At 46.3% G+C, this 122,084-nt stretch overlaps 1 protein-coding gene across 5 annotated transcripts; it reads left to right on the forward strand.

Annotated features, from left to right (window-relative positions):
* The first annotated feature begins 30,005 nt into the window (after positions 1-30,005).
* On the forward strand, positions 30,006-97,272 carry ACSF3 (acyl-CoA synthetase family member 3). Of its 5 annotated transcripts, none has more exons than XM_081201202.1 (10): positions 30,282-30,404; positions 33,847-34,575; positions 35,779-35,934; positions 46,748-46,902; positions 49,043-49,188; positions 54,424-54,536; positions 69,247-69,373; positions 91,828-91,962; positions 92,699-92,810; positions 96,925-97,272. In XM_081201202.1, exons 2-10 carry the CDS (start codon positions 33,877-33,879, stop codon positions 97,040-97,042), a joined length of 1,761 nt encoding a protein of 586 aa, XP_081057328.1. In that variant the 5' UTR covers positions 30,282-30,404; positions 33,847-33,876; the 3' UTR covers positions 97,043-97,272. The 5 variants fall into 5 exon arrangements, 4 of the variants coding, with proteins under 4 accessions (XP_081057330.1, XP_081057331.1, XP_081057328.1 ...); XM_081201203.1 differs by lacking the exon at positions 30,282-30,404 and adding an exon at positions 30,426-30,631; XM_081201204.1 differs by lacking the exon at positions 33,847-34,575 and having other exon boundaries at positions 30,006-30,404.
* Positions 97,273-122,084: the final 24,812 nt, after the last annotated feature.

Consider the following 122,084-nt stretch of genomic DNA (forward strand, 5'->3'; position numbering starts at 1 on the left):
GAGGGCCAAATGAGCCTTTGGTTTGAAACACCAAAGCAGTTCTGAAGTTCCTCCTTAGGTAGCTTGGACACAACTCCAGTCATGAATGACAAGAAGTCTTCTGGGATCCAGTGGAAGAGGAGTACCTGCAGGGGATATCAAAACAATGGCATTTAGATATGAGCAATATAGACTTAAGGCGGGTCCACGTATTGCATGGGCACAGTCCATCCCTTGATGACTGCAGTGTCATCAAGTGATGACTTCTCATGCATGAATAGGCCTCAGATGAGGTTCCAATCATATCAGACACTCTGCTTTGGGGTGGAGAGAGAGTGCACATTTGGCTGCAAATCAAGGGCTGAGCAATCAAGTAAAGGGCACAAACCAGTCCTATGATACCTTGACATAGAATCCTAGAGTTCCAATGCCACCTAATCTAACCCACTCCCATTGCAAGAAGCCCCACACTACAACATCACTGATAAATCTCTAATGAAAGAGAGTCTACTGCCTTCTGAGGCAGCCTGTTCTACTGTTGAAGAGCTCATACCATGAAGAAATTCTTCCTAATGTTTCATTCTAAACTCCCCCCGCCCCACAGTCCAAATGACAATTGCTGAGGATCTCGGGAGCCCACTTAATGATTTTTCCTGCCTCTTGTAGCAATTGCAGTGCGCTGTGCTAGATGCTGCAGAATTCAAATTGTCATACAATGAAAGTATTAAAAAAAAGCCATAACAACAGAATTAAAAGTTCATATGAATATTTGATGCCTCTTGTCTTCAACCACATATCTGCAGACACACTGCAGACCACAGTTTGGGAACTCCAGGTCTAAATCCCTTTACTTGTAATTTGAACCCATTGGTTGAATTCCTGCCTTCTGGAGCAAGAGAAAACAAAGTTGCTGCACTATCTATAGAGTAGCCCTTCAGATATTTGAAGATGGCTCTCCTATATCATCACTCAATCATTTGCCCATCTTTTTTAACCTGTTGAGGCCTTCCCTTCTCCACCTTCCTTGGGTCTGCTTTAGACCTATATGCCCAGAGGGAGGGTAGAAGCCAGGAAGTCCAAGCCAGGGAGCACAGACCTTCAGCACCTGGGAATATTTTGTACCATTGGTTTGGGTTAAGATTTTAAATTTATAAACTGCCTTGGGTGCCAGGGCAGAAAAGGAAGTGTGTGAATGCATAAATAAACAGGCAACATTTTCCTCCTAGGACCTGCTCCCCAGGCCATGATCCAGGACAGAAGCATCCTCTTGTGTTTCCAGTACCCAGGATCCACAAAACTAAGGCTACATGTACACATTAGCGGCTTAAAACACAGCAAGGTCATCATTCTCCCTTGCCCTCTTTTCCAAGTCAGATTTGCACACTGCTGTACACAACAGAGAGTGGGCGGGGAGGGGGGATGTCTTCACCTGATGTACACTACCTGTTTTACTTCCTACCCTTGCAAACCCTCCAAACTCTTATTCAGTGAAGCTGTCCTCTGCGCATGCTCAATGGCTGTTTTCAAATGTACACACCTCATCTTCACTGTTAAGTGCATGTGGCTTAAGCGTTCCTTCTGGGTTGAAGCTGGTTTGAGGGGAAGTGCATCAAAGCAGCCGTGTTCCTCAGGAACCTAGAGGATGGCTGTGCATCGTGTGTAATGTCATGCGTGCACAGATTCAAAAGCAGGTTGGGGGGGTGCATTGAAGCCAGAGTCCATGGTTGATGTGTGCCCAGCCTAAGGCATCCCAGACAGGACTGCTGTACAAATGCGTATCTGGTGCCTGTGGAAAGACAACCCATGTGCCTTTGCTCTCTTTAAATAGTGTAATATCTTGTTCATTTCAGTGCGGCTTGCACAGGAGAACTTCCTGGAGGATCGTGCTCCCGCTCCCGCTCCCCCCCCTCCTTCAGCTGGTATTTCTCCCTCTGACTATGATGCATGGTAGAGCTAATTTGGCGTACTGCCATTAATTCCAGCACAGCTGCTGCGCCCTCCCTCCTTCCCTCCCTCAAGGCACCTTGCTAATACGCGGCTTCGGAGCCTCTCAGCAAATTAACATCATTTGTTCTCCAGAACATGTTTTTATTTCTACACGACATGCATAGCTGATTACCATCCGGCCGGCTTGGGGGAGCCTGGCCGTTGGGGTGCCTATTCCAGGGCTTGGCTATCAAATCCATCTCGCCCGCCCACCTTCTTTGTCCCTTCCTCAATCTGGACTGTGGAGAAAGGACAGGCGAGCAAACGTCAGCCTCCTCCATCACTACCATCACCATCCCTGTATGGCAGCCTTTGCGCTCAGGGCCTTTTGCAAATCAGAACTTCAGCCATTTTCTCTCCCTGTGTGATCCTGTCTGTTTGAAAATGGAAGGAGGGGAGTTGGTGGCTGCTGGTATAGAAGCTGCAGGGCTGTCAATATTCAGAGGTTGCCGTTCCCCAAGAGTTACTCTCTGGTAACACACACACCCTTCACAGAAGAAAGAATTGCAAGGCTCTGGCCCTAAATGGGCTGCAGTCACACATAGACTAATTGCCATCTTGCCATTAGAGGGTATGCATATGAGTGGGGGGGAGATGTGTATTCAATTTCAGATGCCCTATAAAATTTGCATCTCATCCGGAGAAAAAGCAGAAGAGAGAAAAAGAACACCCTTATTTAGATTAGGAAGGACTTTTGTCACACAGCACGTGGCTAAAGGATGGAATCTGCAGCCACACCATGCAGTGAGGACCATGAACTTGGATGGTTTTAAAATGGGATTTGACAAATTTGTGGAGGGTAAGGCTATCAATAGCTACTAGCTGCAACAGCTATGCTCTACCTCCACTAGGATGGGACAGCTGTCCTAGGAGGAAAGGTTCCTGCATTTGGGGCGTTTTAGCTTAGAAAAAAGGTAAGCAGTGACATGTTAGAAGTTTATTAAAATAAGCAGTGCAAAGAGAAAGCAGATAAAGGAAGTCTCTCTCTCTCTCTCTCTCTCTCTCTCTCTCTCTCTCTTACACACACACACACACACACACACACACACACACACACACACTATAAATCGTAGATAATTCAGTAAAGCTTAATGTTGGAAGGTTCAGGACAGAAAACAAAGTTAAACTATCACCTCCCACAGGAGGCAGTGATGGCCACCAATTTGGATGGTGGACTGGAAAAATTCATGGAGGTGGAGAAGGCTATCAATGGCTACTAGCCATGTTGGCTATGCTCTGTCTCCAGACATCCTTCTGCCTACCAGTTGCTGGAAGCCACAGGAGAGAAGACTGCTCTTTTGCCCAGCTCCTGCTTACCTGAGTCCCACAGGCACCTGGCTGATCGCTGTGAGAACAGCATACTAGACTGGATGGGCCTTTGGCCTGATCCAGCAGGCCCTTGTTATGTTCCCTTGCAGAGACAGTGAGCTACTTGCTGGGATTTACAAGTGTGGAGAACACTACTGTTGCATTCAGGTCACACTTGTGGGCTCCCCAGAGGCACCTGGTTGGCCACTGTGAGAACAGGGTGCTGGGCTAGATGGCCCTTTTGGTGCTGGGGGCACATGTAGAGTCTAGGAAACTGTTACAGACCCCACTTCACAGACAAAACTCTCACAGATACCCATTTCACAGAAGGAAACGTATGATACACAGATCTTTCTGCTTAAAAAAAGAGCCGGGTAAAACACACACACATACACACACACACTAAAACAAACAAAACATAGACAAAATGCAGGCCACCCCTCTCCCCACAATCAGGCAACCCTCCCACCAAAGAAAAAGCCACAACACCCCTTTGCTTCTACAATTAAAAACTGAGAGGGACATGGAGCCTAGGTGGGCACCAAGGGCACCATGATGGAGACCCCGGATTTAGCTCAGTCATGGACCTTCCGTTCTCTTGGCTTAGCTTTGTGACCCTCTAGGCCAGCACTCTATATGAAGCAGGCACCAGCCAGTGGATTGCCTTGATCCTGGCTGGGCAGCTTGCCTTGGCATCCACGCTGGGGCTCTTCACAGGCCTGCTGCTATGCTAATTTCCCTTTCACACCGCCAGCAAGTTGCGGAGCCTCTCCCAGCGATATGGCATATGTTTTGATTAGCCAGCCACTCCTCAGAGCCAGCCAATTCCCTCAGGTCTGGCTCTGGTTTTTTTGTTTGTTTCAGGGGTGATGGTGGGAGGAATATTATTTTGAGGAGGTGGGTTCAAAACAGCCCATGCTTATAAGATGGCTAGTGGGTCCCTGGAGGCTGACCTGGCATGCATCCTCATGGACTCAGTGCAGGAATCCAACCGGCAGCCCCCCCGCCTTGGATGGAGTGGCAGGCAGGAACTCAGCTGGTTCTCTGGGGCAAAGATCTACTTTTTAAAAGGAAAACTAGGAAACCTAGAGAAAGCAGGAAAGACTGAAAAGCAACGGGCTGGATTGGGCAATGAGACAAAAGGGGTTCGGGGTGTGGTGTAAGGAGGAAGGATTGCATCTCCTGTCTTTGCATGCATAAAGTCTCACGCTCAGCTTGTACATCTCCAGTTAAAAGGGGTCAGGGAGCAGCAGGCAAAAGAGAAAGGACCTCTCTCTTTCCGAGAGCTGCCTGATGCAAGGTCACAGCAGGCAACACTGGGCTACCAGTGCAGTCCTGTCTGTGGCTTGAAGCAAAGGAAACTTCCTTATACTGAGTGGTCCATCTTGCTTGGCATTCATTTTTATTTTTATTGCATTTATACCCCACCTTCTTCTCCAAGGAGCTCAAGGTGGCACTGACAACAGCTGCTGCGCACTCCTTGGAGGCCAGATCTGGCACTCCTTGGCAGCCCCTGCCCCAATGCTGCCTTTGCAGTGGGCTTTTGGTGACTAGGAGGCCCTGCTGGTCTCCTCCCACCCCCTGCTCCCAATGTTGACCATTATTCCCTCCTGTTGTTCCTGATGTAGCTCTTCACTCTCTTCCTCTTCCCTGGCAAGAGGGTGGTTCACCTGAGGTGCCAAAATGTCTTGGGGCAGCCCTGCCTGTTGAAATTAATGGACCTAAATTAGCCATTTCAAGAGGCCTGACTGGAACTTAGGTGATACAATCAACAGTGACTGGCAGTGGCTCTCCAAGGTTTCAAATGAGCGTCTCTCCTGCTTGGAGATGCCAAGGACTGGACCTTCTGTGTACAAAGCAGCTGCTATATGTACCACTGAGCTACGAACCTTGCCTGTGAACTATCGACCTCTTCTCAGAAGGCAGCCCAACTGAGTTCGGTGGGATTTATTACCAGGTAAGTAGGTAAAGGAAGGACAGTCTCGATGGAGCAATAATCTCACCTGATATAAAAGTGGAGGAGAAAAAAGCTTGAGGAACTGTCACCACCAAGTGGTCCTTCCCTCCCCGCAGTTGTAATCACAGGCATGTCTGGAGGCCCATTTTGGCCTGAGGGGGGGGGGGCCTCAGAAGAAGCAGTAATCGCTTTTTTCTAAACATATCACTTGCATTTCCCATTATTTTGCATCTTTCGTTTAAAATGATGTGTGTTGGTGTAATAATATTATGCTTCATGAGGTCCACCTGAAAAGTGGCATATAAAGAACGTAAATAGATAAACATGATAGCTTTCTCTTCCCCTCCTTGCTTCTTCTTAGCATGCCTTTAAGACAGAGGCTATGACCTGAAGCCTGCAAGAAATGCCACATGTCACAGAGGGTGATGGTGGTTAACTCTTTCCCCCCCGGCACCATTTTCTTGATCTATATCATCCCTTGAAGTGACTACTAGCATGGTGGATGGGAAATTAGTATTTTCACACACGCCTTGAGTGAGACTTGTAGTTGCTTTGCTGGGGGGTGGGCAATTTGGATCAGGAAAATAGTGAAAAGGAAAAAGGATTTAAAATGCACGTGCACGTGCGCGCGCACACACAAACACACACACACACACACACACACACACACACACACACACACTGCTTCTGCACTGGAGCCCATCAAGGCAGCTTTTAAGTAAGCAATCCCATATTGGATCTTCTATGTCAACACAGAGCTTAGTCTGTAACGCAGTTACTATCAGCTCATGTTGGTCAAGGCTTTGAGTTGCCCAAGGGGAGAAAACAAGTTGAAAAACAGAAGTTGCCTGCTACTGTAATAAAATCAGGGATAGCTCCAGACTGCAGCAGATTCAGTAACTTCTGGGGCCCCCAAGTCTTGCTGGAAGAGACCCACTTCTACTGTGTTGCTGTCCTTGCCTTGTGTAGAGCACCCAAAGATGTCAGCAGAAGGTGAGATCTCTCAGTTTCCAGACAAAGGGGATCCACAAAGGGTCTCTTGCTCCCCACAATCGTAAATTTGTGTTGGAAGGTATTTAGTAGGGCCAGTTCTGGATTATTTGCTTTTTCTGAACCTTTCCCAGCTCTGATCATAGAATTGTATGATCCCAAGGATCACCCAGTCCAACTCCCTGCAATGAAGGAATATGCAGCAGGCCTGTACAGGGATTGGACCTGTAACCTTGCTGTTACCAGCATCATGCTCTAACCAACTGAGCAACTAGAAGCCTCTCTACGCCTCCTTTTTTGAGTTGAGGTGACTAGAATGGCACACAGTATTTCAAGCAAGGTCTAGCCACAGATTTGCAGAATAGCAATATGATATTGACAATTTTATTATCAGTCCCTTTCCTAACGATCCTTAACGTGGCATTTGCTGGGTCGACATCTTCATCAAGCAATCGACTACCAGGAGCCAGTACTGATGTCTCACTTGCTCTTCGTTTTGTGGCTAGGGATGAGTGAATAAGTCAATTTAGGTTTCTCCCAGTTTCTCATTTTTTCCAGACTTAATTTCAGTTCCCCAACATTTCCACATCAGTTTGCAGGGAGGGGGAAAATATCAAATTCTCATGAAAATTCATCCTACAATATGCATTTGTATGTGCAATTTTGCCCAATACACTATTTTTTGGAAAGCATCCCCCCCCCTAATATAATGTATACAGGTATTTGTAGGTCCAACCTCCCCCATATGCACTACTATTCACACATTATCCTAGCATATGTATTTTTGTACACATTACTTAGCTGGAGAACTATACTGCAAAATTCAAGTAAATGCGAATTTCAAAGGTTGGCTATGTTCCAATCTGCACATTGTTACACAATGTGCAAATTAGGTAAGTTCGCCTTTTGATGTGAACTGAATCTAATGTTTCCCCTGCTGTTCCTTTTCATGGGCCAGACACAACCTATAAGCACTTGGATTGATACATCTGCCCGTCAGCAAAGCACAAAACGTCTAACCAGGCCACCAAACCCAAAGTTAGCAGCCTATCTGCATGTGCCAAGTGCCACAGGGCAAGCTGGTATATGGTAGAACTGACTGACAAGCTGTTCACCCAGAGGTAATGGCTGCCTGCCCTGGGATGGTGTGTGGCTGGCTGGTGCCAAGGTCAGAACGGGGGGAGGCAGTGGAGGGAAGGAGGCCCTCCATGCCAAAGCAGTCGGCAGCACCAGCCTGCATGGGCTTGTGGTCTGCTCCCTGCTAAAAAACCAGGAGCTGGTGGCAGCAGCATTGGAAGAAGCATTTGGGACCTGCACCTTTATCGGAATGCAGCCTGCGCAGGGCTGGTCTCCATCGTTTGGGAAGCTGCAGAAGGCTTTCATGTCAAAAGGCAGCAAGGCTCTATGAATATTTCATTAGCGAAGCAATGTGCTGCTCTGCAGAGAACATCTGGCTGGGGTCTCTGGAGACCTCCAGGCTTTATGCAGGAAGCAGGGACTGTGAAATATGGAAAGGGAAGGGAGAGAGAGGGAGAGAGAGAGAGAGAGAGAGAGAGAGAGAGAGAGAGAGAGAGGGTTAGAAAAGAAGAGGAAGGAGAAATGGGGCAGGGGGAGAGAACCCAGCCTGCATAGCTCTACACGCCTGTCCTGATGTCCTTGCTTCCCCACAGTAGGGACCACGCCATGGGGATTGGGACTGGGCTGGCTGCATGGTTGAATTCACCCATTTGCATTTTCAATAGACACACAGAGAGAGATAATGCTGGAAGGGTGATAGTTGCCACAATGCCACAGTCTTCTCGCCAGCCTGGTTTCCTGAATTTCACTGTATTTGTGATCATTGCACCACCCAAGTCTTTCACTCCAGTGGACCTTCTGTGACATGGCAAAAGGTTAATACCTTGTCTCATTTGTGGCTCCTGAAAGTATTGTGTGCGCCACTCCCAAGAAACCACTTTAGATGGCTTCTACCCAGTTGGACCAGCCAGGGAGGAGCTGCTTCAGAGCACAGGATGTGTTTTGAGTAGCACAGAAGGGATCTGGTAGGCCATTCTATGCACTGAGACAGGGCTGAGCTCTACCAATAAAGCATCAGCTTTATACCCATTTAACAGACATGATTTCCCTCGAAGAATCCAGGGAAATGTAGGTTTGCTGGGGGTACAAATACTTTTTTGTTCCTACAAGCCTAACCCAATACCCCTCTCAGAAATACAGTTCTCAAGGTGCCCTGGGGAAAGACAACTGCTAGATTATGAAATCCATGTATAAGTGGAAAGTGCATATACAATGCATATATAATGAAAATAACATACAAAAATGCATGATACTATGAGAAATGATTTGCAAAAAAAAATGTGTATATTAGGAGAAATTCAAACTAAAATACTGGTGATTTTTTTATGAGGGCTTCTTTTTTATTGCAAACTGATAGAAAAACGTAGAAAAATAAGAAACTGAGAGGGCTGAACGTGACAGATTTGCCCATTCCTATCAGCTGCCTTGCTTTTCCTTGGAAACCTCCAAGGGTTGCAATTCTGTAACAACTCATAAGTTTGTAAAACAAATACCCAGTATGTGTAAGGGAGTCCATTAAAAACCAGCTCTCTCGTTCCTTCTCTTTCCCCCTGTGTATGTATTATCTTTCAGCTTGGTTATGTGCTCTAAGGTCAATACTGCTGAACTCAAGCTAATTTTCAGACACAGCCACCCATTCACCACCAGACACCTTGGTTAATCACTGCTGATAATTCAATTTGGATGCATGGGTGGGAGCTGTTTATGACAATACACAACTGCAGCTGCCTCCTGATCTCAGAGATATCTCAAGATCCTCTATATTCTCCCAAACACACACATACACACACACACACTTCATCAAGGTATAATACTGATAAGTATTAAATACCAGGAAATTGTGAGCAAGGAAAAGAGAGACCATGTTGAAATGCAAAGCCATGGAGCATGGAAAAAGTGTGGTAGCTCCTTCTCTCTAGAGCTGGCAAGCTGGAACTGGGTGCAAGGATTAGCTGTGAATTTATTCTGATTTTAGGTGGTTTTTTTGCTGCCTTTTTCAGAGATCCCCCACCCTCCCACCTCAGCTTTTTAAAGATGATGCAACCTCAGCTTTTTAAAGATGATGAGTTCTAGGAAATACTAGAGATCCAAATACATTACAAAATGACACCAGTTCTGCAACTCACTGGTTTTCAAGCAAAAGTCCATAAGGAAATTGCATGACCCATTCTTAGGTCATTATACCAATCAAAAGTTCACTAGAACTCCTCATCAGCTGGCTTTTGGGATTCCAGAGGTGGGAAATCCACAATTCTTATGTCTTCTTCTTCTTCTTCTTCTTCTTCTTCTTCTTCTTCTTCTTCTTCTTCTTCTTCTTCTTCTTCTTCTTCACAGTAGGCCTTTCTGCAACATAACCTGATACCTGCACAGACATCTAAAACAGCCTCATTGTACAGTAATGTGCATTTCCTCCTCTCACAGCCTGCCTTGAAGACTTTCAGCAGATGCAGACCACCAGCCAAATCTCTCCCCACCCATTCCTCCTGCTCTGTCCTCCACCTAGCCTGATTGTGGATAATCTTTGGGTTGACCTACCAAATAAAGATATTGCCCTAATATGGTGCTTAGAACCAGTCAGAGAGAAACTGGTGGTCCTTAGAGATATCAGTGGTTGCTGTGCTACACCCAATTCTCACCCAGCGCCAGTGCACTGGTTATTCTTTTGGCATCTCTCCAGCATGTGATCAGCATGTGGGATGGGGGGAAAGGCAGCTCTACAACTTCATAATAGTCTGGGTTCATTCCAGAGCTGGGTTACCCAATAGGCAAATTAATCATGTGTTTAGGACACCAGCAAAGCAGAGACATAAAATAATAATAATGAGATTATTGTTATTTTTGAAATAATTTGACATTGGATTTATTTTTCAAAGCATTGAAGCAGTCATCATGGGAAAAACCAGAACTTTACACTCCACTATACAGTCTTTCTTCATTTTTTCTGTTTTTTAAAAAAATTCTCTTCCTTACCTAATCCAAGAGGCATCCTGCTAACCTAGATGAAAATAACGCAAGGGAATCAGATCCTGCCATGTGTTGCAATAAATGTTTTGTTTGTTCTATTGTGCCATTAATTATTGTTTTTATCTTGTATTACCTATGGTGGGCATCAAAACCTTTTTGGTGCCTGGGGCCTCTAAAGGTCTTAATCCAGCCCTGTTTCCTCCCACTGTTCCCTGCTGAGCCTGAAGTGCCAGAAATAAGTCTTTCCCCAAAGTCAGACCCCAAAGTCAGTCTTCTGTCGGCCATTTCCACCTGGCCTGATCTGCAACATCACGGCAGACTTGAGACGACTAACACAGAGCTAGGCCAAGCCAGGATAATCCATTAGGCAGGGATTTTATTGTTATTATTTTTTACAATTGCTGAACCTGCATTGAAGCAACCCTGTTTCAGTGCCCTCTCTCTCACAGTGAGAAAATCTCAGGGAAAGCAGTTATTTTTTTCCTAATAGGCCTATGCCTACCATAACTGCCCCGATTTCAATTGCTTCGCTATCCTACGTTATTTGAGGGCATTTCCCTGATATGTGTGGGAAGAAAAGCTGGAATGTGTGTGTGTGTGTGTGTGTGTGTGTGTGAGAGAGAGAGAGAGAGAGAGAGAGAGAGAGAGAGAATTCTCAAGCAAAATTCAACCATCTCAAATTTGCCTGCAAAATTGACATTTCTGTTACCCTGAGCTGAAATGGCTTTCAGCATCCCCAGCTACAAATTCTGTAGCAATTAGGCATTTTAGGCAAAACAAATATTGAGTTTGGCCAACGAATGTTGTTTCTGTAATCCGCCAGGTTTCAGAGGTTGGAGTTGCTGGGGAAGTGTTGAATTTCCAAAGTGAAATTTCAACGTTTGGAATTTTGTCCCATCTTTGCACTTGTACAGCATAGCATTTTGGCTCAAGGCAGGAAGCAAATTCTTACACCTTTGGCTGTGAGCGCTGTTGGGATTTCCATGGGATGCCACATTTGCATAATCTATTGTGGAAGGCCCAGAGTGGATACAGGAGGTCCCAGGTTCAATCCCTGGTGCCTCATGCTTGAAATCTTGAGCTGTTGCCAGTTATAGTATACAATACTGAGATAGATGGACCAAGGCAGATTCTTATGTTCCTCTGCTCAACATGCAAGGCTTTCAGTCACTGGTGTGTCCCACCTTTACCTTATCTTTATGGATGCCAGCCCCCAATTCCAGCCCACACTGAGCAGGCCAGTCCAACTCCATACATTGCTAGAGAGTGGATTAGTCCACCTCCATTCACTGAGCTTGTTCCGAGAGCAAGACTAATGCACTAGATTTGGGGCTGCGCCATCAAAAGGTCTGTTCAGCCTTGCTGAGGCCCAAACTGGGGTGGGGGGGACCACAAAATCCAGCCCCCTTCCCAGACTGAGACAAAGCCTTCCACTGCCAGGGGAAATGGATGGGCGCTGAAGACAAACCTAGGCAAGGTTAGACTTGTAGGCACAGACAACACAAGCAAGAGAGGTAGAAAGCCCAGGCAATATCACAGGCTGCAAGATGTGGCTTCTTCCATGGGAGCAATGCCCAGCAGCCCAAGCTCTCTTCTGCTAGAGAGGCATAACCATGCACAAAGGCACACCGGTGTGTCACTGCACACTCGCGCACTGCTGGCAGGCAAACAGCCATGCACACAGATGGACACACAAACACAGGCACACAAACGGTCTTTTTTTTCCTTGGGATAAAAAAAGAAGAAGGAAGGCAAATACCTTTTTCTCGTTCCTCCTCCGGATTCACTGCCTGCTCGCTACCTGCCATGCCTTTCCAGATTCCCTGCTTCTTCCTTCCTTCCTTTCTTCCTTTCTCTCTCTCTTTTCCTTCTCTTTCGCCTGGGCTGCCGCGTCTCGGCAACCCATCCTCCATGGCACCTCTGCCAACTCAGCTGCCACCTGCTTCGCAGTGGGCTGCCAGCTTCTCAGCCTCGTATGTTCCTTTTGGCCCCATGCTGCCTTCTGGCATCCTGGCAGAGAACACCGCTCTGTCGATGGCATGGGTCCATTTTTTTTCTCCCCCTCCTTTTGCGATCCAGCCTCCCCGGCTTCTTCCTTTGGTTGCCACCGGAGCTGCCTGCAGTGCCAGCTTGAGCTCTTAGAGAAATTGGCAGGGAACAAACCCAGAGTACTGTGATCCTTTCAGCAGCTGATTGTGTAGCCACATATTTTTGGAGGAGGGGGAAGAAAGAAGGAGAAGGAGAGGAAGAAGAAGAAGAGGAGCCCACGAACATCTCTTCTGTTTGGAGCAAATGCTGAATCCAAGCTGGCTGGGGGGCACAGGGGGCTGTGGTGGGCTTGGCAGACGTATTCCAGGAAGAAGCACACCAGCTCCGCTTTTCCCTGCTCATGCCAAAAACGAAAGGCGGGGAGGGAGGAAAAAAAGGAATGTTGATCAATTTCGCATCCCAGATTTTCAACAAAAGGCCGGCGTCCTTCTTGGCACGTTCCAGCAAATCCTACCCTCCTATCCTTCTCTTGGTATGGAGGTCACCAGAGACCTGCCGGGCTTCTGAGCAGAATATTTGCCCCCATTGCTTTAATCTCCATCCCTCTCTTGCTGCGCAGAAAGAGGTGTGTATGTAGGGGGAAATTAGGCTCCAGTAACACAGCAGCCCAATCCCTGGCTACTTTCACAAACAAACATCGGTCCTCCTGATGCATTGCAACAGGAACTGCCGAAGACACACCCCTTACCCATCGTTCCTCTGTGCCTCAGGTTTGCAGAGACCTTGGCGCTGAAAAGAGTCTTTGCACTGAAGGTTTGGGGAGGCAGCTAGTTTTAGCCCAGGCCAGGGCACAGGAATGTCCCCCAGGGAGGCTGGACACATGACCCACTGGAAGGGATCAGCTGATGTGCCTCTGGCAGCCAATCCCTGTGAATATTAAGAGACACACTCACACTTCCACAATGCCACTAGAAGCAAGTCTGAGTTTGTAGACAAGAGGTTGCAATACATTTCTTACCTCAGGGACAAGGTTGCCAACTGCACAAGAACCCCAAACAAGGCCTCCTGTATGTTTAGGACATTGCAGGGTGGTGGGCAGGCAACAGGTGTTATCAAGTCAGCAACAAGGGCCCATCCACCCGTCTGTTAACTCAGTTTGAGATTTCAGTCAACCATCTGAAGACTGGGTAGACCAGCAAACTAAGTTGGTCCCTCAAATTGGCAAAGGCTGCACTCTGCCATGAAGCTGCAGTGCCTGCAATGCTGGCGCATATGAGAAGGGATCTTCCGATAAAGACTTGAACATGTACAAAAAGCTATTTGTATCTGCGTTCTTGGGGATGTGCATCATGGCAACAGCCCAGTTTTTGCAGACAAGGATCGTGAATGAATCAACGAGCAGTAGACGGCTATTCAGTTAAGCCATACATCCTAAGCATCCTTCCCAACCTGGTGCCTTTCGGATGTTAGATAGATAGGAAGCTGCCTTGTGCCAAGTCAGACTATTGGTCCATCTAGCTCAGTTGTGTCTATGCTTACTAGCTGCAGCTTTCCAGGGTTTCAGGCAGTTAACATCCCCAGACCTACTTTGGAATGCCTGGGACCTTTTGCACACAGGGCAGACGCTGCTGCACTGAGCTACTCACCTGCCCCATGCAGCCAGGGGGTGATGGAAGGGCAAGAGGTTAAAGAAGGCTGTCCTAAATGGAGCTGGGGGCAGGGGCCTGCTCCATACTTCCAAGTCCATTTTAATGTTGCCTTTGAAATTAAATGAGTTGCAACTGGCTTTGAGGGTTTGGTTCGCTGCTTTCCCAACAGTCTTTCGCTTAATGGTTGTGTGCCTTTTATCGTATTATAATTGTAAACTTCATTTATATTTTTTCATGAAATTGCAGCATACAGATATTATGAAACTTTATGAAATCTGTAAATAAATAAGTATAAGCCAGGGTGGCAGGAGATCCAGCAGCAACAATAGCCAGAACAATAAATAAATGCGTGCACACACACACCCGGAGTTGTTCTTCACTTGCTATGGCTTTGACACCTCTTGATGACAGTTCTGGACACCTTGGGTTGTTTGGCTGCTTAGCCCTCTGAATCTCAGACATATTCCCAGGGAGAAAAGTCTTCCTCTGGGCTTCTCTCCCTGACCAAGTCCTGCATCAAGAAGCTCCTTGATGGCTTGATGGCATCTTACATGTGGCTGCAGTTCGCAGCTGAGATCCAAGCATCACCAAAAGTATTCGCCTAATTTCTGTGAACAAGGAACTAATCTCCATCAATCATCATTTGATACAATTATGGTAATGGGGCAATTTTGCACTTCTTCCTCCTTCTAAGTGATGTGGCAGCCACTTGGTGCAAGCACTTTTCACTGAGGTGCTCTGGTCTCCCGGGACTTCATGCTGATAGCTACATCTCTCCAGTCTTCGGGAGGGGACTGGCATTTACAAGGACTGGTAGAAGATAAGGTTGTGTCTCATCATGGCCCAGGACTCAGATTCCCTGCTCTCAAAGCAAGGGCTTGATGACACAGACAATGGGGGAGATTGGGGGCAACAACCTTAGAAGTAACTCCCACTCCTAAAAACAACAACCTCTTAATGGGGAGGGAGAACCGGGTAAGTTCTGCCTTCACTTGCACAGCTTGTGGAGGTCAACCTGCCTCTTCCTTGGATTGTTAAGAGCATAAAAAAAGCCAGATTCCCATCTAGTCCAGCATTCTGTTTTCACAACAGGCAACAAGATGCCCCAATGGGAAACTTGAATTCAGCAGCACTGTCCTCACTCCTGATTCCTGGCAACTGTTATTCAGGAGCACACTGCCTTTGACATTGGAGGAAGAATGTATCCATCAGAGTTAGTAGCCACCGATACCTTTATCCTCAATGGATTTGCCTAATCTTCTTTGAAAGCCTTCGAAGTTGGTGGCCATCAGTACCTCTTGGGGAAGATTTCTTTTGCCTTCCCTGAATCTTATGACATTCGGCTTCATTGGATGTCCCCAAGCGCTAGTGTTATGAGAGTGGGAAAAGAACTCCTGTCCACTTGCTCCATGCCATGTATACTTTTATCCACATGTCGCAGCTTACTTGCCTTTTCTGAAAACTAAGCAAACCCAAATGTTGTAACCTTTTCTCATAGGGAAGTTGCTCCAGTCCCTTGTTTATTCTTTTTCTGCCCTTTTCTGAACCTTTGCCAACACAGAAAGGGGCAACCAGAGTAATGATGAGGATCACCTTCCCCAGAACTCTCTCCATCTCCCTCGGAGGCAGGGCTTGAGGAATAGGGCATAGCACCTTTAATACCCCCACTGACCAAAATGGCTAGAGTTTGGGACACCAACCTGACAGCAGGACTACTCAATTGGGACCAGGCCTTTGCTGGAGCAGCATTCCAAGCCTGATGCTTATGTCTTGTGTCCAGCCTGAGGCAAAGAGCTGACCGTGGTCCTGAAACTCCTAGGAACTAAGCTGAACGCTTGCTAGATTTTACCTCCTGGAGGTCCCAGACTAGAACAGGATACCACCATCACCATTTTGGCATTCCTTCAAGGAGTGCAGAGGGACACATGGGTTTTCCTTACTCTATTTTCTCCTAAGAACAACTCTGTGAGGCTTAGGAATAGGGGACTACCTCAGTGCCACCAAATCAGCTTCATGAGGATTTAAAATTGGTTCTGCATTGCTCCTAGTCCAGCACTCTTACCTCTGCACCATACTAGTTCTTAATATTAGGGGACCTTCCTCATCTGCATTCTCAAATGTATAAGAGAACGGAAACAGCTTTTACTTCTAATGCAAGCCCTGAGTTGGATTCACCATCTCTGAAAAACCCATGAAATGGGTGGCTCCTCCATATAAACAAATCTTAGAAGATTAGCTATGTTCATCAGTTGTGCAAAAACAACCCAAAGTCCTGTGATGTGTGAAATCTAACAGATTTAATTGTGGTATAAGCTTTTGTGGACTAGAGCTGATGCCAAAAATGCATAATTTGACTGGGAAATGTATTTGCAGAGGTCTAGCTATGCATTATGTTAGTAAAATGACTGGCTGGGACTGGCTGTGATTTCCCTGCAATGTCTTAAAAAGAGAGAGCCCTCAGTGTAGGGGAAGGTAACAAACCTTCCAACCATAGGGAGGAGGCATGTGTGTGTGTGTGTGTGTGTGTGTGTGTGTGTGTGCGCGTGTGTGTGTGCAGGAAACCAGGGTGGAATTCTAACCCAAGAAGAAGGCAACGCCCCACCCCCGATTACATGTGGTGCCCGACACATTGTGCCAAATTGTCCTGGCACTCACTGCCAGATAAAGAACTAGAATTCACAGTCCAGTTTCTGTCAAAGCCTTTAATGGATAAATCAGACCAGTGCATAGGCAAGGCATAGATTACAAGGTGCAGCAGGTAAATAAGAGGTACAGATGTACGGCTAAGCATGAGCTAAGACTTTGATCCAACAAGCAAAACACCCCTGCATCTTCCTTTTGAAGAGCAGGGCAGGCACAGCCTTAGCACAGCCAGAGTCCCGGGAGTGGACAAGCAAATGGGTACTCCTGAGGGGGGGGGGTGTTTTCAAAGTCTGTGTTACCATCCTATCCTTAGAGATGGAGTTAGTGTTGGCACTGGGCTCAGCATCCATTTTACTCTCAGCTGCCTCTCAAAAGGGAGTGGCTTCGCAGCAGGAAGTATGTGGCATGGAGGTCACAAGGGCTGAACACTCCTTTGCCAACCCTCTTGGTTGCTCCCCTGGACCCAACTTTTCTCCCACTTGGCTACTGGCCCCCTTCCCAGGCTTAGACACTTCTTGGGGCCCCAATTTTACCTCTCCCATCTTTCTAGGACCCTCCCTAGTGTCCAGTGGTGTCGCAAGGTGGGGGCAGGGGGGCAGTTCACCCTGGGTTCCATGTCTGGGGGGGTGACAAGAAGTAACCCCGCGGGGTGCTTGCCTCGCTGCCTCGGCCCGGGCGCAGCCTCTATAACACAAATTGTGAGTCCTGGGCCATGATTCTGCTTTAAGCTCCGGGGCCAAACAGCAAGAGCTGAGCATACACAGAACAGGCATATCTTCCACTCCTATCCATCGCCATTGTGCCTCATCAGCCAAGCCGTTTAAGCTTGGGAGGGATTGCAAAGCGGGAGAGTCCTGATCTTCCTTGTAAAGCTGACAGGCATCCTGTGCATTCCTGCCCAGGCTTCAAAGCAGAAGCCGTTTCCCTTAGCAGGACTCACATTGTTATGGCTTCAGCTAATAATTAGAGATGAACTCAAACAATCCCAGGGAGCCAGGCTGCCTTCAGATTTAACTCATTCAAATTGAGCTATAAAATTTCCTCCTAGTTGTTGTCCACCCCACCCCCCATGCTTTGCAACAAGCCAAGTTTCCGAAAGGGGCATTCCCTAAACCAACCAACCTGGGTTTTCTTGGCACCTGTGCCTCAGCACCGAGCTTTGCTTTTTCTGCACCAGCCCCTTGCTTATTTCACAGGCTCTTCCCGAGCCGATTCATCTTCCTCTTATACTAGCGACTTTTGCTCGTCTCCTCTCTAGTCTGCAACACTTTACAATTATCCTTGCTGAATTTCATTTTACAGCTATCAGTCTCTCAGCCCTGCAGTTTATTCATTTTGAATTTCTAGCTTTTTCCTCCCGGGTCGGGCTCTGTTTAATATCTTTGATAAAGCAGCAAACGGTACACTTATCAATTTCACAGATGATGCTATGCCAGGAGGGATTTCAAAGCCTGCATTTATTTGTTTACCTTTTGTATCCCATCCAAGCACAATTGCTCTCTGGAAGGGGAAGCGGCAGCATCAGGCCCTCAGACTGGAAACACTGGTCCTAATCCCCAGTGGATGGCAGCTGGCTGTTGTTTCCCAGGGCTCCGTGTGTGCCGGGGGTTGTGTCCCAAGCACCTTTCATGCAAAACCAGAGGGCCAACCCTATCATTAGGCAATTGTCAAGACCCACAGCGATGCCCAACACCAAGGCTGTGCCTCTTGCTTGTCTGGATGGGGGATAGAGATGGGTGTGTGAGTGTGTGCAGAAACTAGCCTACTTTACAAAAGTAAAATGTGCATTTGTTGCTCTGCCTACCTTCGCCTTTTGCCCTACCTGCCTCTGGCATATGGCCCTGGAAGAAGGGTAAGTGGCGCTTGGGCCAAAATAAGGTTTCCCATAGGGATTCATATCCACACAATGTTATCTAGCTTAGATCCTACCATGGAGAGAAACAGAGCAAGGCTCACTCCCCACACAGGCCAAAGGGTTAAATCCCACTTGCTTGAGCTCTGGAAGATATGAGGAAGGAAGGCTCTGCAATGGTAAATTAATGAATTGGGTTTCTCCTGACTCAGAGCATATGGCTGCCTGACCCTCCTGCCCAGCCACCCCCCAGCTGCAGCCTGACACTGACTTTTGCCCTTTTCCTCGGCCCTCCACCTACTCTGATTAAATCACTACTTTGCGCCCAGGGGAAAAGGGAGGATGGGGGAGGAGACAGCTCTTTGGACCCCAGATATCAACTGGGTGGGGGGTCCCTTCTGTGGAACAGATTAGGACAGGATTAAAGATTAGAACCCCTGGCAGATGGAGGCAGGGAGGAGGGAGACAGGGAATATTTTACACTGCGGTGTTTATTGCAAACACCATAAGGAATTCAGCTGTCGGAGCTGTTGGACATAGGAAAACGTCTTTGTGTTTGTGTTTGGGGCGTGGGATGGGGGGAGGGAGAGAAGAAATGACCCTGCTTGCTATAGTGTTCTTCTGTTGCAGCGACAGAGTATTTAATGGTTAGAGTTGCGGACGATGTGGTGTAACATTACACCAGTGTGGTGTCATGGTTAAAGTGTCGGACTATGACTGGACAGACCAGGGTTCAAATCCCCAATCAGCCACGAGGCTCACTGGGTGACCTAGTCACTGTCTCTTAGACTAAAGGGGGAGGGGAGAATTATGTACTTTGAGCCCTTTGGAGGAAAAGGTGGCATATATATATATATATATATATATGGAAGACACCCGAAGACACCAAAACCTGCATTCCTGTACCCGTGAAAATCTACGAAAGCAAATATATATATATATATATATATATCCCTTCAAAGGAGCTCCTGGAGGCATACATGGTCCCTCTCTTCCCTGTTATCCTCACAGAAACCCCGTGTGGTAGGTCAGGTTGAGAGCTGGTGATTGGCAAGTTTCATGGCTGAGTGGGAATCTGAACCCAGGTCTGCCCTGCTCTAGTCCAAAACTCCAACCCAGCCTTCCCCAACCTGGAGCTCTCCAAATCCACTTCCCATCAGTCCCAGCTAGCATGGGCAATTGTCAAGGATAATGGGAATTGTAGTCCAGCAATATGTGGCAGGCAAGAAACTGGCCACCCCTGGCCTAGACTGGGTCTGGAGTGCAAGTTTTAAAGTGAGGAGTTGAGGCTCATTGGCTGCCAGCTGGTCATCATCTCCTTCCAGGGCTCCGGCATTAGAAACCCACCTTGGTTCTGCTTCCAGGGCAACTGGAATGGTCTGCTTCACAGAATCTCAGTACGGTATCTCTGTCAAAGCTGAGTGGCAGAGCATCTGCTTTGCAGCCAGAAGGTCCCAGGTTCAATCCCCAGCAGCATCTCCAGATAGAGCTGGAGAAAGACTCCCTGCCTGAAACCCTTGAAAGCCACTGCTGGTCAGTGCAGACACTTCTGAGCTAGATGGACCGATGGTCTGATTTGGGATATAGCAACTTTCTGTATCCCTGCAGAGCCCAAGACATTTTCCTACTGTAGGCAAAATGCCCTGGCGACATCCCTGCCTCTCTAGCAATACCCCACTGCGGATCCAGACTCACTCCCTTCCCCCCCATCACACCTGTGCTGCCACCAGCCTCACCACCACCACCACTGCACTTTGCCTGAGCCTCTACTGCCACCAAAACCCAGCAGCAGTGAGGGCACAGTGGGTGCAGTGGCAAGGGTGCAGTGGCAGTGGCGAGGATGTTGGTGCTGCAGCAGTGGCAAGGCGAAGTCCCTGCAGGGCTGGCAGCAGTGCAGTGGCAGGAGCAGTGGTCAGATCTGCCACCCGAAGCCAATGGCTTCACCTTGCTTCGTGGAAGGGCCACCCCTGGCAGTTACAGGAGGCATGGGGGATCTTTGGCCTGCCAAAGGTCAATGTACTGCAACTCCCACCATCCCTGCTCATTGGCCATACTTGCTGGGGCTGGTGGGAGTTGTAGTTCAGCAGAATCTGGAGGGCTAAAGGTTCCCTGTTCCTAGTTTAGAGGAGAAAGGAGGAGCCTTGTGCCTCGGAGGTGGGAGAGACACACTGTTGTGATGGCAGGAGGCATTCTGGGCTGACCCCCTGGTCTCAGAGCAGGACATCAGAGCAGACAGGCCAGTTTCTTGGCACAATAAGAACCAACATTCTCTGATTAATTGGATTAAACTGCCCTCCATCTGTCTCTTAGGAGCTGGCCTCTATGGTTGTTCAGGGTGGTGATAGACCCCAGGCTGTGTTATTAAAGGGACAGATTGTATCCCTTGGCCCATGGATAGTTGGTTGCCAGACAGAGAGACATTTGTGCAGCCTGGAAAATCCCATCCACCCCATCCATGCACCTGTTGCATGAGCTTGGTCCATCTGGAGTCCCCTGTATGTTCCTCCAGATGGGTCTGTTCCCCATCTTTTCCCCACTCCATGCAGCCAGAAGGAGTAAATTGCTGACAGGGCCTGGAAAAGGGGCCTTTCTGTCTATCTCTGAAAGAAAGAGGGGTGCACTCAAGACTCCCTAAGTGCTTTCTCTGAATTGCTCATTTCTGGATGTGCCTATGACTTGCCAAATCTATTAGGAGCAGAGATAGGGGAGAAATTCAGTTCAGGTCACATTTAAAAGGAAAAGCTCCCTAATGTGCACTTTCCAGAACGATACAGCAACTGAAACAAAACCATCCTCCAGAATTCACACCTCTCTGAATTTTGCAATGCAGTTCTGCCCAGTTCCTTGGGGAATTATGGTGTTCTGGATAAATTCCAGAAAAGGAGGCCAGTGTACTAGGAAGGAAGAGTCTGGCTGGTGGCTGAAACTTTAAAACTAAGTAAAGAAATGAAATGAAAGCAGGAGTTTCTTTCATTAGGCTACAGCCTAATGCATGACAATGTGATGTGAAAAGCAGGTCACAGGTCCTGAAGAGGGAGACTCCTGCCTATGAAAGCTCATGTCACAAAAGAATTACCATATTTTTTGCTCTATAAGACTCACTTTTTCCCTCCTAAAAAGTAAGGGGAAGTGTGTGTGCATCTTATGGAGCGAATGCAGGCTGCGCAGCTATCCCAGAAGGCAGAACAGCAAGAGGGATCGCTGCTTTCGCTGCACAGTGATCCCTCTTGCTGTTCTGGCTCCTGGGATTCAGAATATTTTTTTTCTTGTTTTCCTCCTCCAAAAACTAGGTGCGTCTTATGGTCTGGTGCGTCTTATAAAGCGAAAAATACGGCATTTGTTGCAAGACCATCCTCTATATTATTGCTTTGACAGTGCCTTGTTTTAGGAGCAAGCAATTATGTGGTATGGGTGAGGAAGGTGTGATGTGTGACTAGTGGGGTGCCACAGGGTTCTGTCTTGGGCCCGGTCTTATTCAACATCTTTATCAACGACTTGGATGATGGACTCAAGGGCATCCTGATCAAATTTGAAGATGACACCAAACTGGGGGGGGGGGGGGTGGCTAACACCCCAGAGGACAGGATCACACTTCAAAACGACCTTGACAGATTAGAGAACTGGGCCAAAACAAACAAGATAAACTTTAACAGGGAGAAATGTAAAGTATTGCACTTGGGCAAAAAAAATGAGAGGCACAAATACAAGATGGGGGACACCTGGCTTGAGAGCAGTACATGTGAAAAGGATCTAGGAGTCTTGGTTGACCACAAACTTGACATGAGCCAACAGTGTGACGCGGCAGCTAAAAAAGCCAATGCAATTCTGGGCTGCATCAATAGGAGTATAGCATCTAGATCAAGATAAGTAATAGTGCCACTGTATTCTGCTCTGGTCAGACCTCACCTGGAGTACTGTGTCCAGTTCTGGGCACCACAGTTCAAGAAGGACACTGACAAACTGGAACGTGTCCAGAGAGGGCAACCAAAATGGTCAAAGGCCTGGAAACGATGCCTTATGAGGAACGGCTAAGGGAGCTGGGTATGTTTAGCCTGGAGAAGAAGAGGTTAAGGCGTGATATGATAGCCATATTCAAATATATAAAAGGATGTCATATAGAGGAGGGAGAAAGGTTGTTTTCTGCTGCTCCAGAGAAGCGGACACGGAGCAATGGATCCAAACTACAAGAAAGAAGATTCCACCTAAACATTAGGAAGAACTTCCTGACAGTAAGAGCTGTTCGACAGTGGGATTTGCTGCCAAGGAGTGTGGTGGAGTCTCCTTCTTTGGAGGTCTTTAAGCAGAGGCTTGACAACCATATGTCAGGAGTGCTCTGACGGTGTTTCCTGCTTGGCAGGGGGTTGGACTCGATGGCCCTTGTGGTCTCTTCCAACTCTATGATTCTATTCTATGATTCTATAAGGGCCATAGTTCAGCGATAAAGCACCTTCTTTCCATGCAGAAGGTCCCAGGTTCAATCTCTGGCAGCATCTCCAGGCAGGGCTGGGAGTATTCCCAACCTGAAACCCAGGAGAGCTGCTGCCAGCCAGTGTAGATAATATTGTGCTAGTTGCACAAATGGTCTGACTCAGTATAGGGGGTTTCCTATGTTCCAGTGCACCTGATTAGCCTCACTGTTATTTTGTTCTTGGGGTTTTTTTTGTTTGTTTTTGTGCAAAAACCTAATCACTCATGCTCCCCACCTCCCCGTTTTTTGCCTCACTGATATTCCCCACATGCCTCCAGTGGTGCTTTATGCTTATCCTGAGTCCTGCTTTCTCCCTGTTCCTTCCTCTCTTTCCCCTACATTAAGCAGCTCCTTGATTAATTATAGATTGAAGCAGAAGCTTTTATTGCACAGAAGTTTACTTGCGACAGTGTCCCTATTTATTTTTTAAAAGTCATTACAAACGTGGCATAAAAACTGCTGCTTTATATTGGAGGCTAAATATGCAATGGGGTCAGAAGTGTCATATTAGTGTCGATTAGGGAGTCCCAAGAATGAGCTTCAAAAGCTGGCCGAGGGCCTGGGAGGTGGGCCTATCTTCTGCCCAGCAGAGAGCTCTGCATTTGGGGGAGAGTGAGTTGGGAAAGCAAAGCTGTTTGCCTGGTTTCCCTGACCCATGCAAAGGAAAGCAGCGTTTTCCTATGTAGGGTCTCCTACTGCCCCTTTCCGCTTTGTTTTCCTTCTGCGTTGCCTTTTCTTGGTACGTCACATTCTCACTTTGCACCCGGCAAAGGTTGAGGGAATTCAGGGCTACAAAAACTGCTCATTCCCCCAGCACCACCCGCTCCCTTTGGTCTCCTGGGCAGTTTGTGCAGACGTGAATTCCTGACTTTTGCAAGAGTTTGGGATCCTTGTCGAGTCTGGAAGAAGAGCAGAGGCATGGCATGGCACAGCATGGCACTTGTTAATATTCCACCCTAAGCCATGCAGAAGGGGAGCTTGGCATTTTCAGCATTCCCCACTGACAATGGCAGCTCCTGATTGAAATGTTTTGTCTCCCACTTGACAAACGCATTATTGCCAGTTCACAGGCTCCTTCCTTTTCAAGGCCTGTGGGATAATGTTACCTTTGTATTGAAATATGTGTGCATGGAAGAGGCCAGGGAGGAGGTATAAAGATGCGCAGTGTGCCTGTGACCCTGCAAGGTCATTGCAAAGGAACACAGAAAGCTCCCTTATAAGGAGCCAGTCCATTGGTCCATCTTGCTCAGCAATGTCTACACAGACTGGCAGCAGCTTTCCAGGGCTTCAGACCAGTGTGTATGTGTACCCTTTCACAGCCCCACTTGGAGATGCTAGGGACTGAACCTGGGACCTTCTGCATGCAAAACAAGTATTCTTATCAGTGCGCTATAGATAGAGAACATAGCAAGCTGCCTTATACTGAGTCAGTTCCTTGAGCATAAGAAGTGCCTGCTGGATCAGGCCAATGGTCCATTTGACCCAGCATCCTGTTCTCAGTGGTCAACCCATTACCTGTGGAAAGCCTGCAAACAGGTTTTGAGCACAAGAGCACCCTCCCCTCCAGTGTTTTCCAGCAGGTAGCATCCAGAAGCATTACTTCCTCCAATGACAGGGGCAGAACACAGCCATCATCAATAGGAGCCATTGAAAGTCCTCTCCTCCGTCTAGCTCAGTCCTGTCTACCATGACTGACAGTGACTCTCTGGGGTTTCAGGCAGAGTTCTCTCCCAGCCCTGCCTGGAGATGCCAGGATTGAGTCTGGGATCTTCTCCAGGAACTTGATAAGACTCCCTGAATTGCTCTGCGTTGTCCTGGAGCCCTAGCAGAGAGGGAGAGGGAGACCTCCCTCATTACCCACCATGGCAGAGGATGCCACTTTGTCCAAATTTAAGAAAAGGGGGCAGGTGAGACCCCCTCCCAAGTAATCACTATGCCTAAAAAGAAGAAGAGTAGGAGGGAGAAACCCCAAGATCACCTGAGCCCATTGTTCCAGAATGGAAGCAGGCAACATGGGAGTGTCATTGGAGTAAGAGTTGCTCCTGGCTTGCCCCATTCTAAAGCTGAAGAGCAGATTTCAATCTATGCTGTTCTGCAGCTTACAAATTATGCTAATCCTTTTAAGGCTTCTCTGATCAGACCTCATTTGCACAGGAGCAAAATGCTTGCTTTTGTTCTAAAGCTTGCTTTCGTAGGGTCCTGTAGGTTGCATCTGTGCCATACATATAAAGCACATTTAAAGTTCATGACTTATCCCCCAAGAATCCTGGGAGCTGTAGTTTACCCCTCACAGAGCCACAATTCACAGCACCCACATCAAAGTACAGTTCCCATGGTTCTTTGTGACCACATATGAAAAGCTAACCTGTCACCAGTACAAAAAAAAACCAACAGGAAGTTTTCAGACATGTGGATTGAAAACATTTGCATGACTGCTGGAGTAGTCTGGGCCATCAGTTGCACCACCCCTCTCATTCTTTGCCACAACTGGGTAACACAGAAAGCATTTTGTTTCATTATTTTTATTGTGTCTTTTTTTACTGTGATTTCCTTTCTTTGCTCTGCTTTATGCACTTCTGGTTTAGTGCAAAAGCTCCGAACCAAGAGCTACCCTACAAACCCACTTTGTAAACGTATTTCCTTTCCCCCATATTTATTTGCAGAAGAGCTGGACTCTTTCAGTATCCTGCCTTGGCTTTCACCCACAATATCACTGCAAAACTTTGCTTATACCTTTCTAATGGAAGTTGAGCAAAATATTTTGTTGCCACTGCTGGGAACAGACAGGGACAAGCAGGATAGTTCCATTGGCCAACTCTTTGGCTAGTTTTTAGAGGCTGTCTCAACCTCTCCACCAGACAGCCCCTAAAAACCAGCCAAAGAGTTGGCCAATGCAACTATCCTCACAACCCACAGAACCCAGCCATGTGCTGGGAATTGTCACTGAACACCACTGCCCTCTGCTGGATGGAAGGGTTATCCTTTAATGTGCTTAGCCAGCCTCAGACATCCAGGTAGAATTGCCCATTTGATGCTGCCTCCTTGTTTGAAGGGGCTTCTCTTACTGCTGTCAAAAGCACTCTTTGCTTCCACAGCTTCCTTTTGTTTCTCTAGTCTAGCCTGAACCAAGCCCCCTCCTTGCCTGCTTAGGGGCAATGCACTTCTGGTTCCCACTGACACCTGACTCACTGAGGGGCTTTGAAAAGGGCCTGCTCAACCAGAAACATGCTTGTCTTGCTTGAATGTGAGGAAGCTTAAAATCCTGCTTTATTTTTGGTTAACTTTGTGTACCCATAAAGCACATTGCCCCCTTCCCTTCCTGGGAACAGTAGTGTTGAATTTTAAGAACATTATAACGCAAGAGTCTCGTATGCTGGCTTAGACCGAAGGCCTATCTAGTTCAGCATCCTGTTTGCATAGTGGACAACCAGAAACTCCAAAGGGAATCCCATAAGCAGAACCTTCCCACTTGCATGCCCCCCCCCAACATTTCTCCGATGAAAATGGGGAATGCCTAAGGAAAAGTGGGACATTGTTGAATCAAATCAGAAACTGGGACAGCTTCTATAAATCCTGGATGGTCCCTGGGAAATAGAGAAACCTGGAGGGTCTGAAGTCACTTGTGATTCCCAACAGCAGGTATTTAGGAGCATTAATGCATCCAGCGCTCTTGGCTAGATTTATTTAAAACCATTTATAAACCACTTAATAGTCTAAAAATCTCTAAGCGGTGTACTATATACACATTCTCTCTCTTTTAAAAACAACCATCATTAAAATGTCTTTGTAAACCGTTGAGGTACTTGTTTCTAAAGAATCAAGTGGGGCATAGATTTTATGAAATAAATAATACAGCATAAAATCAATAAAAGGGCAACACAAAAGCATTAAAAAATGTAATTGAGTGATTCAAACAAATAAAACAGGGTCTAATCTTACGGTTCCAGGAAAGGCTGGTGCAAACAGATGAGTCTTTACAAGATGTCTGAAGCAACTGATGGTTACTGCTTCACATATGGCAGAGGGAAAGGCAATGACAGGTTGCTGGAGAATGATGAAGCATTGTTGAATTATTTAACCGGAATCTGCCACCCCGGTATCGTCAGCCAAAAAGTGGGATTTAAAAACAAGCCAGCGAATAAACAGAACGAGTGGAAAAGGCACGCTCCGAAAGCATGTGCCACTATTTGGAAACAAATCCGTTTTGCAGCTGCCTGGTGCTACGGCCGCAGCCACAGGTAGCTGACAAAGTGTTACACTGCCTGATTTCCCTCAACCAGAGTGGCAGAGTGGAGGCAAAGAGGCAAGCCCCCTTTGCAGCTGCTTTTGGAGCTGGCAGATGCGCCCAACGTTCTGCCATGTGTCTGAAAGCAGAGCCAGAGTCTCGAAAGCACAGGGCTGTGCCAAGGCCGCTCACGTCTGCCACACAACGCACATGCTCGGGTGCAGCAGGAATCCCCTCATAGCTTCTGCACAGTCCAAAAAGCTTTCTCCATGCCAGGCTGGCCAGCACACTTGCAGTGGTGCAGGGCCTCAGCTGTCTCTGCCCTGACTTGAGGACCTATCTCCAATCCCAGGTGTTGGGAAGCTGCCTCTGGCTCTGTGTGCAGAAGCAGTATACCTCCAAATGTCAGAAGCTGGGGGAAATAACCAAGGAAGTCTAGCATCTTCCTGCCCCACTTAAGGGGTCATCTAGATGGCCACTCTTGGGAAGAGAATGCAGGACTAGAAGGTAAATATTTTCTGCCCTCTGGTGTCATTCTGAATTTGAAGAGTGGCTTGCAGATATGGGAAAAAAAGGAAGAGAACGAAGTATCCATAAAATGCAATATAATTTTAAAGTCAAGCTAAGTCTACACATGTGTGGAATGATGAGAACGAGGTGTGATCTAAAAACAGCAGCAGATTAACCTAAGTGCAAAGGAGGAACCGCAACAGTACAAAAATATCCCAGGGTAAGGTCTGAATTCACAGAGCCCACTGCCTTGCTGACACTAAGCAGGCCTGAGTCTGCTGATGGGAAACCACTTGGGAACCATTTATATACCATCTTGCATCCCAGAAATGTAGGATACGAATGTAAGAATTTTTAAAAAATGAAAGCAGAAAAAATAGAGAATTAAAAAGACCAGGGTAGATAAAAATGTCTTTATTTGGTACTGAAAAGGCAGTAGGCTCGGTGCCTGACATGCCTCTCAAGGAAGAGAAACCATAGGCTGGGTGTCACCACTGAAAAAGCCCTCATCCCCATTCATCACCCACCTCATCTCAAGTGGCAAGGGTTGAGATGTTCCTTTGAAGATGCTCTATAAATAATGTTTAAAAGGTAGAAAGCCCCAGTGGAAAAAAGGACTGTACCGCTTAAGGATGCAGGTGAATTGCTCTCTCATGTCTGTTTTTTTAAAAAAAACAAATAACCTCCCTGCAAATAGAGAGCTAGCACATCAGGGAGAAAGGTTCTAGGAAGGCCCTTTTGTGGCTGTGCTGTTGTATGTGTAATTTTTATGAATTCACAGCGAGTTTTTAAATATAAGGGAGCATTTAAATATGAGACCTCCCATCTTTAGTCTGGTGACACAGTCCATTTTTCCACCTCAGGATTCTAACACCTCGTACTTGAAGTGTGCGTAGACTAAGCTTGACGTAAAGGGCCCTAACAAGTGTACAGTGTTTCACAGATGTGTGAAGGGGCAACAAGGGTTTGGCAGTCCCAAAGGCTGATCAATTATACATCACACCTCCAGGAAGAAGAAAAAAATCATGACATTGACTTAAAGATCACAAGGCCTTTATACCAGAATACTCTAGGGGCCTGCTTAATTGGCGTTTTCGTTTCTGAGCCTTTAGGTTCTCTGTTCCAGTCAGGTTTGCAAGCTGCTCTGTGCATTTGTGATGGGCTTGACATAGGCCTTGTTTAAATGAAAGCTGAGATACAAAAAACAGGGAGATTTAAGATGAAACTGTGCTCTGGAAGACTTCTGTAGGAAATAATTCAGGGAAGGCTCTGGATGAAACCCTTTTCTGTCCTCTCTTTTTGACAAGTACTCTTAAACCATTGAGTGGTGGGTTACTAAAATAGTAATATTTAAATAAATGAATAAAACACACCTACCTCTAAATTTGTGAAGACCTAGGAGCAACACTAAAAATATATATTGCTGCAGCACCTCATGCATTGCTGATGCACTAAAATTGTGTACCTATCAATATTTGAAAGAGAAAACTACGTATAACAAAGCACAAAAGTGAAAATCTTCATTCAGCTTGAATGTATTTTTAAAACAATAAGTTCAGAATACAAATAGTTCCACAACTCTGAAAGACTCCCTTAATATTTAGACATCATTAATTCATAGATTTTTTTATTATCCCGCTATTATCATCTCACTCCAGAAACATAAACAGGACCACAATCCAGAGTTTACATAAAATTCAAATTTTAATGAACATAAGCAAATTCTGTGTTTCAAGTGTCACGTCAGAGAGGCACTGGGGCTGATCTCTTTTGTATCCTTGGAACAAAGAAATGTCATTTCAAAATAGTGTACAAAGATGCATAAACTTTGCATATATGCAAATTTAGTAATAATTGCTATAATTTAAATAGAAATACAACATATATCCCTCCAGTGGGCACAACTACAACCAGGTGATCTGTGTGCCTGCTCATTCCCCTGCCAGGTGCTAACTGTGGATTCAAGGTGCCTGGCCACATATTTATATTTAAATGAGACTTGGACCAGAAAGTCCTTCAAACCCAGCGGCCCTTCAAATACAGTGGTACCTCAGGTTAAGTACTTAATTCGTTCCGGAGGTCCATACTTAACCTGAAACTGTTCTTAACCTGAAGCACCACTTTAGCTAATGGGGCCTCCTGATGCCACTGCACCGCCGGAGCCCGATTTCTGTTCTTATCCTGAAGCAAAGTTCTTAACCTGAAGCACTATTTCTAAGTTAGCGGAGTGTGTAACCTGAAGCGTATGTAACCCAAGGTACCACTGTAGATGACTGTGCACAGGTCACATGGTCAGCACTTACGAGTCTATAGTATAGCTGTGCCAACCAAACTGTAAAAGATGGCAAGTAAATTCTAATATTAGGCACAGGTCCGATGACGTGGGGAGGGGGGGCAGCAAAACAATATATGATGAGACAACGATGAGGGTGCTGAGTGATTATTATGCTTATTATGGTGCGTTCGTTTTCTCTGCAAACCAAACTCTGCATGTTGAGAACCCCCGAATTGTGATCCTGATCCTCTTGGCTCAACACATAAGACGTCATAGGCAATGTTGCCAAAAAACGTCATCACAGGACGCCAATGACATCAGATCGGACTCCTCCACCCTAACAGCCAGTGACGACGTCAGGGCTCTGCAGCGACGTCAGGTACGCGGGAGCTGCCCTCCTTCCCCGACACCTTCGCCGTCCCACGCATGCCCCGGAACTCGCGTGGCCGCTCCTCGTTTGCACGGGGGACGTCGTTGGCGGACGGACCGGCAGGCCGAAGCACGAACGCCGTCCGTCCGTCTTGATTTGCGGGTGAGAACAAAAGCGGGGGTGGAAGCGGAGGCTGACCCGGAGAAGGGAAGGGGCTTCCGTCTTCTTCTCTGCTGGGGAGTGGAAATAATGACCGGCGGCGGGTGAGAGGAAGGTGTCACTGCTCTTTCCTTCCCCTCTCTGGTCTCTGAAAGTGAAGCGGGGACCTTTCATCTCCACCTCCACGCGCTCCCTCCCCAGCCCAGGCGATGCACCTCCTGTCTCTTCAGGTGCATTAGTTAGCTGACGCCCTGGGCTCCTTCGGGAATATAAATGGAATAAATAAATATTACCCCCTCTACACATAGGGCGTGGGGGCGGGGAGGTAGTAGGGTTTTCCTTTCCCTCACCCTCCATCTTCCAGCACCCTCACTGCTCTTGCCTGACCACATTTTGCAGCTAAAGTCCCCCTCCCTCCACCATTTCTCTCTCCGTTCCAGGAAAAGCTTCATTTGCTTAACCCTTGCAGTTAAATTGCACAGGAACAGGACTTATTTATTTTCTAAACCACATTTTCCTCCAAGGAGCTCAAGATGGCATGCACGCCCCCCCCCCAAAAAAAATAATCCTCACAACAACCCTATGAAGCAGGCTAGGTTTAGAGACAGTGACTGGCTTGAAGTCACTCAAAATGAGCTTCATGGCTAAGCTGGGATTTGGACCCTGTTCTCCCAGGTCCTTTTCCAACCCTCTTAAGTGCTACACTGCACTTGGTTGTGGTAGAGAGAAGTGGCAACCCACAGCCTATCCCTCTGTGTAGGAACTATTTATTTGTCTCTATGGGGGATATCTATTCTGATGGCAGTGCTATCTTTTGTGCTGTGCTTTTGTTTCTATGAAAATGGTAGACCAACAGCAGGGGTACCCCCACTTTCTTGCCTGTTGACCCTCCTTGGGGGTCACATTACTTTTTTACAGCATCATGATCACTGTTTACAATGCAGGTCTTGCCAGTTGCTTATAAAGTAGGATGTACATTTAAAGCACAGCATGGGTAAACTGGAAGAGGAAACTGAATTCCCTTCTCCTGAAGCTTTTGAGACTCCAGTACTGGCAAACTCCCGCAAGAAGTAGTGACAATCACTAACAGGAATGGCTTTAAACGAAAGCAAGGCAAATATTGTCACAGGGATTGTCCAGATGTAATTAGTTTGGGAAATTGATAGAGAATAGGGCTATCAATGGTTGCTAGCTGTGATAGCTATGTTCTATCTCCGGTGTCGAAAACAGTAATGCCTCAGAATACCAGTTGCTGGGAATCACAAGTTGAGAGGGTCATGTTTCCCTCAAGTCCTGCTTGCCCCAGAAACAACTGGACATTGTGAGAGCAAGATGCTGAACTAGATGAGCCTTTGGGAGAGATAAAGTTGCGACCACACTTGGAATGCAGTTCTGGTCTGAAAAGAAGTATCATAGAGCTGGAAAAGATGCAGAAAGGGGCAACCAATAGCTTGAACAACTTGTGTTTAAGAAAAGGTTACAAAATTTTGGATTTTTTAAATAGTTTAGACTGAAGGTGAATATGGGGTCACATGACAGAGGTATGTACAATTATACATGAAGTGGACACAGAGAAGGCTATGTCCCTTCTCATATTACTAGAACCCAAAGGGGTCATCCAGTGAAGTTGAATGTTGGGAGATTCGGGACAGACAAAAAGAAAGATTTTGTCGCACAGTCAAATTATGGAATTTGCTGCACATTCATGGAAGATAAGGCTGTTAATGGCTACTAACCATGATGACTATGTATTGTCCAGTATGAGAGGTGGTATGCCCCTGAGTACCAGTTGCTCAGGAATATGAAGGGAGAATGCAGTTGTACTCATTTTCTGAGTTAGGGCATTTTATTCACCACTGTGAGAACTAGATGGGTCTACATCTGATCTAGTAGAGCTGTTCTATTCTTATTAAAAGGGTGGGAAATTAGCATCATTTCACAACTCTGCTTGTGAGAACAGAAGGTTAATATGTATAAAAGGGTATCTAATGTATGCCAGATTTCCTGAATTTGTGCTGTTTGTGTATATACACAGAAAATCCTTTGATAATTCCATTCCAGTGTAGCAACTCGCACCACAGTATTTTCTGCTGAGAATATGTGTCCTATTATGGATTGGTTCCATGCATGTGGAAGATATATAAGATATACACATTCCCAATTAGCACCCTTGTTAACAGCTCTCTCACACACCTTCAGCAGCAAGAATTTGTCTTGGGGAGGGGGCTTTAAAGTTATAAAGAAGGTGATTTGGTTTTTGCTAACGAACCTCATTGTTAGGTACACACACACACACACCTTTTTAAAGTTGTGCTGCTAGGCTAGGAAGGAATGTGTGAAATGGAAAGAGGGTAAGCTGCTGTCATCGGATGTGTTTTTCCTTCTCCACTGTTGCGTGACACATTTGGTTAAAAGCCCTTCCCACGCAAAATCAGCAGCTTCTTTCAGAGTGGTTTAAAAAGTGGAGAATGTTGAAGCCAAAAAGTTTATGGCTTTTAGCTTAGAGGAAATTAAGGCGGGTGGAGAGAATTAAGCTTGTTGTCAGCGGTTGTGCACATCAATGCGCACAACTTGGCCAAGCTGGGCTTCATATTAAAACCACACCTTGTTCATTAATGCATTGAATCTTGGAAAGTTTTTCCCTTTGAGCTTTTAAATTTAATTGTGAGGTGGCTATAAACAGTCCTATAAATTGCTTCAGTTCCTGTGAGCAGCCCCCCAACATGCCATCTTACACTCTTCCCTTCCACTTGGTTCCTGCTTAAACTTTCAGCTTTATTACATCCTCTGGCTTAGTGTTCCTTACGTGAATGGCCTGGATGCATGAAAACACCTCACATTTTTGCTGTTTTGTGCCAACATTTTCCGCTGGGTTACATCACTACAACAGTACTGCTGAGCCATAATTACCTCCTACCCCAGGGTTTCCCATTCTTAATGTTCAAGATGAAACACATCTCTAGATCCGGCAAGGTCACTTCTCTTGTTGGACCGATGTCTGTTAAACTGAAAACACAGTATACATCATGGCCCATCTTGTATCCTGAAGGGCCAAGTCAGCTTTGAGACCAGAGCACTGGGGTGCATGATATTTTCCTGGCAGCACTTCTGTGATGAGAAATTATTATTCAGTCCTGCAGAATGCTGCATGTTTTTTCTTTACAATAAAGTTGCCATTGGCGGTCTTTGATCTGAAAGGAAACATGTCTTGCAGGGTGATACCATTGCCCTTCTTGTGTGTCTTAAAAATATAAGAAGAGCCTGCTGGATCAGGCCAGTGGCCCATCTATTCCAGCACCCTGTTTTCACAGTGTCCAACTGGATATCCAATGGAAGCCCACAGGCAGGACTGAAGCGCAGCAGCTTTCTCCCTTCCTATGGTCTTTGAGCTGATCTTTTGGTCATGCTCTGCATATTGACTGAGTTTTTTTGTTTCCTTCTCCAGCACCACAGCTAGCCAGGAGGCACCAGAGAAATGTTAGGCTCCTTGTTAATTTCAAATAGGAGCTATCTGGCCAAATGTCTACTTCGCGTCTTATGCCTTCGAGGCTGGGACTCCTCTGGCCTAAGGGCTGCTCACTGCATCTTTAAAGGCCTGCATACTAGCAGGACACCTTGTCGTGGACAGGTTGCTCCTGTCTTCACCAGAGCACTGGCCTTTGGAGATAAAATTGCCATTGTTGACCAACATGGAGAACACTCCTACAAAGACCTGTACGCTCGAAGCCTCCATCTATCCCAGATGATCTGCAAGACTCTCAGGAACTCAGACGGAGACTTGAAGGGTGAACGGATTTCATTTTTGTGCCCCAATGATGCTTCCTATGTAACTGCACAGTGGGCTTCATGGATGAGTGGAGGCACAGCTGTTCCTCTTTACAGAAAACACCCTGTGTCGGAATTGGAGTATTTCATCAAGGACTCTCAAAGTGCTCTCCTTGTTGTAGAGGAAGAGTATGTGGAGAAGATCACCCCTAGTGCTGGGAAACTTGGGGTTCCTGTGCTTTCGCTTCCCAAATCTGGGAGATGTGGTTCAAAAGTGGATGCATCCCTTTTTGAAGCCAGTTGCCCCATTTCAGAGTGGAAGGGCAGGGGTGCCATGATCATTTACACAAGTGGCACAACTGGGAGACCCAAAGGTGTCCTCAGCACCCACCAGAATGTCCAAGCTGTGGTGAGTTTATTCTTCACCTACTCAATAGCAGCTCACTTAGGAACCTGTTTTGTTGTGGATGGGCTTAACTGGGGAACATTAGTAGTAGTAGGAAAAGAGAGGGGTGCCTCTGAGTCTTTGTGGGGTGATGTTTGTTTGTTTGTTTTGTATAATTTATATACTGTTTGATTGTAAAAAAACCAAAAAACCTCTGTTAATCACAGCCATCATCCCTGTGTTTAGGATCAGGAGCAGAGCTCTAGGACAGGTTTAAACACCATCACTCTAATTTTTAAGACACTTCCCAGTACTCTGCTGTATTTCTTCCCCTGCAGAGCAGAGGTGACAGTTCCAGCTTGGAGCAGTTTCTTCTCTTACCCATTTGCGTTGCTACAAGATGACTACAAAGGCATCTTGAAAAGTCTGTTTACTCTTTAGCTGTGTATCCCCAAGGCAGAAAAAATCCATTAGCTCCCTGAGCACAAAAAAAAAGTTAGAAGTTTGGAGTCTTGCTGACTGCCATGGCAGCACAAGGTCTCTGCCTGCAGTGGATAAAATTGTACCTTTAGGGAGGCAAAAACACACAGACCTTGTGGCTTGAGCAAATCAAAGAGCTTGGAGCTCTTTGCTCCATACATGCTCCACAGTCTGTGGGTTTCTGTTGTTTACAGATCATGGTTAAGAAACATGTTTCTTTTCTTTCTCAGCAGTAATAATAATAATAATAATAATAATAATAATAATAATAATAATAATAACAACAACAACAACAAAAACAATAGCAACTAAATTCTAACAGGGTTTTTTTTAAAAAAGCACCAATCACATGCCTGCTTTTTCCATGGCTCATGGTAAAATGGGCTGTTGGCCCTCCTGACAAGGACCTGAACAAAGACCTGCTGTAGAACAGGGCTCAAAGCAGACACACCAGCTGCAGTCTAAATCCTGCCAATTTTTAGTCTAAAGCTCTGTTCAGAGGGGATGGCAAAGAGGTAGCGGGTTGATGCAGAAGGAGATGCCGTAGATGCCCTCTAAACATGTCGGGGTGGATAAACTGTATTTCTAACACACCTTAAAGGTTTGCTCTTCTGTTCTTTTTATGTCTCCCACTGACATTAGTTTAAGCTCTGGGGCCTCACTTTTGAAACAAATGGTGTGCATACTTGTTTGCAGCCTCTACTCCTAATGCTGCTTGTTTGTTTGTTTGTTTAAATATCCTTGCAGATAACTGGGCTGATTAACAAATGGGAGTGGACAAAGGATGACATCATTCTCCATGTTCTGCCTTTGCATCATGTCCACGGGGTGGTCAACAAGCTGCTATGTCCCCTCTGGGTTGGCGCAACATGCATCATGCTTCCTGAGTTCAGCGCAAAGGCGGTAAGTTTCCCAGGGTTGCTGGGCGGGGGGCTGCCACCTGTCTGCTAACCTTTCAGATGAAATGCGGCAAGAGACTGTATATTAGAGTGAGGTTGGGGTGGGTGGGGGTAGGCTTGCTGTAAATAGGCTCTCACAGCAGGTAACAATCTCTTCCAGATGAGCAAAATGGGAGGCCTTTGTAAATTAAAATAAACAAGAACGGGATCTTTTCTTTCAGACTGGAAGTGTGCAATGAATGATAAATATAAGAATTTTGTGGGAGGCTAAAGAAAGTCTTAGTGGTCCAGTATCTTTTGTGTCATAACCTCAAAGGTGCACAGATTGTGGTTCATTGGCCCAAATGTGTTTTGAGTCCATTGTCTCTCTTCATTGGAGTAACTACAGTAATTTGACTTTTCCAACAAATGACCAAAAACATCTTCCCATCACATACCCATCACCTGAGCACCTTTTGAGGTTTCCTTTCTGCATCCCTTCATTTGCTGCCCTCCCATCTTTCCTTTACTGGTAGTTTTTGTGGTCTTCCTTCAGAATGATGTTGTTATTTCATGCTCTGATCGGTTTGGGCCATGTGTCATGTGGTGAGTCCTAAAGACTTCAGAGTTCTTGCTGCCCTAGGTAAGATTGGCTGGTTGTCTCTGGTACTTTGTGCTTTCTGCCTCTGAGGTGTTCTGCAAATGTTGATTCATTCATCCATGCTAAGACTAAGCAGTAGATCTTTTCCTTTGCTCCTAATAGCTTAGCCTTGCCTCATATATACCAGCCCAATTATTACATTTGACTGGAACGGCACAGCTAAGGGTGGCCCATGATATATGCCTGGCTTCTTTAAGATACAGAGGATATGTAGTGCATCTGTGCCTCCGTTGTGGATCTTCTTGCCTGCTGCTACTATCAAGCAAGCACCAGCAGTGCTTAGTTTTCAACACCTGCCCAAGACCATTCTGTTTACACAACCCATTTCTGATGTGCAACTGTGGCTTCAGTTATTGTGTATCACTGTCCAGATGTTGATAAAGCTTTTTTTTTTAATGGTGCTTTACGGATGTGTTACATTCACTGCCAACGTGCTTTTTTCCACTGTGTGGTATATAAGCCAATAAATAAATAAGCAAATAGGGGAGAGGTTTAGCAAAATGGAGACGCCCTTGGAATTTCAAAAGAATAAAGGGCTGCAAAGTCAAACTGCCCTTGCCAGCTCAGGAGCAAGGAAGTTCAGCTAGCATCACTTCTGTGCCTGTGTTTTGCTTCCCTCTGGCTGGAAGTGCAGATATTGCAGCAATTCCACAAAGGGTAGTTGTTCTTTTAACGGTATGGTATAGTTTATTTATCTACTGCTTTAGGGCCCAAAGGCTCCCCAGAGCTATGAACAGCATTAATAAACATTATGAAAGAAATATACACTAGAAATGTATATTTCTCAGAGAGAGAGACAAACAAGTCTGGCTGATCTTCTGCTGGCATGGCCTTCCCTATGCTTTTGATAATTTTCGAGGGAAGAAGTGAGTCCCACCATGTGCTCTTTCTAGCCAGTTCAGTGCCTTGTGGTGATGTGGGGGGGGGCATTAACAGGAAGGACACCCTGTACTGGTTGGCCTCTTTCGCACCCAGAGACGGTTGTCCCTTTGTCACCCATTGCTGTGATGATGGAAACTCTGTGCCAGATGTTGAGATCATGGCTCTGCAAGAGGAGACAGCTTTGATGCGTGCTCTCCATCCCTGGAGACAGCGCCACAGTGGAGCAGATGAAAAGCACGGCAGCAGCCCCTTCATCAGCGCTTGTGATGTGAGATGGTACTGAAGGAGATGAAGAGGCCTGAGCATTTGGCGACGGCATTTACACCAAGGAGCCAAACCCGCTTGGATTATTTAGGAGAGGAAAGGGGTTGTTTTCTTAAAATGATCTGTCTGTCAGGTAGGAATCCAGGTGCTTCTAGGAACAGTGAAAATTTCATTCCTGTTTTCTGAATTCCCAGCCAGAGCTACTGTTGTTCGGAAGAAGGGCATATGAACACCATTCTTAAAGTTATTAGCCAGGCCTCCTCAACCTGATGCCTTCTAAATGTTCTGCTTTGGGTGCCGGGAGGTTGATAAATTCGACAGGCTTAAAAGGAGAGTTGCAAGGGTGGTAAAATGTATGGGACCAAATCCTTTTTAAGGATTGATTGGAGAACTTGGCAATATTAGGCTGATAACCAGCAAGTGCAATCTGCCAGTGTCAGGACTGACGATCTGTGGGAGGTTCAGCTGGCGACCAGGCTAGGAAATAAATTAATAGCCAGGCCAAGCTGGACCCAGGAAATACTATCCTAGCCCAGGCAAAGTCCTACACTGAACTGGAAGCTTGTATAGCCCTTCCTGTTGAGGAAAGCCAATGGCCAGCCTGGGTGGCAGACAACCCCCTGGACCAAGCCAACGAGATTTCTAGCCTATAGCCCTGGTGGTTCATCACATGATGTAGCTGTGTACAGAGCTGTGGGTTCCCCCTTCTAATCACAGGAGCATCAGCTCCTCTGGGTGAGCCCCACTGAAATGTAATCTGCCTCCTTCTAACATGCAAAACAGTTTTAGCAAATGCTGCCTGCCTGCAGTATATTGCACAGACACTTGTTCTAGAACAGGTATGTGTGGGCAGGGGTCCAAGGAGAACATCGGGTGCCATTCAACCATAGGCCTGCACAGAATAGACCCATTGAAGTTAATGGGCATGACTAACTTAGGTTCATTCCCTTACATACTTGAGTTTTTCTGCATCTGCATGTTGCAGCCTGTGTTCTGGTGGGTGGGGAGAGGGAGTCCAAACTGATGTGTGCTGACCGGAGAGCTCAGTGGAGTCTGACAAGCAAGGGCAAGAGAGGGCACCAACTCGAGATGGTTAAGCGATGCCCTCACTTGCCCTGCCTTGGCCCAAGAATGGCTGGCCAGGGACCAGCTGCCTGGCCTGTTCTCTTCCACAAGCTCTCTAGTGCAGTAAAGGCCTTGGGAGGACTTTATGTGCCTTTTTATTTTTGTTTACTTTCCCCCCTGTTTCTCTATCCTTTTTGTGAGCGCCTCCCGAGGGAGCAGGAAAGTGGTTTGATTGACATGACAAAGGAGGTGCAGGAGGGTAAATCGGGCTTTCTTGTGGAGTTTAACACAAGCCGACTTTGAGTTCCAGTCTATTTTCACCAGCTGTTTACAAAGTGCCCTTTTGCTACCGAAATCGGCTCTCGGGAAAGCAGCACAGTTTCAGCGGCGGATTTCGCAGAAGGAGCCTGAGCTTTTCCTTCCGCCTTTTGTATTTCTGTTTCTTTGCACCTCGAGAGAGCAGTCAATTACAGGGTGATATAAAGAAACCCGAATGGCAGCTCAAACACTCGACACGCCGATCAAAACAAAGCCGGGAACCTTTCCTCCAAAGCTACTGCTGCCTCCAGAATCAGCTTTGAGTAATACTGGCAAGGGTTCAGGAAAAACCGCAGCAGTGTGCCCAACCTTTCTAATCACTAACACTTCATTATGTGCAATAAATACTTTATTATTACAGTGTTTATTAGATTACTTAATTCACGACGTGCCTTTACAGTTACACGTACATGTGGCAGCCTGGTTTGGTTGGTCTTTGTGACAATAGGCTCCTCGCAGGGTCAGCGCAGTGGTGCCCTTAGGTCACGAGTCATTGTAGCATCTTTCCCTGTGGCCAGTCTGTGCATCCAAGGGAAACAGCGAGAACAACCCAAGAGACGCTTGTACAGTGGTGCCCCGCAAGACGAAAAACTCGCAAGACGAAAAACTCGCTAGACGAAAGGGTTTTTCGGTTTTTGCGTTGCTTCACTAGACGAATTTCCCTATGGGCTTGCTTCGCAAGACAAAAACGTCTTGCGAGTTTGTTCGCTTTTTTCTTAAAGCCGCTTGAAGAGGCGCAGTTGCGACGGACCGTGCTTCGCAAGACGAAAAACATCGCAAGATGAAAAGACTCGTGGAACGAATTAATTTCGTCTTGCGAGGCACCACTGTAGTGGCTGCTTTCCTCCTCTTCTTTCAGAGAATTTGGCATTAGTGTTTGGTGGGATCCCAGTGGAACTATGCCCTTGTGAGCAGAATATCAGAAATGCTCAAAATCTCCTCCGGCTGGGGTGCTGCACATCTCTTTTAAGCAAAAGTTTATTTGAAGTCAAATAGAAGCAGCAACAGCGACAAACTGCAAGGCCAGAAGGGACCCTGGAAAGCAGGATATCTTGTATATGGGGAACCTTCACAATATGATCATTCAGGCTCCTCTTGAAAGCTTCCAAGGAAGTACATCGGAACATAAGAAGAGGCTGCTGGAGCCTTTCAAATTCAGCATCCTCTTCTCGCAGTGGCCAGCCAGATGCCTATGGGAAGCCAGCAAGCAGGTCCTGAGCACAACAGCGATCTCTGCACCTGGTATCCAGAGGTTTACTTCCTCCAACAGAATAAATCTGGTGCTAATGCATTATTATTGTGTCAGTAATATGTTGCAGAATACACCTGTGGTAAAACACCAGACTGGAGGGGTCCTCCTCCTGGGATTGGACCCTCCGGGTGAACACTGCCGGCTGGTTGGTTGGGGCTTGCCTCTTCCTTTCTGCACTTGTTCTAACAGCTTCCTTTGGGTGCTCCAGTTCCTGTTCCTGAATCTCACCTCCCGAGTCCCTTATTCCTGGCCTTGCAGGAACCTTGGTACAATGGTGGGATATGCCTGTGGGAAAGGCGGCAATCCCTACCATCCTTCACGTGCTCTCCCCACCCTCAGGGACTGCCCTACAGTCACTACAGGGAACCAGGTGTGCAAATTACTTAGCTCCTGCCTGTCCTCTATGGCTGAGGAAGGACCAGTTTGGGTTTCGAATGCACCAGCTGTATGGACTGCATAATGGGTAAATGGAATCCCAGGGCATATTTCATGGCATATGACTGGGGCAAAAACCCTGGCTCTGGGAAACAAGTCTCTTTTATGAAGGAGGGAGTTTCCCAATCCTATATTTCCTGGAGAAAGTTGGTGGTGGTTTCATCCCTTCACTTTCTTTAAATCTCATTCTCTACCCTCCACCCCCCTACCCCATCTGAAAGGGGACACTGGCAAGAGCATAGAAGGGGCACATCAGCATTGAACAGTTTATACTGGATCCTTTTTCACAATCCTCAGCTTGGGGAACGGGTGAAAGAAAAAGTTATATCTTTTTTTCCTTCTTGCCAGATCTGCCATTTGTCCTCAGCATCTGTTGCAGAGTAATGCCTTTTGAAGTGTGAGGGGGGGGAGAGAGAGAGAGAGAAGCAGGAGGGAGGGAGATGATGAGGAGAAGAAGAAGAAAGGAAACTGGAGCCTGTCATATTTTGTTAGATTCCTGGGTCCTGGGGAAAGTGTTTGCTCCTTTCAGCATGCCCGCAGCGTAGCGAGGGTTTAAAAGCTGTAGCCTGGGATGCTCAGGGAACAGCAGAGCCTGCAGATGAATAAGTGATTAAAACAGAATCATGCAGAGCACACAAACAGTTGGAGGGTATCACAAACAGCAAGAGCTCAGGCCGCTTTTGGAAGAAGGAGGTTTTTGCTTCCCCCTCTGTGCTGAAAACCTTTTGCCTTAGCCGAGGAGTCAGGGGAGACTCAATGGGCAGGGGTGGTGAAAGAATTGCTAGGTTGCACCAGATCCTTGGTCCACCTATCTCAGCATTCTGCCTTCACAACAGCAGCCAGGTAGATTCCTGCAGGAAGCTCCCAAGCCAGCCATAGCAGGGTGGTATCCCTGCCCTGTCATTTGTACCTGGTATACAGTAGCAACCTGTCGGGATTTGATCAACCAGGTGGGGGGAGTCTGAACAGAAGTTGGCAGCGACTGAACAGGCAGATGCAGTCTTGTCACCTAGAACTTAGCAATGCCTTTGTGGATGGGAGCAGAGCCATCCACCCCAATGGAGCAATCTCATATTCCCACAAAGCAAGAGAGCATTGCGAGTGAGCATGCCATGCCTCGTCTTTAAAAGCTTGGTGTTGCCCCCGTTCGTTTCAGAACTCCTTTTCCTGCTCCTGAAATCCTGAATCATGACTCCTGGGACCTGTATCTGCTGCTGAGCTTGTACCGTTACTTTCCTGAATAAAGATCTCTTACTTAGATGCGGGTGGCGCTGTGGTCTAAACCACTGAGCCTAGGGCTTGCCGATTGGAAGGTCGGCAGTTCGAATCCCTGCAATGGGGTAAGCTCCTGTTGTTCGGTCCCAGCTCCTGCCCACCTAGCAGTTCGAAAGCACGTCAGGTGCAAGTAGATAAATAGGTACCACTCTGGCAGGAAGGTAAACAGCATTTCTGTGTGCTGCTCTGGTTCGCCAGAAGCAGCTTAGTCATGCTGGCTACATGACTTGGAAGTTGTCTGTGGACAAACACCGTCTCCCTTGGCCTATAGAGCGACCGGACCTAACGGTCAGGGGTACCTTTACCTTTTCCTTTACTTACAAGTAAGAGCCTCTGTCTGCGTGTGTTAGGCAAGAGCCAGGGCACCTGCCTCTGAGCCCAGCAGCTGTGTGTTTGGCTGTTATGACAAGAGAGAGATGGGGAACATCTGGCCCTCCAGACAACACTGGACTACAACTCCGATCAGCCCCAGCCAGCATAGCCAATGGTCAGTGATTATGGGAGTTGCAGAAGAGAAATATCCACAGGTTCCCCATATCTGAATTAAAGTGAACTTTGCTCTCCATGTATTCACCAAAACCAGAGGTTGGGAACCTGCGACCCTCCAGATGTTGAACTCCAACTACAGTGCTCTCTGGCCATTTGCTGTGTTGTCTTGGGTGGGTATATGAAAGTCCAACAATGCCTAGAGGGCAACAGGTTTCCCCACCCCTTATCTGAACCCTTTTAAAACCATTTGGGTTAACTGCTCTTCTAACACCATGTTGCAGTGAGTTCCATAAGTTAACTATACATTGGGGTTAGAAGGGCCAAACGCTGAATCCAACTTCAAGGCTGGATTCTTGAGGCATCTCTCCCCACCAAAATCCATTAGCAGAGAATGGCAATAAAGTGTTTGTGTAGCAGTGGGATAAAGACAGCATTAGGTGACTCAAGGGTAGGGATGGGCAAATATGTCACTTTTAGTTACTTGTTTCTCAATTTTAAGTTCAGTTCTTCACGTTTCTCCATTGGTCATGAACATTCAGTTTTGGGCAAGTTTTTTCTTTCTTGTCTGAACACGTTAGGTGCAATTCTTCCCAATATATACATTTTTGCAAAGCAGTTTCCCCTACTGAATCTGTGTGTGTTATTTTCACCAATAAGTGCATTTATACACAAACTTTACTGTGGCGTGTGCATTTTTATACGCATTACTTGGGTGGAGAGCTCCATTGCAGAATTTGGAAAAGTGCAAATTTCAAAGGATAAAATGTGAATTTTTAGATGTGAACTGAATCAGATTTCTCCCCCCATTCTTGCTCAAGGGAACCAAGTTCAAAAAGCAAGTCTCTGCACAAGTTTTTATCCCACAAAGCAGAACACCACCAAGTAGCACTATTCAGTTGGACATATTTTGTCATGAAGATGCTCAGCTATCTGGATCAGACTGAAAGCTTTAGAGAAGCTGGGGGTGGGTTGGGGTGTGGAGAGAAGCCTGGCAGCATTTTATTTATTTCTTTGCAGGCGATGTAACCAGCACCCTGTCAGTCAAGACTGAAACACAAAGCTGCCTTGGAGATCAAAAGAAAAGTAAAGGGATGATTTAACATGCATTAGAAGATTGTTACTTGTGAAAAGGCCCCTTTTCCCTTTTCTTGGTAGCAACATGAATTGATACGCCAATTTGCATTTGGTTCACCAAAGAGGCCCTTGTGGATTGCATATAGATACAGTTATCTGTTTAGGGCAGGGAGGTTGGGGTTCCATCTTTGGTTTTTGTTTTTATTTAATTGGAAATCTGATTTGAGAATTAGAAACACTCCAAAGGGAAAACTGGGCAGGGGGGCTGTTTAGATGAGAGAGCATGAGAGAAAAGATTGAATGGAAACCATGATATATTTCTCAGGAATTTCTGTATTAACTTGTGCTGTTGTGCACCTTTGTGTGTTTGTACCAGGGATCAAATCTTTTTTAAAAAATATTTATATTTTATTAAGGTGATTTCAGTTAAAAGAAATAAAGTGATACAGAAAAAAAGAAGGGAAAGTTGGAAGGAAAGCAACAAAAACAATATGTATAAAAGTGAAAATATGCACACACAAAAAGCAATATACGATATTCCCATACATTCATGTATAAATTGGTATAGTGTTATTGTCCTAGTGCTTATGTAAATGTTAATAGCCTACTACATTTAGTATAAACTCATTCCGAATGTTATAGTATTTATCTATACAGAGTCTTCACCTGTAATCAGTCCGTTCATAAATTGCCAGTGATGTCATATCATCAATCCATTGATTGAAGGGTATCATATCTTTATTTTTCCAATTCCTCAATTTCAATCTCTTGGCCACCATTAGGGCACGGGAAATCCATTTCCGTTTTCCTGTTGATAATTTCCATACTGCAGGTATATAGTTCAATAAAATATTCTCTGATGTAAGGTTTAACTTTTTCTGCACAGTCATAGTTACACAGTCCAGCACTTTCTCACAAAACCTGTTAAGTAAAGAACACTGTACAAGTATGTGTTTCAGAGAGGCATTGTCTAAGCCACATCTCCAACACAGATTTCTTAGCTAACCCTTTTTTATACAACCGTAAAGGAGTCCAATAAACTCTGAATATTATTTTCTGTTGTATTAGTCTTAATTTTAAATCTAATGACACCTTAGGTATTGAAGCTAATACATTTTCCCACTGTCTGGGTAATAATGAAAGTTCCAATTCTTTATTCCAATCATCTCTTGCAGTCTGCATATTGAACTTGTGTATTGTTAATAGATAACTATAGAAAGTCATTTGCTGGCTTTTTATTTTTGAATTGAGTTGTCCAATTGCTCCAGTCTCTCAGGTATCTCGGAAGCTGAAAGAGCTGGTGGCCCAAACATACTTGTAGATGTTGTAATTGAAGATATTGCCATTGGGCTGCATCTGATAGATGATATTTTTGTCTTAAAATAGCAGAAGCATAAAATTCATCTTCCCCATCTATCAGTTGGTCCAATGTCGATACACTTGCTTCCATCCAATTTTTTCATATCACCATCTTTTTTGCAATTCTTAGTATGGGGTTTCCCCACAAAGTAAGTTTAGCATGTGAAAATGGATCAAATTTGTTTTTATTAATCAATATATTCTGTTTTTCTAAGTGATTTAATTGTTTCCAGACTCACCTGGGATTTCATATATTTTGATCCTCGTATTGTTCAACCAACCAAAGGTGCTATGTACATATATTCTAGGGTTGCGCACATCAGAAAATTAGGGCCAACAGTGGGATTCCAATATAGCCAATCAGAAGCCGTGCTTTGGTTTTTGACCTTTTGGAAGTCAAACAGACTTCTGGAACGGGTTCGACTTCCAGAACCCCTGTGGTTCTCAGAAGGGGTGGTGAGCCTCATGGACCTGCAGCTAGTTTCTTCATGGCCACTTCCTCCCAGGCATCGTAAGGAAGGTCTCCACAGATGCCTCTGAATGCCAGTTGCTGGGAGCCACAAGTGGGAAGAGAGCTGTAGCGCTCGGGTCCTGCTTTCAGACTTACCGTAAGCATATGGTTGGCCACTGTGAGAACAGGGTGATGGACTAGATGGGCCATTGACCTGACCCAGAAGGCTCTTCTTTTGTTCAGAGCACCCTCTAGATGTGGGAGTCATCTTTCTTGGATGTACTAGAAGGCATTTCTGTGGCTCAAAGAGCTGATGGACAGAGCTGGCGTCAGAAGAAGGGAATTTGGTTTAGGAAAGAGAGTGGCTTGGTCACCTTCAGTCATATCATGCCTTCCTTCCCTGTTGTATGCACCTCTTTGTGCCTGAGTATGCTGAGCTGGCGGGGGGGCGGGGGCGGGGAGGGAAGCACCATGGTGTCATGAATTGTTAGAGAATACATTTGTCAGCAATGGGGCAGGAGCCGGGAAGAAGGGGAGGAGGAGGAAGGTTACCATAACAGAACAGGCAAGGGCCGTCTCGTTATTTATTTATGGGGTTTCTCCCTCTTGCTTGGCAGCACTGAGGGAGACAAGCAACAGCATTGGGGGCACACTAGCCAAGGTTAAATATTCATTTCACGACTTGGTCTCCCGATGCTCTCGAGGCTGGCTGCTCAGTCAAGCCCAAAGACCCCAGAGTCAGCTTAGCCAGATGTGGGAGTCTGACCCACTTTGTGCCTGTTGTGGGGCACTGCGGGTGAGCAAGATGTTTCTTTCCCCCTTTTTGGATGTGAAGTGGCTATTTGTCATTCTCTGAGTTTGATCCCAAAAGAGCTTAGGTATGGCTGATCAGGTTCTCCTCTCAGTGCCACTCACTCTGCTTCTGCCTGGTCCTTTTGAGTCCTCTTCTCAGCTACAGGGGGATGGAAAAAGCTTTCCTAACAGGCTGATACCCTATGGTGCCAGTGCTTCGCATGTGCCCTGGGTTCTGGTGCATTTCCAGACCCAATCCAAAATGCCAATTTTATTTATTTATTAATATTTTATTAGATTTTCTTCCAACCATTAAAAAGTGAAAATCACCATAACAGAAACAATAACAAACACACGCACAAAACTATATGCCAGTTTTAACCTTGAAAGCTCCAAATGACCTGGAGCAGGATTCCCACACATTCAACCGGGATAAAGGAGACATAGAGACCCTTGCAGGAAGCATTGTTTAGCTTTGTTGGGTTGCCTTTACAATTGGCTTTTCTGTTTCCTTGTTCCAGGTCTGGGAGGCATTTCTGAAACCCCAAGCTCCCCGGGTGAATGTCTTCATGGCAGTGCCCACCATTTATGCCAAGCTGATGGAGCACTATGACAAGCATTTCCGACAGCCTCACGTCCAAGATTTCATTCATGCTGTCTGCCGGGAAAATATCAGGTAGGTGGTCCTACCTGAGCCAAAGCCACAGCCATGTTTCTTCTCCCTCTTCCCCTGACTTGAATTTAGTTGCATAATGGTAACTTTTTATCCCTTCCTAGGTACCCACCCTATCCCAGAAATGGGCTAATTTATTCTATATTGAGAGGCTGGTATTGGTTTGTTGCAGTTGAAAGGAAGGCTCTCTGCATGTGCTTAAGGTCACCTCCAGCCCCTCTGAATGCACAGAGGACAATCAGCATCAACACATGCTCAAATCCCAGATCTGACACTGATGGGTTCTGCCTTGAATTAAGCATGTAGGCCGTTCCTTCAGTTTAGCAAAGGCACACTACCTTTGCTGGAGGGTGGGTGATGTTCATATCATGGGCAAGGGGGCAGTTCCAACAGCAGGCAGATCACCTTGATTTCAAGTTGGAAATGAGGGTGAAATCATGGGAGGAGATGTTCCGATTAGCAGACTCCTTTCTTCATCTCATTTTTTCCAATCTTAAATTCAGTTCTCCACATCTTTTTCAGTTTGTGATTTTTTTAAAAAATGCATCATCATGAACATTCATCAGTGTTTTAGTAAGAATTTCTCATAATGTACACATTTCTATGCAATGCACATTTTTGCAGTGCTGTTTTCCCAAAATAATGCTATTTTCACTAATATATGGGGGGTTTTATCGACACTTTACCCCAGTATATACACTTTTGTACACATTACATGGCTGGAGAACTGCATTGCAAAATGCGGAAAAATGCAGATGTTTCAGTTCTCACGTACAGTTTAGGAAAGTGTGTATTAGGTAGATTTGCCTTTAAATGTGAACTAATTAAAATTCTTCCATGGCCCATGCCAGGCGCTTTCTGAGAGCTGTGGGAAAGGGTAGTCCAGGGACCCATGGAGCTGCTGTGCTAATTGCAGAATCTGATTTCCTAGATTCCAATGGGCACTTCTTTTGGCCCCCACTCTGAAGCTCCCCAAGGAGGTTTGCAATTGTGCAGTGAATTAAAGTTCCCAACCCAGATGATTTCCTTCTTTCGGAAGGAGGCTTTCAGAAGGCTGAACCAGGCACCTGGCAGGGGATACTTCATGGACAGGATATTCTGCTTCTGGGGCGGATGTTGAGCTACATGGTCGCCTTCCAATCTGGTGGCGCTGAGCCTATGACTCTGTACAGCTTGCCCTCCGAGAGACAAGAGCCAGGGATCCAGCTTATTCTCCAGGCTAACCTCCTACTATCTTGTTAAAAACCATCTGTCATGTCTCTGCTCTCGGTTTGGGTTCCAAGATGTAGATGCAAAGCCCTTTTTCTGTTCTGGCAGGTGCCCAACCCTCATCGTGCTGTCACCACTTTGCAGCAGCAAATGCCGCCCTGTTTTCTTCTCTGCTTGTGGGGCGATTGCCAGGGAACGTCTTGCTCCGGGGCAAGACTGACCCTAGAGAGTAGCCTGTCCAGTACGTTTTGCTTTCCTGGTGGCTGTCTCATGTAGGTGTTTTTTCTCAGTTACATTTTGTCCAGAGGCTGTTCCTGTGCTCACGGGGGACCAGCACTTCTTGCAACCTGTATTGCATTTGCAGGAAACCAGGTCCATTACTTAGTTACGCAGAAGTTTTGGGGGAAGGGCCCAAAGAGGCAAACATGGATATTCTAAACTGTAGGCCGAGATTCACATTTAAAACGTTAATATCACAGAATGCAAGCCAACTGATTTCCCATCCTGATCACCGCAGATCAATTCTTCAATTAACCAGCAGCCCACCACAGATCACTCCAGATCAGTTTCTCTTCCATTCATTTACCCCAACTTAATTTCCCAACAGATCCTGCTCCAAATCAATTCAATTCCTTTTCAATTACCCCCATTCATTATTTCTACCAAAGTCATCTTAAATTGTTTTTTTCTCACCACCCCCAGTTAATATCCTACTCAGTTACCCACCCAGACATGTCCATCCTGTCTGAATCCATCCTAAGGTGTAAGGGAGTGGCAGCATGATGCTGAGTTCCCCTTTTCTAGGCAGTGCTGCTGAAAGCAGAATCCGGCAGGCCGTTGCACTTGGTTCTAAATAGATATTGAATGGCTGTGGCAATAATCCTGCTCTGCAGTTGTCAAGCCTCTTAACTCTCGCTGGCATCCCTCCTTGCAGACTGATGGTGTCAGGGTCTGCAGCCCTCCCAGTCCCTATCCTGGAGAGGTGGAAGAGCATCACTGGGCACACGCTGTTGGAGAGATATGGGATGACGGAGGTTGGGATGGCGCTTTCAAACCCACTCCATGGCCCTCGTATCCCAGGTAAGAATCTAGCGAGGGCTGCAAGCTGTCCTACGATGATTAAAGTGCTTTAGGTGCTGTATGTTTGGAGAAAAAGGGGGAGGTGCTTTCAGATCAGGACTGTACTAAGAGTCTGTTTTGGGAGGTAAACCCTCGTCCCTTTAAATCCACAAATAAGGATGCTACTCCTGTTTAAATGTGTATATCAGGACTGGGAAAGCCTGTGGCTCACCTGATGTTGTTGGACTCCAGCTCACATAATCCCTGACATATGAGCTGTGCTGTCTGGAGCCAACAGGAGTTGGAGTTCAACAGCATTGGAGGACCATAGGTTTCCCATCCTTGCAGTAGATGAACAGGCAAGAGACTGAGACTAAGCGACTTCTCCAAGGCCACACTGTGAGTCTGAGGCAGAGGTATGACCTCCCAGGTGCTCATTCAGCTCTCTCCCCATTGCATCAGAGTCTATCTGTCTATCTATCATCTATCTATCTATCTATCTATCTATCTATCTATCTATCTATCTATCATCTATGATAGATGATAGATAGATAGATAGATAGATGATAGATAGATAGATAGATAATCTATCTATCTATCATCTATCTATCTATCTATCTATCATCTATTTTATTTACTTCTGGAGGCCCAGTTTAGATGGTGTGGAGGTCGCAAACTTATAGGATATCCCAGCCTCTCTCCCACAACCTGGTGTCCCGCCAGCTGTCTTGGAGTAAAACTCCATCAACGCCTGCCATCACAGCTGATCTGGCTGGTTCTGATGGGAGCTGTCGAAAGCACTAGTGGGCCACAAGGTTGGGGAAGCCTGGCCTGACCTGTTGTATTGCTTATTCCCAGCTGGAGCAGAACTCTGTTGCCCCTTTAGACATAAGAACGTAAGAAGAGCCCTGCTGATCTGGCTAATGACCCACAAGTGGGACCCAAGCTCAACAGCACGCCCCACCCCAGTGGTTTCAGCAAGTGGTATTCAGAAGCATACTACCTCCACCATGGAGGCAGAGCATAGCCGTCAGGGCTAGTAGCCATTGGCAGCTTTCATGAATTTGTCAGATGGCTTTAAAAGAGGATTCAACAAATTTGGTAGCCATCACTGCCTCATTTGGGAGTGCATTCCGTAGTTTAACTATGTGCTGAGCTCTTTGGTTTTCCCGGAAAATTCAGCTTCATTGGATGTCCACAAGTTCTAGTGCTATGAGAGAAGGACAAAAACTTTTCTCTATCTGCTTTCTCCATGCCATGTATAATTTTTATATGCTTCTATAAATTTTCCTCCTGCTCTTCTGTGAACTGAAAAACCTCAAATGCTGCAGCCCAGGCCAGCAAAACTCTCATCCTCAAACACATCTTCAGCTTATGTGTGCGGATATTGCTCCCCGGAGACTCTTTCAGCCACCGTGTCATAGCAGACCGAAAGAACAGGGTTTCTTTAGAACTGCCCAGCGGAGGTGGCGAAAGGCAGCATCCTGGGCCCTGTGATTGCAGCTTTTCAGGCTTAAGGTGTTAAGCAGCAGTGGCACGATCAAAGTGCTCCAGCGCCATGACGCTCTTCCAGCGCTGTGTTCGGTAGTAGGATGCATGCCAAGAATCTCCCTAGAGACAAAGATGAAAAAGGAGCGAGATGCTGAGGTTGACACAACACAGACAAAAGAGAATAATTAGAACAACCAAAAGCTTCAGGACTGGACAGCTGGCACTGCGGGGTATGGAGTCGTCAGGCAGCATGAGAAAACGTATTGCCAAGTCAGTTCCCAGGGAGCCTCACCATGGGGGCAAACCTGCGCAAGGCCGGACTTCTGAACTCCATACTAAAAGAACAACTCCAGTGAGTCTCTGTTTGGAAGGAGCATGAGCAGATAGAGGAAACCTGTGGCCTGTGCCCTTGAATAACCTCTCACCTGGCTGACAACTGGGTGCCCAGATGTGTACAGGGTGTCTCATTCATTCCAAAGGCAGGTATACAGCTCTGCACATGCAAAGGAATGTTCCCCACAGATCTGCTTTCTCTGTTGGAATGACAGGGGAAGCTGTTGTGTGCAGGCAGATCTGCCTGTGTCTTCTGCTGCCAGGACTCATACCCCTGCCCAGTTTTTCACATGTAACATACATGTGCAATATATTTTTCATCCCAAGTTTATTTTAGAGCGCTGGCAAAATTGGGGGGTGGGTTTCCCCTCTCCTCCTGCCGCCTTTGCAATTTGCAGAGGCATTTACACCCCAGCCTCCCTCTCCACTGCCTCCCAGTTGTCTCCTTTCCACCCTCCACCCCTAGCTCCAGGGACCATGTCCTGTCATCTGCAGAGCCCTGACACTTCTGTTCTCAAGGTGCTGAGATCTAAAAGTATAGGAGAGGTTCTGTCCAAAAGAAGAGGAGATGAAAGATTTGGAGATAAGCGCTTTGCTCGTACATGGTTAAAACCCTGCTTAAAATGCTTCTGTTTTCTGCAGTGTGCACACACTCTTTCTCTCTCTCCTCCTCTCTCTCTCTTATCCCCCCGGTGTTGTTACTGTGAAGGGAGATGAATAATTCATGGCCAGCGAATGCCTCACTGGGCCTAATCACCACTTTAATTGGAGGTTTAGATCAGAGGCGGCTAATAGCTCCTACAGCGGGGACTCCATAGATTGTTGACAGGGAGAGTGCTGAGAGCCTTATCGTTGGCCTGTTTCAATTCTCCGAGGACACCACCACACATAACAGCATCCAGGTCCCCTGATACCAAAGGACACAGACCGCAGGGCCAATTAAATTTATCAGGGAAGAACTGACAACTAACTTAAACAGGGGTGGGGGGAGAACTGGTGGAGGGCTAATAGGGTTGCTCCCTTCTCTGACGGCTGCCTGTCTTGGGTTGCCGGGGCTGATGCTTAGCTTGGCAGGCAGCTTGCCAAAAGTCCAGGAGCTCACAAACTAAAAGGGGACAGGCGCAGAGACCTCTCCCCTGGTTATATGGTGAGATTCCGGGCAAGAATCAGAAGAGGCCAAGGCTGCTTAAAAAACAGCAACAACCAAAACATCTCTCCATCTGCATAGGATTGAATCTTCCTTTCTCTTCTTCCACTCCCACCCCCTGGCCATCTTTGCCTGGCATCACCGGGGAGCCGAATTGGACCCTCTGTTACCCATACAGACTTAATTTTTATATGTCACTCGGCCCCGAGGAGCGCGAGTCATTGTCTTTGCACGAAGACTTTAATTGCACTGTCGTGCTGGTATCGCTATAATTAACGTTGTCAGCGTTTCCCAGCCTTTTATAGACCTCTGCTTTCAAAGGTTTGTCATTTTGGGTTGGGAGGGGAGAAAAAACATAGACCCTTTCTGGAAAGAGTGTGATAAGTCAGCTCTCAGCGGGTAGCTTTTTCCTTTTAAAATATATCTATACATTGAGTTTATTTTGGCAATATAGGGACTGAATTAAAGTATGGGAGACTTGCGGTTGGTTTTCCTCTGCACGAGAGGGGGGATTGTTGCATAGTCTGAGTACAGAGACCTCCCTATCTTTGCAATAATTAAATTGCTGTCATGTCTTCAGAGTGCATGCAGTGGTTGTGAATCAGGCACACATGTACAGCTCACTCAGGAAGATGCACCATCCATTGTTTCCATCTTTTGTAAATTGGTGTTGGAGGAATCTCTGTCAAAACACTGCAGTGCCTTCATGTCCTGGGTGCGGGTGGCTGGAGTTCTTTCATTTCTGATTGATGTAGCAGCTTCAAAGCCAATTGTCAATAGGTTAGTCAAAGGGCAAGTTTGAAATGGTCGTTCTCTTCAGAGGCAGCCACAAAAAAGCTGCTGTTGGGCCAGCACTCTCCACTCCGGTCTTCTGGATGCAACTGGTGACACCCCAATAGGGATGTTGGAGCTCACATTCTACCAGTTAGTTTCCGGGCTCAATACAGAGTGCTGATTTGGGCCTTTAAAGTAGGGCTGCCATATGTCTGGACCTTCCCTGACATTACCGGGATTTCAAAGGTGGAATGGACTTTTGGGTGGGGGGGATTTCTGAAAGGCGGCACTTTGTCCTGGATCTTAGGCAAGTTAATAGAAATATCACTCAACAATTTTGGGTTTTTTAAAAAATATGGCAGCCCTATTTAAAGCCCTGTGCAGCTCAGAATACAGTACCTCAAGGACTGCCTCTCCACATATGAACACCCTTCATTAGAGGGCCCCCCTTCGTGTGCCCCCCTCAAGGGAGGTACGAAGGATGGCCACCGGAACAGACCTTTTCAGTAGTATGTCCCCTCTCCTCCCTCTGTAGAATGCTTTCCCTAAGAAGACACACCTGACACCATCCCTGCCAGTCTTTTGACACCAAGCTAAAACCTTTTGGTATACTCAGGCCTTTGTCTGCTGTGCTGGTGGTCATTTTTTAGTGAGGTGGGTAGGACTTGTCCTTATTATTATGTTACTGGATGGGAATTTGATTTTTTTTGGTGTGTTGTTGATCATTTTAAATTTTTCAGATTTTAAAATTGCTTTTGTGTGTTGCCTTTTATCTTCTCAAGTTGCTTTGAGACTTTTTCTTTTGTATAAGGCAACTGATAAATGTTGGCATAATAATTCTGCTGGGCCCCTGCTAGTATGCAGTACCCTTGGTCCTTAGCTGCCTCTGCCACTTGCTTGGTGCTCTCCCCTGTCACATCAGGGCTTTTGTGTCCCCATTGCATCCTCCCTCATGGTGTTGATGCAAGCTGGCGTACTACTCTCCTCCGGCATCAGGGCTATCCTGCCTCTTCTCTGCATTGCATGACTTCCGGGTGAAATGAGAAGTGTGTGGCCTTTCTCCTGCTGCTGTGCCTCTTGACTTTCCCAGCTCCAGCAGGGTTTCTCTGCACAGTTTGGGGCCCTCTTCAGCTTGCCTGCCCCTTTGTAACGGGACCTGTGCCCTGGACCCAGGGCTGTGCTGCTGTACTACTTCCCAAATTCTGTGCCAAGAGAGCTACGCTGTGCCATCTGATTCAAATTAAAAAACCAAACTGGGCAAAAGCTGTTCAATATTTCTTTAATAGTAAACACTTAGGATGTTTTTTTTTTGTGTGTGAGCTTTTATGGAAAGCCACAGTTGAGAGAACTCTGAAAATGGATTTCCACTGGAACAAGGAAATGTTCTGCAAATGCCCTGATCTAAATAGCTCACATTTTGACCCACTGCTGTTAGCGGTTGGTGCTGGGCTTGGTGTCTGTCCAATTGCTCCACCCACCGGCTTTCAACTTCCTCTTTCTTTTTCCCCTAGGGTCGGTGGGGCTTCCACTGCCTGGAGTGCAAGTGCGCATAGCCTCAGAAAGCTCGCAAAAGGAAGGCCCTGCCTACACCATCCATGCTGAAGGTGATGAGAATGGCACAAAGGTATTAACAAACTTGTGCAGAGGACAGGAAGGGCAAAGAGGTTAGGGAAGGGTTATTTTCTCCTGCCCACTTTGGTCCCCTTGCCAGGAGAAGTGCCATATCACTGGTGCTACTTTGGGGGCAGTTGGTGTTTTCCTCTTTTTGTTAGGTGGAGAGGCAAACTCAACTTATGTTTCTGAGTAGGCCTAGGCCCCCTGAACGCATGTTGTGAATACTGGAAAGGGGCCATAGCTGAAAGCCAGAGCACCTGCTTTGCATGCAGAAAGCCTCCACTTCAGTTCCTGGTATCTCCAGTTAAAAAGTGGGTCAAGCAGGAGGTGATGGGAAAGGTTTATCCGCCTGAAACCCTAGAGAGCCACAGCCAGTCGGAGCTGACAGTACTCTGCTAGAAGGCGGCTTCCTCTGTTCCTACTATAATACTGATTCAAATGGTGAACCTCCAAAATGTGGTTTCTTGGTTCAACCCAACCTGGACAAATGCCAGCACATTCAGAAGACCAGCTGAGCACTCTAGAATCTACCAGGAAAGTTAACTCAGAGGAGCTTGGCCATGAAAGAAATGGTTGCATAAATCACTTATTTAGTCTTTGGCCTGGCATCCTCATCTATCATCTATCTATCATCTATCTAATACAAATATAAACATTTTTCTAGTAAAGAAAGCCATACATGGCAGAACAAATTTCTACAAATTTAGCCAATGATTTTAATCTTTTATCTCTTTTGCAAGAAGGCAGTTTGGTCAATCATGCATTTCTCCAGGTCCACTTGTGCTGGAGGTTGTGCTGTGGGTGATTTCCAGACAGAAGCAGTGCTCATTCTAGCTGACATTAACAGGCTGCCCATTCCTCGCTTCGCTGCTGCTCCCCTCCCTAAACCTATCGATTTTATTTTTTTGCATTTTCTTTTTAAAGGCTGGAACCAAAATAAGTTATACAAAGTGATGAAAATGTTTCTCTTTGAAAAAGTTGGGGTTCCTAGTTGTGGAATTCTCACTCTCTCCCCTTTCATTCTGCCCCTGTCAGCCACATCCATAAGAGGGCATTATCACTAACGCAACAACTTTATAATAGCAAGAAAAACCAAACAATGAAAGGATATTGCAGGAAATAAAGTCCCTCCAAACACAATTTGCAATGTTAATAAATAAGGAGGTGGAGTGGAATATTAAAAGACTAAGACAGAAAAATTTTGAATTTGCCAATAAGTCAGGGAAATGGCTTGCATGGCAAGTCAAAAAGAGAAAGGAACAAAAAACAATTAACAAAATACAATTAAATGGAGAAGAGGTAATAGATCCCAAAAGAATTAGAAAAGGATTTGTGGACTTTTACGAGCAATTATATAGAAACAAGGATAAAAACAACAACAGGAAAATACAAAGATATCTAGAAGAAAAAATGGTGAGGAAAATCTCGACAGAGCAAAAAGAAAGGTTAAATGCCCCAATTTTTAGAGAAGAGGTGGAAGAAGTGATAAAGGAATTGAAAAGAGGGAAAGCCCCTGGCCCGGATGGGTTCACTTCAAGCTATTACAAAGAAATGAAAGATATATTGATGACTCCGCTAGTTAACGTGATGAATAACATCTTAAAAGAAAGAGAGATCCCAAGTACTTGGAAGGAAGCTTTTATTACAATAATTCCAAAACAAGATGCAGATCTAACTCAAGTAAAAAATTACAGACCCATTTCTTTATTAAATACAGATTATAAGATCTTCGCCGGAATCTTAGCAAAAAGATTAAAAAAGATATTAATAAAGGTCATCCACAAAGACCAAGCGGGCTTTCTACCGGGAAGACAAATAAAAAACAATACAAGAAGTATAATTAATATAATAGAATATTTATCGGATAGATATGACAAACCAGCTAGTTTAATTTTTGTAGATGCAGAGAAAGCCTTCGATAACGTAGTCTGGGATTTTATGTTGAGAAATTTGGAATTTATGGATGTGGGTCAAGAGTTTTGGAATGGGATAAAGGCAATATATACAGAACAGAAGGCGAAGTTGATAATAAATAATGTCATCACTGAAGATATAAAAATCTCTAAAGGAACAAGGCAGGGCTGCCCTCTTTCGCCGCTCCTCTTCATAATTGTTTTGGAGGTCCTACTAAATGCGATAAGGCAAAATAAACAAATTAAGGGGATAACATTAGGTTCAAATGAATACAAGGTTAAAGCTTACGCTGATGACGTGGTTTTAACGGTGGAAGAACCTATAGACAGCATAAAGGGAATTTTGGAAGAGATGGAGGAATTCGGGAAGTTAGCAGGATTTAAACTGAATAAGAGCAAGACTAAAATGATTGTTAAAAATCTGGACCAAGACAAGATACAACTATTACAACAACAAACAGAAATTGAAGTCGTAAATAAGGTAAAATACTTAGGTCTTTGGCTCACTAATAAAAACATCGATTTGTACCAAAATAACTACATCCCGGTCTGGAATGAAATTAAAAAAAACTTGGAGATTTGGGCCAGGATGAAACTATCTTTTTGGGGAAGAATATCTATGGTGAAAATGATGATACTCCCAAAAATGCTATTCCTATTCCAAACGATACCCATAATTAAAGGCACCAAAAATTTTAAAGAATGGCAAAAGGCGATCTCTAGATATGTCTGGGAAGGAAAGAAGCCCAGAATTAAGTTTAAGTTATTAACAGATACAACGGAAAGAGGGGGCTTTGCCTTACCAGACATGAGATTGTATTACGAGGCCGCATGCCTTTGCTGGATAAAAGAGTGGATAAAGCTGGAAGACACAGAATTATTGGATCTAGAAGGGTATAAGAATAGATTTGGGTGGCATGCATACCTGTGGAGGGATAAAATAAGAGTACATAAGGGATTTTGCAACCATATCTTTAAGGGTCCTTTGATAGAGGTCTGGAATAGGTATAGGAATATATTAGAACCAAAAACCCCACATTGGTTGTCCCCATTAGAGCTGATAAGTGTAAAAAAAGTTAACATGGAGAAAAAATGGGGCAGGTATGGAGAAATGGTAATGAAGGAAGGAGCGAAATGGAAAATAAAACCATATGATCAGGTTAAAATATATACATATGACTGGCTGAGCTACTTCCAGATAAATGAAATATTTAAAAAAGAGGTGAAGGAAAGGGGCTATGAAGAAAAGGTATCGACATTTCAGAGAGAGATAATAAATAATGATCGTAAAAATCTGTCAAAAATGTATAATATACTGTTAGAATGGAATATGAAAGATGAGAAAGTTAAAAAGGTGATGAGTCAATGGGCAAAGGACTTCGGCTACGAGATTCAACTAGAGAATTGGGAAAAACTGTGGAGAGTGAATATAAAGTTCACTGCATGTGTGTTACTAAGGGAAAATATGATGAAGATGCTATTCAGATGGTACATGACACCTGTAAAATTAGCTAAGATGTATAAAACAGACAACAAATGCTGGAAATGCAGACAAAAAGAAGGAACGTTCTATCATCTATGGTGGGAGTGTACGAAAGTTAAAGGCTTCTGGGATGAAATTTACAATGAAATCAAAAAAAATACTAAGCTATACCTTCGTAAAGAAACCTGAAGCTTTTTTATTAGGATTGACGGGAAAAGACATCAAAAGAGAGGATTGTAAAATCTTCCAGTATGCGGTAACGGCAGCTAGAATTGTGGTAGCGCAGAAGTGGAAACAGGAAGAAAGCCCAACGATAGCAGAGTGGAGACTAAAACTGATTGAATATGCTGAGCTGGATAAATTAACAGGGAAAATTAGATATATTAAGGATCAAAAGTTTATTAATGACTGGGGGAAATTTGTGGGATATCTGGAGAACAAATGTTTTGTAAACACAACGCTAGTGGGATTTAAAGAGGCACTGTAAAGCATTAAGAGGTACTGCTTATTGGATATAATGTATGAAGGGAGGTATAAATGGCAGTATGAACGATTGGAATGTGCTATAAAGAAACAAATACGAATGAATGTCAACGACGCTGAAGGAAGTCTAAAATGTATGAGATGTATGCAATACGAATATAATGTACATATATGGAATACTAATAAAATTTTAAAATGCAAAAAAAAAAAAAAACTTTATAATAGCAAGAGAAATCTTATTGCTATGCTACTGCTTGCCCAAAGCACAAGAAAATAACAGGTTTTGGGTTTGGTGCATTACAGAAAAGTAGGCACCTGGCAAATATATCTGCAAAGGAAATTTCAAATTTGGATCAGAAGAAGCTGCCTTAGACCTGGTCAGACTCTGAAGGGTCCATCTAGTTCAGCACCATCAACTCTGACCAGCAGTGGCATTACAGTGTTTCAAACAGGGAGTCTGTCCCAACCCTACCTGGAGATGCCAGGGATTGAACCTGGGACCTCCTGCATGAAAAGCAGGTGCTCTGCTATTTCCCATGGCTCTTCCTCATAATTGGGACACCTGCAGAGAAATGGTCCAGTCCCTCGTTGCTGCCTGAGGAGTGAAGGAACACCTGGAGCAGCATCCCAGATGATGATTTTAAATAGTGGATGGGCTCATGTGGTAGAAGGTGGTCCTTCAAAAATGTTATGAATGACCAGTTGTTGCTTAGAATACTTCCTTCCTCCACCTGAGGTTTTTTCTTTAGAACTCCAATGTTTGGACGTGGTCTAACTTACTTGAGCATTTGCTTCTGTAATTCCTGCCTCCAGTTTATGAGAGCCATAATTAAACCTGCCTCTTGAAAGAGAGATAGAGATAGAAAGTTTAACCCACAGGATTAAATTCCATGGACAAGATTCTTACAGTCATGTTAGAAAGTCGCACTTGGAAGTCCGAGAGCCGTGCGATAGTGTGCCAAAAGAGCTGATGTCATTTGCAAAGCTAGTTTCTGGCGCAGCCCAAAGATCAATAAGCTACTTAGCGGGAAGTTTGCTGGCGCTGCCTCTCTCTCCTTTCTCCCACTTTGCTTCATTAGAGAAACCTCACTCTGAACCTCGGCACCATCCACAGTTTCCGATTTGGCTTCAGCGGTTCTTTGGCTTCAGTGACTATTAACCTCCATCCCATACTTTTGCCCTTGATATACACTTGAAGGAGGGCAAGGATCAGCATCAAGCCCCACTGCGCTGTTGCTAATAGTTCCTTTTAAAAGTATACTCTATGCGATATTATATAAGATTGCGATTTAGTGCCTTTATAATACAAGTAAGAAAACTATAATGCACAAATTTCCAGAGCGGTAGCTGCATTAGTGTCTTGTAGCAAAAACACTCAGAGCTTTGTGGCACCTTTAAGATGACTATCTTTAACTCTTGAGAATGGTTCCCTGCCTCACTGAAGGTGTTAATATAATCATTTCAGCAGTTATCACTGCTGTTGTAAAAGGTTACAAGTGTGCCTGTTTAACAGATATTTAAGCTTTAATTATCACTGGCTGTAATTTTTTCATCTCATTGCCATTCAGCTCCGGCCCTACCGTTTTCTCCTTTGTATACCTGCCAACTAAGATGTCATTTCATGTCTCTGACAAAGTGGTCTCGAGTCCACAAAACCTTATGCGGTAATAAATTTGTCAGCTTTTAAGGTGCCCAAGACTCTCTTGATTATAATACAGAAGCAGTGGGTGATAACTATTAGCCTGGAACCTGGTTTTTCCTCACACACATATATTTATATAAAGCATGGTTATTCAAAATGGTTTTATTCTATATATTAATGATGCCTGAACTGGTGGTGACTAGCCAGGGAAAGAGCTCTTGGAGTTATGGGAGATATGAAAATGTTGGCTCTGTGTACTGCAATTGAAAGTAGAAAAGGGCAACCAAAATGCTCAAGGGGATGGAGCAGCTCCCCTATGAGGAACATTTGGGACTTCTTAGTTTAGAGAAAAGGTGAGTAGGAGGAAATTACGCATTGGCATGGAGAAAGTGGACAGAGAAAACTTTTTCACCCTCTCTCAGTAAAATCCATAGGCACCCAGCAAAGCAAAATGTTGGAAGATTCAGGACAGACAAAAGAAAGTACTTCATGCAATATATAGTCGAACTATGGAACTCACTCCTGCAGGAGGCAGTGATTGTCGCCAACTTGGATGGCTTTAAAAGAGGATTTGACACACTTCCATGGAAGATAAGCCCATGATAGGGCTGTGCTCCGCCTCCTATCACAGAGGCAGTACAGTCAAACCCCGCCCCCCATTTATACACGTTCAGTATGTGTGTGACTACACACACGGACATCACACCGAACCCAGAAGTGATCTGAAAAGTCACATAAAGGGATGGAATAGAGCTGGGGCAGAACTGTGTGTTTGCAGGCCTCTTCAGTGGTGTTTCAAATATAAGTGATTTCACTGGCACGTGCGGTGCCTTGGAATGTAGTAGTAGTAGTAGTAGTAGTAGTAGTAGTAGTAATAGTAATAATAATAATAATAATAATAATAATAATAATAATAATAATAATAATAATAATAATAATAATATTGCCCCAGCCACTCTGGGCGGCTTCCAACACATATAAACACGTAATAAAACATAACCCAGAACATTTGTGGTATGAAAAAGTACAGGATTTCAGCAGGTAATCACTAGTCATTCCCCAATTGGAAATGAAGTGGCATGACTGCTATGGAACTTTTGCAAACGGCATGACATATAACTGCCCTGGCCCCAGTACGGTCGTTAGTGCAAATCATCGTGAATGCAAAATCACAATAAAAAGGACATCTGGAGGGGCTCTCTAATTTTATCAGCATTGAGGGGCAGGAAAGGGTTAATCCCCCCTTTCTTCTTTGTTGCTCAGCTCTGGATATTTCATCTTGCTTTGTTCACTGGGATGCATATTTCATAGGCTGTAGCTTCCCAGCTGGCAGGAGCTTGCAAACTCTTGGAGCATAGCGGGTATTGTCTGTCTGTTTGTTTGTTTATTTTTAAAGCCGCCCCCCCAACTCCGCCACCACTCTCCCCCTCCCCTTAAAAAGGGGGAAAGAAAAGAAGCGCTTGCTTAGATCCAAGAGCCGAACTCTGAGCCTTGGCAGTGGGGCGCTGTCAGCAGATAAAACGGGCTCTGCAGCTGCATAGAAATGCCACGTCTCCTAACTGGGAGATTTTTGAGAGTGAGCAGTTTTGTTGCTACAGGGGCTTCAGGAAGAGAGGAAGCAACATGTGACTAGATGAGTGGCGGAGCACACTCTTCCTGACTTTAATTCACGCCATCTCCCATTTTTAAAAAGAAGAAGAAGAAAGGGCCATGGAGCAGGTGACACCAAAGGCCTCTCTCTACCTGAGCCCCCGGAGAGCTGCTGTCAGTCAGAACAGACTGCACTGGCTTTGATCAGGGCTCGGGAACCTGTGGCCATCAAGATGCTGCAGGAGCATAACTCTCATCATCCCTCACGACTAGCTGTGGAAGTTGGAGTCCATGTGGGGCGCAGGACCACACGTTATTCCCCGCCCCAACTGAGATGCACAAATAGTCTGACCTTACTTCCTACGTAGTTGGAGGTGCTAGGGTTGAACCAGTGGGGTGTAGTGGTTAGAGTATTGGACTGTTTTTAGGATAGAACAGGGAAGGGGGAAAACAGTGCATGCCCCCTTGAGCTTTTGGTGGAAAAGTTGAGATATACAGTGGTACCTCGGGTTACATATGCTTCAGGTTACATATACTTCAGGTTACAGACTCCGCTAACCCAGAAATAGTGCTTCAGGTTAAGAACTTTGCTTCAGGATGAGAACAGAAATCGTGCTCCAGCGGCGCGACAGCAGCAGGAGGCCCCATTAGCTAAAGTGGTGCTTCAGGTTAAGAAAAGTTTCAAGTTAAGAACGGACCTCCGGAACGAATTAAGTACTTAACCTGAGGTACCACTGTAATTGTAATATTAAATAAATAAAATCTGGGGCCTTTTGCATGCAAGGCAGGTGCTCCAGCTATAGTCCCTCTGGGAAACTATGCCCTTCCAAGGAGCCCAGGTCTGCCACACCTCATATTGGACTCCATTATTTTTTTCCAAGGCCAGTGCAAATGGATGCACCAAGATGCATCTTGAAGAGCTGCGCTGGAGCTGGATTAAATATTTAGCAAATTGTGAGTGCAGGGAATGTTTCCTTTTCCAGTGGTGAGCTGGTTAGAAAGATTAGCAAAGTGGACTCCCCCCCCCCCCCATGAAAGGCTGCTGCATTCTGCATTACTCAGCAGATGGCATTTCCCTTCAGGGGTGGATGGAGGAGAGAGTAGCAGCAGGCTGGTCCAGAGCCAAAACTTGGTGTTGTGCCCTCTGGGAGAGCCCATTTTCTGTGGGACTGGTGGTTTTGTGGATGCTAAGAAGGAGGCACCACAAATGATGCAGAAGGGTATTGTCTTTTTGATTGGCATAGGCCATTAGTTTTTCCAGTTTGTTTTTAGTGTATGATTTCATTCTGCTAACCTGCTCTGCTGTTTTTTGGGGGTGTTGCTGTATTTGGGATTTGTTTTTGTATGTTCATTTATGGCAGGGATTTTGAATCATAAGAAGTAGAAAGTGCATTTGTGGTCGCCTAATCCAACCCCCTGCTCAGTGCAGGATCTGCTACACAGGGTGCAACTATATAACTATATAACTCCTGACAGGTAGCTTGTCCATCCTCTGCTTTAAGTTTTTCCTGTAAAGGAGAACTTAAAACCTCCTGAGGCAGGCAGTTCCACGGTCAAACAGCTCTTATCATTAGGGCTTTTTTTTAAAAAACAAAACCCTAATGTTTAGCTCTGCTTCCTCTACAATTTTCCACTCAGCTGCTCTTGTTCTCTGGAGCAACAGGGGCACAGGCCTGCTTCATCGTCTGCCCTTCAGATATTTGGAGACGGCTGCTTGTATTCTCTTCTCTTCTCTTCTTCCTAGGACCATTTGCTGTGTTGGGTTGCCTGTTTTTACCTTTTATAAGCCACTTGGTGATTGTGTGTGTGTGTTTTAAGCAGAAAAGTAGAGTATAAATAAATAAAGGATAGACTGGCATAAGAATAGGCAGGCTTTTGAATTCCCAGTATGACAGTTCCTCTTCTGATCTCTCTCATCTCCGAGGCATGCCTGTGAATTAAAATTAATCACCTCTTTAAAACAGAATAGACAATGACTTAAACCATGCATGGGAATTTCTGGGTCATTCCAACTGCCTCCAATTCCCCACTTGTGAGCACTGAATGTCTTGAGGAATGCAAATTGGTTCAGTTCCATGAGCAAAAAATTGGGTTTTGGACTCTGTGCTTTTAGGTGTGTGTGTGTGTGTGTGTGTGTGTGTGCGCGTGCGCGTGCGCGTGCGCGCGCACACACACACACACAAACATACATACATACATACAAAAACTAGATCACTTGGCTATTGCATTACAGATTCTTTACCCATGGAAATAAAATCATTATTGATGATTTACAGACTGAGCCAAGTATTTAGGATCTCTCTCCCGTATGCTTGCTCTCCTTTCTCCTCCTCCTCTTCTCATTTCGTTTTATCCCTTCATTTTTTAAAAATGTGAAACCTCCCAAAATGAAAAGTGAATTGATTGCATTATTCTAACCCTCCTTTATGAAAAGTTACCGTTGCAAAGCCAGATGTGAAATGTGGCTGTTGCAGATTACAGTCTGGGCTCTGGGTGACTTTTTTCTTCCCTCTTCTTCTCCTCCTCGGTGTTGTCTCCCCAAGGAGCTGAAATCTGCCTTCTCTCCAGCAGGAGGGAAATGGCGCTGCCTTGCAATTGCCTCCTGTAGCCTCTGCTGCAGGACACGCAGCTTGTAGCAGAGATAATGCCGCTTGTGCGGAAAGGGGGCTTATGGGGGAATTTTTAATTACAAATGGGTATGAGGGACCAGGTTGCCTAGGAGATGGGTAATGTGCTGCTGAGCGTTTTACTACTAGCAAATCTGCCAGAATAGACGATTAAAAGTTTATTGCTTTATCTGATGCCTGGATTGGTGGCCTTGTGAAAAATAAGCCCCTTTGCTCTTAGCTCACCCCTTGCAGAGCCACGGCAGCAGGCAGGATGCCGCTGGCCAAGTGGCGCTTGTGCCCCAGGGCACAGGTGAGGTGTGTTTATTGCAAAAGGCAAAAAGAGGCTCACTGCCTCTGCCTTCCTCTGCTACTACTTTTCCCTGTGGGGAGCTGGCAAGCGAGGGTCCCGTTTCTGCCAGCTTGTGTAGTATGACTGGTCTCCCCATCATTCTGTTGAGTCTTGGAGGCTGTGTGGCACGGCAAAGGCAGGTTAAAGGCAAAGTGTCCTGAATTAACAGGGAAGCTATCCAGCAAGAAGTCATGTTGGAATGCAGGTGGCTGGGCAGAAGAAGGTGTCACACCAGCAACAGCCAGGCAGCAATTTCTTGGCAATTTCTTCACCTGCCCAGTCACACCCATCCTGTTGTGGAATAACAGCAGTATCGTGATCCAGATTACGCATTGATTGGTGGTTGCTTCGTTCTTCTGCATAGGCCTGATGCCGACAGATGAGGTGGGCATGAACAGGTCCTGACGCAGGCAAATGGTTCTCCTTTTGTACAAAAGGTTGAACTGAATGACTTCTGTGGACAGCATCCTCTGGACGACGACTCTTGTTCAAGGCACGCACAAGAATATAAGAAGAGTCCTGCTGGGTCAGGACTGAATGCCCATATAGTCCAGTGTCTTGCTTCCCACAGGGACCAACTCGATTGCTCTGGGGAGTCTCCCAGCAGGGAATGAAGGCACTGTGCCAACTGGTATTAAGGGGAACTTGGAAGTTCCACACAGCCATCCCTCCCCCTCACAGCAGACTCAGGTGGTGAGTGCCAACAAAATGGGGCCAACTAGAATCCAAAATGAATCCAAAATGGGGCCAACTAGAAGGAGGTGCCAACTTGCTTGGGAGAACTCTTGAAGTTTGCAGAAGTACAAAAATTATTTAAAAAACAAACAAACCATTTTTAGGCTCCCCCCCCCAAAAAAAAACAGTCCAAGAAGGACTGAGCAGCCAAGGAATGTTGAGTGTTTATTTACAAAGAAAGACATCCTAGAAGAGGCCGTGGCTGGCTGGCACCTAGAAGGAGAGCACTGCTGTTAGTCATGAGAGGTGAGGACCTGCAACCCAAATATTGCAGCGTATCTTCCTCCCATTAATAAGACTTGCTGCCCATGAATTTGTCTAAACCATCTGACCTTGTGGAAGCCATAACACTTTGTGCCTGTGAATTCCATAAATAGATCACACACAGTTTTGAGAATGTGGTCATTTGCAGTGGTGGTGGTGCTTTGTGGTTTGCCATTGGTGAGCCCTTGGCTAATGTGGATTTAACCTCTCTCCTCTGGTCAATTCCACCCCCCATCCTTGGCATCCATAGCATATACCAAATGTTATGCTCCCAACTCCCTGTGCCTGTTCCACAGCATGGCAGATGCTGTATGGCCAGTGTCACGTGGCCGTGTCAAACCAGGAGGGGGGCGCCGACTAAGAGCTCCCTACTGTTTTTTTCGCTCTGATTAGAAATTGTTTATTCAGATTTCTGATTTTTGTTAAGCAAATGGATTAATAAAATGACTCATTTATGCAGACGGCACAAGCAGAAATGATTTTCTCCTGCTTAACTCCCCCCCCCCCCCCGCCAAGAAGAAACTTCCTAGTATTCCTTAAGTACTTTGATTCAGGTAATCATTTAATTGCAAATATAAACCAGCAGTGCAAACCCTTTGCATTTTTAACCAGTGCCAGGCGGTGATGATGGTGGGAGTGGGAATATGCCATTCTGGAAGTGCTTCTTTAAAATTTAAATTTTATTGCTTTTTCTGCGTGCCGCCGCCGGTGATCTTGGAGAGCACAGCTGGTGCGTTTACAACCACGTCCCACTAGGAAGATTAGCATTTTAAAAAAAAAACTTTTTGCTGCCTTTGCTTGCTCTTTGCAGGGAATGCTGGTGCCCATGCATGGTGCCTAAGCTTGACTCTCCTTTAGAGCAAGGGCACAATCCCATAGGGAGCATCTCCTGTGTAAGCAAATGGCATAAGTTCCCATGGTGCCATGAATTTTCAAGGGACTCTTGTGGATTTCATAGGGACTTGCACAGGAGATGTGCCCAACATGTTACATCCAAGGACAGTAAGTGATCTTGGCTATCTAAATTTCATGATATGCACCTCAGCACAGGGCTTTTTACCTGGCAACTGGCAGTATCTCCCAACCAGAGGAGTTCCCAGAGGCCATGGTCTGCTGAACATACAAATTTCCTTGGTGGTGGATCTGACAGTCTCCTCTAGCATTCTCTCCAGTAACGGTCAGTGTGAAGCAGGACACAAGGGGCTTCCCTTTGGTTTGTCTCCATCTTTTGTTGCCCAGAGGAGGTATGCTTCAGTCTTTAATGAGAACTGCCTGACATAATGTTAGAAGAGCCCTTCTGGATGAGGCTGAAGGTCTCAGGTAGTCGAGCATCCTCTTTCACACAGTGGACAAACAGGTGCCTCCAGGAGGCTCACAAGCAGGACACAAGAGCAATAGCCCTCTCCTGCTGTCAGCCCACACTGTTGGATGTACATCAGAGTGCCATATAGGTATCACAGCTAATAGTTATTTGATTTGATTACATTTATATCTCACCTTTTCCTCTAAGGAGCTTGACTAGTTGCTTCTGATATCTGGAATCCCAAGGTGTACTTCCTCGGTGCACGGAATTTCCATTTAATTATTGCAGCTGATGGATACAGCAGTGTCAGCACGCAAATGCAGAGCATCTAGTGGCCGGTGAATGGGTGTGTTAGCCAAGGCCTCAGGCAAAGGGCCATAGCTCAGTGGTAGAGCATCTGCTTGAGAACCCGGATTGAATTCCTGGAGAGCCTCTGCCAGTCAATGTGCCAGTCAGTAAGCTAGATAGACCAATGAAATGACTTGGCATAAGTTCACCTGTTCCCTGAGCAGCATGAATAATAGAATCGTAGAGTTGGAAGGGACCTGAAGAGTCATGTGGTCCAACCCACCTGCAATGCAGGATCTCCACTAAAGCAGCCCCAACAGATGGCCTTCCAACCTCTGCTTATAAACATCCAATGAAGGAGAGTCTACCACTTTCCAGTGGAGTCTGTTCCGCTGTAACTTACAAGAATATTGGGCTTATGCAAGTGTTACATTTAGACATAGACATCCTGTAAAACAAGTGAAGACCATAACATTGCTGGGCCAGAGCAAAGGTTGTCTAGCCAAGTCCTTTGCCTCCAGCAGCACTGATGTCCATCTCCAGTTCCTCTGCTGCAGTTTTTTCAGGGCAGCAGGCTTTAGGACTATCCTGGAACTCACCCGTAAACAACTGAGCCTTGCCTGGGGAAAGTATCAGAGAAAAGCTCTCACCTCTCTACTAGCCACCTTGGCTGCCTGCTAATAGAGAGGTAAAATTGAAGCATTGAAAATATGCATTTTATAATCACCCGGATTTATTCCTTCAGAGAGTTTATTACAACCTTTTTATTTTCATGCGTGGCAAATGTAATCTTATCTGGCGCGCCGGCTGGCCTAGCTCAGCTTGCTGAATCCGTTTTGTGGCGGAAAGCTATCAAACGCCAGTCTTCCAGGGCACACCGTGTCTGCATGTTAAAGTTGCTTGAACGCATTAAAGCAGCTGAAACGTGCATTAAAATATGGCACTTGGAGAATAGGATATCTATGCAATTAGCCATCTGATGCTTTCAACAGCTGCTTGTAAGTTAGATCCGGTGTATCAACAAAAGGGTACCTTGGAGATTTTGAAGAAGAAAGGAAAGCAAGCTTACTGGCTGCAGAAGAAGCCCTCCATTGGGAACTTCAAGGGGTTGTTGTTGTTGTTGTTTTGAAGGGATGTCAAGTTTGTGGATGTGCCATAGATGCACAAGCATCTTGAACCTCCATTTTAACACACACACACCGGTCTTTCTGCCTCTCCCCCACCCCACCCCCTGCCACCTCCTGTAGTGTTCAGGCATTGCAAGCTGATAGTGCCAAAGTGGTCCACATGTTCCCAGGCACTGGGGAGCACAGCTACGAACCCTGCAAGTTCAAGAAGCAAAATCCTATTAAGATAACGTCACGGGTTTTCTGTTTTACTGTTTGCAAGCCAGCTGTAGTATCGCAAAATGGCACAACAGGGAGGTGCCTGCTGCCAAGGAGCCATGCTGTAGATAAGATGGGGGGGGAGCATTGAACCTCTGTTAGAATCCAAGTTCAGGTGATAAGGAATTTGGAACCCATCCAGCTTTTTGATTCAGACAAGCAGGGGTGCACAAACTCCGCTGAAACTCCCTTTTGCCCACCTGGCTGGGCAATTGTGCTGCTGCTACCACTATCCCCACACCATATTCCCAGGGAATAGGACATGCTGCATTTAAAAATAAAAATAAAAGGGTCAGCTTGTTCTGCTCACTGCAGTGCAAGATGACACATTATGTAGGTCAGCAACACTTGGGTCGTTGTATTTCCTGAAACTCCAGGAGAGCTGGGGAAGGCAGGATCTGAAGCCTGGTCATCTTCTGCCCACATCAGCCCTGTCATGAAGAGTCAGCAGTCTGGGACTTGGCTATCCACATCCGGACGCTGACCTGCCATCTTTGCTCTAGGACCGGTATTGTGAATCAGGATAGGTCTGAGAAGGCTGCAGTTGCGCCGTCATGCGGGTGCCTTGGGAGGGTCAGGACCCCCTTGCTTTATTGCTAGAGTGCAGCTGTTTTGGGTTGATGGGTGCAAGCAACTTGTGCTAGCAGTGGAGTACATGGCATCTCTGTTTCCCCAGGTGACCCCAGGTTTGGACGACAAAGAAGGGGAGCTCTTTGTGAAGGGGCCTACGGTATTTCTGGAATACTGGAACAGACCTAAGGAGACCAGGGATGCCTTCACTCCTGACGGCTGGTTTAAAACAGGTACCTTGATTGGGAAGGTGCTGGAGCGCCTCACTTTGCATGCAGAAGATTCAATCCCTGGCAGCACCTCCAGGTAAAAAGGTCAGGTAGTCAGTGGTAGGACAGTCCCTTCTGTAACAGGCCTTGGAGAGCCACTGCCAGCCAGAGAGATGAGATGGACAGAGTAACTGACCTGACATAAGACTACTAACTACATTTTTATAGGCCCCCAAGTGAGAGAGTCTTAGTGCGGTGTGCCCCATGGCAAGACTCCTCTATATTGGTTCATGGCACAAGACTATGGGAAAGATCTTCAGCCCTGGTTTGTTTGGCTGGGAACCAGGAGCTGATGCAGCACTTGCGCCTGGCTGCTTCTCGGGCAAAGTTACTGGACTAGTGCCAGTAATATTGCTATATTAATACAGGAGTAAACCTTGTGGTGTCCTCCATCCCCAGCAGCCCCAGCCAGTGTCACTAATGCTCAGGGATGATGGGAGTTGTGATTCAGCAACATCTGCAGGGCACTGTGTTAGCTAAGCATAAATTAATATATCATTTATATCTCTTGTATGCAAATAACTCTGGACTTGCCTAACTCAATTTGCCCTTGTAACAAGTCAAGAGTAGCATAGTTCCCATTCGGTGTCCACTTACCTTTCCTGTTCCACTTTGAGCAGGGATTTGAACCCAAGCCCTGCTGGGACCTCCTTGTGTTCTGTCTGCAGCAGTAATATGGTTAAGTGGTGTTTTGCTCATAGGGTTCAGTCAAGGTCATAGAATCATAGAATCATAGAGTTGGAAGAGACCACAAGGGCCATCGAGTCCAACCCCCTGCCAAGCAGGAAACACCATCAGAGCACTCCTGACATATGGTTGTCAAGCCTCTGCTTAAAGACCTCCAAAGTAGGAGACTCCACCACACTCCTTGGCAGCAAATTCCACTGTCGAACAGCTCTTACTGTCAGGAAGTTCTTCCTAATGTTTAGGTGGAATCTTCTTTCTTGTAGTTTGGCTCCATTGCTCCGTGTCCGCTTCTCTGGAGCAGCAGAAAACAACCTTTCTCCCTCCTCTATGTGACATCCTTTTATATATTTGAACATGGCTATCATATCACCCCTTAACCTCCTCTTCTCCAGGCTAAACATGCCCAGCTCCCTTAGCCGTTCCTCATAAGGCATCGTTTCCAGGCCTTTGACCATTTTGGTTGCCCTCCTCTGGACACGTTCCAGTTTGTCAGTGTCCTTCTTGAATTGTGGTGCCCAGAACTGGACACAGTACTCCAGGTGAGGTCTGACCAGAGCAGAGTACAGTGGCACTATTACTTCCCTTTATCTAGATGCTATACTCCTATTGATGCAGCCCAGAATTGCATTGGCTTTTTTAGCTGCCGCGTCACACTGTTGGCTCATGTCAAGTTTGTGGTCAACCAAGACTCCTAGATCCTTTTCACATGTACTGCTCTCAAGCCAGGTGTCCCCCATCTTGTATTTGTGCCTCTCATTTTTTCCCCCAAGTGCAATACTTTACATTTCTCCCTGTTAAAATTCATCTTGTTTGTTTTTGCCCAGTTCTCTAATTTGTCCAGGTCGTTTTGAAGTGTGATCCTGTCCTCTGGGGTGTTAGCCACCCCTCCCAGTTTGGTGTCATCTGCAAATTTGATCAGGATGCCCTTGAGTCCATCATCCAAGTCGTTGATAAAGAACCCTTGGCTGAGTTGAGTCTCAGGAACGAAATATCCCCATCCCTGATGGGGACGCCATACAGTTGTGCCCTAAAAATGGAATGGTTCCTTCTGCTAGCTCCATCCCTCTCCATCCCTCAGCAGAGCCTTGGAATGTAGGGGGACCTGTTAAGAGTTACATTTTGGCCTCTTAAGTCTCTTGACCCAAAGCCATCTTGTTTTTGACTCTTTCCTATCCCTGTTACTAGCGACAGTGTAAGTGTGTACACGTGGGACATTTGTTCTCTCTTCGTTCAGCCCTGGTTGTCATTAATCTTGTAGGCTGCAGAAAGCTTGGGTGTCTGGTTAATTTCAATCCTGTCACTCAGTCTATTCCCACCCCTGCCCAAGTCTTTGTTTGCACACAGGGGGCACTTCCTTTCTGTATCGCTGCTTGTTTAATGTAATTTGAGCTGAGGAGGAATGTGAGAGGAAGACAGCTATCATGCAGCATGGCACCAAATAAAATGAGCTGCAAACCAACAATGTCCCCAGTTCAAATCTCATCGCTGTGATAGTTTGCTGCGTGTTCTAGATCAAGTGGCTGTCAGCGTCTCATCTGCAGGATCAGAAGAATATGCTGGCCTACCATGCAGGCCTGTTGTATAGATTACAGCAGGATAACATATGTGAAGCACTTTGAACAGTAAAATGCTATATAATAATAACATTAATAACCGACTTAAGTGCTTCAACCTGACTTTCTGGTGCCTTCTCTGTGGGTTTACTGTGTGTGTGTTCTATTCATTTTGTGGTTGGGTGGTTGCTGTTGTGACTTAAATGAGAGCTGCAGTTTGGCAAGTTTTGCTCATGCCGCAGTCCTCCTGGGAGCAGCGAGATTTTGCGGCTTGATGTTAGTGGGCAATGCAGCATTGTGGGGCAATCCGTTAAAAAAAAAAAGAACGAAAGGATTTTTAAAAAGTTGACCCTCCTGATGAATATTTCAGATGCAAACGAATGGCATGCATTAATTATTGTAAAGAGATGTCTTTAGGAGAAAATGATTTTGAAATTCAGTTTAATTTCATTGTAATGCATTGCAAACAGGAAGGGAGTATGTGTGTTTAATTGGCTCTCGGGGGTATGGCCTGGAAGATGCCATGCCTTTGTCACAGACCATTAGCGATACAGACTGCATAATGAGAAACTACAATCAGCTCACAGCTGCTGGCTCCTACGGGGAGAGAATGATATTAAATGGAAATCAGTATAAATTAAACTTAACCCTTTCGCTAGGCAAATTTTAACTTCCAAGCAAGAAATGCTGGCAGCGGGGTGGTGGTGGGAGAAAATGACAGCTCTTCTGAATTAGAGGCAAGTTGGAGAAACCTCAGAAGCCACTCTCCGTCCTACCACTGTTAATCTCATTTGACACAGAGTGATGACATTTTGATTGTTTCCCTCTGGTTGCACCCCACCTTCCCCTCCCCCCAATTTTCCTCCTGTCCCCTTTTGGATTCTTTGAAAAAATATATATGGTAGGCAACATATTTCCAGAGCTGACACCTCTTGATCCACAGTGAGATGCAGGTTTGCAGGTGAGACTGCCTTGTTAGCTATTCAGAAAACTATGTATTTTGTATGGAGGCATAGAAAGGAATATAGGGAAGCTGTCTTTTAACTGAGCCAGGCCATTGGTCCATTAAGCTCAGTATTGTTTACACAGGCTGGCAGCCAATCTCCTGGATTTCAGGCAGGAGCTTTCCTCAGCCCTACCTGGAGATGCCAGGGATTTACCCTGGGGCCTTTTCCATGTAAAGCATGCATCACAGTCCTTCGGTACACGAATGCTTCACCGAGGAAAGACCAGCTCTTCAAACTGAAAGTCGTCCTGAGCTCCCCACTTGTATTCTGGGGTTTTAGTAGATACTGTCCTTGTGTCTTGAAACTTGATCCCCATAGCAATGAGGTCTACAAACCTTTTTTTAAAGAAATTGAGCAAATACTGAGATACTCAGAAGGTTGAATTCTGCTGTTGTGCTGTGGGTGCACAGAACATACCCAGCCATACACAAAAGACTGAGGAGCAGCATGCTCTTCCTCTTCTATCATTATGAATCCCAGAGAGGTACCTACTCCAAAGCATTTTGTAGCAGCAGCAAAATGAGTTCTAGAGGAAGCATTTGAATGAGTTAAACAGAGTTAATTACTGCCATGGTGTTCCAAAGAATGCAAATGAAGCAGATTATAAATGCAACAGGGGCATTTACTGACACAGCTCTCTCATGGCTTGGGGAAAATACCTTAAAATCCTACTTGCCAGCATTAGAGTCTTAACTGCTCGTGCAACCAGGCACTCAGGATTTTTCCAGTCCTAGTCACATAAAGAGAAAAGATAGAGAAAGGCAGCAGTGAACAAGGGAAGGAACTATACTCTTACCCACCCCCGAGCACAATTAAAAGGCAACCTGAGCCCCCAGACCCAGTTCCCACCTTAGGTCTGAATACGGCCACTTATGTCCCCCCTTCCCATCCTGGGCATGGGGCCCAGTGTGGCAAGGCTGCTGATGAGGCATTCTTCAAGGGCATGTGGAAGCTGGCCCTCAGTTGGGGTGGGAGCACAACTGGAGCAAAGTAAACCTGGCGACGGTGCGCTGCTCTGCCTCTAATAACTTCTGAGCCATAATTGAGCATTTTGCTTATTGCTAATGACAATCCTAGAAACCAGCAGGTCAGCAAATGAAGAATAATCGCTAGCAGAGAAAGCACATGCAGATTCTAACACGCCACACTTGGTGATGGATTAAGATGGAGCTCCAAAGTTCTAGGCAGATAGGGTAGCTAAAGTCTGTCAGGGTCAGAAAGAGAGCTAGAGGTGGGAACAAATGCCCCATGGATATAATGGAGAGCTGTTAATGATGTGTATCTGTGTATGCTTATTTATGAAAGGAAATAATGTAGCTGGCCTTGGCTCACCTTGCAACTGTTCAGGCTCTTACTTATATAAAGAAGCATATTCTGCGTCTTGACATGCCAGTAAACAACCCCACATATGATGGGCTAAAACCTTATGGTTGCCTAGCTGTGTGTGAACAACACTCTGCCTGTCATTGGCTGAGCTTCTGTGGTGTCATGAAATGTTCACTAACACTCTGACTTATCCATGGAATGATGACAAACTTCGTGTTCCTGTGAGGGATGTGAAAGGTCACTTTGGTTCAGATAGACCTTTATACATGAGCCCCATAAAATGCAATAAATGCATTCCACATCACGAAGACCACTGTTCTCCACAAGAAGAAGTGACCCAGGTGAATTCAATGTAAGTAGTCACAAAATCACTCAAGCAGTTACAGGCAGCATTCTGAAGTTCACGAAGAGTACGGTACTTCCTAAATTGCAAAGTGCTACGAAATGGTGGGGCGAAAAGCAGCACTCCTTGCGCATTAGCATCATGTCCACGGTTTCATAAATCCAGCTGTTGCTTTTGTGTTCTCCCAGTACCTTGAAATACGGACATAGTCCGCCAGGAGCTTTTCCTGCTGTAACTCTGTGGAAGTGAATATAAGAGCGCAGAGTGGCTACAGTTTGGTTGAAAGATGGGCTTTCATCTTGAGTGTCTATGTGCATCCCCCTCCCGCTGTGCAAAGGATTTCTCCCAAAGGAAAAGCACGCTGTGCAGCATGAGTGGCAGGGAGAGGCAAGATCATAGAGCTATGTTCTCCCCGAGGATAGGCTCGCTCCATTCACATTTGCCCACACGTCTAGGAAAGTAGAACCTGGGAGTATTTGGTGAGATTTATTTTCAATTACAGGTTGAGGCAGAGACATGAAATAGTGCCGACTTTGAAAGTGGTGCATAAATCCTGCAAGCAAATCCATGTATATCAGCTCCATATAATAAGACTTTATTGATTGCTATATTGTATCTGTCAGAATAAAACTCCCTTAATGCCTGCATCAGGGCCAGGAAGATAGAGGCCTTGGCTGGTAACGGAATCTGATTCAAGAATCAATGCAGTTTGATTAATATGTCGTTAAGAAAGTAAGAGTTATTTAACTTGTTTGATGCGGGCTTTAAACCGATGACTCATTTCTATTACGCTCCCCTGCTTTTGAGCTGTGCAGAAAACATAAATGCAATCAATGTTGCTCTTTTGCATGTAACCAAATCCTGTATTTTAGTATTCAGAGTTTATATTACAGTTCCTTTTACGGAAGTCCCTGTCTCTACCTCTCAGATGCATTTCTTATAGGTCCAAAATAAATATTTGCATACCCTAAGCTTCCAGGGCTGGCCCAAGACATCTTGCAGCCCGAGGCAAAGGATAAGATGGTGCATGCACACACAGGGGAGTTGACTGGACTAGTGGTTGAATCTTGCCTGAACACAGGTGATGGGACAACATTGTCCATGATACCTGAGGGTAGCAAGCTAGTTTAAGGGGCCCAAGACAGGTTGTATAACACACAGTGATCTGTCTTCCAGTCAGGGGGATACAGTTCTGCTGCCCAGCTTCTGCAGCCTGCAGCAGTTACCTCTCTCTGCCTAATAGTGGGGCTGCCTGGCAAGTTTCTGCAAATGCATTGTGCACCACACACACCAGACTGCTTGATTTCACCATTCTGAGAATCTTAATTGTTGTTTCTAAGTAGCGAAGGCACCCAGAGGATGTGAGAATTTCTTCCCTGCTATTTCTGCAGTTTTCTGTTTTTCTACCCAACAGTCTCAGACATTTTACAGAGCACCTTGAATATCATTGCTTTTAGGGATCGCAGCTGTAAATCAGACACGTTTTGGAGTGTGGGTTGCAGTGTGGATGATTCCATTGTTTAGGTCGGATGCAGGTTCTGTCTGTTGCTTTTCACATTTCCCCAAATTTGGATGCTGTCTGCTGCTGATGGACTGTGAGCACAATTGAGAGAATACCAAAAAGGGGGCAGCGGGGGGTTTTCAAATCATGAACATGGCACTAATGTGCAATGATAGTTATTTTTAAATGTAACATTTCTTAACACTTTGCAGTTCAGGAACTACTAAAGCAAACAGCTGTCACTGTATTCCTCATGAGCCTCAGAATATATTTTCACAGCAGATAATTCCCCCTTCACCTAAGGAAAGTAAATCTGGTAGAGTCCACATAATCATCTGCACCTGTGGAACTACTTGGCAGTATCCACTTCAGTCATTGATGGATTTCCTTCTGGCAGGTCAAGTTTAAAAATGTTTGGACCCTTGAAGGAAACTGACCAGGACTTCTGGCGGTCCAAGGGCAGAATGCCAGTGCTCTGCTAAACTCCTGGCCCTCCCCCAATGGCTCATAGAAGAAGGATAAATTATGCAAGATTTGCAGATGTGCCTGATTTGCAGAATCCATTCAGGTGTAGAATAGATGTCATATTGGCACAGAATTTCAATCTGTTCTGTGGTTAGCCCTGAAGGTTCTGTTCATTCCCCTGTGAGTCCTTTTGCCCTTCAACCCTAAGAGGATAGAAGACCAAAAAAACAAAACAAAAACACCCCTTCACTTGAGCTTGGCTGGTCTTGTTCTGTTCCCTTCAATGCCAGCTAGCACAGAGAAGGTTAAGCAGATGGCACGCCGCAATACTACACTGAGTTGGCAGTGGCTTTTTCTGGCTCCTTCCAATCCCCAGAGAGAAGCAGGTGTTCCCCACTCTGGGGTGGGCATTTGTTTCCATTCATGGGCGCTCACACCTGAGATAGAAATCACTTGCGCCTGTTCGGCACAAGCTATAAATAGGAACATGTCTAATTAAAATCCTAGCATGCAATATTTTCCCCATGTTTGTTTACATTGTCTCTCCCAGTCATAAATTCGATTAATACTATTTTTTTGTTTTAAATTATTGCTTAATTATGAGCTCCTGCAAATGTTGCATATGACTTATCAGCAGGGTAAGCCCGCTGCATGAAATACACACGCCCAAGGCTGGGAAGAGGGAGAGCTTTCTAGTAGCCAGAGGTTGAGATCCAGAGATGTGATTAACTCAGATGGACTGGGAAGATCTGCTTAGCCTTGACCTCTAGGATTATGTCTCTTTTGACATATCCTTGCCTATGGATGGTCCCCTAACTTAATTAGCTCCAGCAGCAAGGAACTGTACTCTAGCTTTGCCCAGGGATGGGAACATCTGGCTTAGGGGTCACGTGCAGACCTCAACTTAAGTTCCTGTTGGTTGTGGGGGAGGGACAGGAACGGGGGGGGCTTGCCCACCACTGGCTCTGCCCCTGTCCATCACTGGCACACAGTCCCCAATAGATTTCTTGCAAGGGAATATGATAGAAGCAAATGAGGAATACCATTACTGGGCCAATAACACTACCAGGGCTTCCTCAGTTCCACAGGAAGGACATCACTGCCTTGGAAGCCATTTCTAAATGCCCAAATATATATACATATATACATAAATACATAATATACATATATACACAAATACATAAGAGGCCACCAGTCTGGGTTCCATCCTTGGCATTTCTGAGTAGGGCTGGGAATGTCTCCTGCCTGAGACCCTGGAGAGCTGCTGCCAGTCAGTGTATACAGTATGCACTGAGATGGATCAATGGTCTCACTGAATATAAGGCAGCTCCCTGCATTCCTAAATAGGACATTAAAGATGGACATTCCCCGGACTTCCGGGTTGGCGCCATCGCCGAATGGCGGACTCCCTCCGAGCTCCGGAGGGAGTCTGCTCGGCAGGGGCTGGGTCCTACCGCGCCGGCGACGCGGGGACCCTTAAAAACCACAGGCACGGAGCCCGTGGACATGGGGACTCGGCTGGTACCGTTAGCGCCCTCCCGACTCGTGAAGGAGCCTTTTTAAAGGCTACGGATCGGGTGCCGGGGAGTGGCGTGGTGCTGTGAGCCTATCGCTTCCCCTGCCGAGCGCAGCCGCATGCCATTCGTCGGAGAGCGCTGGCTTCTTCCATTGGAAATTCGGCTATTTAACAACAACCCGTGAGTAATTGGGCAACCGGGTATAAAAGGAGAAAAAAAAGGAATTTTTTTTCGGATTCGGCACGAGCGGGGGGGATCTAAAAAGGAAGTCAGTCCCCTCCCTAATTGTAAACATGCTAAAACAAGGACTGAGAAACCAAGATCGATTCAGAAGCTTATTGCTGACAAAAAATATCAATTCCACGATGGGATACTACAAGAATTGTGCTGGAGGAGAAAAGTCGAGGGTGAGAGGGAAAAGGCAACCCCCCCCCCTGGGAACCGGGGCGATTCGGAGAACCTGGCGGAGAGAGATGGAGAATTTGACAGCTGTCAAAGTAGCTGTCAAATCTTGAGAACATAAAGAGGACTTTGTTATAAGTATTTTGCTGGTAAATTTTGTTATAATTGGACATAAATATGGATACAAAATGTCTGAGGAAAAAGAAACAACAACTTGACTTTTGGATTGAGGATACAAAGTTATTGCAACCCCCCTAGAGGGGCTTTGGGACATTACAAGTGGCGTATGTGGAAAACTACTCTGGGATGTGCACAGGACTTATCTCCTGGGAAAGCAGCTAAACTGAAATATTGTTTTGTCTACAGAGGTGACAACACAATAGAATTTTTCTATTGAAGCAAGGTAGGAACTGGACGTAAGTTTTTGTTCCTGAATAACAAACCTCTGTAGAGATACTAGATTTCGGAATAAGAATGGTTCCGCAGCTGAACAAGAAGAAACCTGAGAAAGTAAGAAATAAAAGAGCAAAGGACCAACTACACCATGGAAAGAACAATGGGAGGAGCAATTACGATCAAAGGAAATTAAAGGCCTCTATTAGACTGGACTTTTGAAGTTAAACAGCATCAAAACAAGCAAATTTAAAGAAAACCGGCAAGATGGATTGAGGAAAATTTGGCTGTGGACTTGAGACCTCCAGGCCGACAACATACAGACTGATGGACATGGGGAATCTAAACCGGGGAAGGGAGGGGGAATTCTAGAATCCAAAGGCTATGTAACCAACTTTTTGAATCTTCTTCTATCTTTTATCTTTTATCTTTCTATATAACTTTGGTATTTTGATTTAACATGTTTTGGAAAAAAAAGGGGGGGAATTCGTGGAAGGAAACGGGGTAGATCTTGGGGGGGAAATCTTTTTTCTATTTTGTTAAAGATGAGGAGTGATGTTAAGATTGTAATTTAAATTGGCTAATAGGCATAACATATTAGGTTTAAATTGGGAATGAGAACTTGTGGAACCAACTTAGGGAAAGGGGAATACAGTCGGGAGGGGAAGGAGGGAGTCCCAGAAAGAAGGATATGAAAATAAGGGTTTAAAATTGGTCTTTCTTTTTCTTCCTTTTCTTTATCTTTTCTATTTTTTCTACTCTGTCATTATTGGAAATTTTAATAAATATGATAAAAAATAAAAAATAAAGATGGACATTCCCTGGGCAAATCTGTATTTGGCCTTATAGCTGCTGTTTCAAAAGAAACCCTGAGACCATTGAAATGAGCAGCTGCAAAATTGGAATTCATTGAATAATATTATCCAGTCTCTCAGGATAGTATGAGTAGTTACTGCACAAAGAAAATGTAATTGTCCCTCATTTACTGTTCAAGCTTTGATGCACTAGCAAGCACAAATTTATGTTTAGATTGTGCATTATATTTACGTTTTCAAAAGCCAGCTATCAGAATATATGGTCTTCTCTCACCAACTTAGGTTTTAACCAGCTATGCCATAACTTCAGCTGTTCTTTTCCAAGCAATGGCCACAGCAGCATGGGGGTTCTGACCCAAGCAGGAGTTCAGGGTCAGGCAGGGCAAAGCAGTGCAAAGTTCTTGTTTCAACAAGGCAGGGTCAAAGAAGACAAGTTTACTTTTCCCAGGTTCTAGTAATAGAAGCCGGGTATGTTCACATAAAAGGGGACACGGGTGGCGCTGTGGGTTAAACCACAGAGCCTAGGACTTGCCAATCAGAAGGTCAGCAGTTCGAATCCCCGTGACGGGGTGAGCTCCCGTTGCTCGGTCCCTGCCAACCTAGCAGTTCGAAAACACCTCAAAGTGCAAGTAGATAAATAGGTACCGCTCCAGCGGGAAGGTAAACGGCGTTTCCATGTGCTGCTCTGGTTCGCCAGAAGCGGCTTAGGCATGCTGGCCACATGACCCGGAAGCTGTATGCCGGCTCCCTTGGCCAATAAAGCAAGATGAGTGCCGCAACCCCAGAGTCAGTCACGACTGGACCTAATGGTCAGGGGTCCCTTTACCTTTATGTTCACATATATTTGGTGTGGGGGACTTTTGGCATTTGAGAACTACAACTCCCATCACCCCTTGCCATTGGCCATTCTTGCTGGAACTAATGGGAGTTGTACTTTTGAAGGGCCAAAGGTACTCCACATTAGAAGGAAATCAGCAAGATGCCGATAGCACTTTGGACAGCTCCACTGAGACCTTAGGACTAGGTAGCTGACATATAGAAGCAAGACTCAAATTTTGCTTCAGTAACAGGCAACCCCAAAAGAAACATTAAACACAGCTCCATCTCCAGCTGTGCCTTTGGTGAGAGGAGTCTCTTCAGTTAAAGGGAGCTAGCCTGCTTTAATGCCTGTTGACTCCGGCCACACAGAGGTGACCATGATTCCACTGAGGCCACTGGCCTGGAGTCAGAGAAAGGCAATGGAATCTCCTCAAGCCAGAAAGGCACTGGTGCAATGGGCTGCTTTTGTGCCAGCATTTCTAGGGTAGTAGAAGGTGATAGTTCAGGGGCTGGCTCTGAAGGTGTTTCACTCTTCCATGCAGAAACTTCCTCTGAATCCATAGTATTCTGGAGTCATGACACAGCCGTACACGTTGAGTTCCATTCATACATCTGATAAAGGTTTTCTTTCTTTTTTCATTTTCTGTTATTTCATGTAGCACACTCACATCTTCAAGACTTGGCAGGTTGGTTGGCAAGGGCCCACTGTGGCTCAGAGGTAGAGGTGGGAATGTCCCCAGTCTGAGACTCTTGGAAAGCACTCTAAAGAATATTAAGCTGACTCTGTAGCAGGCAACATCCTATGATCTTCCTCTTCCTTGCATGTAAGGAAAAACAGCATCCCAAAATGGAGGTGGGGGTGGAATCTGATAAGAAATAATATCACAGTATCCAGGGCTTTGTTTTCTCAGTTTTTAAAGCTTTCATACGCTCTCCCCCCTCCTCCCCACGCTGCCTTCTGTCACCCTAGTGTCTGGAAGCAGTGGCTTTGTTTGCAACCTCCCCAGTTCAAGGCCAAATGCCTTGTAAGCAGTTAGCCTTTTATTTAGCTCGGTGTTTTGCCCAGCCAGCTGATAAGGACATGTGAAAGAAGAAGAAGAAGAAGCCTCTGACTTCTAAGGGCTTCCAATTCCTTCCCACTCTGTAATCCTGGGCAGATAACATCATTGGGAGTGATAGCCCCAGGCTCTTTGCTTTCAACAGAAGCCTCCCTGTGGGCTTCACTCAAGACAATTGAGAACATATTTACTCAGAACTAATGGCATTGTGATGGAAGCAGAAATGGGGAGGAGGAGGGAGGGTGGCTGCAGCGCTTTGCTTACAGTGGTTGGTGACGGAAGCTTCTCTATTTTTAAATAAAAGGGCTACTTGGACACCTTTTGCAGGGAATCCTCTGCACCACTGCCACTATGCCCACCCGCTGCTACCTTGGTGGACTATTTAACAATCCTGCTCATTCACGAGAGACAACGGGAAGGTCACTGCATGAGCGTAGCGGGGAGAGAGTTATTGCTTGCTTTAGCTGGACGTGTAATTGATCCCGGAGCTGTTCTGCAAAGGGCAGGAGCGGAGCAAAGGGGTTTTAACTCCAGCATCTTGGTTATTGCAATTACTTTTTGCCAAGCTTCAGCCTCTCAAGCTGCTGAGTGGCGTGGCAGACTCTCTTTTTTTCCTTTTCACCATCTGCAGGGATGCCTATAAGTACTTAAATGCTAATGTGAGAGAAAGTAGAAAAAGGGAAGGAAGGAAGGAAGGAAGGAAGGAAGGAAGGAAGGAAGTTTCCTATTTATGGTGACCTGTTTTTTTCTCTAGAAACTCTCCACAGCACCACCTTGACGGAAGTTGACAGGGAGGAGCATTTTTATTTCATAATACAAGAACTCAGGGTCAATGAAATCAGATGGCTGGAGCTTCAGGACTGCCCAAAATAATCTGCATCCCAGAGTACATTGCATAATTAACTTATGGAACTCACTGCCACAAAATGTAGTCTTGTCCACTAGCTTAGGTGGCTCTGAAGGGAATTAGACAAATTAATAGAGGATGGATCTCTTGGTGGCTGTTAGTCACCATAAGGGGGACATGCAGCAGAATGTTGCAGTGCAAAGTACTCATTTTCAGCATGCTAGCCAGCCAACCATGTCTTCTTTCAGAATAGTCCATTCCATACCACCTCTTTGCTTGTTTTCAGTCTTCCTTTCCTTCAGTTCTAAAAGTCAGCCAGCATTCCATGGCCTCTATGTATGTTCAGGCCTAGGCTGTTTTGGGTCTCCTACCCACCTCTCCTTAGAGACCCCCACTGCCCAAAAAAACGTACTTCTGTAAATCTTTTTGTGCTTGTATGGTGCTATCATGACTGCATAAGGCTCTGCTTTCAGAGAATGAGTTCGCCATGTGGAACCATGTTTAGAGGCAGTATGCTGCTGGGGAGCAACAGCTAGTCTGAAGAGAGGGCTATGTGCCTCTATGGATGGATATGGCTTAATGGGGGGGGGGGTGGAGAGATGGATTGTAAAATATTTTGCCCTACAGCTAAGAGACAAATCACCATGTGGCATTCCTAGGAGGGTTGGGTAGTTGGCAGTTCAGTCAGCTCTCGCTTAAGAATAAAAATAATTTTACTATTTATACCCCACCCATTTGGCTGGGTTTCCTCATCTGCTCTTGGCGGTTCCCAGCAAAATAGTAAAAAAACCGTAAACATTAAAAACTTCCCTAAACAGGGCTGCCTTCAGATGTCTTCTAAAAGTCAGATAGTTGCTTATATGTAGGGAGGGTGTTCCACAGGGAGGGTGCCACTACCGAGAAGGCCCTCTGCCTGGTTCCCTGTAACTTCACTTCTCACAGTGAGAGAACCCACAGAAGACCCTTGGAGGAGGACCTCAGTGTCCGAGCTGAACAATGGGGGTGCATTAAACATCCAGTTCAGGTACAGCCCTTTGGAGACCCATCCTTTTAGGATACCAGATTTGCACCTGATCTGATTTTAAAGCCTGCAATTTACACACACCCCAGAGATTTCTGCACATTCCAGTGACTGATCTGTCCTTTCTGCCTGCAGGGAGAGGTGACAACAGGGCCAGTACATTCTGCACAACAAGGAATCAAGGCTCTGGCACATTATAAAAAACCACCTGTGCTTCAAGGCAGGCACTTCCTGCTTTGCCCACTTCCTCAATTACCAGTTGACTTTTGTGTTCCCAAACCCTATTGCACAGGGAGCTTGCCATGCAGATCCCTCAACAGCACTATTAGTGGTTAGTAGCCAAATGGAGATGTAGGAGTGAGTGGCTTGGCATTCGTCAATGGAAGGCTACCTTTGCCGAGGCTCCTGCCTCCTAAGTACCTGAAGCAGGTGTGTGACAGAGAGCTCCTCTGCAGCCTCTCCCCGAACTGTTGGGTTGCCTCCATCCTGCCTCTTGTTGAGGAAGAGCTTATTAGCAGAGTTCTCTGCAAAAAAAAAAAAAAGCCCTTGAGTGGGTTTCCTTTTCTGTCTTTCTGTTGTTCTTTTTTAAAGGTGTAAATGCCGGGGGAGGCTCTACCAGCGCCTCACATTCTTTCATCTCGGCAGGGCTTTGCCCTTTCTCGCAGCATGACTCCGACAGCAGGCTCTGTGCTGCTGTGCACAGAATACAAACAAACTCACGGAGTTCGGAGCATGACAAGAATTCCATTGCAGGCAGGCAGGATGCTGCGTGCTCCAGGGCCCTCCATTGTGAGAGCTTCTGAGATCCGCTTCCCTGGTTAACTCCTTCTCTCCTGGCCACGGAGTGCTGACATCCAGGAAGGGCAGCAGAGCACAGCTTCTCCTCATGGAGAGTGCGAGAAATGGAAGGAAAAACAGGGCACTCATAAATATATGCGGTTGGCATAGAAGAGGTGGACACCAGCCTTTGGGTTTAAAATACAGTCACAGCTTTATTGATTAGATAGAGTTCATAAATGGAAAAACTGGGACAGTACATATGTCAGAGGTGTCTCTTTTTTCTGTCCAAAAACATCTGAAAGGTTGCAGGTTCCCCATCTTTGGCCTCGAGATTTTTATTATGTTAAGCAGTATAAACTTTTTTAAAATAAATACATAATAAACCTACAGGCCTTACTGTTCCACCTGCCAATTGTGATTGGTATTCAATATCTCATAGCCTATAGAAAGGTGACATGCACCCCCCACACCACAAGGAAAGGAAAAAAAAATATGCCCACTCCTAGCTGATAATCCTACCTGGTTCCTCTAGCCTAAAACCTGGGGGAACCTCTTGTTGCTGTGATTGGCTGTGTCTTCTGTGCAGCCTGCTGGCCACAAATGAGTCTCAGCAGGGTGAAACCTAGATACTACAAGAGGATGGACGGCTACAATGGAGAATCAAGTTCTTTATAAGTATTGATAGATAATAAGCAGATGGCAAGGTTCTGAGGAAGGTTTGGACTGTCCTTTTGTGCTGTCTCCTTTCCCCACAGAAGCCTTTGGTGCTTTATTAGTCATTGCAGCAGTAGGAATCCAGAAGACACCAAGTGTCTATAGGAAGAGATGCAGAGGGAATCTCTACCAGCCACCTCAAGGCAAACTTTCCTTACAGTGTGTTATGTTTCAGGCAGCAGTGCCTGCTGCTCAGGTGGGATGCAGCTAGGAGACAAATCTACCCACAGTCTGGTGATCAGAGTCTGGTCAGGCCAGGGTCAAAGTCCAGCAAGGCTGATTAGCAGACAGGAGTCAGATTCTGACATATGTGTTTAGACAAACTGGAAAGTCAGGTTTAAGACAGGGTTTCCCACCATACCCCCCAACAATGGACCACTTGAAAATTGCTGAGGATCTGTGTGGATTTTCATGCCTGTTGTAGTCATTGTATTGCATGGTGCTAGATGCTGTGTGGGTTTTATTTGTGTGTATACAGACTACCCTCATGGACACCTCGGCAGACCACAGCTGGGAACCCCTTGTCTAAGATATGCAGAACAGGGAGACGGTCAGCACCATGGAGAGTTCCAAGTGGAGTTTGGACTAGAAGCTAGTCAAGCTATATTTGAATGTTGCTCCAGCAACTAGTCTCCTCTGACTGAGCCTTGAGTAGGGTTTTGGCTTCTTTCAGGGTGTTGGCTCTATTGCCACAATGAATGAGGCTTTCACTTTTAAAGGGACCTTGTTTGCTCTGGAAGTCTTTGACTGTGGCGTGGTGGTGAATTTGGAGCAGGAATCTGAGGACAGAATGCAGGCCAAAATGGGGCTGGCCTCATGGTCCTTCCTGGTGACGAGAGTTCAGAGGAGAATAGGGGTATCAGGAATTATTTGGAAAGTCAAATCCTCTCCTGAGAGTTTCTCTTTTTCTCCTCAAGGAGGAAGGAATCAGACCCCCAGTTGGTAACACTGGCTGTTTTCTCAGAGTGGTGTTCCTGAAAATGAGCTGCATTCCTTGGGGCATTTAGGAATCTTTCTGCCTCCATACAGTAATCTCAGAGTTAATTTTATTAAAGAAGGACTAGGATATTGGTTGCGAAGAAGAAGAAGAAGAAGAAGAAGAAGAAGAAGAAGAAGAAGAAGAAGACGACGTTCAAATTTTTAAGAAACTGACTTCTGCATCTCTCGTACTCCCAGTTCAGTTACACCCCTCTCCCTGAAGACTTGCTTGCCTAGCTAAGCCTTTCCTGAATGTTTTTTTTTTTTATCTCCTTCCCTGCCAACTCACTTCTCTCTTCCCTGCCATGTCCAGCAATATAGGTTGCAAGCACTCCAAGCAGATACCATACTGGTTCTTTGTCTTCTACAGCAAACATTTGGCCCTGCATAAATGAAATATAAACTGTGTCATCCACCCAGAGCCAGGAATTATGATGGGGATCCATAGTTAGACATATTAGGGGTAGAGGTGAACTGTGAACAGGAGTGGGAGTAAGTTATTTAATCTTAAAGGAAATGTACATTAAGCAATTAGAAGGAAGATCTGAACCACCAGGGGAGTGAAAATCTGCCCCAGAGATAGTCAGGGGACAGCAAAGAAGTCTGATTAGTATTAAAATGGATCTTGGTGAATTTATGAGTGGTGTATAATTTCTTAGTCTGAGGCATTGTGTCACCTGCAGAGGTCTGGAGCTTTGCAAATTGATGAGTGATATAATTTCTTCTTCTGAGGCATAGTCGTCACCTGCAGAGATCTGTCAGTTTTTCTCTTCCCTCTTCCTCTTCACTTATTTTGGATTTTAACTCGGGACTTGGATGCACACGAACAGGAGATGCAACATCACATGGTCCCCTGCATTTGACACAGTGAACATTGGTTTCATTTTTGGCTTGCTGGGTCTTATTTTGAGTTACAGTTCAACTGGGGTACTGGAGGAGGGCAAAAGAGGACATAGGCAAAAACATCTCATGGATACTCAAGAGGGTTGTGGATCAGAAGCAGCTGGTGGAAGACTTATTCACAAAGCACATAGGTAAAATATGGAACACGCTCCCGTGAGATATAGTGTTGCATCTCACATCCTGCTTGCAGGCTTCTCATAGGCATCTGGGTGGCCACTTGGAGAACAGAGTAATGGAGTCTTTGGCTGACCCAGTAGGGCCCTACATATTTACTTATGGCTGTTCCCATTGTCCACCGATAAATAAGATGTTCCTTTCTGAACCCTAAGGAGATTAAATGCAAGGAAGAACCTCCCTGCTATAGGAACAATTTCATTTCAAATTATTGTTACAGAATTTGCCAGGCTTTTATTTGATGGAAAAGTTGACCAGACATCTGTTGGACTGGAAGAGGGAAAGTCCACTGGATTCTCCCTCCCTCCCCAATTCTTTTCCATATTGTCTCTTAGCACGAGGCGACAGCCTCTTGACAGGTCAGGGGGGTGTCCGGTGTGCCCCACAATTTAATTAACATGACACTAGAGAAAACCAGGCTGATGCAATCATTCACGAGTGCCTGGGAGACTCGGCCCCTGATGGATGCTGCACTTTCTCCTGTAGCTGCGTGGCCCACGTACCATTGAGGGGAGCTTCATCTTGTCCAGGCTGCTTGCGTGCTCTCGGTGCCCTCCCTTTCCCCCAGTGTGCTATAAATACATTCCCTCAGTCCATCCCAGCACACTGTATCAATCTTGTTTAATAGACTGGAAAGCTTAATGCACGGTGGCGGGTCGTGGGGAGCATCGGGGTGATGGATTGTGCCTTCCCGGAGTCGAGCACCGTTGATGTATAATGAAATATTTATGATTTATTCCGGCTAATAAACTGGAATGAAGTGTGTGATATATGTGAGCAGATGGGGAACTATTGATGCAGCTTTCATTTGGGGAGTGTGGGGAGGTTTATGTCCGTAACACACACGTACACACATCACAGACCCTTGCATGCCATAAACTCTGCACCTCGCATGGCTGTTGTGGGGACAACCGATTCCCATCCCGTCATTAATCTCTTACTCCTTCCCTCTAATTGTTTGTCATTCTGCATCCCCTCCCGCACCTGTTCTCCACAAGCCTCCTTTTGTACAGAATGCCTTTTATCCAAGCGCTTTGCTGCTCTCTCTGTGTTATATGTGAGCCCTGAGACTCTGCCCCTGCACTGGAATTTTCAGAGTATGGCATTAACACCTCCTGGGGCAGTTTTCAGCCGTGGCTGTTGTCAAGTCCAGCAGGAGGCTGGCATAAACCCCGGCGAAAGATTCCTTTTGGAGCACTGTCCTGCTGTCCATGGTTTGCTCTTCACTGGAGGCTGATCCATTTGGATGAATGGTCACTGCCCCTTTGACCTCAACCTGCCCCACCTGCCTGCCTTCTTTCTTTCTTCCAACCAGTCCAGGGGATGGCAGTGCCCATCAACTTCCTCCTCCTCAGTCTCAGTATTGCCCTTTTTTAGAATTCCACAAGGAAGAGGAGGAGGAGGAGAAAACTAGAATTAATCGTTGCAGCCTCTTTGGTTCCTCTGACTGTTGGTTTCCCTGTCTTCTGCCCTACCAGTCCCAGTGGGCACTAGCCACCATTGCCCCCAAGCAGGTGCTTGAGGTGGCAAAGACAAAAGGAACAACCCTTTCTCCTCCCCCACCTCCACCAGCCAACAGAACCAGAACGTTTCTCCAGTTCAAAGCATCTTGCACACCGCTGGATGCCCTTCACTTGGTGCCATGAAAGACTTGAGGAGTCTGTTCTCTACCCATCACATCCTCCACGAGCTGCCCCTCCAGCTGTTCCCCTCTCAGACTAATTAGTTGCATTTGCGGGATAATTTCAATATCTCTCTGATGAAAGCCACCAGAGGAGCACAGAGATCTGCTTCTGCTTCTGACTGCTTCAGAGGAGACCTTCCCCAAAGGGGGTGGGGGTGGGAAGGGAGATGTCTCTGAGCTGAAACGCCCAGCCCTATCCTGTCAACATGCTAGTTCAGAGAGCAAGGGAGCTCTCCAAGTAGCAGGCCTCTGCAAAGGAATCCAGCAGGGAAGATGCCTCATTCTGTCTGTACCTGCTCAAAGTGAATGATCTCTGTGCTACTGAAAGAGTCTGGCAGCTGGGAATTCCCTGGGAGAGTCTGTCAAGCGAAGGAAGACATTCTCAGAAGTCGAAGAGGGACCTGGAATTCTCGCTTCCAGGGAAGCTCCTACCGCCCAACACTTTGGAGCCTAGAGTGGAAGGTGCAAAGAAGCAGAGAGGGGAGCCCTTTTCAAAACAGTCGCTGTTTCTAAAGGAAGGAAGTTGCAACAGCAGATCACATCTGATTTCAATGATATCACAGGCCTGCACTGGAATCTTTGTGACTTCGCCTGTTGCACAGCTTGTTGCAGCTTGGTACATCTAGGAATATATTTGACAGAATATAGCAGGTGTATGTGGAGTGCACCTAGTCAAGGAACTAGGTAAAAAAAGAGGGGATTCCTTAGGCACTACTGAGCCTTTTACTATGATCATGTAGAAGCCATCAGCCCTTTCCCTCTCTTGTTTTGATTTTAAAGAAAATCAACCCATGTCACCAGTGTAATGACAAGAGGCCAGTGAAATGTAGCAGCAGCATGGGGGGAGAATGAAGAGGTGCAGGGGTACATCTGCACAGCTATGCTCAGTCCAGTAATAAGGTCAAAGCAATTAACTGAACGCTGCAGTTCAGTAGGAGGATTGAACTAAATATCCCCCAGTATCTTCACTACACAACCTCGCTGTTGAAGCTTCTGTTCTGGGAGGCCTTCATAAAAATAGAGATTGCTACAAGTGCTTAGATGCTATTTCTGTTGTAATTGTCTAAGGCCTCACATAGAAAGATGTTGGAAAGTACTCTAGCCCACCTCCCCAGCCCTTCCTTGGAAGAAGATTTCGCTTGCCATCTCTACACCTCTCCTTCACAAAGCTACACTACTTGACACCTCTGCATCTTCATATGCAAATTCCATCTCAGGCACTCTTAATAAAACCTGCAAGAATTTTAAAACAGCCACTCTGGAAACACTGCTGCATCCACAGCTTCCTTCCCCTTAAGATAATGAGGGGGAGATGAGCACAATCCAATCCCTTTTTGTCCTGCACATCAATTACATGGCAGGTCCTTTCCCCCACCCAGGGAGAAGGAGGCCAGCAGTGAGCGCTCTGAGCTGCCACAGGAGCACCAGCAGAGAGAAATGCAGCTATGTGCTCTGGGAGCTTTTCCTGATACCCGGTTTAGTTCCAGAGGAAGCAGTGGAAGGCAGGGAAGGAATTCTGCCTGAGACTCTGGAATGCCCCTGCCAGTCAAATAATACTGAGTGAAATGAACCAGTGATACAACTCAGTATAAGGCAATTTAGAGTTTTAGACCACATCCACACCATACATTTGAAGCATTATGATACAGTAGTACCTCGGCTTACATACACTTCAGGTTACAGACGCTTCAGGTTACAGACACCACTAACCCAGAAATAGTACCTCGGGTTAAGAACTTTGCTTCAGGATGAGAACAGAAATCGTGCTCCGGCGGCGCAGCAGCAGCAAGAGGCCCCATTAGCTAAAGTGGTGCTTCAGGTTAAAAACAGTTTCAGGTTAAGAACGGACCTCCGGAATGAATTAAGTACTTAACCTGAGGTACCACTGTACTACCTTAAACAGCTATGGCTTCCCCAAAAGAATTCTGGGAGCTGTGGTTTGTTGAGGGTGCAGAGAATTGTAAGGAAACCCCTGTTCCCCTTCAAGAGCTACAGTTCCCAGAGTTCCCTATGAAGAGAGATTGATTGTTAAACCACTCTGGGAATTGTAGCTGGGGAAGGGGTGGCAGGGGCCCCTAACAGCACCCGTAACAAAGCACACCTCCTGGAATTCTTGGGGGGATCCCATGACTGTTTGAAATGGTGACATTTCATGGTGATGCTTGAACTGATGCAGATTTGGCCCTAGTGAGTTCATCCCATTTCTCTCTGCTACCTCATACCTCGAATGCCAACAAGCTGTAGCCAGTTGTGGGCTGAGGCAAGAGGACCATTATGACCAGTCCGCAGAGGGCAGACCCTCCATATCTATGTTGGGCTGATGTTTCAGAGAACAACCTTGTGTTCAGCTGACATTTCAGAATGGCAGTGGATGGCACAGGCAAGAGAGGGGCTTGTGCTTCTCTTGCCTAGGAGGCTGCAGCTTCCCAGAGCCCTGGAGGATGTGAGGGAGGGTAAGTGAGAGAGAGGGCAGAAGGATCTGGGAGACAAGCCACAAAAGGAAACCTGGTCATGGCCAGGATGGACTCCCTCATGGTAGAAAGGACAATGGTAAGCCTTTGGTCAGGCTCATCTAATCTAATCTAACCAATCCGTTTTAGATGAGACCCCTAAGATCCATCTAGTCCAGCATCCTGTTTGCCACAGCAGCCAACCAGATTCTTCCAAGAAGCCCAACAGGCAAGCCATGAAAGTGCTCAGTGGCATATTGTCTGTGAACATGGAGGTCCCATGTGTCACACTGGTTCTGAAGCTGCTGCACTGGCATTGAGCTACCAACCCAGTTCAAGGCGCTAGTTCTAGTGTGTAAAGTCCTGTGGCTTGAGACCCAAGTACCTAAAGAGCACATTTCTCCAATGCGACCATCTCAGGCCCTAGAGTTGGCAAGTGATGTCTTCCTTGGTGATGGTGCTGGCATCCTGCTGGTATGGATCAGCAGCTGCTATATAAAAAAAAAAGTTTCCAAATTAGAACAGCCAGGTGTCCACAAACTGCTAGGTATGGCTCATAATCTGTCATAAAATAAGAGAATGAAAACAAATGGAACCAATATGTTAGCAATGTTTACCATAGCCAAATATCTTTCACTCGAGGTCTCCCTCATTGGTCAGAACAAATAACTATAGTACAGCAAATAGTAAGTCAAATATTGTATGTGCATTGTCATGGACGTGCATTGTTTTTAATTGGTATTAAAATGCTTTTCATATAATAGAGGCACAACATCAATTCGTTCTTATTTTTGTCCCTCCTTTTTTCATCCTATTAGCTGCCCTCACTGGCCATTGCCTCTTGTCTTTGCCTTCTCTGCCATCACTGCCACACCTCTTCCTCTTTCCTTATTAGTGGCTTCTAGATGTCGATCTCCAGTCTGCTGTTCCGCCCCTAGAAATGTCGCCTACCTCGTCTTACCAGCTCATTTCTTTTTCCAGGTGACACCGCTGTGTATAAGGAGGGCACCTACTGGATCAGAGGACGGACCTCAGTTGACATCATCAAAAGCGGCGGCTACAAAATCAGTGCCCTGGAAGTCGAGCGCCACCTGCTGGCCCACCCCAGCATTGCTGGTAAAGCCTAGCCCCGCCCTGCAGCTATTTATTGATTTGCTAACATAGTTCAGTTCATGTACTTAGTGCTTTACAAAGCGCAGCAAGGTCTGACAGGTCCCCCAATGGCATTCCACATCCCAGGTAAACCCACCCACCCTCCTTCACTTGCACACACACACACACACTCAATCTCTCTCTCTCTCTCCCACCATATCAAACGAAACTGCCCTGTATACTGAGAAAGACAGTTTGGAGGATTGTAAACAGTATCTGGCAGTGGCTCTCTGTGGTTTTAGGTGGTCCTTCCCAGCCCTACCTGAAGACATCAGGACCTGAACCTGAGACATATTCTCCCATAAATGGCACTCAGGGCAGCTAACGAGCTGTAGTTAAGGCAAAATATAAAACAATGGCAGAGCGTTTAAAGAAAGAGAGAGAAAATAGTACAGCTATTGCAAATAAGTAATTTTAATATGTTTTAAAGTAGGATTGTAAATCTTCCTTGATTTTTTACTATCAAGTGGTATATAAATTTTATGAAATAAATAATAGCATAATGAATAAATTAAATAAGTCATCTCAAGTTAAAACAGTTTTAGCAGCCTGCCCACCAAACTGAAACAGGCACCAAGTTTAACACAGAGACCAAATAATAAGCTTGGACAAAGTAAAGGCAGAGCCAGGTGAATTTCTTGTAGGAGGGAGTTCCTCCCACCTTCCCTGTGTGACTCTTTCACATTTTCCCCCTCTCCAGATGTGGCTGTGATTGGTGCCCCAGACATGACATGGGGTCAGAAGATCAGCGCTGTGGTCAGGCTGCATGAGGGCCAGGCACTGTCTCTCACGGACCTGAAGGAATGGGCAAGGTAACATGGCAGCACCCACTGGGTATGGGGTGTCATGGGAAGGTATAGGGCAGGCCATTGTCTATTCCAGTTGAATACTTACTTGGGAGAAAGGCGGGGTATAAATATATTAAATAAGTAAAATGAATAAATGCAGGATGAACAGTAGCCAAACCAGTGGGTATAAACTAAGGTTATTTACAAGCTGGTTTCCAAACTTCCCAACATTTATGATATTTTTCCTACGGTAAGAATGAAAATATATTCAGCAGGTAAATCAAAAAGTAAATATCCTGGTAGAATGCCATTCATTTCTCTACTTTACTCCAATATGATTTTCCTACTTCAGCCTTCTCCAACCTTGTGACCGCTGGATATCTTGTACTATAATTCCCATCAGCTCCAGCCAGCAAGACCATGACTCTGCTGGCTGAAGCTAATAGGAGTTGTAGTCCAGAACATCAGACTTTCATCTGGTTGTAGAAGTCTGTGTTTCGATTGTCTAGCCAAGAGGGGACAGTTGTCCTCTGTTGCAGTTTAATGCCATCACTGACCAGAGGGTGGCACTGCAGCTATCAGTGTTTAGTAGAGGGGGTCAGGTGACACCAGGAGCCAATAGGGGTCCACTTGGTTCTATAAAGCTGCTGGTTGCATCCTAGCTATTTAGTCTGTATATGTTATTCACGTATAGGCTGGGCTGCTGTTGGACTATCTATTGCTACTTCCCTCTAGGCCAATGGGTCTGGAACAACACAGTTAATTCCTTCTGACTCATGAGGCTACAAACATGGCTCTAGATTTTTTTGTGCAATGGTATTCCTATGTGCTTTCTTGCCCTCCCCTGCTACCAAGCTGGGCCTAAATTAGAGAGCTAGTCTCCAAGGTGTGCTGAAATGATAGAAGCAGAATACACATACACACACACACAATTTTTCATCAGTTCAACTAATACAAATTGAATAAGGGTTCCCTTGTCCCAGGTGGCTGCTCCATCCCCCACTCCCAAAAACATATTGGATGCTTTTTTAGAGGGTATGTGAAACTGGTGCTATTCACAAACCACAGGCATTCTTGTTTCATCCAGGGCTGCACAGCTGCCGAATTAAACAGTCCCCAGGATTTGCAAAAATCACAGTGGGAGGTTTGCAATTTAGCAAATGTGAGGAATACTCTTGCTAGCCTCTGTTGCTCTGAATAAACAGCGAAGAAAACTCACAAAGAAATCCAGAGGTGCGGAGGCCTTGAGCCCTGGCCTCTCACTCCCCCGCCTGCATGCCAGCTTTCTCGCATAACACTTGAGAGGCTAGCTGGGCACTTGCACAGCACCCATACATTTTTTTTTACATAACAAAATAGAAAGACCCCTAAAGGGTCATACTAAAAGCCCATCTAGTTTAGCCTTCTGCTTCCCTAGGGAAGGACCGTAGCTCAGTGGCAGAGCATGTGCTTTGTATGCAGAAGGACGTCTTCTCTATGAAACGCTAGAGACCCACCGACAGTCAGTGTAGACAGTGCTGAGCCAGACGAACAATGTAAATGAGGTTCCTACATTCCCATAGTTAGGCTGCAACCAACCTGGGGTGCTCACTACACCATGCCCACGTTAGCATTCTCCTAGGAACTGGTATATGTGGCATCTGAAAGTGTGGCCCTGGAAACTGGTTGAGCTGATTATGAGCCCAGCAGTGTTGGTTATTGGTCATTTCCTGCTTCTTGTGCTATGGGTTCCCCATCACCACCAAACACGTACAGCCCCACTTCCTCCTCCCAGGCAAAGATTATCCGTGTATAAATGCCCAGCTCCTCAATAGAAAGAACAGCCCAGTGATGGCCAGAAGAGGGAATGGTATACCAGTGTTACAAAAGCTTCTTCGGCAGGCTGCGCAGGGAGAATAAGGTGTGTTGCATAAAGGCTGTAAGAAAGCCGAAAACCAGCCGCGTCAATCGCAGAGGGCCCAGCATAGCTGTTATCAAGCCTTTAACTTCCTTCACTTCCATCACTTCTCGAGCTGTTAGGGTGGTGGCAGCAGGGGAACAAGTGCTATCCCCTTTCACATCTCCCCTCTTTGTCCTTGTGCCTCAGTTTCCTGCCTGTCTCCTCCCCAAGATTGCAGGGCAGGCTGTGAGAGGAGAAATCCAGCCTGAATGCGATGCATCTCTCTGGAGCAACAGCGTTTGAGCACCTCGGGAAGGGTCCTTGGCCCGCTCTCTCCGCACGCTGCCTCCCGGGTCTCACACCCCTGCCGGCTTCTTTCACTGCCGCTCGTCCTGTCTCTCCTCTTTATCTTCCACGCCACTTGCCTCCCTTCGTCCCCCCGCCCCCCGCCACATTCTCTGGCAGGAGACACATGTCCCTCTTCAGAGTGATTCATTTCGTGGCTTTCGCCTCCAATCTGCTCCCGGTGACAAGCGGGTCCTGAGTTTGAGGCCTCCTCCGCATGGCAGAAAGGCATCGATAGTTTGAAAGCAGCGGAGGCACTGAGGGAGGAGAAGAGCCCTGACATGCTGGGCGGGCTTGGCATGTCACTCCAGACTCTGTGCCCACGAGGTACCCGTCAGAGCAGGGCATGCCCTGCAGCCAGCAGTCTAGTGAGGGAAAGCATCCCACATGCTTTGCACACTTTGCAGTGGGCAAGGTGACTTTCTTTCGTGCTCAGACAGTCCCCTGGTGGGGCTTTAATAAGATGCTGAACTTGCTTGGCATCCTCCCCATCATGCATGCCTGTGATCAAGAGGAATGGGGGGGTTGCACATGGGAGGGGGGCTTGTGTGGAGGGCCGGGAGTTTGCAAGGCTCCTTAGCGCTTATGTTGACAATTTGTCATTTGCTCTTCCTGCCATATCTAATTGCAAGGATTGATGAGAACCCATTAAACGTGATCCATTCTGCTTCTTGGAGGTGCTTTGTCTGGGCACTTTCTCTCTCTCTCTCTCTCTCTCTCTCTCTCTCTCACACACACACACACACACACACACACACACTGTGGTATGTTGTTACTCAGCCTTAAGTATCCATGTGCATGGGTGGGTGACCCAGAGTAATATGTGAGTACAGAACGCCCTCCAAGCAGCTGCTCCTCCTGTGCCACCCTTGATCTAAACCCCCTGGTTGAAGGACAGCGTTCCATCAGAATAGGCACAACCGATTGCATAGGAGCCTAACATGGGCTGCGCTGGATGAGGCCAAATCAGCTTCTAGTCCAGCATTCTGCTTCCTACAGTGGTCAGCTAGATGTCCTCCCCTAGAAGCTCACAAGCATGAGATAAAAAAGCAGCCCTTGATCTTCCACAACAGTGGTACGCTGCCTCTGAACATGGAAATTCCTATTTGCCATGATGGCTGAGAGCTGCTGAAAGACTTCCTCCTCCTCCTCCTTGACCTTCTCTAATCCCCTTTTAAAGCTATAAAAGGTCTTGCAGCACCTTGAAGGCTCACATGTTTATTATAGGAGACTCTTTGCTTTGTCCATCTATGCCAGTGGCCATTAGGACAGAAGTGGAATTTGCACTGTACAAAGAAGTGCATTCTTTTCATCTGCCCCACTTCTTGTTTTGATTCCAGATTGAACACTTCTGTCCTTGCTTGTTCTGGTCAGGGGACCATAGGCCTTATGACACAGTGAACTGTATGCTAGTATATATGGAATATTTGTAGGGAGGGAAAGTGGAAACATGAGCACTTCACCTGGCCCAAGTTGAACAGGGCAGTTTCTCACTGCTCTAATGACTGGAAGCCTTCACTGGTTTATTTCCAGGCTCAAATGTTTGCATAGTTTATATCTGTTGACTCTTCTACCAAGGGGTGCACAGTCCTTTCCTTGAGAGTATTTTGGAGAAGGGATGTAGCTCACTGGGAAAGGTACTGCTTTGCATGCAGGAGGTCCCATGCTCAATCCTCAGCATCTCCAGGTAGCACTGGGAGAGATTCACCACTGAAACACTGGGCAACCATTGCCAGTAAATAACACTGAGCTAGATGGATCAAGGGTCTGACTTGTTGTTAGGCAGCTTCCAGTGTCCCTGTCCAGCTCTGTATCACAAGGGAAGCCATGATTCAGCGCTAGGGCAGGAGTAGAGAGGAGATGGACATTTGCGGAAGCAGTCTCTTAACCAGAACATGTGCTTGTGTGTCCCAGAGAGTGCATGGCACCTTACACCATCCCCTCTGAACTGCTGGTGGTGGAGGAGATCCCGCGAAACCAAATGGGCAAAGTAGACAAGAAGCAGCTTCTCAAGCATTTCTACTCCGCCTAGCGATGGGCGCCTGGACGGGGAGGCTTCGTGACAACACCCTGGCATGGAAATGTGGGGCAGCGTGGTGAGGTTTTTCCAAAAGTGTGACTGAGTGCTCTGTTTTCCAACTCCCCGGTGCCACCCTTGCATTTTGACAAGTCCTTATCTCATGATGAGTAAGGTTGGACAGGATCTGCGATTTATTTTCTTAACTTGTGAATCAATGTCTCATAAAATCTGGCTTTCTTCTTGCTCAGTCTGTTTTTTTGTTTTTTGTTTTTGGCTGGCAATATGTTCTTCCTGCAGCGAGTTCAGGGTTTGGCAGTGGTGTAATTTTGAGCTCCATGTCAGTCAGGATTGCTGGCTTTACCTTCGAGGGCCTGGGGGAACTCAAGGCGCTTTGAACAGAAGCCCCGGGCCCCACCCAACAGCACACACCCCTACCCACGGAAGGCTTCTAGTTTCATCAGTTGAACAATTACATGTACAAGCAAACTGATTGTCTGTTCTGCAAACATGGACTTGCTTAGACTCTAAAAAACAAACCAGTGGCTCCTGTCATCATCCACCCCCATCTTTAGGTGTTCTTTGTATACTTTTGGGTTCCTAAAGAGGGAATGACAATGAAAATTGTTGCTATCCCCTTCCTCCCTCCTACATACGTGCACACACACATCCTGAAGTCCAGAAGAGGGTATATTCCATCAATCCCTTCCCTCCTCAGCAATCACACCTGTGGGGCTGAGCATCCACCCAAGCCCCCAATGTATAATGCAGGCAACATTTGTGCTATAACAGCCACCAGAAAGTGTTGGCTTGTATGGCACATTTGGAAGAGATTAACAATGCAACCCTGTCCATATTTACTCAGAAGTAAATATATTAGGGGTGGACACATCTGACAATAATTTCAGTTTCTCTCAGTTTTTCGTTTTCTCTGTCTTAAGTTCACTTTGCCCTATTTCTGCATCATTTTGAGGTTTCTATTTTAAAAGTCTGCATGAACATGTGTACATGCTCATGCACATTTCTAATATACACATTTTTGCCAAATATGCACACTTTTTAAAAAACAGTTTTTCCTAATATGCATTTTTGTGCATTGTTTTCACTGCTATAAACAATTTTTTCTTGCACATTTCCCACTAAATATATGCTTTTTATGTTTGCGTTTATTTACGTATTTCCTTTTTTGATGGTGAACTGCATTGCAGAATTCAGAGAAGTGGGAATTTAGAACTATAGCTGCAATTCAGTTTGTGTATTGGTTTGAGAACTGCAAACGAGGTACCAGATCAATTCCCACCCCCCACCCCGCAATTTCTACACCTTAGCAAATATGTGCAGGATTGCAGCCTACTTCAGACTGTGAACCTTACCTGGTTCAGGAAGCTGGAATGTTATGAGAGCCCATTGTACTGATGCTCATATGCTTTTTGTAACTGAATGTTACAAAGTGACAAAGCTGCCAGCTGCAACCTTTCGTGTTATAAATTCCGTTGTCTTTGGGGCGTTGCAACATTCAACATGGGGGGGGGCAGAATCCCCATATGAAATTGGCAGTTTCTACTTAATTCTGAACTCTTTTCTATCCACTTTTGTTTACTTTTCTGTTTTAAAGCAACATCTCAATTTGCACTAATTATTATAATTAGACACTCTGGACGGCAACAACACTTTGCCAATCAAAGGGCAAAGTGCAAAAGTGCATTCTCTGAGGGCTCATCCACACTTCCTCTTTTCTCACTGATTCCTCAGGGGAAAACAGCTCTTTAGCACTCAGCAAACAGAAATTTGGGTTTCCCCCAGATTGCCATTTGTCCCAATCTATTACTAAAGAGCGATTTTCCCTTGGAAAGGAGTGGAACAAGGGGGAAACCTATCAGACCCGTTCTTTCTAGGCACATGCGGAATTGTGGCCAGCACCTAAGTGGCTCTGCCTATCATGTGCTTCCACAAGAGATGAGAGAAACATCATTGTAGCTCTCGCGTGTGCTGTGGAATGAGCGTCATTGGGGATTCTGCTGCTCTGATCAATGTGCTTTAAAATGCTTTTTACTCAGTTCCCATTCTCCTGCAGCTGAAGACGTTCCCCATGGGGAGTCTCTTCCATTTGGTGCTTCTTTTCTGTCATCAGTCCTCAATCCACTTCACCTTCAACCTGCATGCGGCTCCATCTCAGATTAAATAATATCTCATTCAGCAGGTATCACAGATGCACATAAACACCCTGGTCCCCTCCTGCCCCTCTTCATTCCACTCTTTCCAGCCAACTCTCCCTGCTTTTTTTCCCCCTCTCTCTCTCTCTTTCTCTCCTTTTTGAGGGGTTTTCCCCTCTATTTTTATGGTGCCGTAAAAGAGTCCTTCATTAGGGGAGTGTAATCTCAGAGCGAGGACGGCTAATAACCCACCGTAAATTGCGATCTGTCCTTTTGCACGCTCTGCCACACTCTCCTTCTGTTTGGCTACAGATGCAGGGTGGTGGAGGGGAGGGAGTAGTCATTAGGGAAGAGCAAATAAATGTCAGCCTCTCTTAATAACCCAGGCACACCTCTCTCTCCCCCCTCTCTCTGCGCTGCTCCCAACAGGCTTCCTAGGGTGAGTCAATTCAACCTGGAGACCCCACAGGCCTAGACCTGCTCATGCTAGTGTTCATCCAAGGGGCTGGCTCTGCACACATGAGCTTCCTGCCAGTGTTGCTCAAGTATAGCTAATGCACATGCCAAGATAAGGCCAATCCACAACCCACTTTGGTCTGCATACTCGGAAGATTTCAAAGAATGACTCTGGTTTGAGATAACCCAGAAACGCTTAAGAGCAAAATAATTTTAGAACAGCCGTTGTGGTTCAATCTGAAGGTTTCAGGTAGTCGAGCGCAGCAGACAAGCCTTTGCCTCCAGGAGAATCCACAAGCAGGACATGAGAGCAATAGCCCTCACCTGTCAATCCACCACAGCCAATATTTATTTTATTTATTACATTTGTATTTCAGCTTTTTATCCAAGAGGCTCTTTTAAAAAAAAAAAATTTCAGTCCTCCAAGAGGTTCTTTCCCTCCTTGTGTAATTGTCACGACAACCCTGTGAAGTAGGACAGGCTGAGAGGCAGGGGCTGTCATGGCCAAGTAGGGATTCAAACAATGGTCTTCCAGGTCATTGCCTGACACTCTAACCACTGCACCACACTGGCCATTGAAATGCATTTTGCTCCACAGATTTCTCCTGATTCCTTTTACAACCCCAACACCAGCAGTCATTCATGCCTACCTAGATCAGGGTGTAGCTGCATTCTTCTAGAGTCCATAGATCAGGTTGGCTAGCTCCTGCTCCAGGGACCTGATCCAGCCTCCGAGAAAATTTTTAAGGACATAAGAAGAGCCTGCCGGGTCAGGCCAATGGCCCATGTAGTCCAGAGTCCTGTTCTTAGAGTGGCCAACCAGATGCCTGTCGTTTCCACCTGCTTCCCTTTACCCCAAAGACCCTAAGGATTTTGGCAGAGCTGCAATAAATAAACAGATTGGAGTGCTGTGTTGAATGGTGCAGGTTTAAACCTATCTGCCCTGCCCAGCCTCCTGAATGCAAATAATCACTGCTTTGCCAGATATTGGCGTGATCATTTGATGAGCGGGGGGGGGGACTCTGTGGGGGGGAGGGGGCCACATGCACTTTTGGCCACACCCAGTGCTTCCACGCAGCCCCTTGAGGGTTGGCCAATGGTGAATGTGGCCCCCAGGCCCCCAAAGGTTAGCCTCTTCCCTGCCATAACGCTAACCCCTCCCTGGCCCTATTATCTTCCAGGGCTGTGGGGAGACCATTCATTTTCTTGGGGTTCTTTCTGCAGAAAAAGATAATGGCAGATTGTTTCCAGCCCCTTTTTCAGCTTTTCTGCTTGTAGAGAAAATCTTGGAACCATAGCTGCAGCATATGGTCTGCAAGAAGAAGGCAGTTTTAAAAATAATTAAAAGTAGGGGGGAGGGAAATCCCTCTCCCAGCCAACATTTTCCCCCAAAAACCCAGAATGGGGGGGGGGATCCCAGGTTTCCCTTTGACTTCTGTTGCAGTTCTGTTGCCAAGCTATAACAGATCCTGCCGATCACAGCGGCATCATAGAGCTTATTGTGAAAAATGGGGGAGGTGGGGGGGTCAGGAGCCAAGCATCCTTAGTTCCTCTCCTCCCACCCCCATTTACCCATTGGGGCACATCCCCAAGCCATGGGTGCCAGGAAGGAGCGCTCTGTTTGGGGCTATCGTGCCATCCCCTTGGTTAAAACATCAACGACGCAGTGAATTTTTTCACTTACCATATAGATCAATATCAAATTATCATGTCTCGCGTTCATAACTCTTAAGCAAGCAACAATGGGGAGAGACAAGGTCACTGGAGAATAAATAGCAGCCGGTGCGCTCCGTGATCTATCATTCCCGACAAGCCTCTGCACCTTGCACCAGGCCACTGACAAGATCATTAATAAAACTCCGCCGTTGCCCGATCGATGGGTTTGATGGATGAGCACAGGTAGCAAATACAGTAAAACAGCTGCCTGTCATGCTTGGGTGAGGGATGTGAGCTCCGCCAAGGGGGCTTGCTGGTAGGCTGCGCGTTTTCCTTGGGGCTTTCTTTTGAAAGGAAGGAAAAACAAGATCTTTAAAGGCCATTCAGCGTTTGCCAATGAACACTTGAACTCAGCACCTGAGCTCCCTGCCTGGGTGGGAGACTGTTGCTGGTGCCAAGTGGGGCGGAGAGGGGACAGTGTTGTAGGTAAAGCAGGAAGGAGAGGGAGCTTCCCTCCTGTCTCTGCCCCTGCTTATCATTTCTACTCCTTGCAGTAGGAGGTGCCAAAAGGGACAGCAGCTGTGTCCAGCTGGGCTTGCTGTCGTAGGGGAAGGTAGTAGCTGGGTGGAAGGGCATTTGCAAAAGCCCCTAGATTCAACCCTCAGCATTGCCAGCTAAAAGGTGAGTGAAAGGCTTTTGCCCAAGGCACTGGAGAGTCCTGGCCAGAGTCTGTGGCTCTCCTGATGTTGCTAGATTCCAGCTCCCAGCAGTCCCAGGCAGCACAGTCAGTTGGCAGGAATAATGGGAGGACCATAGGCTTCCCCATCTCCAGAGCAGACAACATGAGGGCCTTGGCCAGACTTGAAGACCACATTCACACCATACATTTAAAGCACTGTGGTGCCACTTTAAACAATCATGGCTTCCCCCAAATAATTATGGGAGCTGAAGTTTGTTAAGGGAGCTGAGAGTTGTTAGGAGACCCCTGTTCCCTGCACTGAGATAACAGTTTCTAGAGTTCCCTGTGGAGAGGCCTTGAAACCACTCTAGAAATTATAGCTCTAAAAGTGAACCTACCACAGCAGCAGAACAGATTTAACTGTAACCTTTGGGACAGGAACCATTTTTTTAGGACCCCCATTTATTATCTTTTTATTACTATTAGCGCCAATTTCTTGCTTTAGTAATTAAATAAATAAAAGAGGTTCAGTGCTATAACACCATGAGGGTATCATGTTAATCTTATATTAAAAAGTTCTCTTTTAAAAGCCTTTTCCAATCACCCCATTAATAGCGTGGATAAAATTGCTATGACCAGAGAATGTGTGTACATGGTTAGATAGATAGATGATAGATAGATAGATAGATAGATAGATAGATAGATAGATAGATAGATAGATGATAGATAGATAGATAGATAGATAGATAGATAGATAGATAGTATATAAAGAAATTTAAATTTGCATTCTATTCTAGCATTATAGTGGCATATAACTCTGTAACACCACAACACAACGGATTAACACTATATTGTTTTGGTGCTATATTGATATGCTGCTACACACATATCGTTGCACACCAACCCAATCTCTGAGAGGTGTGAGATTCCTGGGGTTCCAGGCACTTACTCAGGGTTTGTGTTTCCTTTGAAGTGAAGCCCAACAGAGACTGTTGTGTCTTTATGATGCACATATATACAACTTGAGCCTGTGATGGAGGGGTTCACAGCATCAACACCCCAAAGCGTGATTCAAACAGACATCAAACGCGGCTCTCATAGTTTGCTCTGACTCTCCCTCCAGCTTGCTGCTTTACTTCTAGGGGACATCACTTCAACCCAGCTATGAACCCTGGATTTTGTCTTCTAACTATCTCTGAGTTGAGGGAGCCCCCTAATTTGCCATCTTGCACAGTACCCCTTCCTTTGTTCTCTTAATGGCCCGCCACCCAGGCAATCTCCTCAACACGGGAAGCTAGCCTGGCTTATATTTTAATACCTGCTGGATCCAGGGGTTAGAAGGATCTCACAAACGGCTCACTTCCTTCCCCCGCAAACTCATAACAACATATAAGCATTTTATTACAAGATGGAATTTAAATATATATGGTGTGATAAAAGGGTTGTAGGGCTGAAAGTGACTATGTGCTGAGTTTCAAGTGCCCACCCCCCATGTCACAGCATGTGGATGGAACATAGTGGGCTCTACACTCAGAGCACAGTGCTCTCCTTAGTGTAGAGTTCAATTCCACTTGCAGCCTGGGTAGCACTAGAAACTGCCCCTTTGGAAAGAGCCATGACCCACGAACTTTTGTTGCCATTGGCCACCAGCTCATTCTTCTTCCCTTCTGCTCGTTGCCATCCTCCTCTCTAGTTGTGCCCCATGTGCCCCATTGACAGTCGGATCATATGCAGCCAGCCCTTCCCTTAGACTGCAGCGTCGACAGGCTATTAAGTCATCTGTCTACTTCACTGCTGCCTGCAGGAGTCTTCAGTGACACCATGCAATAAAAGCAATTAAAAACATGCCAACCTCCCAAATCGCTCCCCCCTTAGCAGATCAGTGCCATTCTCTATCACTCCTGCCTTATTATCCGGGTGGATACTGCGGCTTGGTTTTTAAAAAGTACAGAGGGACCCGAGACGTCAAAGTTAGTTAGTTAGTTAGTTAGTTAGTTAGTTAGTTAGTTAGTTCGTTATTATGGTCACTCTATACATTTATCAGTCATTTTATACCAAAGAGAACATTTCAAACACACCTGACCAGATAAAATGCAACAGATTAAAACCACAAAATTTTGAAACAACAAACATGACAGCACTTTTCAAATCCCTGAAGGGCTGTCAGCTAGAAGAGGGTAAAGGCTGGTCCTCTGCTGCTCCAGAGGGCAGGATTAGAGATCAAATTGACTTAAGTCACAGGAGGGTAGATTATGGTTGAAGAAATGTCTGGTTGGCATGAGCAGTCAGAGCGGGGGTGGCGTAGTAGGCTGCCTGCAACCAGGAGGTGAACAGGCATCAGTTCAGGATTTCTTGCAGCAAGCAGAGAATAGACTAGATAGCCTAAAATGAAAGGGTCTTGTAAGCTGTCTATGAAACTATGGGGTTGTATCCAATGTGAAAGTGACTTAGCACTATACTTGTCCCAGTGGTGAGAAGCTTTGTACCAGCAGAGCATTGTTGCTCAAACGAAGGCATAAGCAGGTTGCTGGTAACTTTGCCACACAATAGAATGTGCCGTCTGTTGAGTATCAAGGTTCCACTAGTGTGTCTGTTGCATTGGATTGCTCTGTTGTGCAGCATCAAAGCTCAACCTGTCTGCCAGTGCAATGGCCCTTGTGCTTGTGGACAGACAATGCTGGATACAGCCCAACGATTCAGCCACTGATTCAGGCATCATAACGTCCATGGATTCCCCCCCCCCCCATGCAGAGGCTAATCTCAAAGCAAGGGCCTGTGGAGTAGTTTTAGGAAGCATGCAAAGTGCAGAGGCAACAGAGCAGTATAAAGAATTTGGGACAGGAAGTGACCGAGGAGCAGATTCCAACTCTGCCCATTGATTGAATTGGGACGGATCATTAATGTGATGGATATACCTGCTCCACATGCTTTTCTCTTAAATTTGTCACTGGTTCCCCTGCTATTGACTGGATCAGGGTGAGGATAGGAGCCACAGCCACCCAACCAGACCTGCATTGATCCAACGTGGCTCAGCCCCTCCAAACCTTTCAGCTAGTAGATAAAATGGCCAAATTGAAATTGAACGGACTCTCCCCAGGGAGCTTTATCTCTAGCTTAAGTTAGTGCACCATCTCTGGACTTCAGCTCCACTGGCTGATTTGGGGCAGTCTTTTCAGTGAGGTGGGGGTCATTAGGTTTTGCACCACACAGCTCTCCCCCATGCTGCAGTATGTGCTCATGTAAATAAAGTGAGTTGCATTTAAAAGAACATCTGAATTACAATAATTCAGTGAAGTACCAATGGAATGACAGCTGGGTACGTCAAATGGTCAAACTCTGGGGTTCTCACTACTTGGCATATTACCCCTCAAATCTTGGCAGCCTCGTGAATCGCACGGTACCTTCTGTGAAATCTAACACACATCCAATCAGAGGTTTTCAGCGATGCTCATTCTCTGCATTCTGAACCAACACAGCTCCTTTGCTGCAGAGGAATCCCAGTGTGAACAGCTCTTGTGGGAAAGAAGTAGGCGTGTCCTGCAAGGAACTTGACAAATTTTCTGCATTGACACGAAAATTTTTGAGGTCCCAAGTGAGCAGAACAAGGAGCTGGTATGGGAAGAGATAATAAGTTAAGAGCTGTGCTGGATCAGATGAAAGACCCAGCATAGTCCAGCATCTACGGAAAGTCCACAAACAAGGCCAGAGTGAAACAGTGTTCTCCCCATTTGTGAGTCCCAGCAACTGGTGTTTCTCTGAGGCATACTGTCTCTAGCATAACCATCGTAGCTAGTAATCCTTGATAACCTGCCCTGGGAATTGGGCTTATTCACACTCACCTTCCCTCTGTGCTTTCCAGGCACGGTCCGCACTTTGAAGTCTGCTTTTTTCTCCCTCTCCAGAGCTTTCCCCACGAAAACCCGCTCTTTAAAGCTAAATCTGAAGCAACGACAATCTGCAGAAAACCCCAATTGCTGTTTGTTGCACTTCAACTTTAAAGAGTAGGCATTCTCCGGGGGGGGGGCGTAAAAAAAGAACTGGACACAGAGCTTTAAAGTGCAGACCTCCCCCTGGAAAGAGCAAGGCAAAAGGTAAGTGTGGATTAGCCCTTTGTCTAAACTGATTTTAATCCAAGTTAGCTCTCACTCCCTCTTTTGGGGGAGAGAATTCTCTCTGAATAAATGTTTCCTTTTGTCTGTCCTCAAACTTCCAACAATCAGCTTCATTGCGTGACCTTGTGGGCTTCTAGCGTTTTGAGAGGGGGGGAGAGAGAAACCCTCTTTCCACACACCTCTGTCCTATCCCTTCTCTCTCACTTTCCCCCACAAACTAAAAGTCCTCAACAACGTAGCCTTTCCTTTGGGGGCAGTTGTTCCAGCCCCATGAGCTTGGACGGTGAGACGCAGTTTAGAGGAACCGGCTTCTGGCCTTTGAGGGTGGTGTGTACTCCCAGGGGCATTCATCCAGGTGGCAAGGGGGCACAGCAAGGCCCCACTGTGCCCCTGCCTAAGGCAGAAAGGAAACTCGTCCCTGCCACACATACACACACAGCAGCCCCCCTCCCCAAATGCACACCCTAACCCCTTTCTCCCTCAGCTGCTCCTGGCTCTTCTGCCTGCGTGAGGAAAGGGAAGCCAGCATCTCTCCCCAACCACCACCCCACCCCTCCAGAGCTGGGAACTGCCTGCGCTCTTTATAGCTGACATTATCTTTTATTGCCATATAAAATCCTAGGCTCGGGTGCCTTTATTGCTGCTGCTTCGGCATTCAGTGGCAGGGCTGCTGTCTGCCAAGAATGGCACATCTCATCTTGTGCAGTGCTGCTGCATCTCCCTCTCCCTGGTGGCGCATCTCCCTATGTGTGTGCGCGCGCCTGTGTGCAAGCCAATCACACACACACACACCCTCTTTTGCAGGCTGCCTTTGTTCATTTGGGGGTCTGACACCTCGCTCAGCAAGCAGAAGGTCAACTTCTCCACCTGTGTGCGCGATGCCAAAACCATTCACGTCTCTCACCGCACCAACAGTATGTGGTGGTGATGCCTCTCCTGCAACCCCTGCACTGGTTCCCAATCTGCTCCCACATTCAACATAACCGCCAGGTCCTTACATTCCAAATCCTCTATGAACTCCCTCACCCAACCACTTACATATTTCTTCTCTGCCCCTCCCCAAACTACAGGAACATAAGAAGCTTCCTTATCCTGAGTCAGACCATTGGCCCCCTCAAAATTAGTATTGTTGATGCTAACTGGCGATAGCTCTGCAGGATTTTAGGCAGCAGCCGTTTTCCAACTTTGGGAAACTTGAGGGATTGAACCTGGGACCTTCTGCATGCAAACCATGAATGGGGTCCCGAATGGGGTAATTGTGCCCCTCAAGGACCAGGGGTGCAGTCTGGGGTCATTCTGAACTCATAGCTGTCCATGGAGGCGCAGGTCAATTCTGCGTCAAGGGGAGCTGTCTACCAGCTCCACCTGGTACGTAGGCTGAGACCCCTACCTGCCTGCAGACCGTCTTGCCAGAGTGGTACATGCTCCTGTTATTTCCCGCTTGGACTACAGCAATGTGCTCTATGTGGGGCTACCTTTGAAGGTGACTTGGAAACTACAACTAATCCAGAATGCGGCAGCTAGACTGGTGACTGGGAGTGACCGCTGAGACCACATAACTCCTGTCTTGAAAGACCTACACTGGTTCCCAGTATGTTTCTCAGCACAATTCAAAGTGTTGGTGCTGACCTTTAAAGCCCTAAACAGCCTCGGCCAGTATACCTGAAGGAGCTTCTCTACCCCATTCACTCAGCCCAGAGGGCCTTCTGGCAGTTCCCTCACTGCAAGAAGTGAGGTTACAGGGAGCCAGCCAGAGGGCCTTCTCAGTAGTGGCGCCTGCCCTGTGAACACCCTCTCCATCAAGGAGATGAACAACTATCTGACTTTTAGAAGACATCTGAAGGCAGTCCTGTAATGTCTGGTGTTTTACAATTTTGTATATCTGCTGTAAGCCGCCCAGAGTGGCTGGTGAAAGCCAGCCAGATGGGCAGAGTATAAATACTATTATTATTATTATTATTATTATTATTATTATTATTATTATTATTATTATTAACCAGCTGCTCTGCCACTTTGCTACTGTCCCTAAATATAAAGTAAGATCCCAGTCCTCATGGTTTTGAAAAAGGGCTGGTTTAAATAGGAGCGTAGGAAGCTGTTATACTAAGTCAGACCCATTGCTGCATCTAGCTCAGCATTGTCTGCCTTGACTGGCAGGGGATGTCCATTTTCATGCAGGCACTCTCTCCCAGCCCTACCTGGGGATTTATGTCAAGTGCCCAGTGTCCAAACCAAAGCAGTGTCCCACAGAGATCCTGGAGCATCCAAGCTGAGGTCCACCAACATGGGCAGTTGAGCAGACCTGCTTCCCTTTCCTGCTTTGCCTGCTGATTGCAGCATCTGGGCTTGACGAGGCACATGATCCTCACCTGTCCTGAACCTACTCCAGCTGAGAAATCACACACCTCCTCCCAGAGCTAGTGAGCCCCACCTGGCCAGCTAGTGATCTGGGCTGTGGGCCCTTGCCTGCCTCAGCCTCTTAGAGAGCTCTTCCTGCTGCTCCCTATGCCTAAGAGCCCGTCATATTCATGGAGACAGGGGCCCCTCTGGCTCTGATGATGGGTCCTACTGCTCTGGTTCCTGTGCACTGACCTCCACCCTTCACCATTCTCTGCCATGCCGTGAGTACTTTCTTCCTCATTCCCTGCTTGCCCCGGTGTGTCCGTCCCGGCTACACCCATCTCTTCCTCCTCCCTGTTGTCCTGCCAGTTCATGACACCCGTGATCTTTGTTCTTCCAGCCTCCACTGGCCAAAGGTCTCCTGCACACCCTGAAATTACTCTGCCCATTTTCCCTTGTTGCCCCCTTATGCTTGAAATTGCCTTGAAGAACACCTACGCAATTCCACTGTCCTTATCTCATCCAAATCCTTCCTCAAAACCCACCTTTTTCCTTGAAGCCCTTGGCACAGCCCCTTTTTCCCGGTACCCTACTGTAACCAAGCCTATGTGGTTTAGTTCTTGGATCTTGACTTCAGAGAACAGCTTGCAAAGACAAGCGTGGGGAGAGATGGGGGGCACAGTTTTCTTGGGAAGTATGCTCTTTAAACCCCTCCAGACTGGTTGGTTTGTTGTGGGTGTATTCTGCAACATACCATTGATGCAACAGTGCTGTGTGAGTGGTAGATTTCTACCAGGCCATTCACACATCATTCTACTTTATTAGGTCTGTGTTATTGCACCGTTGCTGTGCAATAGTGCACACAAAAGTTGTAGTGCCACAAAAGTGGGACAAAACAAAAAACCCAGAACATTTGTAGTATGGAAAATTCCAGGATTATAGCAGGAAGTTATGGGACATGCTGTTGGAAGTTTCAGGTGCAACTCAGTTTGTAGAAGAGGGATTAGCTTGGGCTTGAGACAGATAGAGGAAGGCGCCTCCAGATTCCCACACTATCCCTACCTCCAGATTCCCACACTATCCCTGCATGTTGGACGCCTTCTGACCTGAGGGGCTCATCTTCCAGCGTCATAACTTTTATATGCCTGTTGTCTTTGTCCATGGAGTTTTCTTGGCAGGGATACTGGAGTGGCTTGCCGGTTCCTGCTCCAGGTGGACCATGTTTGGTCAAAACTCTCCACTATGACCTGTCCATCTTGGGTGGCCCTGCACGGCATAGCTCATAGCTTCTCTGAGTTATTCAAACCCCTTCGCCACGGCAAGGCAGTGATCCATGAAGGGGACTATCCCTGCACTTTTGACCTTTTAGCTGACATCCCTATTTGTTTGAAGCTAGACTGATATATCTTAGGTTGCATCCTGTTTACAACTTCCTTCTCCTCCTGCTTCGTTATTTTCTTACTCTACAAGCATTCTCTGTATGTGACTGCAATGCGTGAAGTCAGCTCTCTAACCAAAAATTAACAAGCCATACACTGCTCATTCGACATACCAAAGAGCTCCAATCAGTAATTGGCCAGAAGTCTTCCAATACACGCACCAATTGGAAATGAATGTTCGCCCTGAAACTCTTGGAGGTGCAAATGGTATTGGAAGCAGGATAACTGCCCCAACACCATCATGAGCACAAATCTTTTATGAATGCAAAATCAAAAGGCTGTCTGGAAGGGATGTTGGGCATGACAACCCCATCTCAAATCTTACCAGTTGGTGAGCTGGCCGTCCAAATTCCCAGGTAACATTGTCATAGAACTGTCACTGTGGCTGCTTCTCTCTCCCTTTTCTCTGCCACCTTTCAGACTTTCAGGATTGTGAGATCCTTCAAGCAGAGGCTTATCTGTGTAAAGCATTGTGTACATTGCTGGCCCAGTGTGAATGCAAATTCAGCTGCAGCAAGAGATGCATGCTTTTGCAGCTGGGGAAAGTCTACATAAGGAACTTTCCATTCCCAATGCAAGCATCAGAGAGCTCTGCTGTAACTTGTAACAGAGCTTATTTCTGTGAGTGTGTCCTATGTGGATCACAACCAAAAATCCAAGGCCCTTGTAACCCAGAGGAATGCAGGAGGGTTGCCTTTGTATTTATGCAGTGCCAATGGAGTGCTAAGTGCTGTGAAGAACAGTGAAGCAACATGATTCCCATTTACAATCCCTGTGTTGGCTCCCCGCTCCTCTTTGCCTGAATGCAAAATGCAACCAGTTTGTTTTTGCTGGAACCAAATCAGCAGTATTTGTATTTGCTGTGGGGTGCAATATAATGAATGTGTCCAATCACACCCTGCGCAGCTCCAAACTGGGAGGGGGAGTGTCAAGAAGGGCTTATTCTCTTCCTGGTGCCAATATAGGTCGAGGAAGTCTTTGCTTTCCAACCCGCCCACAGTGATTTCTCTGGAGAATCAGATGAGTGGCCAACTTTTTGTATTTTTCTGGTGGGGCTTTTGTGCCATAAAGGACTTGTGTGGCAACCATTTGTTTGAACTCTGTAAGGAAAGGGTGGGAAACGGGTGGACCAAAGGCCAACCTTCACGCAGATGAAAGGAAAGGAGTGCAGGACGAGGTGAGGTGACGGAGAGAGGGAAGCCTTCTAAAAGCAATCAGTTTCAGTGTCTGGCAAGCAGGACTGTAGCTCAGTGGTAGAACATCTGTTTTGCATGCAGAAGGTCCCAGGTTCGATCCCTGACACCTCCAGGTTGGACTGGAGATGTCCATGGTCTGAAGCCCCAAACAGCTCCTGTCAGACAGTGTATTTGGGAGCCAGTGTGGCGTAGTGGTAGGAGTGTTGGACTGGAACCTAGGAGAGCAGGGTTGAAGTCCCCACTCAGCCCTGAAGGCCACCAGCCTCACAACCACCCAAGTTTCTGAATTACGAACCCAGTTGCACACATGCATGCACACGTGAGGGAGCCAGAGGCCAAGATAGAGACAATATGCTTTTCTTGCGCCCGTCCCCACCATGCCATGGCACTGCGCACACCCCTCTTCCTCCTTCGTCAAAGATGATCTGACATAATCTCCCTCTCCGTCTCCTGACATGCCAACCCCAGCCTGACCCACTTCACCGGAGTTCCAGGGTGCCAGTGGCAGGGACCATCTGCTAGACTGCCCTCCTGCCAGAGCGCATTAGGGTCAGGGTGGAGCCAGCTAATCATGGGCCCCCGCAGGGAGGAAAGAGGCCTCTTTCGGCCGGAGGCCACCGGGGACCCAAAGCAGCAAAGTCAAAACACTTATTCTGCCCACTGCCAGGAAATGAAAAGTCCCTCTCTTTGTGTTTCCATGCATTAAAGACAAGACAAATGGCAGGGGAGGATGGGGTGGGTGGGATGCCCTTCCCAGGTTGATTGGCAAAGACCCACAACTGGGTGGAGCTGAGCTGTCCAGCAAGGTTGGAGGAGTCCAGGGGCTGGTTTTGTAATCATTGTTGCCTAAGCTAACTTCATGCCTGGAAACTACCAAGCCTGGAGATGTTGCCACTGTTCCCTTGCTCAGTGCAAGGGTCTGAGAGCACTGAAAGGCGTCCCTGCGCTGGCTCCCAGGAAGGGCCTGTTATGAGCAGATCCACACCAGACATTTATAGCACCTGGTTTGCCCCAGAGAATCCTGGGTACTGTGGTTCATTAAGAGTGCTGGGAAATGTAGCTCTGCAAGAGGGAAAATACAGTTCCCAGGGTTCTTTGGGTGCTTTGGATGCACTGGCGGAGGAAGAGGGGCACGGGGGGAGCACACTGCCCCCAGCAGCATGATCCCAGCAGGGTGCCATCACAGCTACCCCGCCCATGCTGGCTGCCCTGCCTCCACAGGACGCGCACACACACACACCCCAGGACGCACGCCCCGCCCTTACCTGCTCTCCGCCACCTGGTGCTGGAGCATGAAGCTCCGCCACTGTTTGGATGTACATTGAATGGGAATTCAATGCATACTGGTGACACTGTACTAGGGCAGACCAGGAGGAGCTGAAGTTTTTCCTCTTATAGAACAGCCAGTACATCTTTCCAAGTCCAAAGGCAGCTAGGGAGATAGGCTGAGCACATCACTCTGGAGGCTTTTCTGGGGCTGGAAGTGGTTGCAGAGAAGAGCAACCAAAATGATCAGGAAGTTAGGATATGTTCCTTATGAGGAAATGGCCTCATTGATCTGACAGCCCAAAATGCAGCGCATGTGAGGCAAACACTTTCTTTAGCCTTTCTTTATTTAAGCTGCTAGCCATGAGGGCAGTGTTCTGCTTCCGCCATCAGAGACACGGTGACTCTGAACATCAGCTGCTGGGAATCAAATGGTGAGAGTGCCACTGTTGCACCCCTGCTTGCCAACTACTGAGAGACATTTACTGTGATAGGGAACAGGATGCGGGACTAGATGGGCCTTTTGGCTTGATCCAGCAGCCAGACTCTTCTTACTTTCTTATTATATCAACTTGCCTTTCACATTCATGGTGCAAGCTTTCAAATTGAACAGGGCTCTTCCTTTGCTTGGATGATGGTCAAAAAGAGATTGAGCATGAAACCGAGAAATATGTTTCTGCACTTAGCCGTTTTGTCTTGCAAAGCTTTTCCTTCCACCCACTTTTTTCAACCCAAGCCTCAAAAAAACAAAAATAAATAACCCCCACCACTTTAGCAAGCCTGACAGTCTCTGTATGACAAGGAAGGCCTTGCAGGGATGTCTCCACCTGGGGGGCCCTTCCCATATGCCTCCCGTTCAGCTGGCATTGTGGCGTCTTTGTTGCACGTCACCCTCGGATCACAGGCGATGGGCATATGTGGGCTGACAAGGTGGCATCGCCACTAGCCACCCTGCACAGATCAGCGGCTCCGCTCGACAACATCAGATGTGACAACTACAGTACAGCCAATGGCCTTTCAATGCGATTCTTTGCCTCGACTCAGGCCCTTAGGCGACACCTCCCTTGCCCGCCCATCTCTCCTCCTTCAAATGCACACGCTGCACACATTCACACACAGGGGGAGAGGGGGTTGTATCGGAGGAGCTGCTTGATCCCCTCCAAATCCTCCAGGGCATGGTATGAACTGTCCCTGTCATCTTTCCACAGGAAGGTAGTCTGGGCTTTGCCTCTCCTAAAACCCATTGCTCTCCGATCTCCTCGGAATGTCCTCTGCCATCATTCCAGCGACGAGGTCAGGCTCAGGTTTTGCATCTTCAGCGGAGAAATAAAAGGTCCAGTGCCCCATACCCCACTTGGAAATGCCTCTTCTGGTAGACGCCTGCCCCCACTCCCAGGTCTTCACTGGAAGTTCTTTGAGGGAGTCCCTATTGCTTGAGAAATGCTGGAGGGAGGGAGGATTTCAAATCGTTTCAGTTCAGCCGGACATTACTGCCAATATCTAAAGTCATACTCTACCTAAAAGTATTTTAACTGTTTTGGTTTATGGCCTCTGGTGCATTCAGCAGGTGGAAGAATGGCCTATGAAGAGCATAAGAACATCCTTGCTGGACCAGGCCCGTCTAGTTCAGCATCCGGGGGCCTGTGGGAAATCCTCAAGCAGGACCTGAGCACAAGAGCAGCAACTGGTGTTCAGAAGCATCCTACCTCTGACCCATGGAGGTAGACAGCCATGCGGCTTGATAATGTTCCCCTGTTTACCCCGCCTCCAATTCCCGTTCCTTCCTCTCTTGTTCCCATCCACCTCCAGGTCAAATGTTAGACTGCAAGCACTTTGGGGCAGGGACCTGTCCTCTTACATTCTGTAAAGTTTAAATAGGCAAACCAACAGCACCATAAAAATAGAGAACAACTTTTCCAAGTGGATTTTAAACCACTTTTTTTTTTTTAACACCAGTGGCGTAGCGTGGGGGGTGCAGGGGGGGCTGGCCGCACCGGGCGCAACATCTGGGGGTTAGGGTTAGGGGGCGCAAATCCACGGGTTAGGGGGCGCAAATTACTTGCCTTGCCCCGGGTGCTGACAAGCCACGCTACGCCACTGTTTAACACAGCTGTTGTCTTAAAATTCATCAGCAAGACTTGAAAGGAGTATATGGGTTGTTGAAATATACCCTGCAAATTTCAGAGGCTGTGTACACACTCCTGTTTCACTTTGCATCCAGTGTACTCCTTTTGCTCATTTGGGAAACAGTGTGCACGCAATGTTAGCCACGATCCTTAAATATCCTGATGAATAATTACTTTGCTTGTAATATAAAGTACCTCCCTTTAAAACACTTCCACCCACCAAAACCTGGGAACTGTAGTTTGTGGAGAATTGTAGCTCTGTGAGGGATAAGCTACTCTTCCTAGGGTTCTTTGAGGGGGAAGCTTTAAATGTATGGTGTGTATACAGCCTGCTTCAAAGCACACGCAAAGCGCCTTATTTCACTCAAAGAATTCTGGGCCCTGTAGTTTACCGCTCACAGAGTTACAGCGACTCTTAGCAATCTAGAGCACCCTGAATTCTTTGAGGGGAAAGAAGGTGCTTTGAATGCACTTTCAAAGGTGTGGTGGGTATGCACAGCCTCCACCTCTTGCAGCAAGAGCAACGAAGAGTCTTGTGGCACCTTAAAGACTAGCACGTTTTTTTATGCCACAAACATTCCTGGAGGGCAGCCCACTTCATCAGATGCATGGATTGTATCTTCCAAATACATAACCTTGAGAGCTAACCTACATTGAAAATGCAAGAGCACGCGCACACACATTTTCCTCCTTGCCATGTGGCAGCAGCAGCCGCCCCACCCCCTCACAAGACTAGGTGCTCATCACAGGAGAAGGCGCACCCCAATTGCAAAGTGGGAAAGACCACAGGTGGGACCAGAAAAGAGAAGCTGGACTCCGTTGGAGTCAAACTGCTGCCAGGCTTCCCTTGGCTGGTTGTCCCATGATGGGCCATAACTGCCCCTCCAGCCCATCTCCTGGACACAGCAGGAATGTATGGCTGTATTTTCCAGGCTTTGTTTGCTGGTGCTTGAGCTCCCCCTGCTGGCCCCGCCTAAAAAGAGTGGCTCATCCTATCCTTAACCACAGAGAGTATTTTGCACAACCAGGACAAGCTGAGCTTGGGACGTTCCCCTTTTCCTGCCTCCAGTGGTGTTAAAGATTGCAGGTGTATAGGCAACCAGGGCAGGAGGTGTGGTTGACATCCATTGCAGGGGGATATTTGTGACCGGGCTGATCTTGAGTTCAGCAGGTAGTGACCTCAGTGGTGCCAGGATAAAATCAGCTCTTTGGACCAGCATAGATTGGCACAGGAACAGACAGGTTTGCAAGCTTCAAAGAGGCATTAAAAAAATGGTTTATGCTTTGGAAGAAGCCATTTTCCAATAGTGCAGATATTTCCAGTCACTTGTTAGCCCGTAGTTCACTCACAGAGTTATGCACATAGGATATGTGCAGGCCTGCACCACTCCGGAAGCGAGCTCATTGTGTTTTGTTGGAAGAGGGTGCTCTTCTCTCTTCAGGGTCCAACTCAGAAAGGGAAAGTGCTCCTGCACCATTTCTGCAGAAACCAGTTGTGCACAGCACCAATTGCTTATACCCTGTGTGTCATACACACTCCTTTATTCCCACATCCCCAAAGCAGTTCTGCGATGCTTTTTAAGTTGGTTGTGCTTTTTAAATAAATAAATAAGTCCAATAAGGCAACGAATGAAGGTTAAAATCAATAAAAGTATTGCAACACTTTAAAAAAAAAAAGAACAGCAATGTTGGAGCAAGGTGCAATACTGAGGACATCTGTTATATACACTGCAAAGGGAGGAGGAATCTATTTTCACAGCTATTTTGCTTAGTATAAGCATATTGGTATACATTACCTGGCTGGAGAACTGCATTGCCAAATTCAAAGAAGTGTAGATTTCAAGGGCTGTGTTTCAGTTTGTGTACTGTTTCAAAAAGTGTGACTTTCTCTCCCATCCCTAACAGCAGCCTTCCCCCAAATATATCTTCCAGCTCCTCTGCGTTATCCTGCCAAACTCCACACAGTCGTGTCCATTCACTGAACACCACTGATCTGTGAGGCTGATTGCACATGAGCAGAATGGCCTTTCCAAAATTAATATGAAGCTATGTGCTCCACTCTGAAAATCAGCACAGAGAGGGAAAGAGAAAGCTGGCCATGGCGTCTGTGGACCATCCTCTGCTCCTCCGCACTTTTAAACGCCCAGCGGAGATCAAGGAGAGGGGCTCCCTCCAGCCCCTCGCTCACAGCAGAGAGAGCCCTTTGCCAAGAGCTGTGCCATCTGCTAGCAAATTAATTGCCTTGGCTGGCACAAACTGCAAGTGCGTGTGACTTGCTGCACTGGGAGCAGCCTCTTTGTACCACGGCCATACCTGGGAAGGGCACGAGAGAGCACCATGCGCAGCTGGCGCCTGCTGCTCCTCTGTCGTCTCCTGGATCCTCAAAATAGCCATCTGCTTCAGCCTCGGAGCCAGCAGAGGTGACTGTGGCTTCCTCCCTCCCTCCCTCCCTCCCAGGTCAGAGGATGTGATGCCCACCAAATGGAGACGAAAACAGCTCCTCCTGCCGCCTCTGCCACTGTCCTCCCCAGTACAGATACCAGCTGGCGTGCTGATGGGAGGGGGTGCTGCCTAGGCCTAGCAGAGAAGGGGCAGAAGCGCTGCATTCTCTTGCTCACACTCGCGCATGGCAGCCAAGTGTGTCATATTTGTGCTGGTGCTGCTACGCCATCTTTGGACTTCACCCAGGCCCTGCAGGAAGCCAGATGGTCTCGGCACCTGGGCATCAAAGCGGCAGTCTGGAGGGGGAGACAGAGGCAGCAGAGTGGGCCAAGCATCAGTTGAGGGAAGGCCTTGCACTGCCCAAAGAATAGATTATCCTTGAGTGAGGCCCTTCTGGCTAGGTGAGGGCGGGAAATTGCTGGCACAAACCCGCAATGTGTGCATTGTGTGTGTGTGCGCGCGCGCAAAGAGTGGGGGGGCATTGTAGGGGGAAAGTAGGACATGTTGCATGACCCCGCAGACCACTGATACTCAGCCCGTGGGGCAGCAGCGTGCTCTGTGTTGCACTCTTAATGCTTTTGCATCATCCAGAGGGTACTGAAAGGCAAGGGAGGCAGACAAAGCCAAGAAGGAGCCATTGGGGATGAATGGATCTCTGTCCATTTTGGTTTTTCATTTTATGCTTGGGCAGGAGAAATTAGATGTGCAAATCTTCTTCTTTGGCGATCACTCGTAACCAAGTAAGATTGTCTTCCATCAACACGGTCTTAACAGTGATTCTGTAAGTGACTGTGAAGGCCAATTCTGGATCCACACATCCTTCCACAGTGGGGACATAGGTTTCTGGGTGGGAGTTGATCACGGTGTGGATTTGCCAAGCATGCCTTCCTCTTAGTGCGTGTCTCCCTTTCGTCCTGAGTTTGAGCATCTTCAAAGCCCATGACACCTTTGGTAAAGGCAGTTCTCCAGTTGGAGCACTCGCAGGCCAGTGTTTCCCAGTTGTCAGTGTTTATACTATATTTTTTTAGATTTGCCTTGAGAGAGTCTTTTAACCTCTTTTGTTGACCACCAGCATTACACTTTCCATTTTTAAATATAGGATAGGCGACACCTGGCTTGAACAGTTGGGTATGTTTAACCTGGAGGAAATATATGAAGGGCTGTCAGATGGAAGCTTGCTTTCTGCTGCTCCAGAGGATAGGACCCAAAGCAATGGATTCAAATTACAAGAAAGGACAGTCTGGCTAAACATTAGGGAGAATTTTCTTACAGTAAGAGCTGTTTGGCTGTCAAACACTCCCTCGCAAGGTAGTAGACTCTCATTGGAGGTTGGATTGGATACCCATTGCTCAGAGATTCTTTAGTGGTGGTTGGACTAGATGACTCTTCAAACTCTGCATTTCCACAGTTTTGTCATTTTCTCTGTTTCTTATTTTTCCAGTCTTAAGTTCAGTTCGCCACATCTCTGTATCAGTTTGTGAATCTCTTTGAAGTCAGTGTGTATATTGCACACACTTTGAGAAGTGGCTGACCCCATTTTAGTGGGCGCAAACATGGTTTTGTATACAATTTTACCTCAATACAACTTTATACGTGAGCAATTCCCCCCAATATATGTGCATGTTGGTATATTGTCCCCCCTAATATATGGGTTGTAATGTACACTTTTCCCTAATGTACAAATTCCTGCACATTCTTTTCACTGGAGAGTTCCGTTTCAAAATCTGGAGAAGTGTGCATTTTGAAGGATAGCTGCTTTGCAATCTGTGTGTTGTTTTGGGGGAGTGCCAGTTTCATAAGCACATATTACACTGAACTGAGCCAATTTTCTTCCCCTCTGGGTGTCAGCAGAGGGGCGGGGAGAGAGAGTTTCCACTCCCAGAGAAACCTGCTGGCTCCAGTGTTAGCTAGACAAGAAGATGCCTGCAAAGCGGGAAGGGCTCATTCCTGGCATTGGGACCCCAGGAAATGAACAACTGTGACATTCCTCTCTGACTGGGACATCCTGCAGGCACTTAGCTTGATTCTCGGCTGTCCTGCGGCCTCCTGCTGACCAGCCAGTATCCTTAGTTCTCAGAAGAGGAACCCAACAGTTCCTCAAGGTACAGCTTTTTCTAGTAGTCCCTACTGGCTCCCGATTCAACACCACATTGGCCACCCTCACCCCCAGGCACTGGAGGCTCTCTTGATTGGACAACCACACTCTTAATGGCAGCTATTCTTCTAGGTAGCTCTCTACCTAAGCTTGCCCCTGAGGATAGGTTTGTTCTATTCGCTCCCATTTTCCATTCATGATGGAACTCCAGGTGGAACACGGGGCAGGTTGTCCCAGACCAGCATCCCCTCCTGGTGCCGACTTGATGCAAAGAGGCTTGTTTTCAGCAAGGTTGCTGCATCACGTTCCTTCAGACCACCCCCTGGGAATTGATTTGAGCTGGGCATCCCCAGTCCCAGAACCTATGTTGGAAAGTCCATACCACTTTATTTTGTAGGATTGCATTGAGTGAGCTTGGGTTTTTTGGTTTGTAAAAAGTATTTGTATTTCTTTTATCCTAAGAAACAAGCATAGGGAAATTCCTCTGGCATGCTTCTTATATGTGCCTTGAAAGCACAGATTTAGGCAAGCAGTTCAATAAGCAGGTGGTATAAAAGTTTTGGTTTCAGGAGGTTCATACAGAATGAAAGGTTCAGCTCTACAGGACCTCCACCTTGTACTGCGCCATTCATAAAAATTATAAATGGAAACCAAACAGCCATCAAATGATGTTTATAGGTCACAACTGTATTTCCTTGGGTTATTGGGTGAACTCTTTTCTAAAATGTACCCTTTTTGCTTTAAGAACAAGAGCAGCTCTACTGGAGCAGACCAAAGGTCTGCCTAGCCCACCATTCTCTTTCTCACAGTGCCTCCAAAGCCCATATGCAGGGCATGAAGGAAATACCCCACTTCCAGCAAATGGTATTCAGAGAGGTGGACTGCCTCTGTATCTGGAGGTTCCTTAGAGCCACTGGCAGACCTTCCCACTTCCACAAATTTGCCTAATCCATTTTTAAAGACATCTAAGTTATTTGCCATCACTATTTTGTTTTTAAAATATTATACCCCACCCTTGTGTGGCAGTAAGTTCTGCAGATGGGTTGTGCATTGTGTGCTGTACTGTATGCCCTTAACCACAGAGTGTGATCAGATGCCTTGGCGGTTTTGCATTTGCCACATATTTAGGAAAGCTGTTGGCCTGAAATGCAAATTAAATAATTTCGTTCAATACTTTAAATATTCATCCTCCCTACTTTATCCTCACCCCTTCTTTCTTTACAAACTTGCTTGGTCTTCACCTTCAATGCAGCTCAAGGTTGCTGGTGGCTGGGGGTGGGAATGCAGACTTAAGGAACTGAGAAAGATGAGTGGGAGCTTGGTAGGATGAAAACTCTTCCCTCCCCGCTTTGATTTTCACATTGCGACCTGTTGCAAACAGGAAACATGGACCTCTGAGACACAAGCAGAGCCTGGTAGGGAGCAGCAAAAAAGCCTCGGCTCTTGTTTTCTGCTTGCCCCCCTCCCCCATTGTGACCACCACCCTGGGCAACACTCCCTCCCATGTAAGCATTTGGAATTCCTGCAGCAGCTGTTCAGAAACATCCCGGCTAGCAGACCTGGGCTTGCAAGGAGGGAGAGGCGGTCATGGTTAATCAGCCCCTGAGGCGACAGAACAGCTAACCAAAAATGCAGTCAAATGCCTCCAGCGATCTTCTGCCCTGTCTCCCCCACAACTCTTTCCAGGCCCTTGGCTCCTTGCCACCTCCTCACGTCTTTTCTCCCTTCTGCCCCTGAACCAACTTTCCATGGCTCTGCCAGGAAAGCTCAACCCCAGACTCTGCTCTCTCCCAACCTACCCTTTTTTTGCATAGGATTTGTCCGTACGGGAGGCTGACTGTGACTGTTTGTAAGGTCTATTTCAATTATGTCTGTTCAGTGTCTTTAAACCCCGGAGGGTGAGCAATCTCAGGACTTTTCCGACCCTCCTGGGGGGGGGGGGGTTCTGCCTGGCTGCAATGGGTCCTTGAACTCTGATCATGTTTGCTTACCTGGATGGAGGTTGGAGGGGGGTGTGCAGAAACAATACCCATCCATTGCTTCCCCCACTTGCCTCTCTACCCATATGTGGCCCTCAGAAGAATGCCCAAAAGGGAATTGAGGTCCTCAGTCTGAAAAAGATTTCGCTCCCTAGATGTATAGGCTTTGGCCATCATAACAGAGGTACATCTTCTCTACTGTCACTCCATGTAATTATTGAATAAGGTTGCTCAGGCCCCTAGCTTTGTTTCCTACACCACTGTTTTTATTATTGTTGTTGTTTCTGATTTTCTGTATTGCTTTTTGGGGGAGGGCAGGCTTAATGTTGTTGTTGTAAATCAGAAATGAGGAACCTGGTGCTCTCCAGATGTTCCTGGACTACAACTCCCATCATCCCTGACCATTGGTCCATGCTGACTGGGGCTGATGGGAGTCAGAGTCCAGCAACATCTGGAGGGCCACAAATTCCCCATTCCTGATTTAAATGGCTGTAAGCCCTTGTGAGTGATGTCAATACAGTGGAAGGGCGGGGCATAATTATTGCTGTTTTTTCATATAAAGTATATTTAATTATGCTTTTCTCCATATCATCTGGAATATCTCTGGCAAATTCAGGGTGCTTCTTTTAATTGCTGACAACATTATGCAGCAAATTTAAACTAATAAAGAAGTGCACATTAGCTGAAAGAACAAAGCAGAGAAATAATTTCCTATGGACTACAATTATGACTTTTTAAAAAATTGCTCCTTCTCTTGTTAAGTTCATTCACATTCAGAGTGGTGGTAAAGTGCCTTCAGGAGAGGTATATTAGCCTTAAATTTGGTAGAATGCATATCCTACATTTATTTTTTATTGTTATCAATAATAATTTATTCTTCTCCTTTCTCTTATATTCTCAAATACCTTTTTAAAAAATAATACATGGCCTTCCAAATATGGTATATAAATCAATAAAATATAAGTAAATTACCCTATTTTTTGCTCTATAAGACTCACTTTTTCCCTCCTAAAAAGTAAGGGGAAATGTGTGTGTGTCTTATGGAGTGAATGCAGGCTGCGCAGCTCTCCCAGAAGCCAGAACAGCAAGAGGGATTGCTGCTTTCACTGCGCAGTGAT

Source organism: Podarcis bocagei (genome assembly GCF_964188305.1).
Source record: "Podarcis bocagei genome assembly, chromosome: 7".
Taxonomy (NCBI): domain Eukaryota; kingdom Metazoa; phylum Chordata; class Lepidosauria; order Squamata; family Lacertidae; genus Podarcis; species Podarcis bocagei.

Bases quoted from the DNA above. Each gene is read 5' to 3' on its own strand.
- ACSF3 (XM_081201202.1), top strand. From the start codon at position 33,877: ATGTTAGGCTCCTTGTTAATTTCAAATAGGAGCTATCTGGCCAAATGT. The intron at 34,576-35,778 runs GTGAGTTTATTC...ATATCCTTGCAG, and splicing joins ACCAGAATGTCCAAGCTGTG to ATAACTGGGCTGATTAACAA. The intron at 35,935-46,747 runs GTAAGTTTCCCA...TCCTTGTTCCAG, and splicing joins CTGAGTTCAGCGCAAAGGCG to GTCTGGGAGGCATTTCTGAA.